At 43.9% G+C, this 143391-nt stretch overlaps 2 protein-coding genes and 2 long non-coding RNA genes across 9 annotated transcripts; 3 read left to right on the top strand and 1 right to left on the bottom strand.

Annotated features, from left to right (window-relative positions):
* Nucleotides 1-3788: 3788 nt before the first annotated feature.
* On the bottom strand, nt 3789-6568 carry LOC108501720. Its single transcript, XR_001876267.1, has 3 exons — nt 6256-6568; nt 5631-5716; nt 3789-4580 (listed from the first exon to the last, which is right to left on the bottom strand). It is a non-coding gene; the product is annotated as an uncharacterized LOC108501720 (long non-coding RNA).
* An 86-nt stretch (nt 6569-6654) lies between these two features.
* Nucleotides 6655-59975, top strand: LOC108501721. Of its 2 annotated transcripts, XR_001876268.1 has the most exons (4): nt 6655-6689; nt 6870-6943; nt 55978-56089; nt 58583-59975. It is a non-coding gene; the product is annotated as an uncharacterized LOC108501721 (long non-coding RNA). The 2 variants fall into 2 exon arrangements; XR_001876269.1 differs by lacking the exons at nt 55978-56089; nt 58583-59975 and adding an exon at nt 38213-38312.
* A 4456-nt stretch (nt 59976-64431) lies between these two features.
* Nucleotides 64432-74309, top strand: LOC108501732 (elongation of very long chain fatty acids protein 4-like). Of its 2 annotated transcripts, none has more exons than XM_017823925.1 (8): nt 64432-65858; nt 66505-66570; nt 68163-68350; nt 69341-69421; nt 70168-70227; nt 71601-71715; nt 72621-72748; nt 74095-74309. In XM_017823925.1, the coding sequence occupies exons 2-8, from the start codon at nt 66513-66515 to the stop codon at nt 74263-74265; spliced, it is 801 nt and encodes a 266-aa protein (XP_017679414.1). In that variant the 5' UTR covers nt 64432-65858; nt 66505-66512; the 3' UTR covers nt 74266-74309. The 2 variants fall into 2 exon arrangements, with proteins under 2 accessions (XP_017679414.1, XP_017679415.1); XM_017823926.1 differs by having other exon boundaries at nt 70171-70227.
* Nucleotides 74310-81632: 7323 nt separating this feature from the next.
* On the top strand, nt 81633-110048 carry LOC108501786 (potassium voltage-gated channel subfamily A member 5-like). Of its 4 annotated transcripts, none has more exons than XM_017824017.1 (5): nt 81633-85029; nt 85381-85651; nt 102948-103170; nt 106811-106942; nt 109377-110048. In XM_017824017.1, the coding sequence occupies exon 1, from the start codon at nt 81633-81635 to the stop codon at nt 83538-83540; it is 1908 nt and encodes a 635-aa protein (XP_017679506.1). In that variant the 3' UTR covers nt 83541-85029; nt 85381-85651; nt 102948-103170; nt 106811-106942; nt 109377-110048. The 4 variants fall into 4 exon arrangements, with proteins under 4 accessions (XP_017679506.1, XP_017679508.1, XP_017679507.1 ...); XM_017824019.1 differs by having other exon boundaries at nt 85406-85651; XM_017824018.1 differs by lacking the exon at nt 102948-103170.
* Nucleotides 110049-143391: the final 33343 nt, after the last annotated feature.

Below are 143391 nucleotides of genomic sequence, written 5' to 3' on the forward strand. Positions count from 1 at the left end.
CTTGCTGCTGAGGCAGAGTTTGGCCACTGGCTGGCCCTTTAATCACATGCAGCTGACAGGGAGTGTGGGCCTGCATCTTGTCATGGGACTGCATCACGTGGCAGGCAGCAGGGCTGTGGAATCTGTCTCTCCTTCCCATGGCAAAACAAGCGAGCCAGGAAAACTGAATGCTGTGCCCCATCCTCATTCTGTAGTGGAGAGGAGAGATGGGTGGAAACTACTCCTAGCGCTCCCCTTCTTTGCAGTTCTCCTAGGACTAAGGTCCTTGTCTTACAGCTCTGGGCCATGTGGATATTTTGCTGTGTGGCTCATGGGGTCAACAGTTTTGTCCTCTCAGGAAGGTGAAGAAATGCTACACTGTAAAGAGCAATTGTGTAGGACATCTTAGTCCTTGCCCTCCCTTCCTGTTGCCTCCTCACTGTTTCCCTCCTCATTCTTTGTGTCTCCAGTTTCAGAATTGATGTTTTCTACAAATATTTCCATAGCCTGTGGTAGTCACCCTTTCTCAGAGGGCAAAATACGCTTTTTCCAGCTGCAAGCTGATCCTGTTCACATACGTCCTCTGTGATTTAAGTGACTTGCAGCTGGTTTGGGTCATGGCCATGTCTAAGTTAGAGGAGAGGGATCATTGCTTTGGAGTGATGCAGCTCAGTAGCATGGCAGGAAGCAGGGAAGGGAAGTTTAATGTAGGGAAGACAAAGCTGATTTACTTGTTTCTGCTTCCTCAGTTTGGCTGTCCAAGGACATAGTCATCTGTATTCAAAGTCTTAGGGTAGAGGGGGAATTAATATACCAACTCGCAAAGGGATATTTTCCACCCTTCAACAACAAGCAAGTGTAGTTCTCAGGGATGAGGAATAGTGTTGTTTTCATGTGTGTTGGGTCAGACGTTGAAAGCCATTATTTTTTGCTCAGCAGTAGTATAGAACCACAGAAATGCCGAGTTTGGAAGAAATCTCTGATGATCATCTAGTCCAACCTCCATGCCACGAGCAGGGTCTCCTAGAGCCAGTTGCAAAGGACTGTGTCCAGTTGTGTTTTGGATACCTCCAAAGATGGAGCCTTTGCAACCTTTCTGAGAAATGTGTTCCTCAGATCCATCACCTCCACGCTAAAAACCAGTGTTTTGCTTTTGTTCAGGTGGAATTTCTTGTGGTTCAGTTTGTGTCCCTTGTCTCTTGTCCTGTCACTGGGTAACACTGAGAAGTGTCTGTCTTCTTTGCATCCTCCCCCATCGGGGTTTTATACACCTTGGTAAGGTCCTCCTGAGTCTTTCCCTCACCAGGCTGAACAGTCCCAGCTCTCCCAGCCTCTCCCGGAGCATATGACAGATGCTCCTAGTCCTTTGATCATCTCTGTGGGATGTGTGATCACAAGTGGGGCAGTGTGATCACAAGTAACTGTGAATTCAGGCAGAGGCATTTTTGGAGGCCCATCTCAGCACATCTATGCAGATTAGGAGCATGGAATCAGTCCCAGGCTGGTATGACTGGGAGTCCAGGTGTCTGCCCTCAGTACACAGGAAGCCCAGAGAATACACATGTAGGGCCATCTAAGTCACCTTTTATATATTCCCATGCGCAGTCTCATCCTGGCTTCTGGTACATAGAGATTGCTTTAAAACCTAAAAGGTTCAGTGTCTCTTTCAAAAGTTAAACAGGTAATTATAGCTATGAGAAATACCCTTGATATATAGATATACATAAACATATATATATATATATATATTTTTATATATATATATCTATATATATATATAAACATACACACATTTTTTGATATCTTTCTTTTGATATAGGATCAAGGCCTTGTTCAAGGCAAGAAACAAATGCAAAATCTGGAGGCAAAATTTTCTGTGTTTCTAGACCCTTAAGGAATTATTAACATGGGCAAGACCTGTTTGATCTGATGCTGATTCAATTCCCTTGAACTGAGTTGATTCTGTGCAGATTTACACACATAAAGATTAAAGCAGAGATGTTGATAAGAGAAGAGCAAAGATGCAAATTCTGGGAAGAGAGGTTCTCAGGAATGGACTTCTGGTAGACCAGTGGTCAAATCATACCTGCTAGATTTACAGAGAAAGTAAAAGGTCTTGGGTAATGGGAACTCCTGTAGGTCCATTGATTTACACCAAGCTATGCCAGTTTACAGCAGGTGTAAACTGGTCTGCTTATTCCAGCAGCAAAAATAAGCTGGAGAGAGAAGAAAGGAGACGATGGGTGTGTAGGTTTGTCAGTAAGCATTCCCACCCATTCAGTATACACTGATTATTCATTAAAGTTTGAGATAAGTACACTCGAATATATAAGCATCCTTATTTAGTATCCTTCTAATTGTAGCAGTGGGAAATATTACACATTAACAAAAATAAACCCTCTGTGTCAAAGTTTTATAGGAATTTCTGGCTGCAGTGCATTACAGGAATGACCAAGGAGCCCAAACTAGAGCAGACAACAGGAGCATGTGACTAATAAACAACATGTCAGTACAATGAAGACTGAAATCTCTTGGTATTGGACTGTATTTGGGAGAAATTGGTAGTGAAGGGATGAAGGACACTGACTAATCAGCTGATCTGCCACAGTATATGTAATTGTGTCAAGTACTAAAGTAAATGTCAATGACATGAGGTTCTAAAGGTTATTGATAATGTTGCATTCACTGCTTGTGCTGCTCCATTTTTGCAAGGCTGATTATGGAACAGAGGTTGTCACTTTTAAGCCCCTGGTTTCCTTTGAAAATGTAAAATCACTTGGATGCCTCACCTACACTGTTTTGTCCAAGTTGCTTGAGTTGGGTTCCAGACATGGAGATAAAGGTGCTCTTTCCCTCATGGGTGGTACAGACAACATTTCTACCCACTGCAGTGTGAGGCACACATCCCAGAGGAGACTGTGCTTGGATGTCATGGAAATATCTTAATTATTTGTGTTTGCTGCTTTTGATAATTGCTGATTACTGCTGTGTGGGATTCAGGCAAACACTGGAAAATTATATTCATCATAGCCTGAGGAGATAGTGGAAACATCGCTGTGAGTTGATGGCAGTGTGAAACAGATGCTGCCACCGTTAAAATCCAGGCATAAATCACTCATATCTTCATTTTCGTCAATCATTGTCTATGAAAGAGAATATGGACAAAATTATAGGCTGGGAGTTTCATCCTAATCTGGGACCGGCAGTGTCTACAGAATCAGGGGGAAAAAAGGATGCTTAGATTCTTTTGGTTTAGGGAATTTTTTGACCTGAAATCTAATTTCCAGAGGACCAGAAGGAGGGGTGTGTGTTTTTGTCCAGGTGCAGAAGTTTTGGTGTGAATGTAGGAGTAAGAGAAGGGGTCAGGAGTCACATAAAGCAGGTGTATCACAGAACTTCCCTGCTTATCAGATAGAAGAGATATGAAACTTTAGCCTAAAGGATATTCCATCAATACTCTGGAAATATGGATGTTTTCACAAACCAGCTGCTGAAGTAGAAGAGTGAGGAGCTTTCACTTTCCTCAGTTTACTTACTTTCAACAATATAAAAATCTCAGCTAGAGAAAACTAGCTGGAAAGATCTTTTGAAACAAGCAAAAACATGATTTGAAGCAGAGGCTTTCTCTTTTCTCCAGAAATTTTCAGCAACATACCCAAGAGTTCTCTTCTTGGCAGAAGAAAACCTTTGGCTGCCCAAAAAGAAAAAAAGAAATCCCCAAACAAAAAACTATTTTGACTTCTAGTCAAAAATACTTTTTTTTTTCTTGAGGGTGAAAGGGAGCTGAAAAAAATGTTCACACGTTTAACAGACTTCATTATAGTGAGCTCCCTGATTTATTGAAGTAATTATGAAGGGGATAGGGTAGATCTGCTGAAACACAGGCACAGCTTCTCCAGAGGGTGCCACCTCCCACAGTTCCAGTTCAGCTACATCTTGCTCTGCTTGCTATGGGGGAGGGAGCAGATCTTGTCATGTAGAGAGAATAGAACTTACTGGAGGGTCAAAAATCCCAAAGGCTTTAGAGAATCTCTGAACATCAACATTTTATGGACAAGCTAACTCAACTTCTGTTCCATCTTTTGGCCGAAAAACGCTTTGATGGATAATTTTTGGTCAGAGTTAAATGATTAATATTTTGATCTTTTTCAGGGTTTACGTGGCTTGAAGCCATAAGTTTCTTGTGATGGAAATCCCATCAGCTTAGTGATTAGGCCTAAAGAAATTCAGCGCTCCAGGAACTCCCGCTTACCCATTCATTTAAAAGTAACTCTTGATTAATGCATCTAAAAGATACATATCCAGTCCTTCGAGCATGGAACCTTGCAGTTCCCAGTTGTCCTGGTTTTATATGAGATGCAAAAATCCCCAGCAATCTCTCTTGCCATTCAAACATCTTCAGAAAGTGTTTAATCATTGGAAAGTGTGGCATCCTGCGTTTTCCCCAGTGTCTTTTTACTGTGACTTTTCCCTGTAGTGACAGTTAATTCCCCACTCTGCTCTTTGGTTCTTCAAGGTGCATGGCAGATGTCTGTCACTTCCCTCAGCTTTTTTACCAGGACTTGACGTAACATTTTGTCTGAGAGATACTGGGCAGATCTCTGAAAGCAAAAGGGGGAGTAAAATTAGGGCAGGAATAACTTCTTCATAAATAGAACCCTCGAGCTGTTTTTGTCACACTTGAATGGAATTGTTCCAGGTTCCTTCTCTGCTTTCAGTGGAGATGATCCCAGAAATCAATGCAATAATTTGAGGTATCTGTGCAGCATGTCTACATTGCCCCAGCTGGAGAATCCATACTGTGTGCTATTTAAGGCACTATGTAGACATGGACGTATGTCTGCAGAGAAGCTGTGTCTTAAATTAGTTCATTGACTTCTGGGCACTTCATTTCTGATGTGGCTGTAAAACTGCTTTCATAGCTCCCTGGTTAAGTGGATCTCTTTGCCCACTCCCGTTTCCCTGTGTAGACAAACCCTGCAAAGGATACAGGCAGCTTGACCATATCAGGCAACAGAATTTACCCAGTTTTTCATTGCCTAAATATGCCAAATTGTTTTGAAATCCATGGGTCTCCTTTAGCCTTGATGTACTCAGTGAAGAATCCTTTGAAATCCAGGTATTTATACTGATGGAATTAAGAAGCTCTTATCACCTCCAAGGTGGTGTTAGTGCTCTCTGATACCATGTGGCCCATTGCTACTGTTCATTTTTGCAATTATGTTTGGATTTCAATCCACTTATTATGTCCAAATTATATTTCAAGCATAATTTTTTGCTTCTGTTAAGTGCTTTGCTGAGAATCGCCTACACTGCATCTCCTGCCTCCTTATGCCCATTCATTTTGTTCTTCATGTCAGAATATATAATTAAATCTTTCTAACATGGATTTCGAGGTTTGGGGCTTTTTTTCCTCTGAATTAAAACAGTGCTATAAGTACCACTGCATTATCTCAGAGGCAGATTCTCTTGTGGTCCTTCTGTATTCAAAGGGAGCTGCACAGTGTGACCAAGGGCAGTTATATCCTCACACTTTGCAGGTTTCCTTTGATTATTGTCTTCCATTGAGAACACAGAGTCAGGACTTGCCCAGCTTGCTTCTTTCATATTTGGAAGGGCTGGTATTGCACTTGATGCTCAGATCTCCTAACCTTTTTGCACAATCTCTCTGTGATGCTTTCAAAATAATGCTGTAGGTGTCTGACAGCTCCATGGGCCTTCTGTGATGCAGGCAGGCCTGAAATAGAATCACAAATTTGTGTTGGTGTGAGGCAGCCAAATGGTCCTTGATAGATTTGGGGACCCTGGAAACACTGGAAAATAGTCATCCCCTGTAAACATCCTGTTCTGCAGTGCCTCGCTGAAAATGCTGCACTTGGATGCTATTTCATAAAATCACACGGCTGCACAGTCACAAATCCGTGAAATTCCCATCCCTGAAAATGTCTTGGTAGTGCTAAACTTGGAATCAAATTAGGTCATATTTAACAGGAGCTTTCCAGCTGTATGTCCCATATAAACCTCTGAAAATGCAGGGGCAAGGTGGTATGTGTTGGTGTGGGAGTTTGATGGATAAGGATGGGAGCTGCCCGAAAGAGAAATAACATTGAGATGGAGAAAAATCCCCAGTGAGATTACGGAGGTTCAGATTAGGGAAAAAAAAAAAAAAGAAGTCACTGTGTGGGTAGTCTAGCACTGGAATGAGTCATCTGGAGAGGTATTGGAAATTCTAGCCTTTGAAATTCCCAAGATTAGGCTAGATGAAGCTGCAGGTACCTGATCTAGCGTTGATAATGAAGTTCCTCTAAGCAGAAGGTTGGTCTAGGTGACCTCTTGTCGTGGTTTAGCCTCAGTAGCCACAGGGCCACTCACTCCCCCACAGTGGGTGGGGGAGAGAATTGGAGGGTAAAAGTGAGAAAACTCGTGGGCTGCAAGCAAAGCAAGGGATTCATTCACTGCTTCCCATGGGCATGCAAGTGTTCAGCCACCTCCGGGAGAGCACGGCTCCGTCAGGCATTACAGGGACTTGGAAAACAAACATATTCACTCCAAACATCCCCACTTCCTCCTCCTCCTCCTCCAGGCTTTTATTGCTGAGCACGGTGAGATCATAGAATCATGGAATCATAGAATATCGTGAGTTGGAAGGGATCCACCGGGATCATCGAAGTTTGGCTCCTGGCCCTGCACAGGACAGCCAGTGTGATATGGTATGAGATATCCCTGTGATCAGCTGGGGTCATCTGTCCCAGCTGTGTCCCCTCCCAACTCCCTGTGCACCGCCAGCCCCTCACTGGTGGGGTGTGTGGGAGGCAGAAGAGGCCTTGGCTCTGTGCAAGGCCTGCTCAGCAAAAACTAAAACCTCCCTGTGTCATCAATTCTGTTCCCAGCACAAATTCAAAACATAGCACCATAGCAGCTACTGTGAAGACAATTAACCCAGGCAAAACTCATTCAGTTCCAGGTAACATTTTTGTGTTGGGAATAGGTGCTACATGAGTGAAAAGGCATGGGAGAGAGCAAGACATTACAAGTTCTTCTGAGGCGTGGAGCTGCGTCTTGCAGCTCAGAAATCACCTTGCCTATCCTCTGCATGCCAGGAACAAAGCAAGCTCTGCGGATGATTTGCAGGGGAAAAGATTACACTGTGGGATCTGTCAGGGTTGGAGGGGCAGGTGAACACTGAGGACTTCAGTGCTGTACATCATGTTCTTCTGGTGCAGAGAGGCTTGGGTTGTACAAACTACTTCAGCCTAGGCTTTGCATTCTTTGTCTGTCAGCCCTCGGAATGTTTTGATGTGTTGAACATGGTGCAGGAATTTTGCCTACCCATTTTCTGTGTCTTTGTTTACAATTTGTTGCTACCTGCTGTGCTTGGTGTCATAATCCTGAGGGCGCTAGTAGGACTTAATTAATCTGATCACTTGAGGCTTCCACAACACACCAGATATGCACTGACAGCTCACCTGAAGCTCTGGCAGGGGGTACTTAAGCTCAGTCTGACTTGTGTTGAAGGTATGCTTGTACCTAGGCTTGTCTTTTGCTGTCCTGGTTTACTGACTGGCTCTCCTGAGTAGAATTTTAATGTATGCTGTAGGTAACTTTGTCTGTTTTAAGCACAGGAGTGCTCAGAGAAATGGGGTATTTTCATGTGGATATTTTCATGCTTGTTAACTTCTATCAAGATGCAGAAGGGGAGACCTGTAATAAAATGAGATGTAACTCTTTAGTTCAGAGGCACAGTGTCCTCATTGCTTCATTCAATGTGATTGTGCTTTATGTTTAAGAAGCTGGTAGGCAAGGGAGGATTTTCTGGTTAATGGTGCTTAGCATCCTACTTTTTAGCCAGCTCTCTGTGGTTGGAGATGGGTGGTCAGTCCTTTGGGCTGTACTCTAAGACTCTCTGAAGTCACCCAAATCTTAGTCATTGTCTTCAGTGGAACTGAAATGCACAGTCAGAAGAGGCAACTTGGTTTTGTTTGCAGTAAGTAGGACTGCCCAAACAGTGTGAGAAGCTTGGGTTGCACTTCAATTCACAAAACAATTCATATTGTTACATAAACGGTGCCTGAGCAGGAGATTCCTGAGGAAGACTTGGAAGGAAGAGGTCACGGCATTTCTGGCTCTGGTTCGTCAGATGCACTGTGACTGCACCTGTGCATTGCAGTGGTACCAGAAAACAGTGTAAGATTTGTGTCATCAGTGTAGTTTTGGGTCAAAATAAAAGAGGACTGCTAATCACAAGAAGCCAAAGCCTTCAAGTCAGAGTAGCTGTCTAAGTCCACTCTGGGCATCTATGCCCCCTTATTTAAATGCGCCCCTCCCTCCTCCCTGATACCATTTTTTCAGTGGTATATTCCACTTCCATATTTAAAGTACTTTTTCCCCTGCTGGCTTACCTAAGCAGCTGTCAGCTTACCCGAGGGGTGCCTGGGTTTCTGGAGCGGGTGAAATGGCAGCTACTTGCAGTACATGAAGCACTGTGAGGTACTTCAAGGTGATAAGCTCTGCAGAGACAGTAGTTTCTGTGTCTGCTGGGTGTTCTTCAGCCTGCAGAGGGTCTCTGTTCTTTGATTTCACTGTCCCTGAGGACACAGGAGCCTTGTGGCCTTGGGGGAGGACAATAGGATAGTTTTTCTACCCATGTGGGTCCCTGGAGCCCTGGAAAAGAGGCCAGGTTTGCTCTGCTGAGCAAGAGGAGGAACATCTGCTTCTGGCCTACAGGCCTAGAAAATATGACAGTCCCCTCCCAGGCTGAGCTGGTCTTGTCTGCAGTGCTGTTCTCCAACACGGAGCTTCCATGGCACACTGGCTTTGTAGCCATGGTGGTAAACATAGCTAAGTTCAACCATGCTGCTGGTCAGGACAGAGTATTCTCATTTTGGGGGAAGTGTTTGCTACAGCGTTGGAAATTAGGCTTTCCATCTCCCAGTAACACCCTCAGGAGATGTTGTCCCCACCCTTCCCTGCTCGGCTTTGGAGGCCTTATGCTGAGGTGTCATCAATCTTAAGAATACTTCAACATAAAAGATGTTTTTGTTTTATCTTGCTATATTTAGGCCTCACGTACAATAGGAATACTAAACTTGGAATGTTTAGAGCATACGGGGGTGTTGATATCTTATATTTAGCTTGATCTGTCAGTTATACAAGCATCTGTCACAGACTAGCAGATGGCAGAAAGCCCTAATAGGGTTCAGAGGGAAAAGAACCAAAATCTTGGTTATTGGGGACAGGGTATGCTTAGGAGGGAAACATGCTCCTAAAACATATGCCAGTTTTCTGCACGAGAGAAAGAGCTGAATTCTGATGTGGCACGATCAGCATGGGTCTAGGATAGTGATTATAATAATTTAATGTTTGAAAGCTGAGATGGCTCAAAAAGGTCACTTGAGCTCGGGTGCCTTTTTTTTCGGGGGTAGTATAAACGTACATGAAGACATGGTCCTTAGTCCAGGGAGATCTGCAACCTCTTGGCTAAGTGTATATTACTTTGAGGCTCCAGCTGTTGGAGAGGAGTTAAAAGAAGTATTTGGCTGAGAATGTGGCTTCACAGCCAGCTTACCCTGACTGAGTTATGATCTGCTGCCAAAAGGAGCAGTTCTTCTGCCTGCGCTCAGCTAATGTTCCCAACAAGCCCATGTCTACTTGGGTGTTCTTGAAGTTGTGCCGTGAGTCAGATTGGCCCCCTGAGCTTGGCTGAAAACTGGTTTCCAGCTTCATCATTCTTTAGATCCAGTTGCTACACAGAACATTAGTGGCAGTGGTGGAAAATGGGGGAGTGGGAGAGGAACGGGTACCAAAAAGTATAGGCAGGGCAAAAAGTGAAGAGTGTTCTTTTAAGTGACAGCAAAGTCTCACATGGGTCTCCCATAGCATTCTCCTGGGGGTGCTGGTTGCCAGTGGCTGAACAGCCAGCATGTGCCCAGGGGGGCAAGAGGCCAATGGAACCTGGCTTGGACCAGCAATAACGTGGCAGCAGGACCAGGGCAGGGATTGTCCCCTCATGTTGGGCACTGGTGAGGCCACACCTCAAATCCTGTGTCCAGTTCTGGGCCCCTCACTGCAAGAAAGACACTGAGGTGCTGGAGCATGTCCAGAGAGGAGCTATGGAGCTGGGGAAGGGTCTACAGAGTAAATAATAGGAGGAGCAGCTGAAGGAGCTGGTGCTGTTCAGCCTGAAGAACAGGAGGCTCAGGGGGGACCTTCTCACTCTCTACAACTCCCTGACAGGAGGTTGTAGCCAGGTGGGGGTCGGGCTCTGCTCCCAGGGAACAAGGGACAGGACAAGAGGAAATGGCCTCAAGCTGTGCCAGAGGAGGTTCAGGTTGGACATGAGGAAGAATTTCTTACTGAAAGAGTGGTCAGGCATTGGAAGGGGCTGCCCAGGGAGATGGTGGAGTCCTCATCCCTGGAGGTGTTCAAGAAATGAGTGGACGTGGCACTCAGTGCTCTGGTCTGGGTGACAAGGTGGTGTTTGGTCAAAGGTTGGACTCGATGATTATGGAGGTCTTTTCCAACCTTAATGATTCTGTGATTCCATTCGGTGATTCTGAAGGTCACTGAGACCTTGCCTTGAAAGTACTGCACTGTGATAGCTGCTGGAAGGCTCCAGCTGCAGCCCCTGCTGGGAGGTGTGGGGCCAGAGCTTGCAGGATGTGCTCTGCTCCATTCTGTGGGGCAGCTTGCCTTGCTCTAACAGAAAGTAGTCACTGTCAAAGGAATGCTTTCCCCACTTCACATGAAGATGTATTAAGTGATTCATTGTGGTTGTTTTACTTTTTCACTAATATGCACTTGCTTATACAGACTCCTTGTCTCATCAATTAAGATGAATTATGAATTAAGTTGAATTGGCTGAAAATGGCCCATTTTTAGAGACTGTACATGGTGGTTTTTCTTCCCCAAGAAAATGCTTTTATTTTTTTTTTGCTCAAAAGCAAGCAAACAAAATCCCCATGATAAATTTATTGATGTAGCAGATGTAGTATGTAGTCAAGAGGCAGTAAAATCGACCCCTTCTGAAATGTTGAGGCCAGGCTGTCCAAATCACTATTTCCCTCTGCTGTCAGTGCTGAACCAGAGGAGGCCACGAAGTTGATTAGAGGGATGGAGCAGTTGTGCTCTGAGGAAAGACTGAGATAATTGGGATTGTTCAGCCTGGAGAAGAGAAGGCTTCAGGGTGACCCAGTTGGGGCCTTCCAGTACCTGAAGAGAGCCCACAAGGAAGACGGAAAGAGGCTTTTTCCAAGGGCCTGGAGTGACAGGAGAAGGGGGAATGGTTTCAAACTGACAGAGAGCAGGTTTAGATTGGCTATTAGGGAGAAATTCTTCCCTGTGAGAGTGGTGAGGCCCTGGCCCAGGTTGCCCAGAGAAGCTGTGGCTGCCCCATCCCTGGAAGTGTTCCAGGCCAGGTTGGATGGGGCTCTGAGCAACCTGGGCTAGTGGAAGGTGTCCCTGCCCACCCCAACATGATGATCTTTAAGATCCTTTCTAATCCAAACCATTCTGTGATTCCACGCACAGCTCATGCTCATCCACAGTTCTACTGGAAAAAGGGAATTGGTGGATGTGTACAGCAGTAGAAGGATGTACCATTTGCAAGTTGCTGAGAGAAGCTTAAGAACTGAGGAAGGTGGGGAGGAAATAGGGAAGAGAAGAAAGGGTAAAGAAGTCCTAAAACTTTCTGTGTACCTGCTTACTTTAAATGTGTGGTGGGAATGAAACATCTTTAGACAAACAACTTTGCAACCAATAGAAGTGAATCAGTGACTATCATTTTCATAGAAATGCTTCATTTCCTATCTGGCTTGTCTCCATCACTTAATCAGGGCTTTCTTGGCAAGGCTGGGTTTGCAGTTAGTGTGAATGCATCACAGAAGCAATTTTGGGTTTACTGCATACTTTCTGTGCAGGGATCTAGGTGGGAAGGGGCTTTCTTTTCTATTGATGGCAGCACTGCTTTTCTGTGCTTAAGTTAGTAGGAACCTCCTGAATCCCAGGAGTAGTTTTAGCCCCTCAGAGGTAATTGAACTTTTATGCAAGTCCCAGCTGTGGTTTCGAGAGCAACTTTTCTCCTAAGGAGTTGACAGAAGCTTTAGCTGTTTACCAGTGAGGGTAGAAATTGTTCTGGCATGCAGGCTGGATTTGCAGTGAGCTGTGTGGAAGATAAAATTTGATGCTGGTGGAGGTTCTTCCACGAAGAAGTAAAGTTTTCCACTGATTTGCTTGGGAGGACCTAATGCAGTGCCCTTTCACATTTTGGTGAGCTTTGGAATGAAAAATGATTCATCGAGCTTTCTTGCTGCCAGTCAGGTAATAATCCCACTTAGATAATGCTGAGTGGTTCTTCTGCTGCAAACAGAAAACAGGGCAGCACTTCACTCTCCATACTCTGATGCATGAAGCTGTCATCTTTGTTGGTAATCAATAATGCTGCAGAAATAGCTGTGCCACTGGTTGTAGCTTCATCTTGCAAATAATGAATAATTTCCTGGCAGCAACTGTTTGGGTGCACATTTCCAAGGGGACTTGAAGAAATGGATCTATTTAAACTGAGAGAATCTGCTAATTCAGGTACATGAGAAAAATATTTAGAACATATTTTTGGTCTGGACTTGTACGTAAAAAAACCTCACAAATGAACAAACAAAAACCAACCACCCCCCCAAAAAAACCCCCAACAACAAACACAAAAAAGTGCCAGATACTATAATTCTTTGTTAATAACAGCAATCAAAATATCCAACTATTCATCATTTTCTTTGTTGTCACTGGGTTTGCCTCCTCAACTGATAGAACACTTTTTTTCATCCAGAATATCTTCTTACTGAAAAAAACATTTTTAGCTGACCCCAAACAGTTCAGCTAAAGGAATGTTAATAAAAGAAAATATTAATAATCCTTACACTGAATAGACTTCAACTGGAATATTATTACAAGATGCAGTAGCTCAGCCTAAGGACAAGAAGACATATTTATTTTGTAGCTGATTCAAATATTGGCGTTCAGTTACATCCAAATGCTTTGAGGAAAATTAATCAAGTAATGGGGGATGGGGGCAGTCAGGGAGAAGTCTGATTTTATTTCGAACTCCAGATCATCTGCTTTCTAAAAAGGAATAGCTCTTAAATGGAAGATGCCTTTTCTTAATGATTTAATTTTCTATATACTTTTTTGTTTCTATGGTGGCCTACCACACCATGTCCTTATCAGCATGTAGAATTCCTTGTTTTCCTGAGAATAAAATTATTGTTTTCTTGCTCTATGCCTTTATGTCATACATTTTTATTTCTGTGGAGGGAAAGGTAGTCACTTTTGGGGAAGTTCAAACTGAAGAATGTCATTTACATGGCAATGAAGTCCTCAAATTACCAATGTAATGTTGTTGGGGGCTCTCTGTATGGCTGGATCTCATGTTCTCCCCTTTGGAACACAGGGGAGATGCCAGACACTTATCAGCTTTCTTTTCTTAGAGAGAGTATCATCACACTCTTCCCACTCCCTTACATTAGCAGGCAAAAAGAAGGAAAACAGGAAGCTGCAGACTGGTCTTGCTTACCTTGATGTGTGGAGAAGTGATGGAAAAACTCATCCTGGAAGCTATTTGCAGGCACAGGGAGGTGATCCAGAGTAGGCTGCATGGATTAATGAAAGAGATGCTGTGCTTGACCAACCCTGACAGCCTTCTGTGGTGAAATTACTGGGCTGGGACATGAGGGGAAAGCAGTGGACATTGTCTGCCTAGGCTTCAGTAAGGCTTTTAAAACTGCTTCCCTCACAGTGAAGCTGATGGAGGGTGGGGAAGGAACAACCCCATGCAGCAGTATTTGCTGGGGACTGACTGGCTGGAAAGCAGCTTGGCAGAAAAGGACCTGCCAGACACCAGAATGAACATGAGCCAACAGCAGCAAAGAAGGCTAAAAGTATCCTGAGCTGTATTCAGAGGATCATTGTCAGCAAGTCAAGGAAGGGGATCCTTTCCCTCTGTTTAGCACTGGTGAGGCCACACCTGTAATATCGTCTCCAGTTCTGGGAGCCCAGTACGGGAAAGACATGGATGTGCTGGAGACAGTCTGATGAAGGGATTGGAGCATCTCTCCTGTGAGAAAGAGCTGAGAGTGTTTTAACTCTTGAGAGGTCTTGGGGATTCTTACTAATGCCATAGGAGGGGTAAAGTAGATGGAGCCAGCCCCATGAGAGAACCAGAGACAGAGGGCACAAACTGGAACACAAACCCTGAAAATCAGGAAAACTGGTGTGCCTTTTTTTTTTTTTTTTTAGTATGAGGGTGACTGAGTGCTGCCACAGGTTGCCCAGGGAGGTTTTGGAGTTTTCATCCTTGGACATGGTCTAGGGCAGCCAGCTGTAGCTGGCCCTACTTGAGCAGGGGAATTGGACCAGATGACCTCCAGAGGTCCCTGTTAACTTCAGCCAGCCTGTGATTGGTAGTGAAAATAACCCACTGGGTTCCTTCTCAGTGCATTGAGATAGGTTCCGACCTGGAATGAGCTTCTGCTGAGGGTGACTGTTTGGGTATTTAAGTCTTGAATTTCCTCAGAATTGCCCTGTACAGCTCTGCAGAACAGAAGTCTGAAATTACTCTTGTGCCACTCAGTCTGTCATTGTCACTGATGAAAGTTCAGGAATATAGTGGAAATATTGACAGGAATCACCATTTTATAAGTAACATGACCTATATCCCTGTAGTAGTTATCGCTTTTCTTACTTTTAAGAAAAGATGAGTGTGTAGACTGCTTTTTATATTGGATAAACACAAGTACCTGCCTCCAGGAGAACAACAGAGTTTGTATCTGTAGCTTTTACTTCAGGCTTGGGCTTTTCAATTACTGTTTGCTGTTGCTCTTTAGCAAATGGAAAGTGCTGTGTGGGGAATTCTGCTTGGTCCAGTTGGGGCTGAGGATTGACTGTCCTGCCTTATGGCTTCATACCCGCTGCTTTTTAGCAGCTGATATAGATATGCTTTAGGGAAACATACAGAATTACAGCATTTCATTAGTCTGGGATTGGAAAGACCTGGTTACTTTGGAGAACCTTATCTCCCAGACAATATGATCTCTGTGTGTCCCAGTCTATCTCCCACCCACATAATGAGATTATCATTCCTTCCAGGGCATTCTTCAGACTTTTTTAGTAGTTGATGTGGTATTGCTTCTAACCTTTCCCCTTTCAAGAGAGTATTTCCCAGCTCTTGCCATTAGGGCATTTCTGATGACACTTGTGTCATTTTCTTTTTGCACCTAAATCCATTAGTTTTAGTTGTAGATTCCCACTTTATTCTCCATCCTGTGTCTGTCCTATGAGAATGCCAAATTCCTGGAGATGGTTACAGTTCTTGTTCTTCATCACTTGATAGTCTGCCTGCCTAATGATGCAAGATATAGATAGTGGTGGTTATAGCTCAGTATCTTTCTGGTATTTTCTATTTACAGAACTGATTATGTTATGGTACCCTCCTGTATGACCTGCCCTAGGACTCTTTTGATGGTAATATCATCAAACTGGTTGCTCTATGTATTTCTTATAATTACCTAATAATAGAATCATAGAATCATAGAATGGCCTGGGTTGGAATGGACCTTAAAGATCACCTCGTTCCAACCCCGCTGCCATAGGCAGGGACACCTTCCACTACACCAGGTTGCTGCAAACAAAATGTCCTTTATAGACAACTGTAAGCACTTCGCTTGGCTCCCTTTAAGTCATCTTTGCAATCAGTTGAGAGGAAAAGGAATTACTGGGTGACAACCTTAAATGTTGCCCTGACAATAAGTGGATTGCAGAAATACATGTTTGACTCTAGTGACTGTAATGGGAGTTCAGATGACTGGCTGAGATGTTCTAGTGAGCCCATAGGTTGCTAGAGATAACCAGGGTAAATCTTATCCCCAGCTTCTAAAACCTGTTAGAGATTAGATACAGGTCTGATGCAAATTTTCAGCCTAATAAAGACTGACAGTGACTTTGAGCAGGCCCAGATGACCTGTTAAGTACCTGGGAAGCTGTAGAGCACACATGTGAAACATCTATAAAAGAGCCTTCAATTCAGTTGATGTGGTGGCATTTCAGAACCATCTTTTGCGGTTTGGGCATTTTTTTTTTCAGTCTCTCTGTAAGCATCAGAGTTCTTTTTGGCTCATGCTTAATGATTCATTGCTAACTTAAACAGATGTATGAATGCATTTCTACATGGAGTCTCGTAAGGATAAATCTTCTAAGTGATAGGTGCTGAAGTGCTCAGTTACTGCTTTAGCTGAGGCCACAGAAGGACCTGAGATGGAGTGGGTGGTGAGATGGAGAGAGTAACATGGTTTTCTCTGTTCTCTAATTCCCTTATCATAAGTTGTGTTAATATTAGCTCTCACATTTTGCATGATTCAGAAAAATGTTGCAGGAGTAAACATGGGCTACTAGTCAAGCACAAGTGCAGCAAGAGAAAGGATGAAAAGAAAATGTGGAGGAAAGCAGAGTAGACTCAAATAGGGGTAGTAGAAGGGAGGGGTAAGATTGTGCTTTTCGATGACCTTCCAGTGATCCCCATGGAAATGAGCCCAGAAAATTAAAAAATCGGAAGGTTGAGCTATGTGCTCTGTCAAAAATACACCAGATTGAGGTGGAAGAGAGCACTTCTTAAAAAATGAGTCAGATGAGTATTTTTGTCAAAGATAGGGAGGTGGGAGGGAAGTCCACTAATGCTTTGCAATTTAGTAGTAACAAGCACCCACAGGAGCAGAATGTGTGTGTGTGCCACTGTACTTGAGAAGGAATATAGATACATGTAGATACGTGTGTACCTTATGTGTGTAATGGAGGGTTTGTATCTTTGAGTCCTGTTTGTGGGAAGGGGTTGTTGTTCTGGTGCCTATGAATGAGCTTCCTAACCCTCTTAGGTGTATTTTTTTTCTCCTGCCATTTGGAGCATGATGCCTGGTGATCACCAAGCTATGCAAGTGTGTGAGGTGGGCTCACTGTAGATGAAGACATTAGGATAATTGCTTGCTAATCTCATAACAAAGGATTTGGATATCATTAAAAAAACATTTGAGTAAGTGTAGTCCATATGCACCATCATAGCTACTAAGGTTAATCTCAAGTTCTTAATGCTGATCAAAATCCAATCCAAGCAGCTCTGCAAGTTGTACGAGTGTTGGATGTGATTTGACAACCAGGGAGACACTCCTTAACATGACAAACAACACTTACTGGAATTTCTGGATATGTGAAATGAGTTTCCAGCAAAGAGATTTGTGTACTGTCAGTCCCTATTACTAAAGCACATACAAAACATGAATGCAGACACCCACTTCCCCAATCTTTTTAATGCCCTACAGAAAAATCAGAATTTATTTGACATTCGGAGAATCACAGGATGGTTTGGTTTGGAAGGGACTTTAAAGACCATCTTATTCCAACCCCCTGCCATGGGCAGGGACACCTTCCACTCTCCCAGGTTGCTCAGAGCCCCATCCAACCTGGCCTTCAACACTTCCAGGGATGGGGCAGCCACAGCTTCTCTGGGCAACCTCTGCCAAGGCCTCACCACTCTCACAGGGAATAATATCCTAATATCCAATCTAAACCTGCTCTCTGTCAGTTTGAAGCCATTCCCCCTTGTCCTGTCACTTCAGGCCCTTAGAAATAATCTCTCTCCATCTTCCTTGTGGGCTCTCTTAAGGTACTGGAAGGCCACGGTTAGGTCACCCCAAAACCTTCTCTTCTCCAGGCTGAACAATCCCAACTCTCTCAGCCTTTCCTCACAGCAGAGCTGCTCCATCCCTCTGATCATCTTGGTGCCTCCTCTGGACTTGCTCCAACAGCTCCATGTCCTTGCTCTGCTGGGCCCCCAGGCTGGGGGGTCTCAGCAGATTCCCAATCTCTGGCTGAAGTACTTCCCACATACTTGCTTCAGTGGGAGCTTTTTTTCCTGGAGGACTGTTCAGGGTTTTCCTTCTTATGGCATTTGTGAAAATAAACATTTGTCCTCCCACCTCACGCTGTTCAAGGTATATCAGAAACTGCTGTGGAGCTGGTTGGGTGGCTTGGTTTTTTCCCTCTCTATCCTGGGGAAAAGGAGGGAATAAATCAACAAATGTCTTCTAGAATAAATAAAATGGGGTTTTTGGACAGTAGGAAATGCTCCTGTCCCCCACTGATGCACAGAGGTAGCAAACAAGTGTGGAAGGCTGAGAAGGTGAGGTACTGATGGTTGGTTGGAAGTTGTGCTGTTTTGTCTGAGAAAGAGAGTCTTGGTCTTTAACTGTGATGTGTCCCCACCTCTGCATCTTTCTGATGTCTTAGGATAAGTGCTTAAAAATCCTAATGCTTATCTTTTAAGTCCAAGAGTGCTCTTTATAGACATTTACACTTGCTTTTCAAGGATCAGGGCTTAAAGATATAAACAGCATGGTATTGAAGCTGACAGAGAGCCTTTCCTAGCAGATATTGATCCAAAGGGAAGTCTTCAGATGCTGCTGCACAGCTAATATATGAATATCAGCTTCTCTCATGTCTCATTCATGGTGGAAGAAATGCATGTGGAATATTCCTTCTTTCCATCTTTGCAGCAGATGGAAAGCATGCAAACAAAAAAAGCATGATTTTTAGATCTCTGTGGGGGTTGGGAAAGCAGTAACTTAGAGGACAAGCCACAGTCATTGTCACTCCAGGAGTTGACTGTTATTAATTGCGAGCTTCTGTCTCTTATTTTCCCTTAATAAAGACTCCAGAGGGCTTTTCCACTTAGTGAACAACCTGTTCTACGCGACAGGGAGTAAGGAAGATGAATTCATCTGTATCTCAAATTTGGATGAGGGAAGAGTGGAACATTTGGTCTATAGTGAGGGGGCACAAGCTGCCTCTTCAAAAATGATCTTCTACAGGCTCCAGTTAAGTGATATGCTGGGTTTGCTGATTCCACAGCTGGAACTGTGTGTGTGTGCATTTCTTTATTTTAGAGCTATGAGGTTCATGCCCAAAAGTTCACAGTCTTAAAAGCAACATTTAGAAAAGTTTGAAACGCTGTATGAGATTTGGTCTTTGCTCAAGCTTCCCTTGTTCTTGCCATCTAGGCTATATTTTTTGATCCTGCTTGAGCAGGGAGGTGGGACCAGATTACCCATTGGGGTCCCTTTCAACCTGACCCATCTTGTGATTCTGTGATATTTGTATGTGCTGGTGACACAAATTCTATTTCTGCATAATTTTTCGATGGGTAGCCTTAAGAAAATATACTATTAACAGTCACAACACTAATTTATCTTATTCTTTAAATACAGATTTCCTTCCCTACAGTTTTTTCTCTCAATCCATTCACCTTCCCTAGTTGGCTTGTGCACCTTTCAAGAAAGCTATGGTCATGGGGCAAATTCAGCTACTCAAATAATCCACTAATATTGCTGCTTCTTAAACATGGCTTAGTCTTTTTGTGGTCTGTAGCCCTGTACTTTTATTAGCAGAGGTTTTTTTTTGCCTTTTTTTTTAAAAAAAAAAAGCATCAGCTGTGTTTCCTACTATATCAAATTAGCAATAATTTACTTAGGGAAAACATCATGAGTTACAAAGCAGGATTGTGTCTAATTGCACTGACCTTTTTCCATCTGGGGTTTCACCAGCCTTTTGCCTATGATCTTTGTTTGCTCAAAGCTTCCCTCTGAAGTGAGAGCAGGGGCTGGAAGCTGGTAAGAGAGAGGACTCTATATAATTCTCAGTGTCTTGAACCCTATGGTGCCCCTCTTGCATCCTGAGCCTAAAAATCACAGTAGTCCTGACTACTTAAATGCCAGGTCTCTGCACATAGATACTCTAGCAGGGTTTAATGTAGGCATCCTAATAAGTTAATTTTGCCTATAGACTAGTTCCTGGCCTTCTTCTGGTCTGTTTTACACCACAAATATAACTGATTTTAGCAGTGGTTCAAAAACAGCTTATTGGCTACTCTTTGGATTCTGTTTATGCTCTAAATACCATGAATAAGTGCTTGCCAGTAATAGGGAAAATGTACTGTGTTCTTTCTGAGACTTTAAAAGTGTGTAGGTACTCTACACATTTTTGAGTCCCTTCCTCCACATTTTTGAGTCCCTCAGCACTTGGACACTGAACTTTGGGAAGTCCTGCTATACTTCTTGTATCCTTTGGAGGTTGTGGACTTCTACCTTTCCAACATGAAGCAGTGGAATCTTTCTTAAACAAGAAAATCCAAAAGCACTACGAAAAGTAGAAGTGGAGATACACAGGAGCACAACTATAGTCCATCCAACAGTACTGCTGTGAACAAAATGTATCTAGTAACTATCAGGGTTTTCCTATCATGTTTTAGAGTTCTCCTGAATTTAAAAAAAAAAAAATAAATGAATGCTCTCAAGATAAGTATGTGTCAGAAGAGTACTGGGAAATTTAGGTTTAGATTTACAACGGCTTATGGCAACAAAAAAAAATCAGTATATGCTGGGCTACAAATGATATGAACTTCCTCCGAGAGAAACTAGAAGGAAGCAAGCAGTACTGTTGGAAATGGCTTTGAACGTTGATGGAGACAGTTTGATTCTTCACTGACCACCCTTTTGACTTGTTAAACAACTGAACACACAGCAACTGGTTTTGGCCCTGAGAGGACAGTGTAACCAACAGTACAAGCAGAAGCAGCAACAGTGAACAGGTTGGGTGAGTTATAGTGGTTCCCATGTTCACTGATCTAAAATCATGAATTTTAGCATCCTCACTTGAAGAGCAAAGGTCCTGCTGTGTCCAGTCCTGGGCTCCTCAGGACAGGAGGGACATGGAGATCCTGGAGTGGGTCCAGCAGAGGCTGCAGAGATGATTCAGGGACTGGAACATCTCCCTGAGGAGGAGGAAAGGCTGAGGGAGCTGGGGCTGTTCAGCCTCCAGAGGAGACACTGAGAGGGGACCTCATCCATGTGTGTCCGTGTCTGCAGGGAGGGGACAGAGGATGGACCAGGCTCTGCTCGGGGGTGCCCAGCAATGGCACAAGAGGCCACGGGCAGGAACTGATGCCCAGGAAGTTCCATCTGGACATGAGGAAGAACTTCTTTGCTGTGCAGTGACCGAGCACTGAACAGATTGCCCAGAGAGGGTGTGGAGTCTCCATCCCAGGGGATATTCCAGAGCCATCTGGACACAATCCTGTGCCATGTGCTCTGGGATGACCCACTGGAGAAGGGACGTGGGATCAGGTGCCCCACTGTGGTCCCTTCCAACCTGACCCATTCTGTGATTTTGCGACTTGATTTTGTTTTCAATTCTTCGTAATGCTCAGGATTTTGGGAGGGGGGTGGGTGAGTGAAGGTGAGTTAAGGTGACTTGGACTAGCCTATCCACCCCCTGTGGCACCTGCAAGACCTGAGCCAGTTGACAAAATCAAAGGATGAGCAACCCTTGGCCTCCAGCCTTTGCTTGTGATCAACCTGTCCAATAGCAGTGACATCATCTCTTGGAGAAGGAACTGAGAGGAAATTGTTTAGTCTAGAAAGTTCAGTATAGCCTTGTTGGATGGGGTCTCTTGCCCCTTGATGGAAAGTAAGATCGAGCTCTTTTACATACTTAATACATTTTAAATATATTGTCCCAACAAAAGTTATGTTTAGAGCATCAGTCAGTTGTGGAAATGGGAGCATTGGGTTTTTTAGTGCTCAGTTCCCTTTTAGTTCTTACACAGACTCTCTGTCCTCTTTTCCCCATTCTCTGGCAATGAGATGAAGGAGCTCAGGCTCTGCTAGTGAGTGTTGTGTTGTCTCCAGAGAAAGTGGGCTGAGGGAATGCTGGGGAGTGCTGGTGAGACTCGGAGATGCTGTGAAATACAATGAAAACACTTGAGGAATGTGGATGTGGAAGTACTGCTGAGGTACCTGTGTGGTGGTGGGGTGGGAATTTTTGAGAGATCCCAGGAAAAATGCTGCAGTAACACAGGATGGGAATGCTGCTAGTATCCAGCTGGAAGAGAGAGTGGAGTGAAGAGATTAAGTTTTACTACAGATTGCAGGCAGTGGAGATGGGTTTTGAGGTCTTGTGGAATAGAAACCCCTATTTTGCATGGTTTGTTCTAAAAAGAGTCAAGAATTCATGCTACAGGTTCCCAGCAGAATGAAAGCATTTCAAATCGAATGAGTTATATTGGGATGAAGAAAAGTAGGATGAGAATGTGTAACGATCCTCTAGAAAAAATGTGTGACAAATGTCTGCATCATCTGTCTTTTTGTTTTGAATTCTGTCATTCCTGTATTGTCTCCTGAATACCAGCATTAGGAAAAAGAGAGTTATGCTGTAAATTCTTGGGGTGAGTGGGTAATACTGTATTGAGAAGCTCCACAGAGAAATTTTGTCTCTATTGTCTGTTTTACCATTTTACCAGAAGGCCTTTGAGAATCAAAACATTATTTTTTGGGCTCTATATGGAAGAAGCCTCTCCACTCTAAATAATAACTATATAAAGAAAAAGTGCAGTGGAAGAAAAGATAAGGAGTGGAAGCAATACTAGGAAAATCTGTTATGCATGTTAATATTGCATAGAAATCTTGGGAGAAGATGAAATTGGATTTTAGAGTATTTACTTCTGAAATAAAAAAATGTTGTGCTGAGTCTGTGGAAATAGTTCTAGGGAATTTAGCCTTCTGGTCTCTCATTTTTTTTTAATGCAAGAAATATGCTACTAGTGCAATTCTTAGGCTCCCTAGACTAGGGAATGCTGATGGCATGGTGGAGAAACTTCCTCATTTCACTGGAGGAAACTGGCAGTGGAATTGTGGAATATAATGGTAAAGTAAAAAAAAAAAACCCATAGGCTGGGAAAAGGTTAGTGGCACCTATATAGGTGAGATTCCAATAGGATACCCTGGCCATTGGTAAAAATTCCTGAAAAGAAATTGGACCACAATTGCAGGTAATATAATTTTTGTTTCATCACAGCCATGTTCTCTGTGGAAAACCTGCCTTCATATTATATAAGCTTTGTATTTAAAGGGTTGTAATTGAGGCCAAAATGAGATACTGTTTCATCATGAAGCTCAACTTTCTCCCTTCCCAGGATTCAGGGGATGGTGGATTTCTAAGGGACAGAACAAAAGAGGATCCTGAAGGGAATGTCACTCACTTTGCAGGGCAGTGTAACTCCGGGAGTTGTGGTGGAGTGACTCTTGCAGTGGCACTCCTGTGCTTGCAGGGAGCGTTGGGTGTGCAGCTGCTTCTGGAATACGCTTTTTTACTTACAAGCAACTTCTTTTTCTCCTAAACAGCCATGTCTGAAATGAATCTGAGGGATCTTGATCGAGCTTTGGTTGCAGCAAAGCACAGGCATTGTTCCATCACAAAGCAGCACTCATTGCCTGAGCCTGCTTGCTGCTGGATTTGAGTCCATACTCTTAAAATTCAAGCAACCTAGAAACGACATTTGTCTGGTTTGTAGGTTATATGACTGTGCGCTTGTCCCTGGGAAGAGAGGGAATTGTCTTTCCTGATTATTTAGTTGAATGTCTACAGTTCTTTGACTCCTTCCTTTGGGAATAGGGTGGGACAGTTCCTGTAAATTTAAGCAGTTGTCATGTAAAAATCATGAGGAAGCACAAGCAAGTCTTCGTGGCCTGCATTAAGTGGAATTTGATCACTGTTTATTGTATTGACATATTGGAAGAGGTTCTGTCTTCTAATATGTTTGCTGATTGATGGTGACATTGTTATGTGATTGCCTGTGGAGTTTTCTTATCTCCATGGAATCTCTGAGCAGAAATTCATGGCAAAATACTTCTAGATAAGCAAAAGGGTTGGCCTTATTTTGTTTCATGAAAAAAACCAACACCAAAACAAGGCTGGGGTAGACTTAAATGGGAATGAGAAAATCCAGGCTGAACACATGGATGAAATATAAGTAATCCATCAGCATGACTGTTCCCTGTGATGAGTATTTTTGTCTTCAGAGTAGTGTAAGAGGTCCCCCAAGGTGATAGAATATACATCCTTGCAGGCATTCAAAACCCAACTGGACAGGCAGAGCAATCTAATCCAGCTTTTGAGCTGGCCCTATTTGGAGAAGATGATTGCACCAGATCCTTCCAGAAGTCCCTTCCCTGCTGTCTTGGTGCTTTTAGTATCCAGATGCTTCTGGATGTACCGACAAATACTAAAGTACGATCTTGGATCATCTTACTGACCCTGGTTTTCAGGAACTTTTGCACCTGTTTATCTGGCCAGAATTGCAGAACACCAAAGAGAACTGGGGAATCTGTTAAAGCCTCTGTGTTTAAACCCTTTGTGGGTATTGCTTCCTCATCTGCTTCCCATACAAAATCAAGACTTTACGGTATTGGATAAAGCCATATCTGTGCATGTATATTTTTTCTCTTTCTTAGCTAAAAGGTATTCAAATCAGGAATCTCTCAATAGAGCCTTGGGAATAGATGGCTTCCATCTGTGTGTCTGCAGCTAAACCACTTCTGCTGGAATGTGTTCACAGGAGAAACTTGTTGCCTTTCCCACTGGTGCCATAGTACTGCTCAGGAGAGGTCCTTTGCCTGGGAAAAAGGACTCAGAAAAAATTTAGAATGTGAAATTACCTTGAATTTATATTATCATCAGGGTTTTTTGATTTTTTTCTATTTTTTTTAATTCTTTAACACTGTGTATATACTTATATCTCTATAAAAATATATGTACAATCCATCTGATTGGAGAGTTCTTATAGAAAACATCACCTACTTACTGCCTAGGGTTTAAACCAAAAGGTCACCTATTTTATCCTTAAATATGGTCCTTACAACTTGAAACATTTTGTATTTAAGCATCTAAACTTGTTGAGAGGTGCCTCAGAAAATGTCATGTGAGGGAAAATAAAATTTTTGAGGGGCAATTTGCCAAAACGGAATATTTGAGATTTTATCTGGGGAAAAAAATCAGTTTGAGGTTAGAGAACAAACAAATATTTCACCCTACTTACCTTTTGAATACATTACATGTAGAAATGTGGCTCATTTTGCTTCTTGATGTGGTATTGTTAAGTATATGCATATAAAAAAGAAAGTAAACACCAATTAGTTATATATATTATTCACAGATTTATTTTATTTTAAGGACTCTGGATCAAAGCAGGGGTGTGTGAAATCAGGAATGTATTTACCTGGAGTAGCTTTTACGTAGTTCACAATGACAAGCTTGCTGTTCTTCCTCCAAGGTTTTATTTTCCTTGACCCCTCAGAGCGTTGAGTGCAGTGGGGATGATAAATCATGGAAAGACTTGTCCCAGTGTCCCCAGTAGCTGGCACCTCGTCCTTACAACTTACACACACATGGGACAGACTGTGTGACATTACACAGAAAGACAGTTAAAAAGGCTTTAATAAGAATATAGGACAGACTGTAGTGGTTGAGTGTAGGCTTGATCAGACAAATACACTGACCAGTGAGGGTTTACATGTGACTGGCCCCTCTTTATACCCTTTCCTGTCCATTTTTTCTCTACCTTTGCTTTGCCTTGATCCACTAAATATTCCTTAAATTCAGTCCCACAGGCCCACTTCAAACACCCTGAGTAGTCCTGTTCCTCTTGTTTCCTCCTTCTTAGCAGTTACAAATTCCTGACTGTCCCTCTCCGAAGCTGTGCCTGAATTCTTTGATGGACCATCAATTAGTGGCTAAGGACTTCTGGTCCTTCCTGCTGCCTTTCTATCCTGTGCACCTGGCTGGTGCCTCTGCACATCCTTGTTTTATTATTCCTCCTTTATTTAATATTCCCTTTGAAGTGAAAGGGTCCTTAACTGGATAACCTTAATGAGGCAGAGGCCCAGTATCAGGAGCTCGACTCTTTTATACGTTTACAATATTTTTATTTCATCTGGATAGAAAGAATTAAGTCCTTCTTCCCTTCCCAATCTACCCATTACCCAACACTGTAGGACATGGCTGGAGGTGACCCAGCACAGACCCTGTGGAGACAGTGGTGCCAAAATACTTTCTCAGCAGCACAAAAGGAGACTCAGACTGTGCTGGCCTGGAAAGGGTGAGCACTCCTGAGAGTAGAGGCTTGTACCTGTGTGAAGGATGGTTGGTTTTCTCTTCCACAGAGACAGGAAACCTGAGTTACCTACGTGGAGCTGGTGGTACGACCAGTGCAGGTTCAAAGATTAAAATCTGTCCTTTACAACCACAAGCCTGTCAGGGGCAGAAAGCAGTGTGTTCTCCATGTTGAAAGAGAGGCAGAACTGCTCTGCCAAGCTGTAACAGAAGAAGGGCTGTAATGAGCCTAAAAGAAGTTGGGACAGTATTAGCTTACACAAGTGACCAGAATCTGTAAGTGATATGGAACAAAACAGCGTTTGTGTCCTCTCCCTGCTTCTGGTCCAGCAAATCTCTTCACTCTCATAGCAACAGCCGACTGAATAGACCTGCAGGAGCTTTCATCACTTCTACCAATATGTGACCCTTGTCCTGCTGCTCATGTCAGCAAAGATTACATTTTCCATCACCTCTCTTCAGACAGATTGGACTGCCCTTTGTTCTCTTGATAAACTAATCACACCCTTGAATGACAGGCCAGCTAGATGGGAAGAAATAAAGGGAGATAAATGTCATGTGCATGACCATCCTGTTTGCAGGATGAACACATACAGGAGTCAAGAAACCAGGACTTTGACTTATGAAAATCTTATCTAAACCTACTCTCAGTTTGAAGCCATTCCTCCTTGTCCTGTCACTCAGGCCCTTGTAAATAGTTTCTCTCCATCTTTCTTGTGGGCTCCCTTCAGGTATTGGAAGGGCACAATTTAAAGGTGTCAGTTCCATCAGTAAGATTGGTCTTCGAAAGTACTTTAAGCGTGTAAGAGGCTAAAATCTAGTTAAAGATGAAATGGTTTGGATTTCAAACTGTCCAAATTCTATATGAAGACTCCAAAGTCTCTCAGGTGCTTCAAGCCTGTGATGATTGCTAAAAGATTGCTTGGAGCTAATTGATTGAGAGCTGGGTGCCTTTGAGGATCTCAAAGTACGTTGACCTTGGTTCAAACCCTATATCCTGAGCTGACACTTGCCTGTAAAGCATTTTGGTCTTCACTGGATGGGATTCAAACAGAAATAATAAACCAAGGTGCCACTTGTTTTAGTAGGAGTAAGGTTGTCTACAAAGACAGTTTATTTCTTGTTCATTTTCCTATAAATGATTAAAAAAAGTAAATGTTTTACCAGTTCAGTCCTATGTTATTTACTGCACAAGCATGAGCTAGTCAACTCAATCAGGCAATTGCATTTACCGTGGGGAAAAAAAATCTCTTACAGGCAGCCCTTAAGAAGCAGAGCAGAAGACATCAGTGAGTCTTTCCAACAGCAGGCCCTTTCAAAAGCATGTAATTAGTCTTTTTGTAATAGGCTCATATGATGAGAAAGCGTGGGATTACTGCATACATGACTTTCCATGTCTGTAGTCACTGATTCTGAGTGACTGATACGACCAGGACTGAATTGGAATTGAATGATGTACACACTGACAATGCTAAGTCATTTCTGGAAAACCTTTCCTGTTTGGAGGATGTTCACCTTCTTGATATTGAGTTGAAAGCATGATGACATTCAAAATGTGCTTTTATCTAGAGAGGATTTTGGGCTCATTAATTACAGGTGTTAGTTCCTGAAGAAAGGATACAGTTCCTTTCTATGTTCTTTCTGGGGAAAGAAGTTCTTTCTGGGGAAAGAAGTTCTTTCTTGGGAAAGAAATTCTTTCTGGAAGAAAGAAATTATTTCAGGAAGAATTTCTTGGCTGAAAGGGTGGTTAAGAATTGGAATGTGCTGCCCAGGGAGGTGGTGGAGTCCTCATCTCTGGAGGTGTTTCAGGGAGGTGGTGGAGTCCCCATCTCTGGAGGTGTTTAAGGAAAGACAGGATGTGGCACTCATTGCCATGGTTTAGTTGACAAGGTGGTGATCAGTCACAGGTTGGACTCGATGATCTTGGAGGTCTTTTCCAGCCTAAATGATTCTGTGATTGTATGAAAAGGTTTGCTTGTTCTTATCTCAGCCTTGTCCGGGCATCAGGTTTAGCACCACAAGGAGTAATTTGATCTGTGCTGCTGATACACAACCTGGTTAATTAATTAAGCAGAGTTTAAGCAGGGGAGTACAGTTCTCCTGAGACCAAAGTCATCATGGGAATTTATGCCAGCAGTGCTCTGGGGACTCTAGGATTTATCTATTGACATAAAGTTATCAGAAATTTGAATAATTCTTTTTTTTTTTCTCTATTACTGTTTAATCAGAAGTTTTCCAAAGAAGCAACAATTCATCTGAGAAACGTGTTTCACTTTCAAGAGGAGTTGGGCAAAGAACTGCCCTGCTTTTGAAACCCTCCCTTTTTGCTAGTGAGGGGTGTATTTATATGCTGAATCTTGCTTAAATTATTTGATGTTTATAGATGGGGTTCTTAAATATGGAAATACCTATGACCTCCAGCACATTTGGATGTAGCCATTAAAAAAAAAAAGAGTTTTAATCCAAGGGAAAGAATCAAATCTGCACTTGTCTGTATTTCTGAAAACCTCATTTTCTGAAATTAAATTCTCGTGTTTTGGAAAGGAGACATTTAAGAGCCTCTGATAGTACCTGTAGACTGAACAACTGCTACCAGATTAAACCTATTTGGGAGAACAACTTGATCCATATTTACCCACATAACAATTAGTGATAGAAAGGACTATCCATTGAAGTAAATTTAGGGCTGGATTCACCCTTGGCATGAGCAGGCACATCTCTGTTAGCATTAAAATATTGTCAATGATGTACAATAGAAGGGGTTTTTGGTTTTTGCTGTTTTGGTCTTTTTTTTTTTTTTTTCCCTTTGTGTGCTGCATCCAAACTCTTCATGCCTTTGTCCTTCACTGTGTAGGGAAGCTTGTAATCTGATTTTGTCTTTCTTTAGAGAAAAAGAGCTTGCTGGTACTTCATTTGTGCCCTGAGAGTCCTGGAAATTATTTCAACCCTTCTAGCTCAAGGCTGCTCCAAAGTGCTTGGCTCATTTTATTCTGTTTTGCCAAAAGAAATAAAAGGGAAATCCTAGAAAGAAGATTTCAAAAGTTTGTGCTCTGAGTGGGCAGATTCAAGTTTGTTGATTTACAAACTAAACTGAATCACATCTGGCTGAGGTTGTTTCACAAAGCTAAAACAAAGTGTTTTTTTCATTCAATATTGACTTAAACAAGTAAAATTTGTGTTTTGTAGATCTGGAAGACGGTCATCCCCAACCCTGAAGGGTTCAAACTTAATTTGACCATCCCCTCTCAGGGATAAGGAGGTTGCAAACATGCCAAGTGTACATCAGCCCTGGGTAGTACACATGACAAGCGTGCCCTGCTGAGGTGGGACTGGGGAGAAGATGGGGAGAAGTATCTTGTGTGAACTGAGGTCTGACACTCAGGCTTTGCTCCAGGGTGTTGTACTGACCTAGAGAATGGACATTCCTGTACAGTGTAGTTTCTGTTTTAAGCTTGTTGATAACATGTCGGGTCTCACAGGGTTTGTGTCTCATTTTGTTATTGATTTTTTACGGTTTTTGTAATATTATATGTGACAGTTGTACATTTAGGGTACTATGGAATCACAGAGTAACTTGGGTTGGAAGGCACCTTCAGAGGCCACCTGGTGCAACCACCTGTCAAAGTAGGGTAAGTTTCAGAGATCCAGCTCAGAGCTAGACTGGGTTGCTAAGGGCCTTGTCCAGCTGAACTTTGAATACTTCATCCATCGCTCTCTGGGCAACCTGATTCAGTGCTGAACCATCCTTAGAGGAAGATTTTTTTCTTTATATTTAAGTAAAATTTGGCTTTTCGACATTGGTGACTGTTGCTGGGCACTTCTGAGGAGAGTCTGTCTCCCTCTAAGCTCTCATCTGCCAACAGTCAGTGACAAGCAGCAACCACATAATCCCAGAATGGGTAAGGTTGGAAGGCACCACAGTGGGTCATCTACTGCCACCTCCCTGCTCCAGCAGGGTCATCCCAGAGCACATGGCACAGGATTGTGTCCAGACAGCTCTGGAATATCCCCAGTGAGGGAGACTCCACACTCTCTCTGGGCAATCTGTTCAGTGCTCGGTCACTGCACAGCAAAGTTCTTCCTCATGTCCAGGTGGAACTTCCTGGGCATCAGTTCCTGCCCGTGGCCTCTTGTACCATTGCTGGGCCTCCCCGAGCAGAGCCTGGTCCATCCTCTGCCCCCTCCCTGCAGATCCGTCAGTCCTGCAGATCCGTCAGTCCTTCTCTTCTGCAAACCAAGCTCCCTCAGCTGGGTTTTATTTAATAACCAGTGACATTAGAGCTCTTGCTCTTCTTGATTGTTTCACACCCTCAGTCACTCCCTTGTTCCCTGCAGCCAATGCTACAACCCTTAGGTCTCACCTCTGATTCCCAGCCGGACATCACTGCTGATCCGGTAAGGTCGATTCCTGCTGTGCAGCTCCTTGCACCTGTCAGTCTCAGAGGCTGCTGGTCAAGGTCCTGAACATCAACCAGTATTAGTCTCCACTCAGCAATCTGCATCTCTGGAATTTTCCTCCACTTGTAGGAATTTTTGTCCAATCAAGGCCTTCATCTTGTTCTTTCCGAGATCCTTGTTTCTTTTTGGAAAAACCTTATTTTTAGTGGCACATCTTCTTTCTGGACGTTAGGCCCCTGGGTTTTCCAATCCAAGTAGTGTATGTACAGTACAACAACACATGAATGGCCTCCTAATTGGAGGTTCTGTCTCATGTCTCTTTATTAATGGGATAATTCGGGATCACGCCACTTTTGTTTAGCTCATGTGCTATCTAAAGTTATAGAATCATTGAATATCCTGAGTGGAGAGGGACCCACAGGATCAATGAAATCCAACTCCTGGCCCTGTACAGGGCACCCCAAGAACACTACCATGGGCTTGAGAGCATTGTCCAAATGCTCCTTGAGCTCTGGCAGCCTTGGTGCTGTGCCCACTGCCCTGAGGAGCCTGTTCAGTGCCCAACCACCCTCTGGGGAAAGAATCTTTTCCTGAGATCCAACCTAAACCTTCCCTGACACAGCTCCAGCCATTCCCTTGGGTCCTGTCACTGGTCACCACAGAGCAGAGATCAGTGCCTGCCCCTTCTCTTCCCCTCCTAAAGAAGCTACAGATGCTGTGAGGTCTCCGCTCAGCCTTCTCTTCTCCAGCTGAACACACCAAGTGCCCTAAGCCACTCCTCACACGCCTTCCCCTCAAGGCCCTTCACCATCTTTGTATTCTCTTTTGGATGCTCTCTAAGAGCTTTATGTTTTATATTGTGTCACCCAAAACTGCCCCAATTTTGCAGGTGAGGCTGCCCCAGGTCAGAGTAGAGCAGGACAATCCCCTCCCTGGCCCGGCCAGTGATGCTGGGCCTGATACCCCCCAGGACAGGGTTGGCCCTCCTGGCTGCCAGGGCACATCCCTTATGATCATCCCTTACTGATTTGAGCCAGCAAGCATCAGAGTTGTGCTTGAGTTTACTCAATTTCTGGTGTTCACCGGCCCACTCACAACACACGTGCAACCAATTACCAGCTGCCCGTAGGCATTCACAGTGTCAGCTATTTTATCACCAGGGAACCCCTAAAAAGAACACAGTAGTTCTGATGTGGTGAACAGAGGGAGAGAGGCAGTTCCTTGACCTGCTTTCTACTTCCTTGGTTGCTATGTAGTTAACCTTCATGACTACAAGGATGCACTGCTGGAATTTTTTCCACCAGGACACTTTCCTTTAAAAGCTGTCTGTTGTCAATCTGTGGAGTTAGTCTGCAGCAGACGCAGAATTTCACATTTGCCTACTTGTAAACTTATGAAATGACTCTCAGCCATAATGACTCACAGTAAAATTTACTTTAAAAGGAATTTGTGGGGGTCATCTTGGCCAACCCTGTATTTCAAGCAGGTCTAACTTCAAAGCCAGACCAGTGTGGTCAGTGCTGGTCCAGTTGTGTTTTGAATATCTCAAAACTAATGATGATAGATCTCAAATCCTATGCCTTTTTTTTTTTTTTTAAGGAGAGAACAAAGTCAATTTATAAGCCAATTGGTGCCATCCTGATCAGGAAAATCCTCTTAGCGATGAGTCAGTAGCTCACTGGAGACAGAGGAGATGTACTTGCACAATAGTTCTGCAAGGATGTTAGATTTTCTGATTGATACCTTCCAAGACTACGGAAGGACTGGTTTGGATTGACTTTCAGAGTACCAGCAAACAATTCTAATTTCTAGCCCTATTTCTAGCAATGTTTTCTTTATCAGAGTTAGATACAACCAGATACAGTCTCTGAGGTGAAGAAGGGAAACAGATTTGTGAGGCATCATCGTCTACTGTGCTTTGTCACACCAGGAGGGGAGTAGGAAGAATGAGTGATAAGAAATTTATGTCTTGTATTTTATTACTCATCTGAAGTCTTCAATTATTAGTGCTATGCTAATGAAGTCTTTTTGGATTGTCTGACAGATCTTATGATAAACTCCTTAACAAAACAATGAAACTGGGGGGATGTCAATTGGCTAATGAGCTGATAATCAATATCCAGCAGCTGTGACGAGATGGCAGCCAGATATCAGGCTCTGCTCAAGGCTGGGTACTTTGCTGGTTCAAGTTTCAGGGAAGATGCTGCCAAAACAATAATAATTGCATTGTATGACAAGATTTAGGATAAAGCAATAGCAGCCTAATAGTGACATTAATCTAAACTGAGTACGTAGAAACACTTTCTCCCACACAAATCATTATGAAGCCATGGATCCTGGTAATTCGAATTTTTTCTGGAGATGGGCATTAGACTGGGAATATATGAAATGCCCTGGTTAGAACCTTAAATTCCTAAATCTCCAAGGAGTCAGGGATATCAGCCCACGTTAAATTAAACATTTAGTTATAACTCCATAGATACAAAGCTACTCCTTTATAATCTCAGAGGCAACCAGAGCAGGATTTACTTCATTAAACTGCAGATATCTGTAGCAAAGACTTAAACAGAATTCTGAGCAAGATATCTTATCTCCCATGATATCCAGAAAAAAGGAGCAGAAGTTGTCTGGTGTAATGGAGCTGTCCATATTGTGATGGACATTATGAGGTGCATCCTAGAAGTTGCTAGTTCTGTTCATTAACTCTAGAGGCCTGGGTGGCCATATCAAATGCCTGGAGTTAAGACAGATGAATTTCACTGTGATTAACTGCATCACAAATATCTGTGACAAAGAGGGGGTTTTTTTGTATGGAAGACCCAATGGCACAAGTTTTGTTTTGCTTACTGATAGGCAACTGGAGCTTTGCCTAGTGAAATTCAATTTATTCCAAATGTAATTTGGACATAGGCAAGGGTGAGCACAATTTGACCACAGGCTCATGGAATCATACAATGGACATTAAAGATAATCTAGTTTCAATCCCCCTGCCATGGGCAGGGACATCTTCCACTATCCCAGGTTGCTCCAAGCCCCTTCCAACCTGGCCTTCAACACTTCCAGGGATGGGGCAGCCACAGCTTCTCTGGGCAATCCCTGCCAGGGCCTCCCCACCCTCCCAGGGAAGAATTTCTTCCTAATATCCAATCTAAACCTACTCTCTGTCAGTTTGAAGCCATTCCCCCTTGTCCTGTGACTACGGGCCCTGGTAAATAGTCTCTCTCCATCTTTCTTGTGGGCCATCTGTTACCTCTCTCACTGCCAATCCATCTTCCTGAAAATAAAGATCCTTATATGATTTTCCATTGTGCTGTGTTACAGGGTTGGAGAGAACCATAGGGTATCATGAACAGGATATTTCCTCAGAAGATTAAGAATTGAACTGCTGAATTGGTTTAACTACTTAACAACAAGATTTTTTTGGTGTACAAAATCCCTAAATGTCACAGAATTACCTCCCAGGCAAGCTAGGAGTGCAGGGAGTTTTCAGGTTTGTGTGAGGTGAAGAAGCAGGAGGAGACAGCGTGGTCTGAATGGTCAGGGCTGTGCTAGAAGCAGTTCCCTCTCGCATAGCAGAGGAGAGCATTGAAAATATGCCTCCTGCAAGTCTCTGCCCCTGATGTAACATCTCCTGAGAGTTGTGCTGTGCTGCAAAACACCTCAGTGACCCCTCTTCTTCCCTACAGTTTGTCAGGCCCAACTTGCGCTGGCCAGCCCAAACCAGGGAAGGGTGACCACTGCTTTCACAGAAACCCTTCCAGTGTCTGAGAGACGCTGGCTTTAGCTCACAAATAGAAAATAAGGGTTGGGGAAAATAAAGAAAAATAAAGAAAAATAAAGAAATGGCAACACAGCAGAAGCAAACAGTTTCCACAGCTTATTGCATATTAAAACAGGTTAGTGTTCCAGGGTTGTACTGCTGGGAGGGTTTGACAGGTTTACACTGAAAGACACCACTTAGAAGTGTTAACTTGTTTTAACTTAGCCTTATGGAGCCTTTTCACTGCAGAGTATAAAGCTGGCTACAGCCTTCATAATTCATTCTTAAAATGTGAGGTTAATGTGTAGCTACATTGGATATTAAAGGAAACAGATGGAGCAAGGAACACAGTGAATCACAGGGAATCTGTTCAAGAATTTTTCTCACTAAGAGATTTATTCCTTACTGAGTCTGCCTTAAATATCAGAGAAAGCTCAAGTCATCACATAAATGCCAGTTCGACTGCTCCCTGGGTGGTATTTGAAGTTTCAAGCTAAATATTGGGTTTGTCTGGTCAGGTTGGGACTTACCAAGGAGAAGCAGAAAATTCATTCTCATTGAATTTAAGCTAGACCTTTGTTCCTAGTTCCTCTTGAAAATCTAAGACTTTGATTTCTCTGGTAACCATCTGGAATATTGTTCTTTGCAAACCTGATGGTTTGACCGTTATATACGAGGCTCCTTATTTCAGCCATAGGAACACACTCCCAATTCCTAACACAAGTCATACCTCATATCCAAATTTACTGTAATTCCAGACTATTCATCAGCTTTCTGGCCAACTGCCCCAGGGCAGAGGATGGCTGTGTGGTTACAGAAATAGGGTTGTTGGAAGCACCAAGTGAGGTCAACTGGCATAATTCCCACAGTCAAAAAGCCCAGGTAGGATTTCCATTGCTCTTTGATCAGATAGGAATGTCTCTGGTGATCTCAGCTGCAGCTGGGAGCTGATACCCTTCCAAGGCTGGATAAATAATAAATGGCCCCAAAGATGGCTGTCTCTGAAATGTGCTAACAATTTTTATATAATGTACTGGATGGCCATAGGTGCATGTTTGGAGATACCCTGTAAATGACTTGTCCTTTGTGTGTAAGAGAACAGAAAATTAGGGCCTGTTTTGAATCCGGTGGTTATACCCCAGAGGAAATGATCTAGGGAAGCATCACCACCTCTTGGTGTTTTCAAAACTGGATGGCTTTCAGGAAGTAGAAGTTTTAGCTGAATATGTCTCACTGTGCTTAGTGAAGAAGTGAATGGATGAAATTAAAGTCCATGGAACAAGAAGAGATAAGAAAAAGTGATCAAATGGCTCCTTCATGCTTAGATTTTACAGAAAATATTATGCCTGTATTTTCGGTTAAGAGTTTTGAGTGAAACATTTCTAATCAGCTTTCGAACTGGTCAAAAAAAAAGAAGAAAAGTATGTTTTTTTCTATCATTACCCATTCTGAGAAAAACGTTTTGGTTTGATTTGTTGTCAGCTGGTTTTCATGTTTTCTCCTTTTTTTTTTTTTCCCCATGGCTCATGTTGCAGTAATCTGTACTTTTGGAACAAGATGATCAGCCTTCGCTGAAATAATCCTCTTGGCTATGATGTGTGGCAAAGTGGCAGGTCTGAAGTCTTTTGCAGCTTTTGACCTCACCCAGTGGGTGGGATGTGATGAGGAACTGTGCTGTTTCGTCTGGAGTGACAGCAAAGTATCTCATGTTGTTCCCTCTGCAGGAGGGGAGGACTGTGCACCATCCATTTAGCCAGAACACGGTGCTCATCTTCTCTTATCTCCACACAAGCTGGTGATGGGGAAGAGTAAACACGTCAGTGGGTTTGTCTTCCCATCCATCTTTAATTCCACCTACTTTGTTTTTGGAGTGTGAGGTGCAGTCAACCAGTTTTAGGCCACAAGATAAACATCTAAGAGCTTTTTTCTTATTATTTATATTCCCTTTCCTATATAGGAAAGGAAACTCAGCTTTTATTAAGAGGGGACAGAAATCTGTGTTGGTGTCAAGGCTCCCATTAGCAGGCACAGGTAGTTCATTCTTCCAAAAGTCTCCATCTGGACTGACACTTGGTTTCTCCTGAGGTAGGAAAAGACAGAGTTAGTACATTTGCAAAATCAGAGCTGGAATCCAGCACCTGTTCTACATGAGGCCACAGGTTTGCAGTGTCGAGGGTTGTGAACATAGAGGAGCTGCAGGAAACCTCCTTTCCATCTTTGCAAGGGGCTGGAATCCTGTTTTCTGTGCTGATGTGGTGGCACAGAGGAAAACTACAGCTGCCGGGGTAGGCAGACAATACCCTGCATGATCCTGAAGCAGGCTCTCTGTCTGCATCTGCTCATGCAGGGTGTTTGTTCTTTCAGTTCTAAAACCACAGAATCCCCTGAGTTGGAAGGTACTGACGAGGATCATTGAGTCCAACTCCTGGCCCTGCACAGGACACACCAGGAATCCCACCACATGACTAAGAATGTTGTCTAAATGCTCTTTGAGCTCTGGCAGCCTTGGGGCAAACACCTTCTGGGTAGTGGCAGGAAGCAGTGCAATACCAAGCCTATTGATCTAGTGTTCAAAGCCAATTTTACACCAGATGTGGTAGGAACACTGGTCCTGGTTGACACTGTTGGAATTTCTGTGACTTGAGTGGAGACCTTCCTCACCAACTTCCTCAGCTCTGAAACGATGGGAGAGTCAGGGTGAGCATTTCTCCCCTTCTCTTGCAGGTGGGTGTTGTGTGGTGTGTGGCTTTGGTGCTGGGTGTCACCGTAGTAACAGCGAGTCCATGTTTCCTGGCAACTGTCAGGGTTGCTAAGAGAGGAGTTGGCAGCATCTGTAAATCTGACATCTTTGACATCCTCCACTCACATTACATTGGGATGGGTTTGATGGAGAGAACACGACCTAGTGGCCAGTCTCCTTTTACCTGGCTGAATGTTGGTTTTCAGAAAAAAATTACTTCAGAAAGTGTCTATAAGGCAATGGAATAGCCTGTCTAGGAGATAGGGAACATGGATCCTGTTGTTTGCCGTCCTTGGTCCACTCAATAACTACAGGTGACATTTCCCTGCCCTCTGCTATGAGATGAAATGAGTTCTGGGAATAAAAATCACTAACTGGGTGCTAAGTGTTATCACTGGTCTTTGATGCTCTGGTTCCCCAGTACATTTCATATGTGACTTCACTGAGAAAGAAACTTTCATCAAGCTTTCTTCTCTGCCAGTGCTTCATTCTTAAAAAGAGTTTGCTTCCTAAACCCACCTGTCCACAGGGTGAAAGCTGTGCTTGGAGTGGGGAGTGTGGGTAGGGGAAGGAACAGCAGATCCAGTAGGGTATTACTCCAGCTTAGCTCTGTGAAATTCAGTGGAGTTATAACCAACGCGAATCTAAAAGCAACACCGTGATGAATTGATAAATCTTATTTGCTTGCATCTGCCCACTCTGAGCCAGAGCTGGAGACGTTACTATCAGCTGGTGCGTGCCAGAGCATGTGCAGAGTGAGTTGTTGTGCTCTCTGCAGTGCACAGGAGACAGATGGTGAAGCCCACCCATTCTGGAGAGTGCCTACAGAGAGGAGGATTTCTGCAGTGCCGTGGTGCTGGCAGACAATGCAATAGCAATATTCTTACATTTCAGAGAACTGGCTCATCTCAGAAGTGGTATTTTACCAGTATTCTCTTCTGGCACCTCTTTCTTCCACAGCTGCCTGCACAGCTTTTGGCACAGCACTGATGGAGACAGGGTGCTGCTCTGGCCGGACCAGCTCTGCCATTTAGTGTGAAAACTGGACTATAAGGAAGAAAGCCAAATAATCTTGGCTACTGGGGTGTTCTTAGGAGAGGAGAACCCGTGGAGTGATGTTCTTACTGTTTCTGAAATTGTAGCAAACCCTCTGTGTTAGCACACAGAGCTTCTCTTGGTTGGGAATTGGGGATGGATGGACACAGACAGATCAGATAAATGGAGATGTCTTCCCTACCCTAAATGGATAACATTTATTTAGTGGGGCTTGTGACAAGCCAATGAAGCCCTGTGTGCCTTTGCAGAAGCCATGAGAAACCCGGGGGATGTTCAGATATGCTCAGCTTCCCGCCAATATCCTGCAGCTGACAGCACACCTGTGTTGACCTTGGTGACAGCACCAGCCTCGCAAACGAAAGGACATGCATCACTAACAGGAGAATCAAATTTGCAATGAAAGTCTTGTATATCATTTTCTGTTACTGTTGTTTCTATCTGTCCCAGCTAATCCCTGTGCCCCTAGAAAGCCCGCCCTAGTGTTCCATTTCCTGCCGCAGGAACGGTGCCTGCACTCACAGCAGGGGTGGCTTTCTCCAGCTCTTTTGTCAAATGCTGTTGTGGACCCCCTGAGCTCCTCGTTCCTTTGCCAGTGGTGGGGAGTGTGCAACTCGCTGATGTGGAGTCTTCTGTCTCCTCCTCAGACCAAGAAATCAGCTCTGACTTTTGACTGGTACCTGGAAGAGCAACATTTCTCAAGTGGAAGTGTTGTTTCCCAGTTTAGCAGATAGGGATTCTGTGTTGGTATAAGGGGAAAAAGTAATCTGTTACATTGCAGCTGTCACTCCAGAGGTTTTCATCCCCTTTTCTTACATAAGCATGAGAGTATTATAGAAACAAGATATGAGGGTTACAGGTATGTGAAATAGCTTCACACAGCTATACAGACATCCCTTTCAGCCTTGTTTGTGTTAGAAGAGGTGTAGGATTAAAGGACATATCCTCTTTTTGTTTTTCAAAATATGTAGAGGCTTGGCATAATTACCAGTGCAGTACTGACATTGTGGGTGAACCCAGATGTGATCAGTGTTTTCTTCTCCTCCTTCCTCTTTAATTTTGTTTTATTTTGTTTATAGAAAATGTCACTGCAGCTCATTTTTCAGGATTTTCAGGATTCCAGTGATCTGGCTGGAAAATCCCTTAAAGTTGTCTCTTAAGAACCAAGAGACAGTCATCTGTAAAGAACTGCTCTAGTAGTCTGAGCAACCTAGAGATGTTTGCTCAGGCCCATGCCCTGAGTATTGGGAGAGAGAAGTGATTTGATATCAGACTTGAGTCTTGGCTTCTGGAGCTGGGCCACGTCCACTCCTGAGAATTAAACTGCAGTAGCCAGGGACATGGTGGCAGCTGGGAATGACCAGGTGATCCAGGAGCTTCTCCTGTCCTCCACCAGACAAGAGGAGGAAGAGGGAGCAGAGCAACTGGGGGACTTTAAAATGGATCCTGTGGCAGGTTCCACGTGCTGTGCCCCTCTCCAGGAGGCTGGCTCACAGCAGAGGGAAGAACAAGGGGCTGGCTCCTCTGTAAGGACTTTGTAAGGTCGTGGCGAGGCTGCCCAGATTCCCTGTGCCAGCAGGAATGCGCAGTGCCCCTGGAGTCAGGAGCTGCGCTCCAGCTCAGCACAGCACACTGCAGCCAAGTCGAGATGACTTTGCAGATGCTGGTGCTGCGCATGAAATGACCTGAGATGAGCCATGATGCAGCTCTCCAGGGCAGGACTGGAGCGCTTCACCCAGAGGAACAAGGCAGTGCATTCCTGCTACAAGTGGGGCTCCTCAAAAAGGATTTCCTTTGCAAAAGGTTTGGGATTGATGCAGCTGGCTGAAGTGAAAATGCATTTGAGTTTCAAGGTCAATGGGAATATTCTTTTGCCCTCTGTCAAAAATAAAGGAGACAGAGGAGCTTGGGATCCATGAGGAAAATGCTACCATGAGCTCTGTGGGTAGGAGACAATTTGTAGCTGCAGCTTCCTCTCTGTATCCCCAAGCAGATCTAAGTCAGAGAAACCTGAGCACAGCAAAACCCTTTCTTGGCAGTATCCAGCACCATTTCCTCTCTGTGGAAGTCCATGTCTCTAGTTCTGTGTAGACAAAATGTCAGGGCTTCATCTGTCTCCCTCCCTCCCACCAGCTGAGAAGCCAGCAAGTGCTTTTCTAATGAGGGATTAACTTTGCAGTCAGGTATATGCTCCTTGTGCCCTCCTTACACACAAGTACAATCATACCCAAAGCATATGAAGACATGCTCATTGAATAAATTCAGAACAGGTTTCAGTCTGCTGGCTTATCTGTAGCTCTGATCCCTCAAAGCAAGACTTTGACTTGGCTAAAAACAGTAAAACTGTGCTACAGGTCCAAAAAGTAGGACTGTAAAGGTTTCACTCCCCACCTCCCATGTGAAGGACACAGCTCCCGGAGCTGGCTGACACCCTTTGTCTCTCAGTCATGAACCACACAGAATCATTATAGACTCATAGATTGGTTTGAGTTGGAAGGGACATTAAAGATCATCCAGTTCCAACCCCCTGCCATGGGCAGGGACACCTTCCACTAGCCCAGGTTGCTCCAAGCCCCTTCCAACCTGACCTTCAACACTTCCAGGGATGGGGCAGCCACAGCTTCTCTGGGCAACCTGTGCCAGGGCCTCCCCACCCTCACAGGGGAGAATTTCTTCCCAATATCCAATCTAAACCTCCTCTCTGTCAGTTTGAAGCCACATACAGCCTCCACCATTTAACCCTCTGGCATTTAACCCCTTTAGCAAGGCTGGGGACATAGTAGTTGCTGTTGGGTGGAAGAAGAACTAAGGAGGCAGAGCAGTAGTATCTTAGCAGCAGGGCTGTTTTGAATCTGTGTTCTTGGATGCCAGCCCTAGCTAGGGAAAGGGACGTACTGGTTGGGCAGTGTGGGAACAGGAATGAAATTGAACTCTGGACCTTTTCTGTTTAAAACCTGTCTCCCTAGCACTAATCCTGTGAGGACTTTGAGTGCCCTTGTCCCAGCAAGCAGGGTTTTCAAGGCTGGCTGGTTGGCAGTGCTGATTATATCCTTGCTTTGCATGCCACAGGCATGGGGAAAAGAGCCTGAGAAAAACAGTAGCTCCTGCTGCCAGCTCTATAAGGCAGAGGACTTCTCAGATGTCAGACAGATCTGAAACATCAAAGGGGCTTCTCCTGAACTAGCTGACCCCTTATTACACATATTCTTCCACTAATACCCAGCAGATTATCTTTGCCTTGTTCCTGACCTGTGGCAACCCCTGTACTTTGAACATGCTCCATGATGGCAGAGAAGTGGCATTCACAGTGACTGCACTGCTGCAGGTGGCTCCCAGTGGGTGGCAGTTAAGTCCTCTCTGAATTTTCTTTTGGATGTGTGTATGTGTGTTACTGGAAGTGCTCCCAAGCATGTGTCACCACCCCCACACTTCAATCTGATCCTGAGCTACAGGTGAGTGTCAGCTCAGCAGACACTGAAAGGGGGTTTAGCCCCAGGTGAACCATGGATTGCTGTGAATACAAGAGTTGACTGTGCTTGCCTACATGATGAGCTGCATCCCAAGACTTCTGAGGATGATAATTTCCAGAGGTTTTCTGTCTCCCTTTAGCAGTCTTGCTGGAATCTGGGGGGAGCACTGGTGGAAATAGATGAGAGAGATAGATATGTTTCTGGGGAAAGATGTCGCTGGTAACTTCTGAATGTAACCATGATTATGAGATGATGCAGTGAAGGAAAGCCAGCACAGGGGAGAGAGACACTGTGGTTTTAAGCACAGTTCTGCTGTGTCTCAGACATGCTCTCTTTGACCCTATTGTGTGGTCCGTGTTGAGCTGTCACACACGCAGATTGCCTCTGACTCTGCTCTCAGGTCTGTCTGCAGCCTTCTCCTTCCTGAGTCTGCTGTTCTGATCCTGGACTTTTTCCAGCCACTGCTTCCCCCCAGCACTGTACTCTGTTATCAGTGATTCCTCTATCGTGTCATAATCTGCTGGAATAACTTGTACCGCATAAGCAGTTCTTGAAATGTGCCTTAAGGCAGAGGAAAAGCACTCCCAAAGCTGTAAGAATCACTAGATTAAAAACAGTTCCCGTAAGGAACAAAGGGCAGGAACATCATGTAACATGTTTCTCAGACCATTAGGAAACCCTGATTTCTAGGAGAAGGGGGCAAGTGAAAAAGGTGACTGTATGAGCCTGCTTGCCGTGGCCTGCTGGACCAAACAGCGAGCGTCAGCTTCAGTCTTTCAGAGTCACAACTCTGGAGTTCTTTAGCATTCACCACCCATCATGTCATCTTGTGGAAAGTAGTGGCTTGAGGCTGTGCCTGTAAAACTAGGTGTCTGGTTCTCTCCCACTGTCCTTTTGTAGCCTTCAATATCTATGCAACTTACTGTCTTCCAGTACTTAAAGAGAGCCCACAAGAAACATGGAGCAGGATTATTTACCAGGGCATGTAGTGACAGGGACAAGGGGGAATGGTTTCAAACTGACAGAGAGGAGGTTTAGATTGGATATTGGGAAGAAGTTCTTCCCTGTGAGGGTGGAGAGGCCCTGGCACAGGTTGCCCAGAGAAGCTGTGGCTGCCCCATCCCTGGAAGTGTCCAAGGCCAGGTTGGAAGGGGCTCTGAGCAACCTGGGATAGTGGGAGGTGTCCCTGCCCATGGCAGGGGGTTGGAACAAGATGGTCTTTAAGGGCCCTTTTGAATGAAGGTCTCTGACAGAAGGAAGGATTCTGTTGGGCATAGCTACCATTCAAAGTGCCCTTTGCCTCTTTAGTCTCCTGGGCACCTACTGACTATCAATCACCCCTGTATAAGTCTTGAAAGAGGATGTGCCCCCTGCCTTACCAGCAGCAACCCTTTAGTTCACCCTCTGTATTTTTTTCCCCATTTTTCCTGATTGAAAGTTAGTTTTTAACTTCTTCAGGGTCTTTGTTCCAGGAAGGGTGGTCAGGCTCTCCACAGACAACAAAACCATGATGGTTTTTATTGTCAGCAGAAATAAAAATAACAATCAATTATAGTTACCTCCCATTTGCCATCTCAGAATCTGGGAGCTACTGGATGAGACATAGAAATATCAGGCAAAGCTGAACTTGTAGGCATGGACTGCATGAAAATCAGCCTGTTCTATACAGGGATAGCTTTCCCTAGCCTATGAAATATTATTGAAACAGAATTGGAACAATCCAGTTAGGTCATGCGATGAGACGTGTGATTTATGAGGATAAAACCAACTCAACATCATCTTAATGACATCCTATTAAATACACATTACTAAATTTGATATGTTCAGGAGCACACAGCCTGAGAGACAGTGTTCCCATCTAATTCAGTAGTTTCTGCTGATTTTCAAACATATTGCATAGCCAGAGAAAAAGAGTAGAACCACTGTTTTAGAAGTTTACTCTTCTACCTACAGGTAATCTTAAACAATCACAGTTAATATAGTGCCACCTCCTTGGACCAAAACCAAAGTCAGGCACAAGCATTGAGGTGCTTAGACTTGTCCTGCCATAGCAAGGAAGGGAAATGGCGTAAGACTTCCCGTCCTTCATCTACCTAAGTTTCTGTGAGATGACCTTTCCAATGCTAATTAGACTGAGTCAGAGTATAAGGAGTGACATGAATAATTCTTCAGCATGAAAAAGCAATAAACATACATACACAGTTCTGAAAGCTTAAATTGCTTTCCCTTATCCTGAGAATGTCTGTCCCCCAAGGTAAATGCCACCAAACAATGCTGGATTTCTGTCAAAGTGGCAGCTGAAGGCCATTCTGTGAGAATGACTACTGGTGGTTCAGCATCTGACAGCTTGGCAAGTTTATTTCTTCAGGATTCAGGCGGCAGTTCAAGTTGGCCTCTCTCAGCAGAGCTCATTCCAGGGACTGAGGGGTGGAAAATCCCTTGTATATTAACTACCTTTGACACCACAAACTTCTGTCTCCTGTTGAAAATGGGAAGGTGTCCTGTACCTCAATTTCTGCATATGAGGAGATAATTCTTTCTTGTGTCTATAAGCTTTAGCCCCAAAGATCACAGAGTTCACAGAATCACAGAATGGTTTGAGTTAGAAGAGACCTTCAACATCCTCTTGTTCCAATCCCCTGCCATGGGCAGGGACACCTTCCATTAGAAATTCTCCCATGCTGTTTTCATGGGAATCACATGAGGACATGGCATAGATATTTTGCTCATAATTGTATCTTAAATTTCCATTTCCATCCGTCTGATGAACAACAGCAGCAAGAGGAATGAGCAAGTGATTTATTGGTATTGGAACTTGCTCCTCTGTGTTTGTGACCATGCAAAATCCGTGGCTTGTGCAGCACTCTGCATCCAAGCAGAGTGATACCGGGTGGTACTCCAAGTGAAACCGGGAGTACAGGGAAATTTGGGAGGATCATCACAGCATCCTAGAAAGCACCTCTGAGCCTGCAAAGAGGACCTACTCCATTACATAGTCAACTGAAGTTTCTAGGAATAATATAATCATGTGGAGGGAGACCAGGCTTAAATTACCAAGTCAATAGGCATCATTTGGAGGAACACAGCTGAGGTGTAAACAGATAGCAGCACCAGGGTGAACCGGAGTTCATCAGCATTACAGGGCATTGCGTGTGGCATCAGCTGGGTTTTATGCAGAGCAGTTGGGTGGCTGGGCAGCCAGAAAGCCCCTGCAGAAGTGGAGTAGTCAGAAGGTTATGTGTTGGTGTGTAAAGCAGGGCAATAGGTTATTAGTCTCTGGGACAAACTGTCAGACTGAGTTGCCGGGCTGGGTCCTGGAGAGATGTACAGGAAAAGGGAACACTGCTTCCTACAACAGAATTTCTGTGGCTTCTGCTGAGGCACAGAAACCACACCAGTGGTGCTCCATCAGGAGGAAGAGTGCCTTGGTAGTGATGGGATTAGTGTGTTGCCACTGGGAGAGATAAGCAGATCATATAAACACTGTCAGTAGCAGCAAACCTCCATCCACCTCCCATTCATCCTCGGCATGTTCTCCCCTCATCCACTGCTCCTGGTTGTGCATGGAGAGAGTCAAGTAGCTTGGTCTGTGCCCCCATGACTGTTGGGGGGGAGGCAGTTTGTCTCTTATTGTACTCTGCTGTTTGGAAACATGAAGCTTGGAGATGGGAACTAAATCAAAACACAGTGTTTTGGGGTCATGTTCTCTGGTGGCACAAATCAGCACAGCCTCAATTAATTCAATTAGCAATGCTGACCCCCGAGTTATAAATATTGGTTAAGTCTGCTGCTCTGAGCACTGTGCTAGCATGCAGGAGATTTAAAAGGAGCAATTTCCCCCCTCATCACCCCAGTTTTTCATAGACAGAATTCAAAGAAATGCTAAAAAAAGTTGTCAGTCTTTGGGTCAAAGTTCTGGAACCAAATATCAGTTGCACTGAACATTCCTGTCGTCCTGTATCCTAGAGCAACCCTCACTGAATGCACTAGACTGTCATGTTCAAAGGACTCTTCACATTAAAAATCCCCTTGAATTGGATTAACAAATGACAAATACACTGCTCCAAATCCTCATGGGAATCCTAAAGGATGTACCAGTGTGGGGACATACAAGGTCTTTCATTTCTTCTTAGAGGAAATCCTGTCACCTCCTGTGCATGGAGAATTGCAACAGAAGGGTCCATATGGATTCACAAAAGGAATGTATCCTGTGCATCCTCTACAAATGCACTGAAGTGCCAGAAGGTTTTGGTGTCCAGTCTTTTGAATTTTTTTTTTCTGGAAGGGCTGACTTAATTTTAGTTTACAAGTGCAGCAGGTCTCTTTCCGGACAGTGATAGTCAGAAACCCAGAAGCCTGGATGTCCTTTACAGTCATTTCCCACAAGAAATTGAAGGCCATCACAATCAGGGTCAAAAACTGAAGTAAAAGCAGCTTTCACAGTAATAACCAGTCTTTCATTTCTAGCTCACTAAAGTAGCTTCAGGTAAATCCTATTTATAATAGAAAAAAGTTCCAAATCAACTTAGCCAAGTGGCAGAAATTCCAGATTGGCAAAAGGTTTGAAAGGAAAGAAAGTAGTCATTTTTATGCCACTTTCTCCTCAAATATGCCCATAGAAAACAGAAAGGAAAGATAAGAAATGACTGGTCTTCATTCTGCCTTTACTCAGAGATCCTGCATTTAATAGTTGGCCACAACACCAAATATCAACATGAATGATGGCACAACAGCAGCTATAGTTCAGATATCCAAGTCTATATTTTAGGAGAAAGGTACCTGAGAGCCTTTATCCTTCATTTTCCTTGTTCTCTGCCTCAGCAATAGCAGAAAACACAGCATACTCTCCTGCCTTATGTAATTTTTCACCTGATAATTTGGAAACATTCCTTTACCAAGAGGGTGGTGAAACACTGGAACAAGCTTCCAAGAGAGGTGGTTAATGCCTGAGCCTGACAGTGTTTAAGAGGCATTTGGACAATGCCCTTAACAACACACCTTAACTCTTGGCCAAGCCCTGAAGTGGCCAGGCAAGTTGACTGAATGACCACTGTAGGTCCCACCCAACTGAAATTTCTATTCTAGTGTTGCTGTCATTGTCTCCTCTGTGAATGGAGGGGAAAAGGGAATGAGAGTCCCAAAGGGCACAGCTGTTCCCTGAGACCGTGGGCAGCAGATTTGAAGGGAAGGAGATGTCAGAGCAGTCCACACATGCCAAGATGTTAGGGAAATGCAGCTCAGGAGTGAAAGGCATTAACAGCACTGCAGAGGCTGCTTACCCAGCACCTGCCTGCTTTGAACCTGGCTTGAATAAAATACAGCCCATGGCTGCTCATGAGTTCTAAATCTAGGCTGTAGTTTTGAAAGCCATGTAGGAACTTGGTTTTCCTCCCCCTTTCCTCTTCCTCTGCCGTCGAGCCTTTTGCCTCAGTGACTCTGCTGTGTGGGCCGGTAGCGGGATGCTGGGAGCAGGATGCTCAATCCCTGCTACCCACTCTGCTCCCAGATGGGAACAGGAAGGGTGCCATTCTGGTGGGAGTTCCGTCACTTCCCTCTGAAGGCTTCCACTTCCAGAAAAGACAGAAGTTGTGTTTGCACTCAGGGAATCTCTGTGTTTTACATGCCTGTTCTGTTTAATAGCTTTACCCCTTCTGAGTGCCTGTGCTGGACAGAAAGCTGGTAGTAGCAGGACCTCCATCAGCTTAAGAATTGTTCCTTAATTATGTCCATAAGATAAGAAATAGAAATGAGGGGGGGAAATAAAACTTGTCATTATTTCCATTGTACATATGTTTTACTGCATGGACTTCGGCAGGTCCGGGGAGGGGATCCTGCCCCTCTGCCCCGCTCTGAGGAGACCCCCCTGCAGTGCTGCCTCCAGCTCTGGGGGTCAGCACAGCAAGGACATGGAGCTGTTGGAGCAAGTCCAGAGGAGGGACACCAAGATGATCAGAGGGATGGAGCAGCTCTGCTGTGAGGAAAGGCTGAGAGAGTTGGGATTGTTCAGCCTGGAGAAGAGAAGGCTTTGGGGTGACCTAATGGTGGCCTTCCAGGACCTGAAGGGAGCCCACAAGGAAGACGGAGAGAGACTATTTCCAAGGGCCTGGAGTGACAGGACAAGGGGGAATGGCTTCAAACTGACAGAAAGCAGGTTTAGATTGGATATTGGGAAGAAATTCTTCCCTGTGAGGGTGGGGAGGCCCTGGCACAGGTTGCCCAGAGAAACTGTGGCTGCCCCAACCCTGGAAGTGTTGAAGGCCAGGTTGGATGGGGCTCTGAGCAACCTGGGCTAGTGGGAGGTGTCCCTGCCCATGGCAGGGGGTTGGAATGAGATGATCTTCAATGTCCCTTCCAATCCAAACCATTCTGTGACTCCTGTTATTAAATGACTGTGTAGGTACGCAGTGAGTGTATTTGCATGTGTGCCTGTTTTTCTCACCAGTCCCAACATATTTCTCTTCTCAGGCAGGTGAATGATCATACACTGCAATAAAATCATCATCATCACAGCAAGACATGCATTGTTTCAGCACTAGTAAGGGTTCATGATGCTCCGGGAAGACTCGATGCTTTGCATAACCACAAATTGATGTGACCAGTTCTTTTCATATAGAGGCAGAGGTTGCTCATGTTTTTGCTGCAGCAGCAGCTGTGCTGTCTGTTTTATTTTCCTGATAATTCCCTATCCTGGGATTATAAGCACCCTCTCCTACCATGATTTAATTGCCTTACATCTAGTAAATATACCCCCTGCTGCAACTTCATAGAATCACAGAATGGCCTGGGTTGAAAGGGGTCATCTTCTTCCAACCCCCCTGCTATGGGCAGGGACACCTTCCACTAGCCCAAGTTGCCCAGAACCCCATTCAGTCTTGAAAACTTCTGAATAATCAGCATAGATTAGGCTGAATATTTTGGCTCAGGTTTTGTGAAACTGAAGTACCTCCACGACTCTGCTGGAATAATTCCATTTTGCAAAGTCTGAAATACTTTATTTGTAATTGGGTCTTTGCTAATGTGTTGAACACTTTAAAATGAAATTAATTTTAAATAAAATTTGAAACTCACAGTCATCTTAAAATTAGGGAAACAACATGTTCACTTTTTCACTTGGACAAATACTGTTTTAACAATTTCAAACAATTTGGAGGATTTTTCACATGAAATTACCAGAGCCAACTCTTTACTTTTCAGATTGGTGTTTCAATGTATTGTGGTTTCTTTCAAAGCAGATGTTTTAGTCAAAACATACCCCACTGTATCAGTCTGAGAGCCTGTGGAAAGGTTTGCATAGTCAGGTGCTGGTTAGGGTTAGTGCTAAATGGGCACTGGTGAGACATGAGTGGGTTAGTGACTCCTTGTCCCTCTGTTGCCTCTGTGAAAAGCAGCTACAAAGGGCAGCTCAGATGTCCTCTGAGGACACAAAGCTGGGAAGAGTGGCTGATACTCCAGAGGACTGTGCAGCCCTTCAGCAGGATTTTGACAGGATGGAGAGACGGGCAGAGAAGAACTCTCTGAAACTCAACAAAGGCAAATGCAGGGTCTGCACCTGGGGAGGAATAACCCCAGGCACCAGCACAGGCTGGGGGTGACCTGCTGGAAAGCAGCTCTGCGGGGAAGGACCTGGGGGTCTTGGTGGACAACAATCTGTCCATGAGCCAGCAGTGTGTCCTGGGGCCAAGAAGGCCAGTGGGATCCTGGGGGCACTGGAAAGAGTATTGCCAGCAGGTCAAGGGGGGTGATCTTACCCCTCTGCCCCCTGGTGAGGCACATCTGGAGTGCTGTGTCCAGTCCTGGGCTCCTCAGGACAGGAGGAACATGGAGCTCCTGGAGTGGGTCCAGCAGAGGCTGCAGAGATGATTCAGGGACTGGAGCATCTCCCTGAGGAGGAAAGGCTGAGGGAGCTGGGGCTGTTCAGCCTCCAGAGGAGACACTGAGAGGGGACCTCATCCATGTGTGTCAGTGTGTGCAGGGAGGGGGCAGAGGATGGACCAGGCTCTGCTCGGGGGTGCCCAGCAATGGCACAAGAGGCCACGGGCAGGAACTGATGCCCAGGAAGTTCCAGCTGGACATGAGGAAAAACTTCTTTGCTGTGCAGTGACCGAGCACTGAACAGATTGCCCAGAGAGGGTGTGGAGTCTCCCTCCCTGGGGATATTCCAGAGCTGTCTGGACACAATCCTGTGCCATGTGCTCTGAGATAAGCCTGCTGGAGCAGAAAGGTGGCAGCAGATGACCCACTGTGGTCCCTTCCAATGTGACCCATCCTGTGATTCTGTGATCTGGTTTTCCAGCAGAAGTGTCTGCCTCCCTCTGATGACCCCCCAGATTGCTTGGTTTGAACCAACTGCAAATTTAAACACTTTACAGAGGTGGCAAAAATTCATTTCAACAAATAAGGGCTCAAAATTCCCAAAAAGCAACTCTTGGCCAGTTGCAGGTATTTTCTTCAGCTATGTTAAGATCCTAATTTAGAAGTAATTTGTAAAATTGATATTAAAGACTTGGTCTCTTGTACAGAGACTGTGGAATGAGGGGAAGTCTCCAGTGAGACAGTATGAACACCTTCCCTCCCAAAGAAGGTGGAACAGAATCAGAGAAGGTGACACTTGTACATCCTTCAGTGGTGGTTTGAATTTGTCTGAAGGATATTGGTGTGAATATCCATCTTGTGTGAGAAGGCAAGGGCCTTCCAGAAGTGCTGAAGCAAATAGATGGGGTCTGATCCCCGGTCCTGGTTTCTGGGTTGTTATCGCCTCCCTTTCTTCTGATGGCTCCCCATGTTTTTTTTTAGGGAAAAGAACAATTTGCAGTGCAGTCACACTGAGGTGTTCTGCCTCCATTGCCAGAAGGATTGGTTTTGCTTTTTATTAATTACAGGAGTTGAGTGACTCTTCAAATATAATAGTGTGGCACCAGTGTCCTGTGAAACATATGGACCCAGGAGAAAGGTCTGACCTGAGCCTCAGCTGGTGTCCCCTGACGTCAGACCAACTACACCTGCTTAGAGCAGCTGAGGGAGCTTGTCTCATGTGTGCAAAGCTAAGCTGTTTGCCTAAAAGGCAGCCTCAGCTAGGCTGAAGGACTTGCTTTAGGATAAGATGGATGATTCTGTACTTCCCATGTAGTTTTTGCAATGTTTGCATCAGCTCACTGATGTAGTCTTGAGAAAGGGAAAAGCCAAGCCTTCCCTGGTGACTCCAGGGGTGCATGTGCTCTTTAACAACCCTAGAAAGGGAATGCTGGCTTCCCACGGTGAGAATTTCCTGGAGGTAGTATCTGATCAGCTTCCCAGGGTCACTGAGTCTTCTGACTCTTCTGCATTGTCAGAACGAGCAAAAAGACAAGTGTCCCAGGGACACTGAGGCTCAGATGGTCTCTGTTCCCTCGAGTTACGGCACCAAACCTACAGCTGTGGAAAGGCAGCATAGTTCTGCTTTGCTGCCTTCTCCTGTTTGAAGCTTCCAGCCCCGAGGATTTGTTTATCAACTCTTCAGCATGCCATGTTTCAATATGAAAATTCAGTGTGTTACAATGCTAACGAGAATGACGTTTTAATTTTAGAAGACACCTATTTTCAGTGTGTGGGAAGGCGGGTTTTGCTGTGCACTGAAGTGCACAATAAGGCTGATATCATCGAACACTCCCATGCTGGTGTGAATGAGAAGCAGCACAGCTTTAAAATCAGCAAAGCTGCACTCAGTTTAAACCAGTCTGCTTTCAAAGTCTTTACCAGGGGCATTTTGCATTTGCTGTCGCAAGTGACAAAGTGAGTCCCGAGGGTCATATTTTCTCTGGAGCCACATCAGTTTGTATCTGTTGAGCCCCTGATTTGGAATGTTTGTTCCACCATGTGTGTCAGATTTGCCGCCCTGTTCTGCAGTAAATGCCTAAAGACGCGTGCGGTGCCTGGAGCAATGAATAATAACAGGACTTGGGGACACCAGTGACCAAGTGACAAAGATCACTTTCTGAGGAAAGGACTTTTGGATCACCTCTACAGGGAGGGAGAGAAAGGGGAAGGGAGGGAAGAACGGGCGCCTGAAGCTCCTCCTTAGAGGAGCTGTGCAAGAGTTAGTGCAGAGGAGGATGAGTCACCTTCAGGCTTTGGCTGGGGTGGCAAGGGAAGCGCTCCCACCTCCAAAACGCCTCCTCCTTCTGCTTTGTCACTGCCTCTCTGCACTCAGGCTCTGCAGTGACCCTGGATTCTCTGTTCAGAGAGGGACAGTGGCAGTGCCACCCGTGTGGGAAGAGCAGAGCAGGAAAGCACAGCCCCTGCAGTGGGCATCTCACAGTCCCTCCTTTCCCCTGTGCCACCAGTGGCTGTCAGAGGACTGGACATGGGGCTGTGTGTAACATTGACTCTCTCATGTTTTATGCATAGTTACACCCACTGCCCTGGGGGAGGAAGCGCCAGCAAATCAAAGCTTCTCAATTTCTTTACACTAGACTTTACTTGCTTATGATCCATAAGAGAAATTACCTCACAGAGACTCAGACCCGTGTATTTGCAGCACTGCCATCGATACACCGGACTGAGGGCAGGAAAAGGGACATTTCTCTTGCCTAATTGGAACTACAATACTTAGGCACAGAGTCTCAGTTAATTGTCTAGGCTCTATCTTTTGTGAGTACAAATCCTAGGCACTGCTAACTGGTGATTCATGGTAGATCTGACAGGCACAGTGACTCACCCCCTAATAATGCTGGTTTGTCTCCACTGGTTGTGGGTTTGCTGAAACACATCGAACTTTCAGGTGGGTAAACTTAGGTGAGATGAATCTTATCCCAGGAAGCAATTTCTGCTGCCATCCCTTACCTTCCTCTGCAAACACCTCCAGTGCAAGGTGTGCAGTGACTTGTGGAGAAATGTGCTCTTCAGTGTGAAGCAGCAGCTCTGAAATGAATGTTGTGAAAGGTCAGTGGCTCTGCCCAGGTACCCATGGCCACCGTGTCAGAGAGTAACTGTCAGAGCTGGAGTGGCAGCCTGAGGGATGTCAGGAGTAGAAAACCACCAGTCTGAGTGCCCAGTTTGTTTCTACCCACGGAGATTCAGTTACAGACTGAGATCTCAGTGCTTTCTCTGAAATCTACACCAAAGTTTTATTTATACATGAAGAAAATTTGCCAAATGAATGGCCAAATCAACATGATAAAAAACCCACACCAAAACAACCCCCTAACTTTATAAACAGCACTGTTGTTTTGGAAATACCCATCTCTTATGACTACTTTAGGATAAAAAATTATTTCTCTGATAGCATTAAGTACAGCCTTCATGCATAGACTTTTTTCAGACTACCAACACCAGGGAAGATGTGAGATGTGCTGTAGCTTCAAATCAAATGCACAAACATGCTAGATGTGAATATTTATTCTTAAATTTCTGTTTATTCCTAACCTGAAACTAGCTGTCTGGGTGTTCGTTCAGCAGATCCCAACCTAAGCACTATTATACAAGGGATCAGAGTTTTAAAGAGGGCTGAGGAAAGTTGCTCACTTGCTTAGATGGTTTATGATTTGACTGCTAAGGGTTTTCTTTTATTAAACTGCCGAGCAGTTGCTTATTTGAACTTGTTCTGCCATTGGCAGAAAGTTGTCTTCAGAAGTTGAAATTAAATATGTAGAAACTTCTCTAAAATCATTCTGTAGATTTGTACTCTTGGTACTGTTGTGTATTTTTCCAAATGTGCAGCACGTTACAGGCCTCTAGTGGTAGAAATGAAAAAATCTACATTAAGATCCATGCTTAATGCAGCAGTTCCTGATGATACTTAATTCCAGGCTTAATAAATTGCATAATGCTTCCTGTTTACAGATTTGGCCTGCTAGTTTGCTCACCTAAGGGAAATGGAAATTCTGCAGAGGTCAGAGATACCAGTGACAATGAGAAAGTAAACTAGATTAAAAAGAGAGAAAAGTACCTGGAGAATAGTCCTACTCTTGCTCAATTAATGTCTCCCTGTAGTAGCCAAAAGAGGTAGAATGGTGTGAGTCTGGCAGGTTACAACCAAGACACACCATATCTGCCTTACCACCACTTTTTCTACAGGTCTGCGTGTGCCTGGACCCTGTCAGTGCATCTCAAAGCCTGGTTGGTACCACCTCCCTGGCAAATTCCCAGGTGTTAGTTGTCCAGCAGCATTCTCCTTTCAGTCCTTGGGAAAGAGCATCCCATCCTGCCAGGCTGATCTCATAGCATTTAACATTTTATTTGCTCAGCACAAATTTATTTATCTTATGCAAAGTACAAGACAGTGACTGTGCAATTCCCAGAGGGTGGTTTGGGTTTGGTTTTCTTTTTTTTTTTTTAAATTACAGTTTTTCGCTAATATTAATAATAATACTTTCGAACAAAGCTTCATTTCTGAGATAAATATGATATGAACTTATACCTCCCAAGGCTGGATTTCTATAACATGCCCACTGCATTCTTTCTTCTCAAGCTTGAGTTCAAAAGGAGCTGAGAACCACAGGTAAAGAACAGAAAGAGAGATGATGTTGAGGATGTGAAGGTAGTGATTCCTGTGTTTTGGGTAATCCTGAAACTTACAGAGGATTGGAGGTGTGGGGGAAAATTATATCAACTGGGTAGAATAGAGCTGGGAATACCTGCATATTCTAAACAGTAATGGTTACAAGGTCAGGGGTTGTTATATAGTGTCTCCAAGGAGTACCGTGTGTAAAAAAAAAAAAAAAAAAAAGAGAAGCGTCAGAAGTGATCAAAAACTATAAAGATCAATTATTCCACTCTTTTTTCCACTTTGGTGTTCTTTATTGGACAATGAGTTCGTCACTGGGCACTGCATTGTAGTGGAGTGGTAACCAAATTTGAGAGGATTCAGAAGAGATCAGCTGAAAGGCTACATATCTGGGGAGTAAAGAGCTGTGGAGGAAAGCTTAAGGCTATTCTGGAAGACAGGTGCCTGAGGGGATGTGTAAGCACAGTTTATGTCAGAATCCCTGTGTGACTACAGGCTATGGAAGAAGTGGTGGCAGAAGAGGGTAAAATTCTGTTGAGGGAGGCATTCAAGTCAGAACATCATATTTGGAAGTGAATGCATTGCTATTAGAGGCATCATCTTGGGCTTAAATGCCTTTAGATCTTCTTGGAAAAAAGATCTTGGATCTTCTTGGATCTTCTTAGGTATGTGGAAAGGACCTGATCTAGTGGAAGGTGTCCCTGCCCACAGCAGGGGGCTTGGAACTAGGTGATCTTTAAGGTCCCTTCCAAACCAAGCCATTCTATGATTCTATGATTTATCTCTGCTTATCAGACAGGAGAGGAAGTATCTGCACTGTTGAAAACTGTCAGGTAGAGTAAAAAAGAACTTGCTCATCCTTTCATACGCTCGTGGATTGCTTTCTTTTGGCTTTCCTTGTTACACTTCTCAGTATTGCCCAGGGGATGTGTGAGTTGTATCATTTTGGTACAAACAGCACCAACATTTCTCAAACATTCCTTCTCATGATCCACGGTGAAATTCTAGTGATCTCCAGCCACAAGCTTGGAAACCATCACTCTTTGTGGCACCTGTGCTCACACACCTGTTTGGAGCTATATTTGAAGACAAATTCAATGTCTTCAGTTGCTGTCCAATGAGATGAAATCCAGTCCCCTAATGGAAATCACATACAGTTAATGAAATTCTGTGGGAAAAGGGAAAACTTCTATCATACTATTAAGTAGTACTTGGTTATGACCAAAAAACCCTTAATTTATCCCAGTAGTCCAATTGCAGAGCATCCTAAGCGAGCCCTCATAGCTGTCTACAACTTCCTCATGAGGGGAAAAGGAGGAGCAGGCACTGATCTCTTCTCTGTGGTGACCAGTGACAGGACCTGAGGGAATGGCTGGAGCTGTGTCAGGGCAGGGTTAGGTTGGATACTGGGAAAAGGTTCTTCCCTCAGAGGGTAGTTGGGCACTGAACAGGCTCCCCAGGGCAGTGGTCAGGGTCCTAAACCAGACAGAGCTCAAGGAGTGTTTGGACACTCTCAGGCACATGGTGGAGTTCTTGCAGTGTCCTGTGCAGGACCAGGAGTTAGACTTGATGATCCTCATGGGTCCCTTCACACTCAGGATACTCTATATTGCTAAGTCAACTCATGCCAACTTTTTGAACAGACTGCTTTTGCAGTAGACACAGCTGTCAATGTTCCTAAGTGCAAAAGAAGAGTCTGTGACGCCTGGGACGTGAATAAAGACTCATGGCTACGTGGCAAAAAAATGTTCAGTTAATAAAATAACCAGCATCAGTCCCTAGTCCACAACTGAGCCCTGGCATCCATGGCTGACTTGCAGATGGCTCAGAGGGAATGAAGGTTTGCCTGAGATCTACACGATGTCTCTGATAACGCATTAAACTGATGTATAAGGGACCTGACAGAAGTGATTCTCTGACAATGCTGAGGGGTGGGTTATTCTATAAATTTGGACCACAACTGGTCTAACCCCTGTGTGACAGATCAGTGCTTTTCATGGGGATAAAAGGGATAGAAACGTTCTTGCCATGTGCTGCTGAGTGAACTCTCAGGCTGTCTCACCAGCTTCCCAGGATATGACTGCAAGCACTCAGATGTGACATTCGGCCCTTCTCTCATCACCTTTGACTGTGGCAGCTGTTTTTTTGACTGGGATGTTACTCCTGGGGCTGGGCAGGTGAGGCTGTGAAATCCTGAACTGAACACATTTAAAAGCAGGGTGGGAGAGATCTTCTGATGAATTATGTTGAGGGCTATTCTGGCACTGCACAAACCAACCTGACGACTACTTGTGCTGGCACTTACTAGAGTCCTAAATGCATATCTTTGGATATGCTTTTGCAAGGAGCAGCAGGAAACCTTTAAATGTGTGCTTCTGCCTTATCTTCTTAGTATAGAGATGGAACTACCTACCTGAGGTTCAGCATATTATTCTAATTTGAGTTCACAGCCTCTTCAGTCTTAAGGAAACCCATGAGCCAAGTGGACATTTTTTTGCAAAAGAAGGCCCTTTTTCTTCTGTCTGCTTTCTTTATGTCATTAGTTTGGGCACTGCTAGCTGTCCAGTCATTATATCATGTTTTAATTGTCTAAATCTCCTCATGACAGAAAGTCATTTGAAAGGCTTCCTTGATCTGTTAAAGGACAATTGAAGACAAATTGAACACCATCCAATTTTTTTTTACGAAAAAAGAGACACAGTATGTTGCCTGCATAGTCAAAAGCAGACTTTCATTCCAATGGCAGTGCCTGCTCTGTATTCTGTTGTGTCTCCTGTGGCAGAGATCAACCTTTTCCTCTCCGAGGTGTAGTTTGTTGACTTCCAGCTAGGAGAACACTCTATATTAGGAGTGTTTTTCCTATACTGGGACGTAGAAGATTATGTTTTAAAGCCCCATAAGGGCAACAAGGACAAAACCACCAACCCAGGAGCCTGTACAATCCCCAGTGGATCAATTCCAAAATTCTTACAGTAATTAAGATAAGAAGGAAGGATGAAGTGTATTGCAACTTGGAAGTGCAGTGAGCTACCAAAGCAGTATTGCTAGTCCACATCCTCCCTCAGGGTTTGGCCTAAAGCCTGGAAGTATGACAAGACCTGTGCCTATAGGGTAGGTTGGGTTGCCCTAGTAGGTAATGCTATTGCAGGAGCATGGAAACCAGGAGGTTTCCCCCTGCTGCAAGATGCAGCAGGAAGACTGGGAATTCCTGTATGTTACTCTGGCTAATTTGCTGTCACCTTTACCAGGGCTGCACTAGCCAGCAGCAGCAGTATTATTAATGATGCCTCCCATGGACATATTGTCCTTATATGAAGTTCTCTAAGCATATGTAAACATTAATTAAGCCTCTTAACACCTCAGGGAGTTCCAAAGGGTTCACATCAGTTACTTTTATGATGCAGCTCTGCAGCTGTTTGACTGCACATGGCCCTGCTAGTTATTGGCTGCGGAGTCTGCTAGAACTGGACTCACAACCCCATCCTTTTTCTGCAATAAATGGAAAGGGAGTAGCACTTTCTCTCCACTCTCTTTTCATAGAATCACAGGATGGTTTGGGTTGGAAGGGACCCTAAAGATCCTCTTGTTCCAAGTCAGGAACACTTTCCACTAGACCAGGATGCTCAGAGCCCTGTCCAACCTGGCCTTGGACACTTGAACACAATCATTGCTTTGAGAGCAACATATAAAATCCAGCCAAAGTTCTCTGCAGTGGGGAAGTCACCACTCTTTCAGTGTGAATGAAGGCACACTGCCTCAGTAAAGATTCCATGTCACTGTACCTTTTGTTCTGAGTTACCTTAACTCAAGGCAAAGTCTTCTGTTTCACACAGGCCATGCATAGACAGAGATTCAGGATGGACCATGATAAAACTGAATCTTTTTTGCCATTGTAAATGTAAGGCAATTTCAGGGAGGTTTTTGCTGTTCTCCAAACAGTAATTGCATCAGAAGGACAGAGATCAGAACATTCTGTACTACCTATTGGCTACACAACTCACCATTAGAAATTGGAAAGTCGAACTGCTCATTTTCTGGTTCCTATAAATATCTGCTCTATTTGGCTTCCAGATCACTGGGAGCAGATGTACCAGATCATTAAGGGAGCAAAGAGGATTTTGCATCCTCAATTTTTATTGCTACCATAAATACTTCGGTAGTCACTGCATGGGGAATCAGACTCTGCAGAGCTTGCAATCTGCATGTTAGGCACGATCAAGTGCTTTGCAGACATGGGCAGGATAAAGGCAGGAGTAGGCAAAATGGGAATAAAAAGTAAAGTGGTAAGAGTTGGGGAGACATCACATCCTGGTTTGGCAGCTGCCTGCTGACCACAACATGTCAGGGATTTTCAGGCATAATAAGAATGAAAGATTTGATGATGAGGAGTGAGACAGTAGCCTTACTAATTTCTGTGGGGAGGTTTCTCCAGGCGTAGGGCTGAAGGAGAAGGGGATGGGAGCATGGTACCATCACAGAGAGACTTAGCTGAGACTAATTTAGCAGGGACATCTTTGCAGAGGGGAGATGATATGGGTATCTGCCAGGTGAACAAGAAGAGGGAGAGATGTCTTAGACTTTCAGAATCACCATGAAGCTCACAGATGCTGGTGTGGTAATGAAGAGCATCGGATTGTAAAACTCAGATACACATCATTTGCTTTTAACAGCAGCATTTCAGTTACAAGAGCATCCTCTTTCCTGTGGTGGGAGCCCCAGTCATTTGCAGGTGGCCTGCACAGCATCTGTGTACCATTTATATCTCTCTTCAGCTTCTGAAGTAAAGTCTGGTTTGATGGGCCTGCTTGATCAGCTGGGTGCACAGAGTGAAGGAACATCAGAAGGTAGGGGAGAGGCAAAGGAAGAGAGAATCCCTTCTCCAATGGCAGTGGATGTTCAGTGGCAAGTTCTAGTATGTACTTTCCCTTCTGCAGGAACAGCTGGTCGGAATTAATTTCTCAGTCCAGTGTTGTTGGTGGGTTTGTGTGGGAGTGAAATGGAAAATTCTCAAAAGGACTGAAGCATTCAAGTATTACCAGGAGAGAGTTTTATAAAGACTTCCCTTGATTTCAAATGGGAAAACAAGAGGCAGGGATCAGCATTTCAGATCAAACACTGTAGTCTCATTATGTGGATGCTTCACTAGTTGTATCAGGAATTAAATGTGTGTTCTGCCCATGGCTCAGGCATATTGGAAATGCTATGAGGTCTGGGTTTGGAGATCCGTATGCTGCTTATACCAGAGGCCTTGGACAATCTGGTTCATTCTGTGTTCTTTGTAAAGCTCTAGGACTAGAACAATGTTCCTGGAATCCCTTGGATTGGGATTTCTCCCTCCACTTTTGTTGCCCTGATTCACAATTCATCCTCAGTGACTCCTTCTACAGCAAACTGAGAGAGAGGTGCAAGTCCAGGGGACACCTCTTTTCTAAGATTGACATTTTGAGTTATGGCAGATAAGTAGGTTACTAGAGCATACTGTTTCTCTCTCCAACCATTCCTGGGTCCTGGAGTCACCAGTTCAGAACTGAGCATGTAAAGCTTGGTGAGATAACCCCCAACCTAATGTCTAAATCATCACCTTCTTTTTCTTTTGGTTTCTCATATCTGGCCAAGATTTTAGCTTAAAAACCTCTTTGCTGCCACCATGCCTAAGGGCTGCAGGTTTTTTTAATAAGAGGCTGTTATCACCCAACTGGTCAAGACATATTTTTGGGCTCATTTCTGGGAAGTTTTTGAATGATGTTTGGGATCAACATGAAGTCACTTCTCCTTGCCAGTCACAGTGCAACTTTGAAACAATACTGATTCAAGACATGCTGAATGGAGAGTAGATTTAGAGATGAAAACCAAAGGTTTCTGAATTCTCTAGGCTTAGGAGATTTTTGGGAATTCATTTTGGGAGACAGGGTTGCTTCAGGCTCCTACACAAAAGCATACAATGAGAGAAGATTCTTTCCTCAAAGAACTGCTCAAGTAAGTAGGCAAGACTAAAAAGAGGTGGGTATAGAAGCAAAGAGGATTCAATTCAGATGCCTATACATAGGTAGGTATCTAGGGCCACTGGAGATGCCTTAAGATAGCTCTGAGATCCATGTGGAGCTCACAGATATGGCACAGAACTTGCAGGAATCCTTGGACTACCAGAACAGCGGGAGGTCAGGTGAGATGCCTTAGGGTATCCTGAATGTCCATAGGTTCCTATGTGTGGGCAGCTGGATCAGTCCTTAGAACTCCTCTAAGCATTGTAGAAGTTAATTAGATGTAGACAACCAAATTTAGGTGTCTTGTAAGATGTTCACACTTGAAATGACTTGCCCAAGGTCACAAAGATAACAGCTTCAGAGCCAGAATCTGGTTTGCACCCAAGTGGATGGAATTTGCTGAATTTGGCTCTTCACTAACTGCAGGTCACCTTCACCTCACTCCTGTGAGAGAGGCAAGATTTCCCTCTGCTTTATAAGTCTGGGAAATGAGGCATGGGAAGGCTGAGTGACGTTTTTGAGACCTCAGAGTAAACTTAGTATGTCATATGCAGAAGAAAAATCTATGCTGGTAAAATTAACATTCTGGTTTTTAGGACCATAATTTACACAAGAACTGCTGTAATCTTCCAGTCCTATGCATAGAGACAGGCTGCTCAGTACCTGTGCCAAATCTTTCTTCCTGTAATCTGTTCTGAACCTTCCAAGGTCTGTGCAATTGGTTGCACGATGCATAAGTGAGGCAATCGAGAAAGAGAATCCCTGTGCCAGAAGGAGCTTCTTCCTTCAACTGCTTCACTGCGCATCTTAAGGACTTCTGTTTGCTTTAAATAGATGTGAATTTGGGCTTTTTCGTGCACAAGAGCTTTGCGGACTAGACCCAAAAAAGTTTGGTTAGGTTTTCAGAGGGTTTTAGTGATGGTTGATTGTCACCTAAAATCACTGTATTTCTCCAGAAACACATGCATATTAGCAAAACAAGTGTAGTAATTTAATTATTATTCTGCAGGTAATTCTATTGCTGTTAAAACATCAATTATTGTGTTACCCTTTGTTGAGAGACTGCTCATAAAACCAGCTCTCATTTGTTTCTGTTGTTGGCAATTGAAAGTTGATGTGATTGTTGAAATGAAGTAGGGGGAGATCACATGAACCTCCCTTGACAAATATGCTCATGAAAATGTCATTCCAGAAGTTCAGAGCTTTCTCTGGAGGACAGTCTTGCCAAGGAACAAGGTACTGTTGCGTCTGCTGGTAGTGTTGACAATCTGATCCTGCCCTTGAACTTCTCATGACTAGGAAGTACATTATCCCATAAGTGGCTGTAGACCTTGTTTAGCAAAAGTGCAGATGTAGATATGAGCTGAATAAGAGATTTGTGTGTTTTTTACCTTCCTTCCTGTCCTGTGGCATCCACAGCTCTGGCATTTACATCTTGTTGAAGCCAGTTTCATACAGAGTTAAAATTACTAGTAATTTTAAATATCTGCATATCAATATGAATATCTACATGCATAAAACAGTTGAGAGGTTTGGTTCAGTTAAATTGCATAGGAAGGGAGTTCAATGCCAGGTATTCCAAGGGCCAGGTATATACCAGTTTTAGAAGGTAGCAGGACACTTCAAATCTTTAGATATGTGCTGGTAGTTAAGGTTGTGGTGCCTTAACTAGTTAGATATTCTTGTTGTTTATTGGTGTTTGGTGTTGTATACACATGCTTTACACCTTTGTAGCACTGTGGGAAAAACATAAATGGGATGTCGGGTCTGAGACTGTCCTGCTCTGTGGGGCTTGGCCTGGATTAAGTGGATAACTGAAATAATAACATACTAATGGGTTAAAGACTGAAAAAGTAAAAAATGATGTCTTAAATTTGCTATAACAGCTTGATTAACAGCAAGAAGCCGTTCTCATTTTTCAAGTAATTTTATTTGTATTAGATGAAACTTTTTAGGTGGGTAAGGAATTTTGATCGATGAGAGTTAAATTGCTGACAGCTACAAAGGGCATTACTACAAGAGATGAGGTTTTGGACTTCAGATGTGTACCACAGTACATCTTCTTTGCATGAAGTGGAGGTAGGAATAGCAAAGCCCACAGGCTGGTCACATTGATTAGAGGGATGAAGCCCCTCTCCTATGAGGAAAGGCTGAGAGAAGAGAAGGCTCTGCTGTGATATAATTGTGGCCTTCCAGTACATGAAGGGAACCCACAGTAAAGATAGAGAGAGACTACAAGGGCCTGGAGTGACAGGACAAGGGGCAATGGCTTCAAACTGACAGAGGGTAGGTTTAGATTGGATATTGGGAAGAAATTCTTTCCTGTGAGGGTGGGGAGGCCCTGGCACAGGTTGCCCAGAGAAGCTGTGGCTGCCCCATCCCTGGAAGTGACCAAGGCCAGGTTGGATGGGGCTCTGAGCAACCTGGGATAGTGGGAGGTGTCCCTGCCCATGGCAGGGGGTTGGAATGAGATGATCTTTAAACTCCCTTCCAATCCAGGCCATTCCATGATTCTTTAATCTGCTAAGTCTCTGCTGTGGTGTTGAGAGTATCACCACACTATCAGCAAAAGTTCTTCCCCCAGAGGGTGGTTGGGCACTGAACAGGCTCCCCAGGGCAGTGGGCACAGCACCAAGGCTGACAGAGCTCAAGGAGCATTTGGACAACACTCTCAGGCACATGGTGGGATCTTCAGGCTACCCTGCACAGGGCCAGGAGTTGGGCTTGATGATCCTTCTGTATCCTTTCCAACTCAGTATATTCTATGACTCTATGATTCTATGATGTAGCCTGGATATCCAGATGAGCTTGGCCCCCTCCTCCTTGTCTTTCTCAAGTATTGAAGCAGGTCTGTTTTGCTAATTTGTGCTTTCAGTAGTTTTGATTGAAAGCAACAGCAAACAGAGGACCAAATAGCAAAAATTGTATTGTCTAGAAGCCCTCAGAATTGTTTTACTGTTAGTATTTTTTATTGATAATGATTTTGTGCCAAACACCTCTAATATATGCAGGACATAGGTAGGTTTTAAATTAGCTAAAATATGCCAACTTTTAAATCTCTGATGGAGTTTTCTGAGCTATCATATACTGTGCACAACAGAGTTGCTTACTACTGTGGCTGTAATTCATGTTCCTGCAGTTCCCTTTTTTCTTGACTAGTCACTGAATGAAAAACCCAATTCACTCTGGCATTCAGAGCTCCCCTAATACTATTCCAGTGAAGGAGCAATGCTTTTTTTTTTATTTTTCTATTGAGTTTTTGCTGAAACTGAAAGCCCTGAGGCTTTTATGTGTGGTCCCTACAGAGCTGACCTCACAGTTGTACTGTCATTCATCAAAGGACACCCATTCACAGACTGTAAAAGTACCATGTTCCTGATGTCATCTCTCCATGTGCCAGCCAGGCTAGTGAACATCTGCAACAGCACCACTGGGAACACTTCAGGAACAGGACAGGTTTCAAAAAATGAAATATGCTTCATGGTATTTTTAAAAGAAGAAAATCCAGTTTACGTGAACAATAAAATACTTTGTCCTAAATGAAACTGGTGAAAATTCACTTCAGCTGATTTTTTTTTCACCAAGGTAAAAAAGAAGTTTGATGGAGAAGTTTGTGTCTGTAATTACATCAATATAAATAGCTCAGCAAACATTACTTGAAGTTACCAGATAGATATACTAAAATACAGTCCCATCTACACATAACAGATAGAAAGGGCTGGTCTAATTTATTACTTTCTCTGATTTGCACAGATAAATCACTGAATCTTTTTAAGGACTGGGCCACAAACACTATAGAAATGAAACCTGTTGGTTCATGAACAATTAAAAAACTTCAACTTTTTAGGAAGCTCAGCAAAAAAAAAAGTGTGTAAAACTCACCATCACTGTCTCCCTGAACCTGAATCAACAAAACCCTGGATCAACAATATGATACCAAAGGTCAGACAAATCTTTTCCTTAACTGGATTGCCCTTCTGACCCTGAAAATTCAAAACCCTCACCCTAAATCACCTTTCCCGAAAGTATCTATTTAAATTCTTTCATAGTTTCCACATATCATGGAAATACAGTAATTGTCCAGCACCATCAACAGGTGATGTGTTTCAAGGAAAAACTACCACCACATGATATGCCTAATTCCCAAAGCTGCTTTCAAAAGCTAATCTTTGGTGTTTTGCCCTTCAGAAATGCTTGTGATGTATCTGATGACAGGCACATGGTACGAGAAATGGGGTTACCCTTGGTTTTTCTGGGGAGTTCTGCTAATAAAATGTGCTCACTGGGAAAAATAAAAGATATATCCACACCCTAGGGTCAGGTTCACCCCAGGTGACCAAGCTTGGTGACCCATCACTTGGCTTTGAGCTCTTTCTTGGTGGGTGGGGGTTGGGTTCCAGGGTGCTGGTTCTGCCTTGGCACCTCCACTCCCACCTCCACAGGACTGAGTCACAGACACTGCACTCGCTGACTGGACCTGCTCCTGGCTGTGGCTCTCTGCATTTTCCCTTGATATGGTTCCTGGAGATCATAGGGGGGCATACCTGGTGTCACTGTCAAACCCCTCAAAATATTTTTCTGTATTTTTAAAAACAATAAAGGTTTTCCTGTACCTTTAAAAACAGTGAATGTGACTCCCCCAGGGGCATAGGCAGGATATGAGGGGATGACTCCAGCTGAGTTTTCTCTGCCTCCCCTGAGTGAGCGAGTGAGTGAGTGAGTGAGTGTTCCCACTGTTCTCTGCTCCCTCATTTGGTGGTTTGCACATATTTTGAGCACACAAAAGGCTTGTTGACAGCCCCTTGTGATGGGCTGAAGGAGTGCTCCAAACAGACCAGTTTCCAGGCATGATCCCTCATTTTTACTGCTTGCAAAGCTGTCATGGCCTGAAGAAACCTGCAGAAGAAATGGCCTGGTTCCCACTTGGCCAGGCTCCCAAGCGTGACACTAAAGGTCAGTCATTCCCTCCTGTGGAATCCCGTTCCTCTTCTGCATTCTATTCTCTCCTTTTACCAGTCTACTAATCTGAGAGATCATGTGGGGAGAGGCAAGAGAGGGTGGGGGAGGAGTGTGTGATGTAACCTCTGCTCTGGCAAAGTTACGAGACAACACCACAGTGCCCACAGCTCACGGTGGGATTTTGGTGGCTACCGCTGGGACACTTAAATAAGAGGCAGGAAGATCCATGCCCAGGAGGTATGAAGATCTACCACAGCTGTGTGGGACCCAATAGCTGTTGTACTCACCTCACTTGTGGAGAAGAAAGCTGAGCACAGTGTCTGCAGCTCCTTGGTTTGCTGCCTCTACATGCACCCGGAGTGAGGCGACCAGTGGCTACATCCCGAGGACACCCCTGAGGAAAGGGATGCTCAGAGCCAGCTGCACTGCTGAGGTGAGTCTATCCCTTCTTCCTGGGTTTTCCCCGACTGTTTGGGAGGGAGGGAAAGGAAGTGGAGTGAGCTGGAATGTGTACGGATTGTTTGAGGGCATTTAACGGAATGAAATCCCTGCTGGATTGACTCTGTGCCAGCTGATAATCACCGAGTAATCTCAGTGCTGGCAGATTCTGCTCGGATTACAAGGGCATGTGTCTGTGTGTCAGGAGGTGTATGAGACCTGCTGGGCATCTCGGGGGGTGTGTCAGAGAAACCAAAAAGGGGTTTGACTGCAATGATTGGCTGCAGGAGAGAAATTTGGGCAAGTCTGTCACCTGTGTGTACAGGGGCATATTACAGTCAAGGGAGGAAGTCAAGGGAGAAAATGTGCTTTTCTCAATACGAGCAAGAGATGAGACTGGGAGGAAGCTGGTCCTGTGTATTTGCTAATGGAGAGAACTGGATCAGATAACATGATCTGTTAAAAGTAACTGTAGTAAAGTGTTTTCTAGGTGAACTTCCAAGTGCCATTGAAAATGTCTCCCTGCTAAAGGAAAGAAGGGAAGAGGAGGAGCATCATTATATATGTGAGTATTCTACTTTAATATAATATATTGTAGAATATATACAAGATAAAACAAAGTTAGTGTACAAACTGGACCTCAGAAAACCCAAGAACAAACATAGCTCTTTTAACACCTCTGGAGTTGCAGCAGTACTGAATTAATCCCTAACTGCCTTCTAGCATTGGGAATATCCAAAAATGCCTGCAGAAAGAAGGATGCAGTGATGCCACCTGGTGTATGTCCTCATGTGGAAGTTGTGACCATAATGCTTCACACAAAATATTGTGTGACTGATTTCCCAGCATGGTACATGAAGCTCCTGGCTCTGGTAGTTCACATGCAGCTACTCAGAGTACTTTCTAGAGGTGAAACCTCAACAAAATATCAAAATCTAGAAGTTAAATAAGAAACTACTATTAATTTGATGAAATAAATAAAATCTGGAAGTTAAATAGCTATTCGTTGCAAGGGGTTTTCTTCCTTCCTTTTTTAAGTGTGACTTTAATCCTAGTCTAAAATTTAAGTTCCTAGAAAGCAAGCTATTTTCTTTCCATTAGCTGTGGTCCTGAGCCTTTGTCTAAGGAGCCTCCTTATTTAAGACTCAGTCAAGGCTAGGATAAATAGGGTTAATATGATCCTGAGGATGCTAATTCTAATTTCTTTCCAGAACCTGTGATGGCTTCAACCTGGCAGAAAACTCAGGAATTCTACAACTGGGTTCTTGAAAGTGGAGGTAGGTAGAAATGCTGTTTTAAACAGGAATTTTTGCATAAGTAGCATGATCAAGGACAAACCTAGAGGGAACGTGATCCTCATAGGAGCCCACATTTTTTTCATCTGGCAGATTTCTCCATATATCTTAGGGACACTCCAGCTGGATCAAAGAAAGGAATGAAAGAATGGGGGATTTCCCCTGTCTCAGCAGCTTTATGTTCAATGTACAATGGTCTCTGAGAGGACGAGGAGCAATATATGCTCAGGATTGCCTGTTAAGTCTGGAATACTAAAGGAAGTGCATATTCATGTGCCATGGAAAATCTTATTAGACCAAAGAGTTAATATTTTGAGGTTTAAACTCTTTGTGATGCCAGTAAAACCCATTATCAAATGACATATTGACAGAAACCAGTTCTCAGTGGCTTGACATTTGATATTTTGCAGTGAGGAGACTTCAAATCTTCAATAGCTAGAGGTTCTGCCAATCCAGTTTGGTCCGAAAGGGCTCTGTTGGGTCCCTGGATGTAAGGAAAAGCCACAAAATGCCATTAAGGTAGAATGGCAGGTCTGCATCTTGGCTTTGGCAGGAGGAGGATGTGGGGCATGATGCTCAGACTGTAAATGTTTCAGGATTTGAATTTAAGGAGAGAGTGTAAATTAGGATTCAGGACTTCTGACAAACTGTTAAATAGAGAAATGGAATGCCAAACAGCTCCTGACACAGCCCTTTACAGCCATAGCAAAGAACTGGAAGGTTTAGAATGGATGGGGATTAACAGAGTCATGTGGACAGATGTAGAATTTAAAAGAAATAATCACCAGTGAGCCAATGACTAAAATTCAATAGAGGATTTCCACAAGCAACCCAGGGCTAAAACAGTGTGAGGGGTCTGGAGCTTGGGAGTGGCAGATCAGGATGCAAAGGGTGATGCTAAGGAAGTTTAACAGAGCAGTGACCACAATGGAAACAGGAGAGGAAAGCTTGAATGGGAACTGAATGCTTTTGCAAACAGAATGTATCTTGCACTTCTGTGGGTGATGAGGCAGGATTAGGAGGAGGTGGCATGACAGAAAGTCCATTGAGATTCCCTTTCCTGTAGGACTGAAGGGCTGTTTTAGCAGAGATAAGAGTTTGAATGTCATTTCCTAGTGAATACAGGTATAAAAATGAAGGTATGGAGAATTTCAGATGTCTTCTAGAATTGTGTGGCAGAAAGGAAATAATGGGAAAAGCAGGAAAGATTCGCACTCCTGAAAAGCCACTGTTGGTTTGGTTGGTTCTGTCCATCCCTGCACAGTGCCCTGGACTTCTTCTTTTGCCCAGGTGTGGGGCGGTCTTGCAGCCTGTGGGAAGGGGCTCCAGCTCATCACAGGAAAGATCTGTCTTCCAGAACTGCAGTCCCAGCCCCAGTGTTGTGCTAAAGCCTTTTGGCAGAGTCTGGCACGTGGAACTCCAGGGCAGGAGAAGGACTGTGGCAGAGCTTTGTAAAGACACCCGAGATACCAACTTTTTGTTTACCAGGGAGCGTGCTGAAGGGAGGTAAATGAAGATATCTGCCCTGCAGTGTGTGGGGTGTGCCAGCTTTGGCTGTGTGTTTTGCTTTTCAGATCCAAGGACAGACCCATGGCCACTGGTCTACTCTCCACTTCCAGTCACACTTATCTTAGCCTCCTACCTCCTTGTCGTGGCACTGGGGCCCTTCTTCATGCGGCAGCAGAGACCCCTGGAGCTCAGGGGCCTGCTGGTGGCCTACAATCTAGCCATGATGGCATTGTCATGCTACATGTTTTACGAGGTGAGGAGACAGGATTGGCTCCCGGGCAAGCACCTGGGAAGGGCTTGAAAGCCAGAACCATTTGAAACAGCATTTGTTGATGGACTTCAATGAAGGGAGTGGGAGCTGGTTTGGACGTGTCCCTGTTTTGCCACAAGAGGGGCAGTGTTGCCCTGCTGTACCACATTCCCTCCTGTTTCTCAATCTTCCTGTCATTCATAAAATTAACACTGAAACGTTCCTGAATGAATGAGCTGAAGGTTGAGATCTCCCTGTTAAACACAGAACGTATGGAGGACATGGAACCTCATTTTGTTTCATGACTGACTGGTGAGGGGACCTGTCTCTGAGAGTGAGGAACACTGTTCTAGTGGGGCGTGTCCCTGCACACGACAGGGGGGTTGGGGCTACATGATCTCTAAGGTCCCTTCCAACCTCTTAACATTCTATGATTCTATGATTTTCCAGACTTGGGCAGTCCTCTTCAGGAGTCAAGCCAAGCACACTGCGGCTTCTTGCTGCCGGGAGTGCTGAGGCCATTGTTTCCTGCTTCTTCTTTTTACAAACCTTTCCCTTTTTTATTTAGGCCACCAAAAACTCTTCAAGGGAATACAGCCAAATAGGTTCCAAAAACATTTTGATGTTGACAAATATGCCCTTTTAGTTTGTATCACAATTGTTACATTAACACAAACTGCATTTTTTTTTTTCTCTTTGAGCAAACATTACTTCATCTGAGGACCAGAATTCACTGTTCCTGATGAAGTAAGTTTGAGCACTCCAGCAATTACATAAGTAGCTACAAATATACCCAGGCCAAATTTTCTTTTTGAGATTCCAACAAGGATGTGAAGTACTTTGTTTTAGGTTTTTACTGTTTGCTCAGCTGTATAAATTACATGGATTTTCTGTCAGAGGGAATTAAATTACCTTATCATTAATGTGCATATCTTTTTGGAACAGATGACTTTGAACAGAAAATTGATTTCTATTGCTTTTCCTTTGTTTCAGTTTTTGGTAACTTCAGTCTTGGGCAACTACAGCTACCTGTGCCAGCCAGTGGATTACAGTCGGAGTGAACTAGGAATGCGGGTACAGTTCTATAGAAAGCTTGTTTTAGGCCCTGCCCTCCCATGGGTGTGAAGATTATTTTGCTCATAAAGAGCAGTTTGCATGCCTAAGAAGGCTTTTACTCCAATTTATTGCTTGTAAATCTATTTCACTAAATTATCTACTTAAACTGTTGCATTTCACTTTAGTTCTCTAAAATCAATCATCAGTCAACACAGCCATCTAAGTTTGCTCTTCGATCACTGCAGAGAGGTTGATCTTACATTCTGAAGATAGATATTTATTACAGATATTTCAAATTAACTCTGAAATATATGTAACTCTTTGCATTGATTGTAAGGATTCTGGTGATCGCTTTCAACAAGAAAACCAATTTTTATATCCTTAACTTTGCGTGACATTAGTCTTACTCAACATTTCCTTTAGCACAGGGATTTGGCTAAAATTATTCCTTGTCCGGTCATCACAGGGGGGTTGGGTCACACCAGCTTCAGCTTTCCAAAATGTTGCATGAGTTTTTTTTCAGTTAGAATTTGGAGGTATTATGCTTCGCTTCCAGATGTAACCAGGCTTTGAACAGATGCAAGCATGGATATTATCTTTTCAGCTTTTCAAATATTTGCTATCAGACAAAAACAAACCAAAAAAAAGCCCAGAAGAACTCCTTAATTTTTCCTGTTCCCGAGTGGGCAGGGTTCACATAGTGCATGGTTGAAAATATGTTGATTTTGGATAAAGGTCTAACCGCGGTGCCTTGTGCTGCCCAGCAGATGGCAAAAGTGTGTTGGTGGTTCTTCTTCTCCAAAGTCATCGAGCTGCTGGATACGGTAAGGAGGGCTGAGCTCCATAGCGGGATTGGTGCTGGAAATAAATCACTTCCTTGTCAGAAAGGGGCAGGGTGCCAAAAGTTAATGTCCTCGGCTGATCCTGTATTGATTTGCTCGGTGCTTTTCAGTAAGAGCTGATTTCCTGTGTTGTGCTCTGCCTGTTTGTGGGAATGAAGGCTGATGCTGTTAAAGAAGAGGGCTCAGCTTCTGCAGGCTGCTTTTTGACAGTGTTTGGGCTGTGAGAGCCCAGCAGCACCGCTGGATACTGTGCTGCAAGGCTTCCTCAAAAGCTTCTTTCCAGGAAGGAATTGCTGCTGCCTGATTTGTCTGTCTCCATCCCAGTGGCTGCACATCCTCACTCCTCAGCACTCTTCCCGTGGGTGGGCACAATGCTAAGGGAGAGGCTTTCACCTTGGCTATTGCAGGGGGGTCCCCCAAAATCTTCGCTGCTGTGCCACTGCCAGTCTGGCAACAGTGGTTTAATACTGGTTAGTTGGGCAGTAAAGAAACTGCAAGTGGACAATGTGTTCTGGTGTCTTTGCTGCCACAGATTGTCCCAAAGCTGTGCACTAAAGGTTTGTGCCCCATGTGACATTGAAAGCTCACCTGAAAGAAGTACCACTTCATAAAGGAAGTAACTAAATGACTGAACTAACAAGGAAATCCCACCTCCCTGCTTGCTCAGCAGAAGAAAGCTGTGTTCTGGCCTAAATCTTCACAGTCTAGTGTTCTTTGGGGACAACACACTGTCTGAAATGTGAATCAGCATCCAGAGCCCTTCTAGGCCCATTGCCAGTGGTTTGGCCATTCCTCTCTCTGTTTCCATCAGCAACAAAAGCAGCTTTTTGACAATCCTAAGTCCCTGAAAAGCAGGTTCATTTTTTTGTTATGTGTGTAAGCATGTGCATGCTGAAATACAGTGACCTGACACATACTCATCTGGCAAAACCATTCTCTTTACTCATTCAAATTCCAGAAAGGTTTGGGCATTCAACACAGTGCTTTTTCTTTGGATTGTTGTCTGGTACCAGCAAACATCTAACCTATGTCCTGAAACCAACCAGACCCAAGCAGCTGCAAATTGTATGGAAGCTCAGTCAGAGACTCAAATGTATCCTCTTCAGACCTTGGGACCTGAATCCAAAGATAAAAATTGTGGCTCTGTGGGAGAAATTCTGCTTTCCAGTTTCCCCCCATTCTAGATAATATAAGATCTATTGCACGTGTTGTTTTTTCACCAGTTTTTATCAAGAGCAGAGCAAATGGGTTTGGGAGACTGAGAATCATCACTAGCTATTTTTATAACTTTTTATTGTGAAATATTTAGTCTAAACACATAGAGTTAAGGTTTTCCTTTGTCTGGCTTCTTCCAGGTTTTCTTTATTCTGCGCAAGAAACAAGAGCAGGTGACTTTCCTTCACGTGTACCATCATGGCACTATGCTGTTCAACTGGTGGTCAGGGGTCAAATATGTGCCTGGAGGACAAGGTAGGTGAGAAAACCTAGTGTTTCAGGGTTTTTTTGGGCTGTGGAGGTAGCATTAACAGTGCAGATGGGCTGACTGGCAGGTAGGAAGCTCACCTAGTTCCAAAGGTGTGAAAAACATGTGCATTTGAGATGATACCATCTGCTCTGCTCTTTGGGCTATTTAGACTGCTACATTCACTGCATCATCCAGAATGAGAATGTGCCAACAGAATGTGTCCAAACAGAAGAAATAACATCCTACACAAGGTCTATGTATGTCTCATCCCCGATCAGCACTCCCTTGCTTCCCACTCGGAGGGCCTGGTGCAGCAGCCCAGGTTCTGACTCTCCATTTCGTTTACTTCTCTTTCTGATCTGGACCCAGAGTGCTTCTCTGGAAGAGAAGCATCTGAGTACTAATTAGGCCCTATACGAGATGCTAGGGTGTTCCTTTTCGGGAAGCCATTTCGGCTACATGGTGTTGACACCAGAATGTCATGAAATGCTTAGGTCAGAAGATAAAAAATTCTCTTCTCTGCCTTTGAAGCTCTTCTCTGTCTCCAAAGTCTACATATGAGCTGGAGATATTGAGATACCCCAACCCTGGCACTGTTCAAGGCCAAGTTGGACAGGGCTTTGAACAACCTGGTCTAGTGGAAAGTGTCCCTGCCCATGGCAAGGGGATGGAACAAGATGGTCTTTCAGGTCCCTTCCAATCCAAACCATTCCATGATTCTCTGATTCTGTATGCTGAAAGGAGAAGGAAGAAGAGGGCATGCTTCCAAGACGGAGCCTAGACTGAAGGTTCATGCGTAGGGGTGATGTGATGTTTTTTGAAAGCATCATCATAGTGTCTGTGAGCTCTTCACAGAGTTCGTCTTGCGTGGGTTGTGTGTCTTGTTCATCCTCACTTCTTCACTCCTCAGCCTTCTTTATTGGGATGCTGAACTCCTTTGTCCACATCTTCATGTATGGCTATTATGCCCTGGCCAGCCTGGGACCACGGATGCATCGTTACCTGTGGTGGAAGCGCTACCTGACCATCATGCAGCTGGTAATTAGTTCCCTGTGTTCATCTCTGCACTCCTCTGTGTTGGGTGTGATGGCCCCTGCTGTCTGGCACCTTCCTGGCTCAAGTCTTTGTTTGCTTCCCACAGAAATCACCATGTCCTTAGGTGTCCTTATGTACCACTATGACAGGTGAACCCGCTCGGAATTTCAGAAAACTCATGAGGGCCCTTCAGTGACCAAACAATGAGCCCCGGCTTTGTAATGGGAAGGAGAGGAAAAAAGTTAACCCTGTGGTTTTACGGTTAGATTTCTCCCTTTTATGTTTCCTCTCTGGAGCCCTGGAAACTCACCTTGATTTTGGGAGGTGTGGGGCAGTAACTCAGGGAAGCTTTGGATTCCCAGTAGGGCAGGAGATTGGGCAGCCTTCATTAGGTTCCTTCGAAAAGGAAGGGTGTGTCTAACTGCCAGCAAACAGGTCAGTTAAAGAGAAATATGTGAGTTTGACTCTTTCTGCAGAGTATCCCTTCGGATTTTCTTTCCCACATCTGTGAAGAGGTGACAAATCCTGAAAACCCTGTGTTTTTTCAAAGATACACCATAAATGCAATGTTCCAGACAAGGGCAGTGATTGTAGGAGAGTTATTTCCACACAAAGAGAAGTTATGGAAACAAAAAGTATGCAATTACCAGAGAAGAGGAAGAGGGTATATATATAAAATAGTGGTGCAGTGAAGGCTGGTCCAGAGTTATTACTTATCCTGAGTGGCAAAGTAGAACAAAAAAGCATTGAATAAAATGAAAAAGTGTTTGTTCCACGAATTATAGCTCAGGAAATAAATTTTTATTTAACATCCTTTTGGTAGGTAGAACTCATTGCTTCAGGGTGTTGAGACAGGTCACTTAGTAACATACCAAAAAAAAAAAAAAGAGGATTAATGTTTATATTAACAAAGATAGTATCTGTAATTCCTCTCTGCAAGCTAAAATGCAAATAAAAATCTTCCTGAGTATAATAATCTGATTATCAACGGGGAGGAAACCTCTGGTTTCCATATTCCAAGATCTCAGCTACTGGCCCATGGCAGAGGAGTGGCACAAGGGCAGTGATCTGCTCCTTGCAGAAGAGGCTGGATTCCAAACCTGACCCCTGAAGCGGTGGACAAGCCTCAGTGTTTGATGGACAGTTGACACCCTTCCATGTTGGGAAAACACCATGGAGCTTGAAAGGCAAGTTTTCCAGGGACATCAGGAGAGGCAAGCAGGTGGTGCTCTGGGTTGAGGGTACTGCTAGGATGTTGTGGCAGTTGTTGTGGTGGCCCTAGTGGTCAGTTGAGCTATACCTCAGGTAGGTTCCCTAATCCGGCTTCTTCTTTTTCCCCCCTCTTCCAGTGCCAGTTTGTGGCCATTGCTGCTCATTCTTCCTACAACCTCTTCACAGAATGCCCGTTCCCAGATGGCTTCAACACTGCAGTCTTCCTCTACATCCTCAGCCTCATGGCTCTCTTCCTACACTTCTACTACCGGACCTACATTAGGGGGAAGCAGAAGAAGCTCACTTAAAGAAAATCAAATAGGACACTGAGCAGAGGCTGAGGAACTTGCACATTCTCTGCTGCTTCTAATGGGGTTGCAGGAAGAAAAATGTCTTTTGGGGAGTGTGTGTGAGGCTCATGTCCTGCCTTCAAACACCTCAAGTTAGGGAGAGAAAAGGAAGGACAAAGCCAGGGATTAAGGTATTGAGGAGCTTGTTTAATAAGGCTGAGGTAAAGCTAAGCCAAGTAGTCCCCAGCATAGCAGGCTTTGTGAAATTAGCACAGGAAGCTCTTTTTCCCTCCCATCAGTTTCCAAGGTCTGGCATCCAACCACAACTCCCTTGTCTCATTTCTTAGGCTGTAGAGGGTTTCTTTGCATTAATAAAATTATCTCAGCTTGCTGCTCTAGATCAGGCAGGGCCATGTGCCTCCAGCCTTGTCCAAGCAATGTCCAAGTAGCCAGGAACTCACTGGGACTGCAGGATGCACTCACCTGTACACTGCATCCCAAAGCTCCTGCTAGAAATGGGGTGAAATACAGCTATATGACCCTAATGGTTTAACTTTATATAAGCATGAGCATGAAGGAAGTTGGACATTATGTTGTCTGGCTGGACAAGTCCCTTCACTGTCCTGAAGTGAAAGAAGGCATTTTCAGCACTTTCATCCTAAGGAAGTGCAGCAAGAACCACCATGTACCATTTTCTGGAATGCTTATTTGCCTTTGGTTGCTCTCATAACAACAGAGAACTTTTAATGCATGAAGACTACTTGGTATTGCTCCTGATAGGTGCCATAATTTTACTAGAATGAATAGACTGAGGTTCCCTATTCAGAACATTTTTCCCCCAATTTTTTATTATTTTTAATATTATTATTTTAAAATTTTGCTTCTCATCAAACATGAAGAGTTTAACAACACCATAAGCAACCACCTCCACTACCTAATATTTGTATAAATACCAAATTATAAAGTCGATTCATTGCCTAGTGCAGGGCTGCATAGCTCCACTGACTTTAACACATTATTTATTGGCTTCTGTTTTACTCCTAAATCCATTACAGCTAGGATTTTGCACTTATATTCATCTTCAGACAGTTAAATACTGTTAAAGTTTTGATGTGGCAGTGCTTTGAAGAGCCTAAATTCAGATTTTAAACTACGAAGTGGCATTTATTTATTGCACTCTGCTTTGTTGACTAAAACTAGTAGTATGGAGTAGTGATATTTTCACAGTTGAAACACAAAGGTCGTGAAGGAGAGGATTAGAATTGGTAACATGGTGCATTGCCATTGCCAAGCCAAATCCACCTTGAATGTAAAAAAGTCTGACTCCACTGGGAATGTCCAGAGGACTAGAGCTAGTCTGAACCACAATGACACATCTTAAACATCATTCCTTTAATTTGAGTAGTCTTTCTTCTGATTGTTACTGGTGAGTATGGAAAGCAGAGCAGGGCTTATTTTTACAACTGTGCAAGTTGGTTTTCTCCCTGTCAAATATTTTTCCGTGCTAATTACTAAATAAATGATCCTGCTTTTGCATACTGGAATTCTACTTTTGTTAGAATTTTAAGTAGCAAACCTCTGGGTGGGTCCCTCATTCTTCCCTTTCACTTTAGTTGGAAAGGCAGGAAAAAAAGACCTGCACTGTATCTCACGTACTGTGCTCATTTTGAGGATTTCCCCTGGGGCCTCTCCAGCACTGAAGACTCAGTGCAAGCAAAGCTGTTTCATTACTCCTGTCCGCTTAAATACTCACAACCCTCTCTTGCTTAAACCATCAGTACATTGAGCCCTCTCATTTCATGGTAGAACATAATTTCCTGCAGCTGAGTGAATGATCTGTGCTTACAAAGCAATCTAATGCTCTTTCTCACGTGCATGAGGGGATCATGAGTAGGTCCCAGCTTCAGTTTCCCCTCACATAAACTTTTTCAGATTGCAGTTACTGATTTCAAAGGCTTCACTAATAATTTTACACCAGAGTAAGCATCACATATTTTGATTTTCCTTGATTCATTCATAATTCACAACTGCTTAAAGATTAGAAATGAGCAGGAAATTTGAATGAGATTACTCCATGCTTTTGCAAATCCACTGCTTCTTAAAATGTATAAATTTGTAAACATGCCATCTAGTTTGTTTTTTTTTTTAAAGCAACCTGTGCAGCTGAATTTGTATCTGTGTATGACAGAGCTTCCTGTCATGGATTCTGGAGTGTGACTGGCCACATAGCTGGTAACAAAATACAAAAGTGTGAATTTGTCACCTGACAACTTGAAATAAATGACTGGTCACCTAAATCAGACACCACTGACAGTATTTGTCCTAGACATGCAACCTTTCATCTACCTGTTCCTGTCCCTCTTCCTCACAGCCTGAATGAGGGGCCTGATCTTGCATTTTTGAATTGGTAAGAGCTTTTTGTCAGTGTCACTTGAATGCCATAGGATGAAAATGAAGTATTTTCTGTTGATTGATAAGGAGGGATTAAGTCTGCCCAGAAACACCACAGAGGAATAGGCATTGGAGTGGAGTACAATCCTTACAGAAGCATTGATGCAAGCAAAATTCACTTGTGAGAGTATTTGCACTAGCAGGGAAGATAAAATTGGATTGGTGTATCTGAGTGGCTCTGCAGGTCTTGATACTTTATTCCTTCAGAGTTCACTTACTTGTCTTCATTCTGTTTTAAATTGTGTTGTCACAGTTGGAACTGTCCACCTGGGCCATTCTGTTGTAACAAGAGCAAAAACTTGAGAGTACAGGTATGTGCCCCTGGATTTAGCAGAAAATAAAGGCTGGGGTGTTACTCAAGCTTAACATGACATTTAAGGGCAGAGTTGTGTGTAAGTCTCCCCCTTATAAAATGTGGGTCATTATAGTTCTTAGAGTAGTTTACATGAACAAGATGTAAAGCATAATGGAAGTAGTCTGTTTAAATGAATAAGCTTGATATCTGCTAGTGCTCAGCATCTTTCCTGCTGTTCCAGTCAATGTAAATTATGGATGTTGTGATCAAATTACTTTTGAATTAACCAGACCATTTACTCAATGCTTACTTTCTGTCTGAAGATAAATGAGAGGGATACTCATTTTAATCAAAACAAAATACAGAAAAGAAAATCAATTATTATTTAATGTTTTTTCCATCCCTGTGTGATGGAAAGTTTCCAGAGGAACCTGGGCTTAAAATTGCAAAGCAAAGGCAGGAACGTGGTTGGGTTTTAACTATTGGATTTTTATATAGTATCAGAAAATATAGTGGTGTGTGTTTTTTTTTTTAAAGGCAAAAGAATTACTCTAAACAATTAATCAAACAAAAGCAGAATACAGCAGATTGCTTCGTACAAAAAATAAAAATCTATGATAGAGGTGTAAAACACCTACTAGCCAACAACCCTATATATAGAACAGTGTGAATTTGCTGAATTCATTAATGAATAACTTCATGGATTAGGGCTTGATAGATGGAGTGCTCACATCCAGATGTTTACTGTGATTTTTTCAATGGCCTTGTAGTTAATCCTCCTGAACAGGAAATACGAGTCTTTTCCCTGGGGTCTCTCCTGGGGACTGTGGCAGTCTCTCTCTCTGGCCTGAATCATCTCAACACAGGATCAGGCTGCAAGGAATTAACCAAGTGGCGGGGGCACGGATTTGCCTTTAACCCCTTCGGTGTCTTCTCGGCTTCACATGATTTCCTCACCATCTGCCACAGTGGCACTGTTATTTAGTCAACACATGGAGAAGAAAAAAAAAAAGGAGTCACCCCATGAGGCACATTAGTGGGGTCCCTGTCTCCTGTGGGGAGACACACGGAGCCCCACTGCCACAGAGAAGCAAGGGGGCTGTGGGCAGATTAAGCCTTGAGGCTGGTGTGCATCTCTCCACATCTCAGCATTTTGTATTTATTTTTGTGATGCTGCTACTCATTGTCAGTCATAGGGATGGCCCAAGAGGGAGTATCTGTGAAAAGACTGGTTGACCCTAAGGTGTCCTTAGTCAGGTGCACCAGAGGGTGTGTAGTGTGTGTGTAGGTGTGTTTGGGTGTGGGTAGGTAGAATCACAGGATCACAGAATGCAGGAAGGGGACCTTAAAGACCATCTCATTCCAACCCCCTGCCATGGGCAAGGACACCTTCCACTATCCCAGGTTGCTCAGAGCCCCATCCAACCTGGCCTTGGACACTTCCAGGGATGGGGCAGCCACAGCTTCTCTGGGCAACCTGTGCCATAGGCGCATATTTTTCAGGTCCCTGACATGATGGCTCTGCTGGGCATAAGGATGTGATCCTTGTTTTCTCCCCATGGAAGTGTTGGTAAGGTAGTGTTGTGAGTACAACCTGCCTTTAGGTGAAAGAGAATCTCTGGCTTGGGCAGCATTTTTTCTGCAAAACTTGTATGAACCGTTCCTAGGTATTAGTTGGCAAAGTAGGGAATCTTAAAAGAATTGGATTTAGGCCGCCCCTTGATGCTGCCTAGCCAGGTGAGTCCCACTTTTCCAGCCTCAGGAGAAAACCTGCAAATGAGGCTGTGGGATAAGTCACTAATGCCATTGTGTGGAAAAGATGGGGGGGGGAAGCAACATCCCAGTCACAGGACAGGACAATAGGTGTTATAACTGGATTAGGAGATCTGAGTGGCAGTGGGAGATGGAGAGAATGCTAAATTTTGGTGTGGGTGTGCTGGAGGGTTAGGGACTGATTTCATGTGTGCAGGTGCTCAGGTTGGAAGTACTTTTGGCTAAATCACAAGTATGGGGACAAATAAAGTCTTTATCAGGGAGTGCCTAATTAAAACATTAACAGCACATCTCAGCACTTGATATGTTTCCCTATTCTGCATGTCATTTTTTCTCTCCAGTATCTTGGCTTTCTGCTGGTAGGACTGCTCTTCAAGAAAGAGTTTGGGGTGTTTACACCAAACTCAAAAAATGAAGTCTATTAAGCAAAAATTGCCCTTTAAAACTCCCTGCTTGGAGCAGATGTTTCTTCCCCTTTAACATCATCCTCCCCCTTTTTCTTCACCCTTTTCTCCCTACTTCCTTTGTACCCACATCTGCAGATACCATACTAAATTCTCAGAACTGGTAAAGCTGCAAAATAGTCACAAGTTACTCAAACGTTATACAAGCAGCTGTATTTTCCTGAGATATCAATTAATAACATACGTTTTCTTCATAGGGTTTTCTGTGAGGCTTTCATCCTGATGAATTTGGGCAAGTCTTTCTCTGCACTTTAGCATAATCCCATCTGCCTGCAAATTCAGGATGTGAACACCACAATGCAGTATTTAGAAAGGCTAGAAACCTGGTTTGAAGGGAGAATTTAAATTCAGCGTAATCTCTCCCAGGCGCTCCCTATTATTGATGAAGGAATGACATAATGGATACAACCATTTGAGAGGCAGCAAGTTTACTAGCCCTCTGTGCACTTTATTGTGCTCTCTGTGGTGCCCATCATCACAAATGTCTGGGGATGTTTCCTCTTGAAATATTATTATTCCTGAGGCAATGTTTGGAGGGAGAATGCCTTGCATTAAAGCAGCTGACAGAGCTGGAAAACCAGATTAATTTTGCAGTGTGGAAGCCCTTCTTTGGTTATAATCCCTGACATTCCTTGGCAACAGATCAGCTACTACTTGTTGGAGTGCACAGGTGTGTTTATGGTGTGTCTGTATTTATTGTGGACTTTGCTAGTCCCAAGGGCTGTTATACTACATTTTGCAAATTTGATACATTATTCCATTAAATAGCTTTAAATCAGAGGGCTGTTCTTTTCAAAGAGGCTGCTCTAGAAACTTATCTGTAACTTTGCTTCTAGGAATTACTTGTGTGAGTAAAGAGGTCCTTTACTTCACTGGCACGGTGGCAAAACAGGTCAGTGATTCTGTACTCAGTTCTCAGAGGTAAATTACAGAACATGGGCAAATCACCAGTTACAGAAACTATTTAATGCAATTGTGGTTTTCTATTTTGGCACTGCCTTTAATATCTTTGGGCATATTTAATACACAGAGGTAATGTTTTAAATTAAGGGAAAACCGCTACGCACGGTGAATGTATGTAAACTGCTTGATGGAGCTATGAATATTACCATAAGGATTCAGGAAAAATGTCTCTGCAGTGATGCCAACTGGAAAGCAAAACTTAATTTCATGTTTACACTCGATTTTGTTAGAAACCCAAAAACGCCACAAGAGTGGAGTGGTGTATATGCAGATAGGTTCTCATCCTATGGTATTTATATACATATTTAGTATATTCACTGGTAGACCTTGAATAGAATAAATGATTTCATGGTTTGAATACAGAAAGTGAGATCTTAGCATGGACTGTATTACTGAACTGTAACTGAAGTCATTGTGCAAAGCTGCTTCAATTCCTTTTCTCTAATGAAATGTGCATCTACTGAAATGTTTCAGACTTGGATATGGGTTTAAGAATGCATCACAGGGAGAGAATAGCCCCGTTTGCAAACGCTCACATAAAGGTAGAAATGTTGTCTGCTGGCATGGGAAGCACCTTTTGGAGCTGCACTAATTCCATGAGAAACCGGGGGGAGGAGGAGAGGGGGAGAGCAACCGCAAATCTAAATAAAAATACCCAATCCCTTCCTTTGTTCTCATTCCACTGGGAAAAGCGCGGGGGCAGATACACGCCAAGAGGCGCCAGGAATCCCCGGGGCTGTCGGTTCTGATTTTCATTAGAGGTGAGTGGGGGTTTGCAGCTGCGCGCAATCCCTTTAGCGAGCAAATCCACGCGTGGGGGGCCGCTCCGTAATCCCCGGGCGCGGCGGGGGCGAGGGCTGGGGGAGCGTGCGGGAGCCCCGGGGGGCGGAGGGCGAGCTCAGCCCTCCCTCCCCGGGCACAGGTACCCGCGGCGCCCGCCTTCCCGCATCCCCGGAGCGCTCCCCGCGCCGCGAAACCTGTGGGCATCCCCAGGGCACGTGTGGGAATCCCACGGTTGGGACCCGCTCCCAGAGCTCATCCGCGACTCGACGCGGATCCCTTTTGGTGGGGCGGGGCGGGGCGCGGTGGGATAGGATGCGCGGCATCCCGATGGTCCCCGGGGGATGCTGGCGCTGCCTGCACGGGGGCGCGGAGCAGGAGGGATCCTCTTTGACGTCAAGCGCCCATAATATAATGATCGCTCGTTCATATCCGGGTCCCCGGGCGGCTCCCCCGGGCCGCGCTCGGCCGCGCTCGGCCGCGCAGTGAGGGGAGGCGGGTCGGGCAGGGCAAGGCAGGGCAGGGCAGGGCAGGGCAGGGCAGGGCGGCCGCCCGGAGGTGCCCGGCGGCGGCGGCAGCGGGGCCGGCGAGCGCAGCATGCCCGCCGCCTCAGACGCGCCTGCCTCTCGCCGCCGCTGCCGCTGCTGCCGCTGCTGCCCATGGAGATCGCGCTGGTGACTCTGGAGAACGGCGGCACCACGGCCATCGCGGGTGGCGAGGATGCCGCGGCCGCCGGCGGCCGGGCACGCTGGCGGGGCAACTTGCTACACATCGCGGGCTCGCCGCAGCTGAGCGACGGCAAGGAGGGAGCCCCGCCGCCCGCGCCGCCGCCGATGCCACCGCCGCCGGGGGACGAGGAGCCCGAGCGGCCCCCGCCGAGGGACGAGGAGCCCAAGCGGCCCCCGCCGAGTCCCCGCGGGAGCGGCCCCGAGGAGCGGCGGGCGGAGGGACGCGCCCCCCCCGCGCCGCCCCGGCCACCGCCCCGCGCCCCGCGCCCCGGCGCGGACGTGGGACCCCCGGAGGAAGGGGGACACCGCCGGGGCATGGCCATGGCAGCGGCGGGAGACGAGGAGGAGGAGGCGGCGGCGGCGGTGAACCCGGGCGCCATGCACCACCAGCGGGTGCTGATCAACATCTCCGGGCTGCGCTTCGAGACCCAGCTGGGCACCCTCAATCAGTTCCCCGACACGCTGCTGGGGGACCCGGACAAGCGCATCCGCTACTTCGACCCGCTCCGCAACGAGTACTTCTTCGACCGCAACCGGCCCAGCTTTGACGGCATCCTGTACTTCTACCAGTCCGGGGGAAAGCTCCGAAGGCCCGTCAATGTCTCCATCGATGTCTTCGCCGACGAGATCCGCTTCTACCAGCTGGGTGAGGAGGCCATGGAGCGCTTCCGGGAGGACGAGGGCTTCATCAAAGAGGAGGAGAAGCCCCTGCCCCGCAATGAGTTCCAGCGCCAGGTCTGGCTCATCTTTGAGTACCCCGAGAGCTCCAGCTCAGCCCGGGCCATCGCCATCGTCTCCGTGCTGGTCATCCTCATCTCCATCATCACCTTCTGCCTGGAGACCCTGCCCGAGTTCAGGGACGAGAGGGAGTTGCCTGTGCCCCTGCCCCCACAAGGTGGAGGTTTGAATGGCACCACCGGGGACTCCCCACCCATGCAGCCCCCCAGCAGCCTGGCTGACCCCTTCTTCATCATCGAGACCACTTGTGTGATCTGGTTCACCTTCGAGCTCCTCGTGCGCTTCTTCGCCTGCCCCAGCAAGCCCGAGTTCTCCCGCAACATCATGAACATCATCGACATCGTGGCCATCATCCCCTACTTCATCACCCTGGGCACCGAGCTGGCCCACGAGCAGCAGCAGCCTGGGGCTGGCAGCAGCAATGGGGGAGGGGGCCAGCAGCAAGCCATGTCCCTGGCCATCCTCAGGGTCATCCGTCTGGTCAGAGTCTTCAGGATCTTCAAGCTCTCCAGGCACTCCAAGGGGCTTCAGATCTTGGGACAGACTTTGAAAGCCAGCATGAGGGAGCTGGGCCTCCTCATCTTCTTCCTCTTCATCGGGGTGATCCTCTTCTCCAGCGCTGTCTACTTTGCTGAGGCCGATGACCCCGAGTCTCATTTCTCCAGCATCCCTGATGCTTTCTGGTGGGCAGTGGTAACCATGACTACTGTGGGCTACGGGGACATGAGACCTGTCACTGTGGGGGGCAAGATTGTGGGCTCCTTGTGTGCCATTGCAGGTGTGCTCACCATCGCCCTCCCTGTCCCTGTCATTGTGTCCAACTTCAACTACTTCTACCACCGAGAGACTGATCATGAAGAGCAATCTATCCTCAAAGACGAGCACAGTAGTGCTCAGGGCAGCACAGCGGGGGCAGATGCGAAGAGAAGACCCAGTACAAACTCTCTGAACAAATCTGTTGTGCACTTGGAAAACAGTGAGGAGTTCAACAATGGCACCAGCTCCATAGAAAAAGCCACTATCAAGGCGAAAAGCAATGTAGATCTCAGAAAATCCCTCTATGCTCTCTGTCTGGACACCAATAGGGAAACAGACCTGTAAGGAGAGGAGAGAGTTAGAGTTCAGAGATGTAGAAAGATTTACTGGTGTCAGAAACTTGCTACTATAATTATTCTTTTAGTACCAATTAGTTTTTTAAGTCAGGCTGTATTTTCTAAACTGATCACTGTCCTGAGCAGTCCTCCAGGAATACATGTTTTTATGTTCTTTTTCCATGACACAAAGGGTCACCTATTTTTAAAGTAGACTAAGAATAAGCTACGCTCCATGATGCAGGAGCTGGTAAATTATGACAGTAAAAAATCTAATTTGTAGAAACTTACTGTAGCAAATGGTGGTTGGTTTTAAATGGGTAATTTGTAACCAATTCAGTTGCTCCAAGTTTAGTATTAAAGAGTTGGGGGAGATGTGTGCGTGGAGAATGAATGGACTGGGGGGGGAGGGAGGTTGAGGGCTTTTGTACTGTAGTTTCAAATTGAAATAATTCCAATATATTTTATATCTGTATGAGTGTATTTATGGTTGAGAGGGGATTTCTTATTCCTGTGAAATATGACATCATTAAAGCACTAGGAACATTAGCAGATCAGCACTTTCAGAGTTTTCCACTTGTGATCAATACAGATCTGGTTATCCTGTATGTGAAGTGAATTTGGTGCTTTGAACCCTATAGCAGAAAACTTCTGTTGTCTTGATATGTTAGTTTCTTGTGAGCCTTAAATTATTAAATATTGTAGATATACTTCTTTATAAATAATTTTATTACCTTCCTGTTTCAGAATTTCTAAATAATTCAGTCATGTGCTTACTGTCCCCACCCTGAAAGTATGTGCAGCTTTTTTTTTTTGGTAGTTTTAGAGTTTTATACCTTTGTTATATTTTTGAGACTGAAAGTATCTTTTCCGTCTGCTGTTACTGGTTTCTATCCAAGTGCACAACAGATCAAAAGCATGAGGGAGTGGACAGACATAACAAGAAAGTAGAATATCAGTGCAATATCTGCAAAACTGTTTTCGTTGTATGCTCCAGATTACTTTGGCACGTGTATCAGTCACCTTTATGTATGCACACACCACTTGTGTACACAGTTCACTGGTTTTAGTGATAACAGACTGGGAATGGATGGCACTTGAGGAGTCTAATGTGGCAAGCCGTGATACTTCAATAACCATTGCGTGGCTTATATCTCAGACTGGGATGGAGAGCATCATCTTTCATCAGAACACATCCTCGTTTGCTTTTTATTTCCAAACAAAACCTTCTCAGTGCTGTGGATTTTACAGTTAAGATGACGTTGAAGGACGAGTGACACATTCATTGTCTTCATCAGCGTGGTACAGTTTGCTAGTGAAGACTGACACGAAGTTGCTCCTTTAACTCAAAGAGCTGTGTTACCTTTTTTCTTGCAAAGGACATCTCTGTTTCCCCCTCAAACTCCTGTTTTATTGCTGAAGGATGTTCCATGCCTTTCCCACACACAGTGGCACAGCAAGACTAACAGAAAAAGAAGGCTTGGATGTCAACACTCCAGGTTTGTTTCTGACAAATTTTCTAATATAACTAAGTAAATCTCAGTCAGGATTATAATTTATGCAAGTACCTCAGATGTATGTACTGCCATAAATTTAAATCAGCTTTGCAGAGCAGCGCTCTGACATTCTCTTTAGCCAGACACAAATGCTGCTTCCCTGCCCCTTACTGTAGCCTCTAAAGATAATGCCCAAATGCATCATGTTTTTTTTCCTTCCTATTCAGTAAAATAAGTGCCAAGCAAGTCGTATTTTTCATGAATACAGAGCTCAGCCCAAACCCCTGGGGTGAGAGGAAGGATGTTGAATCTGATAATAGAGAACAGCATCTTTCACGTTAATTTTAGGTGTAGGTTTCTTGTTTATTTGTTTATTTAGGTGGGATGTGATGCCATAATACGCTGAGAAGCTTCAACAAGACTGACAGGCAAAGTGTCCCGTGCAGCTGCACTCCAGTCTCAGGCAGATCTCCTGTTTGCTTTGATGGGAGTTTTTGCATCAAAGGGAAGTGCAGAATCAGCTCTCTGGGGAGGCTGAATCTAAGATGAAACAAAGAAGTGCTATAATTCCCTGTTGCACATGCTGAGATCTAGATCACTGAAGAACTTAAAGCTTTTTGCTCAGGTGAGTAGTTTGATTTGCTTTCACCAATCAAATCCATCTGACTCACCTGAAGAAGTACCAAGCAATTCAGTGAGTCTTTTAGGATAAAATGTTGGGTTTGTCTTTCTGTAACTACTCCCCCCAGCTTCCTGATCAGTTTTGCCAGCCAGAGTTTGGTCTTCCAATTGCATGTTGTGTTGAATTGGACTGTCAGCTCCTCCGAGCAGGGACAATGTGTTCATAACAATCCCTTGTTTCACAGTAGAACCCTGCATATGGATATTAGTGATCTGAATTACATCACTGTAGTTATTGCATTTAGTGGAGTAACACTAAGCTGATGTAGGTTAAAAAGAGATCAGGGCTATGGGGGGTGGGATGAGCCGATCTTAAAGCCCACTGGTGATCTAAAGGGAAGACTTTGTCTTCCTCCCTCCTTTTCAGTTTTCCCCTTCCCACTGTGTGCCCTTTTGTTGCTTACGCTGAACTGGTTCTGTCCTTGTGGAAGTGCAAGCGCTGCCTTCTCTTCCAGGAGCTGCTTGAGCTCACTCACCTGACAGAAAATCCAATGCGGCAACAACAAAGTAGATCTTTTTCTGTCAAATTAGTGAGTTGGAAAGCAAGTGAGTGCCAGAGCCAGTGAGAGGAAGGGATGGGAGAGGTCAGTGGTGCAGGGAAGTGGGAAGCAAGGGGGAGTGAAATCCTCACCCTTCTGTGGCAGTGAACTGTGACATTTTCAGGGCTGCTTGTTAAACCCTACTTCATGTTTGCAGAGACACCATAGGACTAAGTCTTGCAAGGTGCTGAGGGCCTTTAACTTCCCATGAGAGCCAAGCTGCTAAATTCATCTTCAGATTCTAGCATATAGAATCACAGAATGGCTTGGGTTGGAAGGGACCTTAAAGATCATCTTGTTCCAACCCCCCAGTCAACCTTGTCCCCAAGGCAGGGACAGCTTCCACTAGACCAGGTTGCTCAGAACCCCATCCAACCTGGCCTTGAACACTTCCAGGGATCCACAGTTTCTCTGGGCAACCTCTTCCACTGCCTCACCACCCTCACAGGGAAGAATATTTTTCTAATCTCTAATATGTGCCCTGCCACAACTGAGAGTAGAGTTTGTCCAAACAAAAACCAAGCCTAGTGAAAGCAAAATACCCTGACTGCTGCAAAGAGTTCTGTACAAACTTGTCAAATCATTCCTCAGCCTTCAGTTTGAATATACTGTGTTTTGCCATAATAATGCAACAGAACTTTCCAATAAAAAGAAAAACAATTGTTCTCAAAATATGGCTGAAAATATTTTTTTTGCTTGTGTTTCTAAAGAGTTATCAAGCACAGTTCAGGCAAACTCGGCTTTGACACCTTCTTTACAAATAATGCATAATTTCTATTGGCTTTTAAGGCAGTAGAGAATTTGCTTTCTAGTGAGAGAGACTGCTGCCAAACACTGAGTGGTATGACCAGCAAGGCATTGAGTGTGGGCTCAGCTTTAAGCACATGCTTAAAGTAACATAGTGCTCAGCAGGTGTTTTTGATGGACTGATCTTTGAGACTGAGTTTTGAGATCAGGAGTTGGACTTTGATGATCCTTTGTGGGTCCCTTCCAACCCAGGGTATTCTGTGGTTATTTGAAGATGAACTACATACTGTGCTGAAACCTTGGCCTTCTCCTCAGACTTCGGGGCAAATATGTAAGTTTGTGGTACAGTTTGTGAGTTGGAAAAGAAGTGGTTCTGTAGCACACTGTGTTGGAAACACCAGATTGTTACTAGAAAGAGGGCCTGTTTCTGTAGCCACTAACTCATCAGAGCAGTCCTCTTGACATGATCCACTGATCCTGTCAGGATCCTGTCAGGATCAGTTGCAAACCAAGCAGCAGGATTATCTGCATGAAGAACTGCAATTTTGGCCTGGGTGAGGGTGTAATTCCACTTTTCAGCAGCGAGAACCTGCTTTTGCTGTAATAGATTTCAGGATCAAGAAGCTTCACTGGGCTCAGCAGGCAGCTGGTGTCCGTGCTTGGGATACAGAGAAGTGCAGAAGACACTAAATGATGCAAACTTCTGCCAGAAAAGAGTATGTGAGTAAGAGAGAACTGGGGAAATATGAAACGGGAAGAGAGTTTTGGCTGCATGTGCCAATTCTAAGCCCATTACAAGAAGGAAATCTGTTACCGATTTTATCTTAGCTGGCCTGGAATGAATAGCAAGCTGAATAAAACCTCTTTACCATATCAAAAGCATCAAGATAAGCTTAATGAATAGCAAATAATTGGAAACAGATAAAAATACCCCAAGCAAACCCAACTGAACAACAAACCCACACTTTTTTGTAAAGTCTTTTGACTTGGAGCTACAGCATGGAAGATTTCTCACCCCACACATGCTTACATGCCATAGTTACTAATGGCTTGTCATTTTGTGTGGGACAGTAGGTACTAAAATGGATTCTTCCATGTTGAGGATACTGAGGTGAATGTTCATTTGGGTCACCAGTAATGTAAGTTTAGTTTGCTTAACCTGGCCCCAAGGGGAGTCTGCATTTCCCTTCCATTTTTCCATCATTCTAAAAAAATGATAAAGCAGTAACTAGCAGTTATATAATACCATTCACCTCTGAGTGCTTTATGAACAATAGGACAATGATCTGTATACAAACAGGGTGAAGGAAAGGCTGTGGAAGGGAAGACAGAGCATTTCAAAGGGGGAGAGAGGTACAAATAGGAATGGGCTTGGCTGGACTGGGACATATAAAATGTAGATCTCAGGGAAGAGAGAGATTTACCCTGTGGTCTCTTGCTTGGCTCTTAGTGGCTCTGCAGGCAAAAGCTATGTGCCAGCAGCTGTGCACTGTGACCCATCTGGTGGGGTCACTGAACATAGAGGGGACCTAATGCTGCTCTGAACGGCACAAACAAATCCCTCTTTTGTGTGCTTTTTTCATTTGGACCCCGTAAGGAGAACATGGCACTTCTGCTGGCTGTTCCCTGGACTCTCATGATGCAAACACCCCTGTTCTGGTGGAGGTGGTGGCGATGGGGTTCTTGATCCACACTGCTCTGGAGCAGCTTGTCTTCTCCATGTGCTGACATTCACAACTCATTAGGTAACAAAGCAAATATAAGTGCACTTCCAGTCTCATGGATGATACATGTGCACACAAAAAGGCTTACTCTTCTGAAATATACCACAGAATCATTTAAATTGGAAAAGCACTCCAAGATCATCCAATCCAACCTGTGCCCATCCCCAACTTGTCCTCCAACCCGGAGCACTGAGTGCCACGTCCAGTCATTCCTTGGACACCTCCAGAGGTGGGGACTCCACCACCTCCCTGGGCAGCCCCTTCCAATGCTTAACCATCCTTTCTGTGAAGAAATTCTTCTTCCTGACGTAGTATCAGTGCAGCTCGTGCTGAGGTCAAACGGGGAGAGCGTTTATGGGCACGTGATGGTGCCACTGGGCCGTGGTGAGGGACAAGCTCCCTTCCTGACATCTGTTCCAGTCAGTTAGCAAGATGTCATGACAAGTCATGAAATTTGACAAGAGCCTCCAGGCTGACTGCTGCCAGACTTGGGGAATAATGAAAGGAGGGCTTTAAGCACCTAATCAAGACTTTGGCCTTGGTACTTGGCCGGTGGTGGGATCGGTGTGTTGTCAAGCAGTCCGTGTGTTGTCAAGCAGTCGGTGTGTTGGAGACACCTCAAAATAACAAGGTTGATCCTGTTCAGGACAGAGGGGCAGCAAGGAAACTGTGAGACAGAGTTTTAAGAGCATCTGCCTGCCTTTGGTGCAGCTTTAGCCTGTCATTGTGTGACCTCCAGCCTCATTCCGTAGGCTATCATAGCTACAAATGTCTAAAAAATTAAATAGAAAAGGTCTTTATAATAATAGAGTCTGTGAACAACCAAAGTTGTTGTTCCAAAATCATTCTGACAAGGCTTATGCCTTCAGCACCACTAAATATTTTTTAAGAATGTGTCATTTAGTGTATTTGTAGCTTTTGTAGTGTTTGCTTTGTGGTTGGTTGGTTTTGGGGTTTTTCTTTTCACTTTCTTGTTGTAGGCATTAACTGCTCCCCAGGCCTCCTTGCCTGCTTGTTAAAGTTCTGTTGCTCATGCCTAAATTTGGGACCTCAGGGTGCTGATACTCTTCAGTGAGTATCATGCTCTCTGACATCACTGTGTCAGTTTATAGGAGGAATAAACACAGAAATTCTCCAGGAGCTACCTGTGGGTCCATTGGCCAGAACATACTCCATTTCTGTATGATGAAACATTGTGAAAGATGTGGGTCTTGTGTCATTAAAGTCATATGAAATAAAAAGCTTTATGTTAATTGGAATAGGAAAATAGTAAAGCTCATAATGACCTGAGTAAAAAATTAATTGGAATTAGAAGCTGCAAAGAGAAATATCAACTTGTTTTAAGACAAAGAACAGCATTCAGACACAATTAGTTTATATATTGCAATGCTTTCTTACTTGTGTAATGTAGTAATGTAGTATCCTTATTTGGACTGCAGCGTCGTTTGTTTTCAGTGAATTTCTCCTTAGTTTGACTTGGTGTGACATGAAAATGAGGTTACCCTTTCCAATGGAACAATGTTGCTTTGAATTTTTAGGAAATTCACCTGATCTCCAGAAATGACCTGATCTAATAGTAACATTAATAACCTTCCTAGCTGCAACAAAATGTTTTCATTAGAGTGGGGGCTTCCCAGAACACATAATCTATATGATTATTGCAGAATTAATAATTTTCCAGATAGTATGTAGAATTTACCAACAGTAACCTGCAAAATTCTCTCCTGTATTAGTAATTCACTTTTATCAGGGGAATGTTTCCAAGTAAATCAGCACAGGTTTTAATACTTGATTGACAGGCTGGAGACAGAAAAGGAAGATATACTTTATTTCTGTGTTTCAACTATGGTGTGCCATGGAGACTGTAATTTACAATCTTGTGCTAAAATTCCTTCCTTTTTGTGGTTGCACTCCAATGGTGAAGTACCAGCACCTTTTCCCCAAAAAAATCTCACAACTATATACCAGGATTTTCCTTGTTCCCTTCAGAATTAGTAGGGATTAGTTATATGCTACTATACTTCATTTGCTCAGGCAAGTTCAACACATGGAAAACCTCTTCTTCTTCCTCCAGTTCCTCTCCTTCCTGCCTGTTTGTAAGTAGACTGGGGAGGCGAAAAATTATTTGAATTATGTAAGCAGTGTAGCCTTATAATTTTTTTCTGTCTTGTTTAAAACTGATTTGAAAATCCGCAGGAGTGTAATTGAGGGAAGGCTTTACCACGAATTTGCAGAGCAAATTATTATGGGTTTTTTATTTCAGAAAACACTATAATTTTCAAGGCAGTGCTGCATAAGAGGTTTATTTAAAGGAAGGTTAATGTGAAAATACATGTTGTTTTATTATGCAAGAGAATGATGCAAAGAAACAGTCTGCAAGGTGACAAAGATCATTCTGGGAAGGAATACCCTCTAGCTAAAGCTTAGCCACTGTGCTTTGAAGGAGACAATCTTCCTGAAGCCAAATAAGAAGCAAAGGCAAGAGCAGGAGTCTATAGCTGAGATATCAGTGCATTTGTCTAAGCGAGGAATGGTGGCTCACAGAGTTGTTTCTGGATTTCAGCCACTGGGCACAATACCTGCACAATATCTCTCAGGATCGTGTGTCAAAAGCTTGCTCAGTGCTTTGAAAGGAAGGATACAGGTACCCATCTTTAGGAGAGTGTGCTAAAGTGTGGATCCAAAGCAGACACTGGCATCTCCCTGCAGACTTGGGGGAGTAAGTCTCAGCAAATGACAAAATTTCTGCCAGATTCCCATTGCCCACTTGATCTCCACCCGAGTGATGCTGACAACTGATACCGACAACAGAGCAGAGGCTGAGAAGTTTAGGGCTTTGGAGCATGAGAGAGAAATCTCTCTGGGAGGCTTGGAAACAGTGTGTATTTCAAAATGGAATTTGCACTGCCTCTTGCTAGTGGAAAAATGGGGTAGGTTCTGTTCTTAATAAGGAAGCTGGATATTCCACTAAGGAGGAGATACGAATTCTCATAGACATCCTGACTGCATCTATATTAGAAAATGAAATGTGCCCAGGACCATTCCCTGGCACTGAGGCCAGCTGGCAGCAGCAGCCTGTGTTCATGCTGTTGGAGGCTCCCTCTGAAACAAGGTGTTCGGCACACAGCCTAGTGGGCTCTGTTCCTGGCCTCTGCTGATTCCCACATTGTGCCTAGGAAGTATTTTGGGAGACAGTTCTTGGGTACAGACTTACCACCGTGACCAGGAGCCTTTAACAGGGTAGTTGACTGTGATTAATTGCTTGGGAACATTCCCTCAAACTGTTTAGGTGGCAAGTGCAAATATAGCCCTGCTTGGATGCAGCATCTTGCCCTCAGGCAATTTCTTGGGAGTATCTTGAAAGCTCTACAGGTTCACCCTGTTGGTACCTTCTTACCTTAAACAATAACCAGTCTCTATTCACTGAGCACAGTTATTTCTCCCGAAATCTGTTCTCATCTAACTCTGCTTCCACCTGTGCTCATCTATATTCAACTTTACTAAAAGTCACCACACAAACCCCCAACTTTTCTAACTGCACATAGAGGAGCACAAGTGAGAGGGGGATACTGTTGCTGTGTTTTTTGACTGATTTTCCTGTTTGCACAGCCCTAGTGTAGGGTGTACCTTGTGTTTCACTCACTGCATCTTCTAATTCTGCTTGGAATCACAATTGAGGCCCTGGTGGCCAAGCACATTCCCTGGTCTTGCTTATCCATCAGACTGGACCATAAAATAACCGGAAATTAAAAAAAATATAAAGCAAAAAAAACCCAAACAACAAACCACCAAAACCAACCAACCAACCAAAAAAAAAAAAAAAGAAGGAAGGGTTGGACACACACTGCATGCAGTAAAGTTCATGGTCAGCCTCACCTGAACAATCTCCTGCAGATGTTTGCCTGGCCTCTCTGACATGGACAAGGCCCTTCTGTGCTGGTCCAGAGTGTTTTCACTGTGGACTAAGTTTCCTTACCTTTGCATTTGTGCTAAAAGGATAATTTGGTCCTAAACTAATTACAAGCTGAAAGGGAAACAACAAAAGGAAAAGATAAATATGTACTTTTGAGCATCACTAGATTCCACATGGCTTTGACTTCTCCAAATGCTTTGAGGGAGCCTCAGAAAAATGGGTATGCAAGGACTGGTATGAAAGCATCACTAAGCTTCCCTTACAAAATACTGGGATTTTGGATGTAACACTGGAAGCAAAATATTACAGGCATGTGTAGGTGTGTTTTAGGGCTATAGAAATCATGGACCACCCAGCAGGGGCAGGACCACCACTAGAATTCTTCTGTGACTTCAAAGTGATTCTGGATCCCAGCAGCTGCTCTGCTGAGGTCCCCAGGGACTGGATCATGAGTTAAATTCAGTCAGACTGAGAAGAAAGAGCACAAGTCTAGAAGTAAACTTCCACTTAAAATCTTTTCTGACACTGTAATCCATGGATCTTGACATCTCTAACTACAATAATTTAAGATGTTAGTGCTGTCAACCACACCAGCAAGTGAGTGAGAAGTAAGTCCCTCTGAAGGAACCACTAAAGACAGGTGAACCTATCAATGGGCTTCCCTTTTTTAGGGTTGGGGTTTTTTTTCCCAGGAGCATCCCATATGATATTCCACTGAACATAGTCCTTCTCCTGGTGACTCAGTTTTCTCCGTTGTCTCAGTCCTCTGACACAGGTTGTCATTCTTCAGTAGGAGTGGCAGGACAAGACCCCAGAGTACTGAAGGGCTCTTTAGTGATGGCAAATGTTCTGGACAATAGAATTTCAGAGGAATTCCTGATGTGGAGGTGGTTTCCTTCAGCAGATGAGTGGGCAGATGGTTTAGTGTGGGTGTCGTGTAGAAAAGGCCACCAGAATGTGGAGTCTGGAATGCCGAGGTGCCCCCTCTGGAAAGTCTGGTGAAAGTTTTTATGTCAGGGTATCAGTCTTTGAGGTCTGTTTCAACAATGAGTAAGGTTAAAAACTCTGTTTATCATATCTGTGAGTCAATACTTAAAGAGAGGATGCAGAGTTAAAATGCACGTGTAGAAAACATGTAAGATTTGCAAGGAAGTAAAGTGTAATACAAGAGCATTACTCCTTCTTGGAGGGAGGAAAATTCAATCATCGTGAAAGTGAGTGAGGGGGGGGAGGGCTTTCTATTAATTTCCCAGAGGGAGAGAAATTGTAAAGTCATTTTTGCAGCATTCATGGACAGTGAAATATAAATTTTAAATATTTCAGAAGAACATCTTGCTCTCTTTTCACTCCGTAGTTACAGATTAGTCCATTCCAGGAATCCTGTTCAGATAGACTCAAGGCCTGCAGTCACATCCTTTGTTTTCCTTGATTCCTGACAGACCAAATTAAATGGAGATCTCTCCTAACAGCGATAAAATGCTGATGGCATGTGGTGTGAGGACAGTGTGGAAACAATATTGCTTATTGCCTGAACTCAGCTTGCAAAATGGCATCAGGGCATGTCCTGTCTACACAAGTCTCTCAGACAAAGCAGGTGATGCCGGGGAGGTGTGTGAAGGGTCTGAATTTGGAAGAGAAGATAATATGAGACTGATGACTGGAACAAAATGCTCAAGCCAAAATGCTTTCTCCCTGGGGAAGCTCTCCCACAGTCAGACGCTGTGCTGTTCAGCTGTCTGGATAAAATTCCAGGACTGCACATGGCTCTTAAGGTCCTGCCTGGGACTTTGTTTTGTTTGCTATTGGGTAACAAACCCAAACATACAGGAATAAGAACCTCACATACTATCCACTTCTCATCCCTGTGAAAGCCTTGTCTGACTTTCCAATGGTATTGTTAGGGGTGTAAAATCACTCTGTAAAATTTCCTCCTCTTGTTTGCATAGAGCCCAGAGACAGAACCCAGTGTAACATACTTCGAATTTGTTTTCCTTTTTAGAAGGGGCTTGTGTTTTGGATGTTTTTTTTTTCCCCTGGGCTAATGTACATCTGATGTCAGGCTTCCCAGATGAGAATGGTTAGACTGGTGTTGACATTTTTAGAAATATGTGCGAATGGAAAAATATCCTGGGAGTGCTGCCAGTGGCTGATTTTGTAAAGTTTTAGTCTCTGCTGAATAGGAATCATGAGCCAGGTACCTGCACTGAAAAGAAGCCTTACTCATAGAGTGTCTTACCCAGGTGTGTGCCCTGAATGCATTCTTTTTTTTAAGGAAAGGGCAGGAACGAATTCCAGCAGGCTGTGACTCATTACCCTTTCTGACCAGATGACAAACAGCCAATTAGCATCTTTCCCAAAGGGAAAGATCTTTCCCAGGAGCAGCAACAGGGAAAAGTTCTGGCAAAAAAAGGGTTTTCCAAGGTTTAACTGTGAGGGTAACAAAGTGGTTCAGACAAATCTGCCCAATCTGTGGCTGTTCCTTCCAGTTTGGTGCTGACATGACCGGGACAAAAACAGCGCAGAGCTGAGCTGATGTGCAGTGAATCAAACCCGCAGTTTTCCATTTCCCAGAGGGATGGTGGAGCTTGGAGGATGAGTGCTGCTGATTAATGATGCTATGAATGTCAGTAATTTTTATAGGTTTTGCATAGTGCTCACATTATCTGCCTCATCGGAGCAAATGTCTCGTTAGCAGCTCGTAGGCTCACGGGGGTTGCACAGGGGTTAAAGCAGAGTAGGACTGCTCTGGGGGTGCAATATCAGCTCGCTGAGAACAGATCCACTGTGTCTATATCCAGGTTTGCAGCCAGCTCCCGCTGCTTTGCTGGCTCTGTTGAGTTTGGATCTCTGTAGGAGCCTGGAGCCAGGAGCTGGTGCTTTTCACTGAGGCAAAACAGTTCTCAGTGAGTGGCAGGGCCTTGCAGCTCCAGTGGAGCTCAGTGCTGAGCCGGCTTTGCTGACTGGCAGCCTCCTGCCTCGGTGAGAAGCAGAATCTGCTGAGCTGCCCCATGGTCACTGGGGGCTCTCCTTGTGCTTTGGTGGATGCATCACAAGCTGCCTGGTGCATGGCAGGGTGCTTTTCTGCTTTTCAGCATCCTTCTTCGATCCGTCTCTCTGCTTCACAGAGGCTGCAGCTCTCTCTCATCATCATCATCATCATCATCATCTCCCTTCTGTTTGCCTTACACTCAGGTGTTGACAAGGCTGAGGGGATGTGGCTGTGCCCTGTGCTCCATACACCAGCCCATGTGCTGTGGAGCACATATTCTGGCCCTGGCAGCACTCCAAGGGTTGGATAATGCTGTGGATGACTCCCCCACACAGGGGCACAGAGGCCTAGTGGTGCCTCTAGGTGGGATGGCTCTCTCAGCCAAATTTGGCAAAAGGACACTGGCCTTGAAGAAGATGATTTCTTTCTACAGCTTTTGGAAAGGTAGCTGACTGCCTGGGGGAAAGAAAGACCAGAATTAAAACTACTTCTCTTTGACATTAGCTCTCCTAAACTGTTGCTCTATCGAAAAAGGACAGACATGGTGAATACAGACTCTTCTGAAGTGCTGCAAATACTGATAGATGGGATTTATAGAATAACAGCAAGAAGCAGAGTTGTGCTTAAAAATAAGGCAAACAGCGGCAGAGTTCCTTCCTTCCTTCCTTCCTCCCTTCCTCCCTCTTTCCCTCCCTTCCTCCCTCTTTCCCTTCCTTCCTCCCTCTTTCCTTCCTTCCTTTCCTTCCTTCCCTCCTTCCCTCCTTCCTTCCCTCCTTCCCCCCTCCCCCCCTTCCCTCCCTCCCTTTCAGTACATTTTTCAGACATCTAACTTGTTCTAAAGTGTGTTGTAACTGGGTAGGTGCAGGAGCGGAGGGAGAGAGAACTCTCATGATTTCAGTGAGTTTGGGGTCAGGTTTATTGTGGTCCAACACATGCCATCCTGGTGTTTGACAAGTTGAGGGAAAAAACCCATGGATTTAAAGCTTGTATCCTTTTCTGCAATGGTGAGCTTGGAGGGACAGGAGTAGACAGTAGAGTTTACAAGAAGGATGGATCTTTACTATTGGACTTTAAATGGGTTGGTTTAAATCTCTGCTTAGGAGACCTGCACAGCAGCAGCTTCTTTACCTCCTGAAGCTGAGTAATAGCTCATTCTGTTTGCTTTTCTAAGCATAAAGAACTCTGCAAAGAGTTGGTTGATTCTTACCTACCCACTAACCAACTGTCCATACCTATTATGGCACTGCTGGCATTTGTTGTAGGACTCTCTGGCCTGATTTGAGTATGGACAGGAAGAAAAACAAAGCATTGACACTATGTTGAGCCTTGTTAAGACTGGAACTGAGAAGCACAACTGAGCTCTAAACAACTTTCCAAGATCACACAATGCTGGGGTGCAGAAGAGTAGGGCCCGTTTCCTGGTGGGGAAACTAATACTTTAATTTTAAGGACCACGTGGTCACACTTTTTACCTACATATTTTATAGACATGAACTACAATGAAACTCTAAGGTGCACCCAGCCAAAATAACTGTCAATTTACTGCTCTCTAGTGGGATAAATGCACTTTTCTGTGTTATCTGCAAATATGTTTATCACTCTAATCACTAGACTTTACCCTTCTGGTCTAGCCAATGCAATCTGGTTTATTTATATTTTTATACTGTGTTCATCACAGATTGTCTGGATGAGACCCTTCCAATGATGTATAAATGCCATATAAAATGTGGCTAATAGCCCTCATATAGTGGTTCTCTCTTGGCAGTGAAGCAACTGGGGGGGGGTGTTAAAAAGAAAATATAGGTACTTATATATTAACACTATGTGATTTCTGAGAAAAAAGTAGGAAGGAATGTGCTGTGAGGAGTGACTGAGGTCTCCTGGTTTGTCTAGTTTGGAGAAAAGGAGGCTGAGGTGCTGATCTCTTCTCCCTGGTATCCAGGGATAGGACACATGGGAATGGTTCAAAGCTGCACCAGGAGAGGTTTAGGACATTAGGACACATTTCTTTACCAAGAGGCTGGTCAGACACTGGCACAAGCTTCCAGAGAGTCTTAAACCTGTCAGCGTTTAAGAGGCATTTGGACTATGCCTTTAATCATATGCTTTAGCAGTGAGCCCTGAAGTGCTCAGGCAGTTGGCCTGGATGATCATTGTAGGTCCTTTCTAACTGAAAATATTCTATTTTCTATTTTTCTATTCCATTTTCTAGAGCTATGAATCACCCAGGAGAGAGGGCAGTTGTACTTGATTGGTTCACATTGATTCACAGGGTTAGAAGGCATTTGATCTGCTGCCATTGTTAAGAGAGACAGCAAAATTTTGTCATCGGTGTGGTGATGGATTTTTTGTGAAATCAGTTCAAAAATGGTGGTGAAATCTCTTAAAAGAGGGTGATGGAATCTGTTAAAAAATGGTGATGCTTGCCTGACCAGACACTATCAATACTTTTGACTCTAAACCATGCAAAACATACAGTATTTTTAGCAGACCAGTGGTGAACAGCAAGAGCCCCATATTTGAAATCTGATTTTTAAATTAATCGTGTGATGCCGTGAAGTCTCACTCGTGATTGTTGAATACTCAGCCTGTGCTACTCTGTAAAAATCAACCTTATTTTGAAAGAAATGCTGTAGAAGGGCTGCAAAAGAGGGGCAGAGGCCCAAACATGCTCACCTTGAAGCCAGTCAGGACTTCCAGGGTCTAGAAGAATCTTCAGTGGAAGCTTTGTGTTTGTTTTCCCTTTATATTCTTTTACCACTGCAAAATAAACATAACAGTCTGCTTCAAAACAAATAAAAAATAATCTGCCATTTTTCTCCTGGCCATTTTGAAATAGTCTGCCCAAATAGCCAAAGAATGGCATGCAGGCAGTTTGTGAAATCATTTTGCATGAAGGGATTTCAAAAAGCTTCCCCAAAAGCCACCTACAAGTTATTAACTCACATTTGGGAACCATCTGCCTAGTGGCTTTTTAAGATAATGCTATAAGCACACAGGCTAAAAGCAAGGAATATTTTACAAAAGCATATTTTCCAGAAAAAAAAAAAAAGAAAAAAGAATACAGAAAAGAGAAAAAAAGGAAAGGCAAATCCCCAAATAATTGAGGGGAAAGACCAGACACTGGAGATAGAGTTTTTCTGAAGCTGTAAGCTCCAGTCTGGTGAGACCCCCCTGCAGTGCTGCCTCCAGCACTGGGGGTCCATCACAGCAAGGACATGGAGCTGTTGGAGCGAGTCCAGAGGAGGAACCATCAGAGGGATGGAGCAGCTCTGCTGTGAGGAAAGGCTGAAAGAGATGGGATTGTTCAGCCTGGAGAAGAGAAGCTTTGGGGTGACCTAACTGGAGCCTTCCAGGGACCTGAAGGGAGCTCACAAGGAAGAGGGAGAGAGACTATTTCCAAGGGCCTGGAGTGACAGGACAAGGGGCAATGGCTTCAGACTGACAGAGAGTAGGGTTAGATTGGATATCAGGAAGAAATTCTTCCCTGTGAGGGTGGGGAGGCCCTGGCACAGAGAAACCGTGGCTGCCCCATCCCTGGAAGTGTTGAAGGCCAGGTTGGATGGGGCTCTGAGCAACTTGATCTGGTGGAAGGTGTCCCTGCCCATGGCAGGGGGTTGGAATGAGATGATTTTTAAGTTCCCTTCCAGCCCAAACCATTCTGTTATTCTATGAATGGAACCTGGGCCAGAGAGATTCCCGCTCCGCCCTTTCTCAATTCAAAATGTGTTTGGACTCTGAAGACCTGTTCTACTCTAGAATTAAATGGAAATTTTGTATCTGGCTTCAGCAGACAGAGGATCAAACAGCACTGCTGCCATTTTCAGTAAACTTTCCCACTGCTGGCTGGATTGAGCAGTGGTTGATCTGAGCCATGTTCTGAATTAGTGACAAAAATCATTCTGGAAAAGGATGGGAATGAGGCAATTATTATTCACTACCAGCTTGGAGCCTAAATTATGGTTCAGTCTGTTTCTATGCTCTTTAGAAAGGCACCACAGGGCATTATATAAGTCAGGGTGTCACTGTCAGTAGATAATGCCTCATCTGGGGAAAATAGAGCTGCAGAAGATGAGAGGAATTTAAGGCAAATGAGACTTTTGGATTTACCTTAAGAAAACTTACCTGAGGGTTACAAGTGATGGACTGATGTGTAAAGACCTTGTATAGCGTCACAGCATGCCAGATTAGTATTAAGTATTTGAAAAAATAGCTGGAATAACAATCTGTTCCATGGGGTTTTTTGTCTGTAGTTTATAATCTGGATATTCCCTTAAGTATCCTGTCCCTTTGGAATCCAGTTAGGTTTTATATGATTACCTATTTCACTAAGTTCCATAACTTAATTCTGTTTTGTGTAAAAAAGTAATTTCTTTTCCTGTTTATAAATTTTCTGCCTTTTATATCACTGTCCCTGGCCTTTTTATCGCTTTTTTTTCAGAGAACAAAAAGTCCCAGTTTATCTGATTTACCACGCTCTATATAGCATATATTTTGACTAGATTCTTCTTATTTGTATTCTTTGTAAGGAAAATAGTTCAGTCTTTCCAACAACTTTCAGTTTATCAAGGCCCTGGATCATTCCCACATCTCCTGTAAGCCTTCTCTGTTTTGAACTTGAGGACCTAAAGCTGGATCCCAGAATGGGCTGATGCACTGATTAAAGATGACATGATGTTTTCAGCTTCACTCTCTTCTCCACATTCACCCTGTAACCTTTGTAGCTTTGACTGCACCTTGCACAGTGGACACAAGCCTTCACTTTGCAGGTAATGAGACTACATTGGTGATTTTTCAGTTAGAATTAGAGCACTGACCCGAAGTGGTGGCAGCCAGATCTCTTGAATATTCACCGTGCTAAGTGTCAGGCTGATTCAGATTTAAATTTGGGCTAGCTTCTTTCTAAACAGCATATCTATAAATACCTGTAGGTGCTCAAGCCCTTTTTTAAAACATATACAGACATTTAGGTCGCTGTAATACATGTGAGGATTTTTTCTTACAAATTAAGCAGCTGAAAGTTTTACTGGCCAGTTTGCTCTGTGTTGTTCTGGCTTTTTCCTCTTTCTTCGAAGGATGTCAAAATTCCTTTTGTCCCAACTACTGTAAAAAAATTGGGCATTTGCAGGCTGCTCTTTCTCATTTCTACCTTTCAAAAAAATGTAAATATTCATTGAAACAAGATTACCAGGGACCCTGGCCTGGTCTTCTCCCATGATTTCACCAAGTGTGTCACTGCCTGACAGTGGACATTCAGCCTTTAAGCAGGGACAGATTTTGCAGGAACAAACCCCTTCCAGTTTCTGAAGGGAACCCACAAGGAAGATGAAGAGGGACTTTTCACAAGGGCCTGGAGTGACAGGACAAGGGGCAATGGCTTCAACCTGACAGAGAATAGGTTAGATTGGATATTAGGAAGAAATTCTTCCCTGTGAGGGTGGTGAGGCCCTGGCACAGGTTTCCCAGAGAAGCTGTGGCTGCCCCATCCCTGGAAGTGTTGAAGGCCAGGTTGGATGGGGCTCTGAGCAACCTGGGCTAGTGGAAGGTGTCCCTGCCCATGGCAGGGGGTTGGAACGAGATGATTTTTAAGTTCCCTTCCAACCCATTTTGGGACCCATTCTATGATTCTGGGAAATGACTGATGCATTCACTGTCCTTTGAACATGAACAAGGAGGTTATGACCTGCTGGGATCTAGTTGCATTGATCTAGTTGTTTCTGTGGCTCGTAGCAGGCCAAGCTAGGCTGTGAGTGCTTTAACACAGTGAATGATTTGGGACTCCACTGGGCACTGACTGTGTCCATTACCCAATCTGAGTGTAGTGATCTTATTTCTGAGATGTTCAGCTGTTGCAGTGAAAGTAAAACTGTGCACCTTGGTGGTGGGACTCTACTGAAACATCTTTTTCTCCTTTTCAATTTGTGAATGGCCTGGTTCTCTGTACAATCACCAGAGTTTTTAGCAAGGCTGTCTTATCAAGCTGTCCTGTTAGTTCTGACAGCCTCCATGAGTCAGAGCAACACCTCCTACAGGCTTCAACAGCACCTGGGGAAGTTACACAGTCAGACTCAACACTGCCTTGCCAGACTCAATTTGCCTTTGCTGACAGGCAAACCTGACCTGATGCTACTTTATATTAAGGGAGTTGGTATTGTTTCAGTAAACCCTGTATTTTTCTGATGTGAAGGTGCTCCTGTTCTACACTCCCAGTTCACAGAGGAAAAAGTCTGCACTTACAGAGCCTGGGTAGAGCAAGAATGAAGTTAAAAAATGCCTTGTGATTGCTCTCATAGTGCTGAAAGTATCTGATGTCATTAACCTGCATGTATGGAGAGGAAAGAGCTAACTGAGCCCTTACCATGGCAGTCAAAGGGTGCAGGTTAGGTAATTGCCAAGTGCTTGTCTTAAAAACAATAGTCACAGTCCCGAGGCAGTGGAAGACACTTGGCGTTGTGTCACTGACTTCACAGGGGTCAGGACTGAGCTCAGTGCTCAGTTTAGACATTTTACACAGCACAGTTCAAGGCGAGGATACTGTTCTCTGTCAATAAAACTGAACCCAGGTACCACAGCGTTAGGCAGTTTCTTAGGAAAGGTTGTCAGACTTTTTAGTATCAGTACTGGATTTCAGACGTATATTTGCTGAATTACTTTTTTGATAAAACCCTTTAATAAGCAAATCTGGTCTCCATCTGGTGCTGATCTTACTTAAAACACAGTGAGATTGGCAACTAATTAATTCATGGACAGAAGAACTATAAAAGTTGCATAAATCAGTTAATACTAGAAAGTACAAAAATTGTTGTGTCTTGAAAAAGCAAACTGTGAACCTTTAGTCTTAGGACAGAAATTATAAGTAAGATGGAGAAATATCTGACACACAGAAATTTTAAGTAGTGATTGTTTGGGTTTTGCAGATTCCTTTCCTATTAATTCTTGTTCCAAAAATAGTATTAGTCTTCAAGCTGATGACACTTCATGTTCAAGGCAAAATTCTTGTTCTTTAATGATGCAGTTTTATTTTTAAGGCTTTAATCTTGCATCAGTAATTTTAAGTGCTTTCCAGTGATGCACTGAGTGAGGAACTAACATCCTTCTCTGTTGTTTTCAGTGCCAGATGATTTTTATATCCAATGATAGACACTCATTTGCCATGAAGATGCAGTTACAAGGAATGCAGTGTAGAGATGTTACGTGGTTTGATCATTGCTCCATGGAAATTGTAGTGATTATATATATTATAGTATTCAGTTTACCTTCTAGGTCCCAACCTCTTCTTCTGAGGTTCACTAATAGAAAATTATACTAATTTTATTTTTTTTTTTTAGAATCCATATTAAAAATCTTGTTTAAAGTGAGTATGGGAAATCCTCCAGCAGATAAGGATGAAACTTCCCAGGCATAGGATTAAGATGGGATGAGTTCAGAAGAGAATAGTACACACATGGCTTTGTAGTTTAACAGTGACAAAAGGATGTAAATATACAAACTAGAAGATGGGATGGACACACAGCAACAGTTGTAGAAGCAGAGCTTCCCTGATGGATCAGGGTGAGGAAGTGGGTTGGTCTTGATGTCCCAGGGTACCAGAGATGGATGAAACCTCCTGAAGGCTCAGTGTAGTGAGAAAAAACCTGTGGGCTGCTCTATTTGACAGCCAGTTGACCAAAGTCCTTTACAACCCACATTGAAGTTCACTGCAGACTGTATTCCCACGCAGTAATCTGTTTTCCTTTCTCCATAACCTCTAACCATATGATTTTTCATGTGAAACGAGAGGAGGACAGGACACCTCATCAGTGTGAATCAACATTAGACACTCAGGTTTGAGTTCCTCCTCTGAACACTGCCAACTTGGCCCTTTAAAATTCCAAGGGATTTTCTGCTAAAGGTTGGATTTCTATTGTTACACTCGTTCCCCCCCCCCAGGCACTCCCATCCAGTGCCTAACGTGTATCAAAAAACAGTGTAGGCCAAGCTTCATTCGGTCTCCTGGTTCCTGCATCTGGAAATGTGGCGAGATGCAGAAATCCTGTCTTTTCATTTCTGTGTTGTGGTCTTCTGCTGCACATTTGATAGTGTTCACTGTTACCTTGTGAAGTTACATTGAGCGAGACCATTCTTTGCATTTAGTTAGCAACATGCTTAGGCTGGTCAAGAAGAAGATTGTACAATCACCACCCAGGATATGTTCTTTTAGCCCACAGTGCACTTGTGACCCAACAGCTACACACAACTGTCCCAAAGAGGTGTTCCAAGCCTGCTCCAGCTTGTAGGAACTGCAAGTTACTGTCTGCTAGAGGTAGTAAAGATCCTTTCTCCCATCTGACTGAGGAAAGCCTTTCCAGAGAACTCTCAATTGAATCAGGAATATTTCCATTAAAAATGTATCTTCAGAGGACCTAGCATCCTCCAAAGAAAACATTTCATGGAGAAAGTCCTTTGCTTTCTCTATCCTGTATTCCAGTAAAGTACAAAACTGCCCCTGCATCTTCCTTTCCTCGTGTTTCAAGGGGAGGAGTGGAAGGAATTGCAGAGACCAACCTCCTGTGAATGGAAAGCTGCTCTTTACAAGTGGTTTCCCGACTGTTCTGAGCAATTGCTTTCACAGAATCGCTAAATTTTTAGGGTTGGAAAGGACCTCTGGAGAGGATCTAGTCCAATCCCCCTGCCAAGGCAGCGTCACCTGGAGCAGGTGACACAGGACCGTGCCCAGGTGGGTTTGGAATGTCTCCAGAGAGGGAGACACCATGCCCTTCCTGGGCAGCTGTTCCAGTGCTCTGCCAGCCTCAGTGTAAAGAAGTTCTTCCTCATGTTGAGGTGGAACTTCTTGTGTATTAGTTCATGGCCATTGCTCCTCATCTTGTCCCAGGGCGTCACTGAAAAGAGAGTACCATCCTCTTGGCACCTTCCTCAGAGATACTGCGTGTCTTTTCCTGGCTTTTTGTGCCTCTCAGGTGATAAGACAGAGCTACAAAGTAAAATATTTTAAGAGTTCCACCTAATTCACACAGTCCACTTAGAACAGCAGCAGACCAAGAAAGGTTCGGGACAAGAAACTGCAGCTCAGGAAAAACATCACTCTAAAGGACTGCTCATAGTTAGACAGCAAAAACTTGTTTCACTCAGTAGTACCAAGGAGCCTGCCTACTGAACAGAAAGCTCACAGCAGGACACTGCTGCACTAACAAGATTTTCTCTGGCTGCTCCAATTCCCTATAGCTTTTTTTTTTTCTAATTTTTTTTTCTCGGTAATCGTCTTTCAAACTGCAGCAGCATTTGTTGTCCTGAGGTGCTGACTCCAGTGGAAGAGATTTTAGTGGAAGCTTCTACTGCAGTTTGCACAGGCTTCATTTCAGGTCACTAATCACATCCTCCTCAGGCTCTCCTCGGGTCCTTGCATTGATCATCCTCCAGCTGGGGGAATTGTCTGAGAGGAAGGACATGACTGTTGAGTCGATGTCACGTTTCTGGATTGAGGGTGGACTGAGGGAAGCTTCTGCCCTTTGGATTCAGGGAAGGCCTGACATTTGAATGTGGCATGGATGTGCAAGCCTTCAGCCTTCCTTCTCCGTCATGCACATCTGCGCCCCTCCAGGCAGCCAGTTATGTTGGGAATGGACAAGAAGAGAGGGCAGAGGATGTGACGGGTGACTTGAGCTGGTGTCAGGGAGACAAAGTGTCTCTGCTGGATTAGGCTTTTTCACCAACAAAAGACTCCTGGACTGTCCTGAGTCACCATCAGAAATCCATGTGAAGGACATGAGTTGAGGTGACAGGGTAGGAAGTCTGCCCCAAGGCAAATCTGGAGAACAAAACATTCATGGAAATAAAACAGGCTTTATGTTTTCCAGTGTCACCTGTAGAGCCAGATTTGACAGAGCAGGAAAGCAGGAGGCCAGTGGATCTAAAAGCTTGTGATAAAGGGCTGTTTGACATCCTTTGGTATGTTTTCTTGTGAAAGCTGGAATAACACAGTGGAGCAAGACTGATCCTTGCGCTAAACTTGCTCCAAAACCAAGCTGACTCCCATCTATCTCAGCAAAATGGAAGGTTGCTTTGGCTGGATACACACTAAGGTCCTTGGAGAGCTCATTGCTTCAGTACCTACATGAGAGGAATCTTGCTACTGTACCTGAATTAGGATTTTATTCCCCTTTCCCCACACAAATGCCTTTTTTGGTAATATTCTGTGGACAAGGCTTCTTTGACTCCTTCCAGTGGAGTTCATTTTTCAAAGTGTCAGGGCAAAAGAGGAGAAAACATGACTTTCTAGCCTGAGATTGACTAGCTATTTTCTGGTAGGAATATTTTTTTGAAGGATGATAGGATGTCCAAATGCTGATTGAAGTACTCTCCCTCTAGCCTAGGGAATGTTTACTTGTTTATATAAAGAGTGAACTTTCTGTGATCTTGGCTTGTGACTAGTTAGAAATAGCCCTCAGGAAGGTAGAGATGAAAGTTCAGATACAGATAAAAGAGGGAATTGCAATTCTTGAGCAGGGGCTCTTAACACTCATCTAGGAGGTAAGAAAAAACAATTACGCTTCTTGTGATCACCCTGATTTCTGGGATGTGGTAGAATTTAGGTTCATAACTAGTGATATTGTCTCTGGATTTAAACAGAGGCCAGAGTCTAGGCACTTGGGAAATTGAGTCTGTTAGAAACCACGACTGCAGGATTCTACAGCAGCAAACTGAACTGGGATTTAGATGTTCTACATTTTGGATCACAGTAGCTATATATGCAATTAGTAAGGATTTAAACATCTAACTCCTCTTCTGACCTGGCCTTCCCAGCCCACATCAAGTAACTGTGGCTTGGCCTCAGGAAGCACTGAAGGTCTGTCTAGTGGGGCATCGAGGACCATGTCCCTGAGGTGATAAAGTTAACTGAGAAATGCGTACAGAACAGCTCCTTTACAGATATTGGATTACATTCACCTGCCTCACAAGAGCCCTTTTATCACCTCACAGGATGAGTCCTGTAATTTTTCTAAAGGCTTGTGCAAGTGTCAGCTTTCCGTGGGACGGTGACTTGGACGAATATCCAGCGCCATCACTAAAGCTGTAAAAACATGGAGAACTTCAACCCTCCCAGCTAGTGAAGGCAGTTTGCTAAAGAGATTGCAATATTCAGAGGAGTTATGTGATAAATCAGTAAATGTTGTCATGTCTGTCTGTTTTTAAGAGCGACCTGGAGCCCTGGCAGTAGCGGTGTTCTCCAGATGGCTTTTCCACGGCATCGTCTTCCGTAACACACCAGTGAGCCACGAGACTGAGATGGAAATTCCAGTGTGGGGAGGGTGTGAGTCATGAGATGGTGAGTGAAAGAAACAGCAGGATAAAAATAACAGAGCACAGTATGATGCAGAATATTAATCTCTTACCCTGTGTTATCCTAGCTTGTATTACATTCACTACTATGTTATACCGTGGATGCTCTGCTGCTCAAAACAGATCTCTCTCTGCTACTCCAAAAGATTATGGCTCAGGATGCCAGATTGCAGGGGCTTCTAATACTTGTGCCTTTAAGTTGGCTGAAAATTCTTAATCAAGAAGTTCCTGCAGTAGAAAATATAAAATCAAAGAGTATCAAAATGCTGCATTCATATTTTTTATGTTTTATATGAAAACGTCAAATTCTGTTAATTTAACATCAACTGAAAAAAAATATTGATTCAAACTTTAATTTATATCTCTATTGAAGTCCCTTTCTTTTTCCAAATTTCCATTTTTTTCTCTCCCTCTACCTTCAGGAGGAGAAAAGAAAGAAGAAAAGTATGAAAATAGCATGAAAAACTGCCGTAAAATTCAATTTTGATTCTAGCTAACATGAATCAGTAGGAAAAAAAAAATAGGAAAAGTGGAATAGGTGACATCAAAAGAAAAGACAAGTATTTTATTTTGAGATGTGGATCTCTATTCTTCTACTCAAATCTGCCATTCTGTCCTGGCTGAGGTTCATTCTGAGATCACTCACAATAAAATCAGGAGCCCTTCTAGGCAGCTCTGGTTGTCAGCTCAGCCAGTGTGAGGCACATAACCCAGTCCCCTTGGCATCTCCTATGATCACTGGAGTAAGACAGTGATCTTCTGAGAGCTGCTGGGAGCTTAGAAAGCCCATTACTTTGTTATTTTTCAATTCAGTCAGGAATCTGGCATCATAAAGACAGCAGGAGCTTTTCCTTTAACTTCAAAGGGTGCCAGCTCTGGCACTGAGGCTTCACTGCAGATTAACACATAGAGAGCTCTTTTGATGGAGACTGTGCCTTTTTTATTTCAGAGTGGGGAGAAATGTTTATTTTATTTCACGCAGATTCAGTTCAAAATCTTTTTTTCTTAATTTTTTTTTTTTTTTTCATGTGAGTCACCTCCAGGCTTTGTCAAAACTGTGGAAAACTTTGAAAGTTGGGGCATGTGCAAAAAAATGACAGGGCAACCTGAGACAAGGAGTGAGGTAGCTATGTGGTTCCCACTCTGCAGGACTCAGAATGTGGATGACCAATATTTGTAGGGCTCTGTCTCCCTTTCAGAGCTGCCTTAGGAAGTGAAGCATTTTCACATTTTGTTCTGAAAAAAGACGCTGTTCAATCGTGATCAATTTAAGATTACTTGATTTAAGGCAGGTGTTTGTGTGAAGTAGTGTGGGTTAGGTGTGCAGTTGTGCTCAGAATATTCCTTGTTCCCTTTCAGACCCTGTTTAAACCAATTTCTTTGATCCCACTAAGTTGAAGCTACTTTGAAAAATCCCTTTTTCCTTCTTCTTTCTTTTCTATTTTGTCTTACAGAGGCTGCCTGGGAATAACTTTTCTGTTTTTAACTGCTGTTCTTAAGCAATCTTCTGTTATTTTTTACATTTATATTTCCAGCTATTTAACTTACTCTTGTATACCAAGTCTTTTTATTTTCCAATACGTAGAGAAAGAAACACTTAGTTTTGAAGTTCTACAAAAATGGAAGTCATTGTAATCATGATTTGATGTCCTTGGAACACACTTTATTTACTATTCAATAGCCACTGTTTTTATTAGGACATTGTTTGAACGTAACTTTAAGCCCAATAAGGTTCCAGGACTAATCTCCTGGGAGAGGATATTTATGGTCCATATTTTCAGAGAGAGAGATTGGAAGTAGAAAAAGGCTTAAGTATTTAGGCTTCACTTCAGCTCTGAAGTCGGGGGAAATCTGTGCCTTGCAAATAGTCATTTGACCAGCTGAAGTGGTCGGTGCCATGTGCAGATGCCCAACTCAAAGGGGCAGTTGCATTCCATGAGCTCGTTCCCAGCAGAAACGTGGGCCTCGGATTGTGTGTATTACTGCAGGGGAACTGACCTATTTTTCTGGAGAGAAAAAAAAAAACCTACCGTAAAAATCTAATTTGCAAGGACTGTAGGAGTGGAAACAATGCTTGTTTTTCTCTAGGATATTTGGTTATGCAAACAAATTGATGAAGGAGAAATTTCCAGCAGGAAAAAAAACACCGATGGTCCTTGGTGTCATTCAATTAATAGTAATGCTCTTGAAAAGAAAGTGAAATAATGGTGCATCTTTCATAGAATCATAGAACTGTAGAATGCCCTGGGCTAGAAGGGACCCTAAAGATTATATAGTTCCAACCTCCCTACCATGGACAGGGATATATTCCACTACTTAGTTGTAATCCATAATTTTGTATCCAGTGTGGAGCTTAATGCTTTTCTCTTGATATTTACTATAGCTTTTTTCATGACAGTTTGATTGCTTTCCTCCTGCAGATCCTGACCATTAGGAAGACACTGCTGCAGAGTCTGAAACCCAACCCATCTATCTATTCCTTATTCTCAAGAAACCTTGGGTTAGAAGTTGCCGAAAAATTTCCTTCTGGATAAATAACTGTGATGTCCCCACCAAGCACACGCTCTCAGTGAGTTGGATTTCTTCACTGGGATTGTTGAAACACTGTCCTGCTTGGAGGTCTCTCTTGTAGAGGAATTGTTCAACTCCACAAAAGGAGTGATAAAAGTTAAAATGCTTTGCATTCACTCCCCGGCACAAGACTTTATTATTTGAGATTCTGTTTGGAAATAAATGAGTTCTTGTCATAAATTGGGCATCTTCTACCATGGTTCTTACATATCGAAATTTCTCATTGTTCTGGAAGAAGATTCGAGTGTTTGTTCTCTTTCTTTTCTTGCCATTCATCTTTGTTTATTTATTTTGTATTCTTGAGATGTGCTTCATCTCTGGAGTTTGTATTTCTACTTTTAGCGTAAAAATGCTGTACATACAAGTCTAGAATGCATCTGAAGATTAGTCTAATTTTTCACGTGACTTCGACTTGAACATTTTTCTGTTTCTGTTTATATTGCTATTTCAAATATGTGCATTACCTGTATTCTTTATGCCTTTTCCCTGTCTATCACTCAATAAAATAATGTCCCCATTCTGCAGAACCATATTACGGGTGTAACAGTGACAACAGTGTTTGAATAATAATGACTGATAATTGTAAATGTGTTAATCTATATATTTATATCTATATATAATCTATATCTATCTGCCACAGCCTGAAATTCTTCTGATGTGGGATTTGAGATGGGGAAAAAATTACCAGGGAGCGGTAAGGTCAGCTCAGAAATAATTCTCCTTAAGGCTATTTGGACTTGAAAAGTAGATTTTCCTGTTCCATAAAGGTTTACGTTCTTTATTTCAGTTCTCACCATGGCTAAGTTTAGAGCTGGTACTACATGAGTCAAGGGAGGGTTCAGTGAAACGAGTCAACCCATTTATTTCATCAGGCTGCACGTGTCTTTTATGTCACTACAGCTCAGGGATAAATAAACGACTGCAAGAAGTCCTTTGTCATAGAATATGCAAATTTCTAAGGAGTGCTGGAGTAACCTTTCAGAGCTCTCAGTCATTACGTAACTCAAAAGGAATATACTCCAGGATGAGCCTGGTGAGCACCAAAGCAGCAGGTCTAAGAGATGGAGGTTGTTCTGCTCCACCATTTGGAGTTATAACAGAAGAGAGGGCTCTGAGAAGTTTGTGTGAGGACAGTACTCTCCCGTGCTACTCTTTGAACTTAATGCTCTTTGACCTGGCTCTGCCTTCCTAAAGACTTTAAGGCAGATTCTCAGCTGGCATGAACTAGCTTAATTTCCTTGACATTAGTTCAGCTCTTCTGATTTTTACCCGTTGAAAACCTGAGAGTTTCACTGCATTTAAACGAAACTTGTTTATATGAAGCACAACCTTTTTAAAGGGATTTTTTGGTTTTTTTTTTAAATCCTCTCTACTACGGAAAAGAGTAACACAACATGGGGAATCTGTGGACTGATGCAAGTCTTAGGCCCTTAACTGGAGGACCTTCATCCTTGTCATGTTATTCTTCACAACTCCCTTGATTTTCTGTGCTCCTTTGCTGGGCAGACTTAGTGAGGTGCTCAGTTCTGTGCTGAAGTACAGTTCTAGCTGACATGAACGGATGCACAGATGGATGCAGGACTGAGGCTTTAATGAGGAGATTTTTGAGTCTCTGGACACAGGCTTTGATCTCAGAGTGAACTTATCAAAATTCTGAGTGCTCCAAGCATTCATGGGCATTAAAGTCCCTCAGAGCAAGGACATGAAACCATTCAATGTTTCTTCTGCTTTGGGGAGACTCAGCTTTTTTTGGCATGTTTGGTAGGAGATGTTCACTGCCAGGAGAAACTTGAGGCCATTGTACAATACTAGCTTTTTACTGCTGTAATATTCCTTTGGGTCTCAAAAGTTTAGTGAAGTCAGTGGGAAATTTTCTATCACACTCAGGAACATATCCTTGCTGCAAGTAAGACTCCATCAAGTACAGTTATTTACAAAGCAGTCAAAGAGGGGAAGACATTTCTTGTCCTTCTCCATTTAATGCTGGCCTCTGTTCAGGATTTTAAATCATATAAATTGCAAAGTTTAAATACAATGAAGTCTGAACCAATTCAGTCTGCTTCTCTGTGGGATATTTACCACAGGGGAAGGGCAATGGGACCTCCAAGGAGATGTCTGAGGATTGTGAGAGAAGCCAGTGGTCATGATGACAGTCTCACTTACCTATACCAAGACTTACCTTCATCACTCAACTATTGATTGCAGTGTTATTTTCTCATGTGCCCTAAAATGACAGCTTCTGACTCCTCTTCCATGTTGGAGGTATAGTACACACATATAGACATCTTCAATCACAAACAAGATACATTCCTGCCACAGGATGAGTAGATTTCAGGTTGCTCCAGTACAGAATTTCTTGTTCAAGGAAAAAAACTGGTAATGGGGTTCAGGCAAAGGATAGCAACAAAAATGACAACAATTTGAAGAATTATAATCTTAGCTATGTGGGCTGCTCTAGTAAGAGTTCTACCCTTCCACGGTAGGGTAGATTTGAAAGCCTGCAAAGTTGTGTGCCAGGATCAAAGCACATAGATAGCTCAACTGGAATTGCTCATTCTTTGAGAACTGGGGGCTTCTGAGGAGGATTTCTGCTTCAGGCTGGGATGAAAAGCTAAACAAGCAAATATGATCATGGTTTAAAAAGCTTGAATTCAGACTGGGCTAATCAAATCACATTGATTCTATACATCAGCTTGCAGTTTACAATAAAAATTAAATTTGGACGAAAATATCTTCAACTTGAAAAGGGGAGTTTGCTTAGAAGTTGACTCTGTCCCTAACCAGCTCCTAGCCCTGTGCTTGGGCTCTGTGCCTGTAATCACAGGATAAAAAAAGTCCAAGGCAGGCAGAAAACACGACAGAAAAATCTAACAATAAGAAAGGTGAGAGACAGAAATCCAAGTGCAAAGACCTGTCTACAGGACACTTAACCACAGGATCCAGTTCCATACCCTTGTGAGTGTGTTTGCAGCACAGAAACCTTGCAGAGCACGTGCCTTGCAATATGCCCACAGCTGAATGGGCTGCCAACACTCCCCTGAACACTGAGTTCATTCATTATTATTGCTGGGTTTTTAGGAGGCAAGATGAGCAAAATCAACATCAATCTCCAACAGATGGGACTAGAGCAGGGCAGCTGCAGGCATACGGTGCACTACATAAGGCCGTGCGAGCACACGTGGAATCCTCTGCCCTCAGAGCTCTGGCATTTCTGTTACACAGGCAGCAGGAAAACACAATTATCTGAATTAACTGCCTGCAAATCCCTTTGCTTTGTCCTGCCCAGTCAGAAGAATAGGGGAACACTGAGTCCAGAGGTGCAGTTAGTCACGTGGCAGCGGTGAAAAAGCACACAACTGCCTATGTGAGATGAGCAAGGGCATTCCTGTGAGCCTCCTGCCTTTTCCTTTTTGTTCTTGGGATCTCATTTTATTTTTGTTTTACCTTTGAGGCTGCTAAATGAGATTACAGGCATGCAGGAAATAAAATACAGCGGAAACATGTGTAAACAAGATTACTAGGCCAAAACAGTGCCTCTCAGCACATTAACTGCAATGGGGGATGTACAGCTGGGGCAGGGCTTGAGGCATTTCTGCCTGGGTACAGCAGATGATGGCAAAAAAATACTAATGCTGTGCTCTGAGACAGCTCTTACCCCTGTTTATTGAGTGCAAGCAAACTAAGGATGGGAAAGAAGCATAAAGAATTTGATTTGTTTCGGGTGTTTTTATTATTCCTTCCCCTCTAGAAATCATGTTGGATTTTCAGAACTTTAAAAGGATCTCAGCTGTCATTTCTCTGTTTCTCGTGCATGTACCCACATACAATTTCCAGCTCCATGGCCCACAAGGATAGGACATTAGGAGTTGCCTTAGGATGAGAAATCTGATAATGACCAAACATATCTTATTGGTGATAGGGAGGGGATACCTTTTGGGTGGGTTCTTTGCTGTTGATCTAAAATGCTTGAGATTGTTAACACAGCCCAAGTCTGCCCAGTATGTCTTTAGTGTGGTCTGAAGAGCTGTGAACTCTTACCATCAAGAGCTCTCCATGAGGAAGGGGCCACAGGAGAATGAAATTAGATCGTGCTTAAAAAAACCCACATAAACACATCACGACAAATCCTGCACCTTTCTGCTTTCTGGCAGAATCTCTGCTCCCTCCCACGCAGCCCCAGCTGGAGAGCCTTTACTTACAGCAAAGCTGCTCTGCTTGTGTCAGTCCCTTTCCACTCACTGTTCCCTCTCCCTCCCTTCATAGGCAGCAGGAGCTGCCACCACAGCCCTCTTTTCTGGCTCTGAGGGGGTTCCCTACTCTTGTACTTTGCAGCAGGCAAAGCAAGAAGACATTTATTTGAAGCTAGATTGTGGTCAGGGTGATCTTTCCTGCTGCAGAGTTAAACAGGTCCAGTTTCTGCAGTGAGCATCCTGCTTCATTTTCAGGGTGGAGTAAAGTCTTCCACCCAGGCCTTGAACCTGTCTCACCCATAGAGTGAAGGCAGAGGAGCTCTGTGTTCGTGTGCTTCTGGGTTTGAAAGTGCCTTTCAGACTTGAGTTGAACCTGGTGTTTTGTGTCAGGTTAAGTTAATGGGTTCTGGGGATGTGGGAGCTTTTCTTGAATGGAACTGGCCAAATTCTGGTGTACTTTGGGAGTGGAAGGATCAGTGCTGCTGCAGAAAGGTCATCTAGTCACAATGATCCCTTATTCCCCCCTCTGTCAACTAGGGAAAGGAGGGAATAAGTACCTTGAGCAACCTGGTCTAGTGGAAGGTGTATCCCTGCCTACAATGGGGCGGGTTGGAACAAGATGATCTTTAAGCTCCCTTCCAACCCAAACCATTATGCGACTCTGTGATCTTACTGAACTGTGCTGAGTCCTGGCTGAGTCAAGGGCCCTTAGTTTCTATCCATAAAGAGCAAAGCTTAAAGTAGCTTTTGGGAAGAAAATGGGGTAGAAGGCAGGAATTAATTTTCTTTTGCTGTCTCTGGGGTCTGCCCTCACTCAGTGAGATGGGGAAGTTAGGAACAGATGTGTGCTCCAGCAGTTAATGAAGTGTGAGTGATTGCTTCCCCTCCTGCTTAGGAAGCACAGCAGAGTGCTTGCTTCTGTGCCACAGGCCATTCTCCAGTCTGAACGGGGATTCCAACAAGGATAAGTGTCCAATAGTGAGGAATGAGCTGAGCAGCCTTTGGGAACCGAAGGAGTGGCAGCAGCTTCAGTGCTATTTATATGTTAGCTAGGATCTATTTTATAGGTGGACCACAGCTATCATTCCTCAACTGCATTACCCTCTGTGAAGGGTAACCAATAATGTGGATTAATTAAAACAAGATAACTCACCCAAAGAGGAAATACAAAGTACCATTTTGAGAAGAGCATGCTCCTAAGGTGTTAAAAAGATGGAAAGCTGACAGAATTACCAAGTGTCTCTTATTTACTTTCCTGTGGACTCATCAAAGTTTTCTTCACATAATTCTGTGAATCAGTTTTTTGTAGAGCTGGAGGTTATTTATTATGACTTACTAACATGGGTTGCCAGGTCACTGTGCAGTGGGAGGGTTGTTGTGACCATTTTGAAAGAGCTTTGAGGTTTTAGTAGTTGACTAGATATGAGTAACAGAAAAAAGACCCATGTGACTTAGGTTTAGGGGAGCATATCATGGCTATTGAGTTCCACACAGAAGCTCCCCTCAAGATTTACAATCATCTGCAAGAGTTTGGAGCTGAGGTATGCATACAAGCACCTCATTGGAGAGTCACAAACAAGACTGAGGGGAAAAAAATCATCTGTCATTGAAGAATTCTCACACAACAACCTGATTATGCTGTTTGCTAGGATTCTTTACCCTGGTATTCCATGAATTTCACAGAATCCTAGAATCCTAGAATGGTTTGTTTTGGAAGGGACCTTCAAGATCATCTTGTTCCAACACCCCGGCCATGGGCAGGGACACCTTCCACTATCCCAGGTTGCTCCAAGCCCCATCCAACCTGGTCAGGGACTCTCCCAGGGATGGGGCAGACACAGCTTCTCTGGGCAAGTTTCTTTCAACTCTTTCTCTCATTTGCTCTGCACAGCTCAGGCTGAAAGGCAAATAGGATGGAAGAGAAAACCCTTTCGTATTTGATTCTAGAAAGAACTGCCTTTGTTCAGTGGCACATTATGGGAATGATGTACTAGAAAAGAAAACTCTCCCTTCAGAGCCTTCCCAATGCCATTCTCCATCCTATGTTGTGCATACCTGGGCACCACTGGCACTGCCTGGCTATGCAGGTGGAGAATTCCCAGGCTCAGCACCACACCCAGGGAAGCCTCGGAGTTGCTTTGGCTTTGCTTGAGTTTATCATGCCCTTTGTGCTTCATTAGTGTGAGGAAAAAAAAGCAGCCTCCTCCCTGCCTGTATCTGTTATGCACAGATAGATGAAAGAGTAAAGATCTTAAAAGTTGAGGGACATATTTTTCTCAGTAGTTTTTTGCCAGCCTGCTTTGCCAAACCAGCACTCCCAGGTCAGCCTCCTTTGGAAATCGCCACAAATAAAGCCCATACTGAAAACCTTCAAAGTACAAATAATGAGTCCAAAAGTTCATAGCTGTCCAAACCTTCCTTCACTTAAATTGGAGGTTTGTTAGGAAAGGTCTGACATCTTCAGAGAAAAAGCCCTAAAAGAAAATAATTTTTTTTTTTTTTTAAGTTTCCTTAAAGCGTTTTAATATATCAGGATGCAGTTCTCAACACATACACAGAAGCAGCTTTTATCTCTTACCTTTGATCATCTAACAGGTTCTCTGTGTGGAATAGGAGCCAGAGCTGATGGGAAAAAGAAGAGGACAGGCAACAGTTAATGCTAGTTTTTAAAACCAGCAATCCAGGTTAGTGCAGCTAAGTAAATGTGACAGCTAAAACTCTGACTTCCCTGACTCTGTCTATATGAATTGCTGGTAAACCAAAATCTCTTGCCTTCCACTGAGTTGAACACTTACCCTACTATAGTGTCCTGAAGAACTCCGTGGTGAGCTTTGCTATTCTCTGAATTTGTGCTGGTACAAATAAGAAGGAAAAATTCTCCTCGCAACTTTCTTTATTCCTGATATGAGGAGATTCTAAGAATAAAATCTAGCTGAGTATCTCCTGACCCAGCCTCCAAAAAAATGAAGCTGAGGCCTAAAAGGGTCTTTACACTGTGGTTGTTTAGTAGAGAAATTGATAATTTTTCTTATGGTTCTCATAGTTTCAGGATAGGCACAAGGGAAACTCATCCTCTGGAGAGCTATAGTCCAGGTAAAAGCAGAAACGTGAAAAAGTACGGATGGGATATGGGTTAACAATAAAATCTTTTGCCCTAACTGGAGGCCAAGAAGATGTGATGACTGATGAGCAGGTGAATCGGGTGAAAATGAGGTAAGAATGCTCCCTTGTTCTCCCCTTGGACACAGAGACATGGCAGGTCTATTCTGAAGAAGGTGCTTTGATTAAATGGAAGCTGTTTACAGGCTACGTGCCACTTTCTCAGTATAGAAGTGAGCAAAAGATCCATCTTAGCAAATAAATGCACCAAATTTCTCAAGGGATAAGCTTCTAACAGCCTTATAAAGAAGGTATGAAAGGCTTGGAGAAAGAAGGCTAATAGAATGTTGTAGAGGGGGGAACAAAATAACAGGGAATGACTTTAAAAAAAAAAAAAAAAGAAGGAACTGAACTCCAAAAATTCAGTGCAATAAACTGGGCTGTATCATGTGTGTCTCCCATAGAGAGTACTCAAGTGCCCAACCTGTGTAGTCTAAAAATACACAAACCCTATTTAGTACTGCAGCTCACAGATGATGTTACAGCACCAGTAAGATCCTTTCTATCAGCTTTTTAGCACAAAAATAGTGTTGACTTGTGGGTGCCTTGAAAGCCAGCAAGCAGATGCTGAACCAGTCTTATCTTCTCCTGTTTGATACCAAAGCTCTTATTAATTGTGTGTGTAAGTATTGTGGAATCACAGACCTCTTGGCTGGAAAGGTTCTCTGGAGGCCTGGGCTTCAGCTTCCAAGCAAGACTCTTGTCAATGCTAGAGGAGATCAGCTGCAGCTGCTTCCATCCAAGCCTTCAAAACCTCCAAAGGTGGAGTTTCACCTGTTTTGCCCCAGGGCTGCACTTCCTCGTGGGGAAACACTCCTTGATGATCAGCCTGAACCTCCCAAGATCTTAGTAAGTATGAGGTGAAGTGAAAATCACCCCACATTTCTGTTTCTTTAAGCTTTGTTCAATCCTGTGGTTTAAGGCTGCTATTTCAAGCCCTGTGGGAGTTCACAGTTTTCCATGGCACTGCTCTATTCCAAACTAATTTCCCCCCATGCTGTCATAGTAATTACCTTTGTCATGAGATTCTTTGAAGCAGGCAGCATTGTGGTCACTCTGCTTTGTGTCTCTGTTAGTCACAGAACAATGTGTGCAGGAGAAGGGGAAAGAGGGAAAATTTGCACCAACTGGTATTCCATGGCCAAATGATTCCATAGCCACTGATCCCAGGGAGTTTTAAAGGGCTGATGCTGACATGGTGTTAATGTTCTTTCACAGAGTGAATTGATTTCATCAGCTTTTTCCTTTCAGTAAAATGCCTGACTAAAGTGATATTAATATCTCTGAACTGGAATTTGCTGATAAAATCTGAAGTGAAAAAGCCTTGGGATGTACAGGAAATTTCCATCCATCTGTTGTCTTGAGTAGCCATGGCATTGAGAGCAGGTTTCATGACATTACCCGAAAGAAATTGGAAAAAGCATCTTCTCTCAAAGGCCACATTACCAGTGTAACCACTTTTTAAAAGAGTCTGGAAATAATGTAAAGACCTCAGCTCCATTCCGACATAAATTTCTGGTTGTGAGGCACAGTGTGTGATTTAAAACATAAAGACTTGGCATTCTCCTGATGTAGTTTGATCCATAATAGTAGTTTATGGATGGTCACTTTTTCCATCACTTTGGAAATTCCTGATTCTCAAATTTTTTTTTTTATTTTTTCCCCTTTGTGTTTTGTCCAAAATTTAGAATGGAAGTAAAAATATTTCATGAAAGGAATTAAAAATTTCGAAAGCTCAAACTGAATTGTTTTATAAGTCAGCAATTTTTTTCCTAACTGAAATGGGACAGAGTGTCATGAATAAAATATACATGGAATTATGGTTATCCCTGAATCATATTGTTTGCATTAAGTGTCAGAGAAACCAGATAAGAAGGTGAAACAAAACTTTAGTTGAAATGTTTTCATTCACTTAAACCATTTTATCCAGCAGAATGCTGTTCTAATTTCTTCTGCTATTTCTGCTCAGAATTGCATGAGATATCTCCCATTTGCAAGGGAGTTAAAGGCTGAGAAAACTGTGATGTCAAGATAGAAACTGAGAGTAAATAAGTCTGGATTTATTCTATTGTGGAAGATGATCTGGTCTGATGTGTGTGGTCAGCTTTCCGTGGCTCACATCCAGGATCCCCATCAGCCTTTTGTAGGCTTTCCTCTGTCCTTGGGCTCTCAAAGCACCACCAGCAATTCATTGGAAGCTGTGGAAAAACGGGTCCTGCACTAAACAAGCTGATCTAACCCTGTGCTGGAAGAGTGATGTGGAAATATGAAGAATAATCTGTGAAGAGAGTAGTCTCATATTTCTGATTCCCGTTCTGGGAAAAGCATCATTCCCTTCCAGATATACCCTAATTGAGAGTGAATAAACAGCCCATATCTTAAAGTGTATTCAGCAATGCAACAGTACAAGGAAAAAAAAGTAAAAAACAGCTGAGACTCGTGGCAGAGTTAAGAATAATGAACAGGATTAAAAAAATACCAGCCCTACTGAGGTAACAGCTCTGCTGTGCTTCACCCTGGTGTAACAGCCCTTGGGTTTGTTTCTCTATTGCCAGAAAGCTTAATGGGGGTTAAGGTTTTTATCAGTGCTTAAAATTTTATTGTGATATCTCAGATACCACAGAACATAACGCATGGAAATAATAAAATTTTCTTTCAGTAGCATTGATCCAGCTGGGACCTCACACTATTTTGAGCTCTAACAAGTCAGAGGAATTCCCTTGATCACAAAATAAGACACAGAAATGCCTTTAATGTACATAAAGATAAAATTGTCTGATTGCATCTCATTCCCTTATGTAGTTTAAGGTTCAAACAGTCTGAGACCAGGACGGTGCTCTGATAGTGAACACTATTTATGCAGGCAATCCCATCTGCAAAAGCTCCAGCTCTTCCCAAAACCTTGTCTTTGAGCTTTAGTGCCCTAACTCTTCTTAATATCCTTCAAAATATTTATTTATTTTTCTATTGACTGTAATCACCTATCCTTCTTAAAATGGAAGGAAAACATTTGAGTTGTTGCCATATTATTGTATCCCATGAAGTTTCCCTGTCCCTGTGGATTATTCTTAATTTACTCATTGTATTTCATACTTAGATGTTTAAGAAAATAATCTTTCCATCCATGGCTGTGAAACTTAGATTGAATGATTGTGGTTTCCTACTAATGTCTGGTGGCCCAACAACAACTATTTTTTTTTCACACAGGATTAAATTTAGGTTGTACTCCACCCTAACACTTTTCTGACAGTGTGCAAATACAAAATGGGTGTGAAAGACCAGAGAGTTGCACTCAGTCGAAGTGCAAATAAATGCACAAAGTGAAGACCAGCAGAAGAACTTCTCCCTTCTCTTTATTTGTCACACTTAGAGAAGTTTAAGCCCTGGTCTTTAGATAAGCTTGGTTCACATCAGGTGAGTGAGAGAAGATTCCAGGCCAAGGAGATTGAACTGATCACCACATGAAGAAAACTTGACCTGACAAACCCAAAATCTGCCCCCACATTAGCTGCAGGATCAGTGACCTCAGTGGCTCTTTCCCCTTTCTCTCCAGTGATTTGTTTCATGCACCATGAAATGTGCATTAGTTTGACAGCCAGCAGAGCACTGGAAGATGGAAAACAAATACTACAAATGTAAAGTTCTTGACTCACTGGGTTGATCTGGCCAAGTTTTGTCCTATATATGTGGCCTTAAAACTCAAAAACTATGAAATTACTTCAAGAAGATGCTGTGAAAAAAAGAGATGTGAGTTCGATCCCTGTATGGGCCATTCACTTAAGGGTTGAACTCGATGATCCTTGTGGGTCCCTCCCAACTTAAGACATTCTGTGAAATCTGTGATTTCTTTCCTTTTTTGTCCACTCTCCTTTGCTCACAGAACACTCTGAACCAGAAGTCAGATACTTGAAACAGCTCAGAGCAGTCAGTGTTTGCAGTAGAACCTTCGCTCCTGATCACAGGCAGTCAATACTGTTTGCTCCTTGTCTTGCTTGAAGATTAAAGGTTTTCCTAAAAGCAGCTGCCTGGCTAAGAACAGAACATGAAGAGCTGAAATTCCAGGGATTAAACTGGATTTTCCCATGCAAGAGCACGTATACAGTGAGATACATGCCAGTCTGTTTATTCCTCCATAGAGTCCAGTGAATGCAGCTTCAAAAGCTCACAGATAGCTCACATACCAGGAGAAGTTACTTCTCAGTGATGAATCCATACTAAATTTATCTCAATTCCAGAGCAGCAGTTTATAGTGCTATAGTTTGTAGCAGTTTATGTTTTAAAAAAGAACCTTATTTCCTTGCCTTCTGAGACTTGAGTTTCACTTGGGAAACTTCTCTCAACAGCTCTGCCTTTTTTTTTTTTTTTCCTTCTCTTTCAAGTAGAATCACGAGCTGCTGAAAGGTCCCAATTTAAGTTCTGTGGGATAGCAGGCCCCTCCAAATGATTCTCTGCAGAAATGACTCTTGGCAAAGCCAACATGCCTGCATTTTTATTTGGTTTCCTCTGTGAAGGTGAAATTCCCACCACAGGATAGCCAGGGGCTGGAAAGGGAGTATACTACATGGTCCTGGAAGACAAATAGTCAAAATGTTAATAACCCTAAAGTGATGAGAGGGAATACTGAAGCTAATGGGCACACAAGACAGATAGGTGGGGGTGCAAAGTGTGGGGGTACGATGAGAAAGGCAGACAAAGAGAGTATGAGGGACATTGTCTTCTGCTCTGTGAAAGAGTTCATGTAGTCAGGAATGTCACCCAGAGGAAATCTGCATGGGTACAGAATATAACAAATAATTAGGAAGAGGCCTCATAGTCAATTAACATCATTATGGGAAATCTGTAGTGACTGCTGTGTAGAATTTTCACTCCCCAGTGAAATAAGTGTAAGATATATGGAGGATTTGTGATCGTAAAGGTTTCTTGTCATTGATCTCAGAGTGTCAAGCTGAGACAGGAACCTGCAATCAGACTGAAAATGCAATTGGGCTGATACCTCTCTGATATGCTTTTTGGGGGGTGGTTTTTTGGTTATTTTAAATAGCTGTCAAACATATTTTGTAAAATGGGTACTCAGCTGAGTAGTAGTAGTTGGAATGGAAAATGGCTCTGCTTGTTTTCCTCAGAGATATTAGCCTGGAATCAGGTCTCTGTAAGTGGACCTTTTTGGCCCCTGTAGACTCACATTGTTCCTTCTTCCTCCAAGTCCACTGATTTGAACGGATTTTGAAGCAGATGCCAACAATATATCTCTCACATATAGGCCAAAGCCCATATTCTCAGCTGTGTGATGTTTCAACATGCAGAACAGTTTGGGTAGTTCTGGGATGCAAGCAAACTTGGCATTAAGGATAATTTTTTTTTAAAAACGGTTTATTAAAGAAGTATTGTCAATAGTTTATCCCTGAAAACAAAACAAAGGGATTCTTTCATTTCTTCTGAAAACTCTAAGAAGGACCTGTAGGCTTTGGGGATGTGAGTAGATTTCATACAAATGTCCATCCTGATCTTCAGGTCTGTCCATCTCCTCTCTGAGCTGAGTGGGAGTCCTTGGACATCATTAAACTCATGTAGTTGCTAATTTTAATGTAAAAACAAGTTAGAAAATGACTGGTGGAACAATGTTTCATTAAAAATGGGCCAAAGAGATACACTGGGGTGCAAATTGACCGTGAATCTGCAAAATCATAACAGAATGGAAAAATCTGAAGTTACTGTGGAATGTATAAATAACTGTGTTGAATGAAATATCCTTGGAATAATTCTCCCTTTGTACTGATCAGAAACATGAATTTGGCTGGTACACCCTTTCTCCAGATCAAGAAAAATCAGCCGTTTGGAGGGAGCAGCAAGAATTAGGCTTGGAAAACACGTCTTCCAGGCGAGCATCAAAGAGCTGGGTTTGCTTAGTTTGGAGAGGAGAGGTGTGAGGAGAGTTTTTGTGTCAGGCAAAGAGGATGATACGGTTCAAGGGCATTTGGGAAGTGGGATGAATGCTGGAATGAGTGGAAAGCAAGGCCAGCAAAGGGACACCAAGGTGATTCATGATGTAGGGGGAGAGGATGAAGGTTTGTTCAGCTGGGAGAACAAAAGGCTCAGAGGGATACTGTTGCTTATCTCCTGTTACCTGCTGGGTGGTTACAGAGAACACAGGATCTCAGCCTTCTTTCTCAGAGATCCACAGTCATAGGCTGAGGGACAACAGACACAGTTCATAGCAAAGAAAATGTCAACAAGATATGAGAAAAGAAGACCCATAATGAAACACTGGAAATCATGGAAATTTTCACAGTTCAACTGGAGAAAGCCCTGAGCAACCTGATCTAATTTTCATGTTAGCCCTGTCTTGAGCAGAAGGTTGGACTATAATCTTCCAGAAGTCCCTTCCCATATAAATATCTCTGTGATTTTATGAAAAGAAATCCAGGTTAGAAATCAGGTGTCCTTTTTTAATGGTAAGAGTAGGAAGAGCCTGAAATAGACTGTGTGGAAACAGTGTTTCAGCTGCCAGAGGTTTTCAAGAGCAGGGTAGACTAACTGATAACTTAAACAATTTAGCAAAGGATTCATATATGATTTACTGTATCACAACAGTAACTCACTTATAGGAGTAATTTACTTAGGAATCTAAAGTACTTAGGAGCAACAATGTAGGAGAGTAGGAGTTAACAGTACTGTGAGAGCTGGGAAAATAAAGACTCAAGAAGCAGGCTTGCTCTTGAGTTTGTATCATAAGTAATTATCCCAACAGTGCCAATCCTTGGGAAAGGAAGGAGCTTGTCATCTACGACGACATAACGCTAACACACAGTGTTAATAGTATATACCAGACACGCATTTGCTTCCAGTAGGATTTCTGACCATGTGTGTGAGGTTGTCTGTTAAAGCCAGAAAAGGGAGAAGACTGAAACAACATGAAGATTGCCTGAATGCTCCCCCGCCCCTCTATGCTGTCCCCTGTGCCAGAGGAATAAAGCAAGATGACTGAGTGATGATGCAATGCCTCTTGTTCATTTTTGACGGAAATAATGACCTGCTAGATTCCTGCCTGCTTGTGTTTCAATAAGAAATACAGTCTCCAGATCTTAAGGGCTGTGATCTTCTGTACGGAGGAAACCATCTTTAGTGATGAAAAGAAACAGATGGTCTCTCCTTTATGCACTAATCTTCCTGTATGTTTCAGAAAATTAAGGTTTGGAGAGTGGAATTGGGAGGGGGAGGGAGTGAATTCTTCTCCTGGGAGAGAAGATTCAACAAAAATCACTTCAAGTAGATTCACTCAAAATGGTTTGTCTTTTTATGGATCACCAGCTTGCAGGCAGATCACGTATTACTTTTCCAGAAAATTAAGAGCTTGTTTTAACAATTCTTTATTGTGTCACCTTTTTGTATCCATCTCCTCTTGAAATGTTCCCAATTTCAAATGGACTATATTGTGACAAAGCAATGTTTTCTCTGATGCAAGTTCTGCTGCGGTTCAGTACCAAAGTGTTCTTCACTTTAGGATGAGGAAGGTAGATTTTCATCTGGGAATTTATTCTTATTCTTCTTCTTTTGTGCACTTTAGATGAAAGGCATCTGGAATTAAATTGAGAAAATGTGTGTCTGAAGAAATCAAATAATTATGGACGAACTTGTGTCTAATACATTTATTATCATATGATTAGTTTGATCTAATCATATGCAAGTAGAGATCACACTTTTAGTGACCCTACAGAAAGACCTTTCTGAGTCAGACTTTCAACTGTTTCCCATGTTTTGGGTTTGTGGTGGGGTTTTTGGTTGGTTGGTTGGTTGGTTATTGGTTTGTTCTGGCATTTTGACATGTGGCTTCTTTAAAGAACTGTCCTTAAGGTACCCTCTGACATCCACAGAATCACAGAATTGTTAAGGTTGGAAAAGACCCCCAAGATCAGCAAGTCCACCCTTCGATCAAACACCAGCACGTTAACTAAACGAGAGCACAAGTGTCCTGTCCAGTCATTTCTTGAACACCTCCAGGGATGGTGATCCACCACTGCCCTGCGAAGCCCGTTCCAATGCTTGACAACCCTTTAAAATCCACTCAAAGTATACTCAAGTTTGCATTAAGGAATAGAAAACTGGACCAGAAGTTAGGGAACCTTAAGGCTGTATTTGCCTTGTGAACAGCAAGGAGTCTATGCTTGCTAAGGAAGCACCAAAGAGGAACTCTACCTCCCAGATTTTTTTATTCTGTGTTAGCTGTGTGGGTAGGAAACACTGAACCTTATGGCAGTGGATCTGAGAAGACAAATGGGTCTTTCTCAGTCTTTGTCCTCAGAATTCTTCTTTTTCTGTCATCCAACCTAAATCTGCCCTGACACAACCTCAGGCCATTCCCTCCGGTCCTGTCTCTGATCCCCACAGAGCTGAGATCAGGGCCTGCCCCTGCTCTGTCCCTCATGAGGAAGTCCTAACTGCAATGAGATCCCTCAGTCTTCTCTTTTCCAGCTGAAAAGAAAAATCAGAGCAAATTTTCTGCTATATTTTGGTATCTATATTTTTTTCTGAGCACATTTCTGACTTTTCACTATGTCTGCAGGAACAATGGGAGTGAACAGGTTTCTATGGTCACAGGAATTTGTTTATGTTTCCTTTCATGTTGACTGAACACGAACATGTGAACTTCATGAAAGTTATCATTATGATTTTAGAGAAACACTTTCCACATTTCCGTCCTCCCTATTTTAATACAGACAAGTGACAGGAGGAATTGGTTAGATCAGCGGTGTTGTGATGCTGCATCACAAGCTGACCATGTTTCTTCACTATTTTATATGGTGAGGCATTGCAATGCCTTCAAAGCAAGGTTATAACATGCAGATGCACAGATCATGACTCTTGAATTATTGTTGTGATGGCAAATATTAGTTTGAAGGACCTTTGCAATTAAGTTGACCAAAACTTCTTTTCTTAAATCCAGTGGTTGTGCTGTGCTGTACTCGCTTTCATTGCTGATTCAAATGAAAAACATTTGCAATGATATGTGATATAGCCTGCTAACGTTCTGGAGAGGTGAAAGGTAAAGGCTGGTATGAGGTTTCAGTTAAGTGATTTCATAAATTAACTTTAATGTGACCTGTAGTTCCTTTGTCAAATAATAGGTTAGCAAATGAATTTGAATATGTATTACCTGAAAGATGAAAGCTATTGTTAGCATCTGAATGGGACCTGGAAACCTGACAGGTTTGTATTGAGTGCCAGTCTTATTATTTCTGGTGAATAATTCATGTCCTGGAGATGGCTATGGCAGAAAGATTGTATAAGCAGGCATGAGACAAAAGCAGACGTTTACTTCATCCCATTCACACCTTGAAGTCTGTATTCAGATAAAAACAGGACTCAAAATCTAATTTTCTTAAGGGTTCAGTATGCTAGTGTCTTGATGCAGCCTTCCACTTACAGGTGTGGAGCACATCCAAGGGAAGACAGCAGGGGTAGGAGGCAAAAATGCCACTGTTTGAAATTCAGGGGAGTATGGTTTCCTACATGGACAACACTCCGCTGTACAGGGATTTTTTCATGTGCCAGAAGATTTGCTTCATGCATGTGACATTATCCCATCCTGCATAACAGAGAGGTGAGAACAGATACAATGCAAACATGGGAATTGCATGTTTAATTTGATGTAATGGTGTTGTGTATAATTTTAATACATAGTTTATGCAGCTGTTTCCCCAAATTCTTGCAGGTTAATATAGCAGAGTGAACTAATCATAATCATAGAGTCACAGCATATCCTCAGGGTGAAGGGACCCACAAGGATCATTGAGTCCAACTCGTGGCCCTGCACAGAACAGCCCAAGAATCCCACCATGTGCCTGGGGGTGTTCTCCAAATGCTTCTTGAGCTCCGTCAGCCTTGATGCCATGACCATAGCTCTGGAGAGCCTGTTCAGTGCCCAACCACCCTCTGGGTGAAGAACTTTTTCCTAGTATCCAACCTAACCCTCCCCTGACACAGCTCCAGCCGTTCCCTTGGGTTCTGTCAGCGGTCACAGAGAGCACAGATCTGTGCCTGCCCCTCCACTTCTCCTGAGGAAGCTGCAGATGCTGTGAGGTCTCTCCTCAGTCTCCTCCAGGCTGAACAAGCCAAGTGACCTCAGGCCCTCCTTGTAAGGCTTTCCCTGTAGACCCAATATAATCTGATGATTATATTCTGATGATATGATCAGAACAGACCGGTGGAAAGAAAAGGATTCTTTTCATTCTGCTTGTGGAACATGATGACAAATGCTTCTCCTAGAAACTAAGCTGAGATCACAGACTTTCTTTTCAGAGTATGCATCAAGCAGGGGGACACAAGGATCTGGTTCTGATTCAGGTTTGACCTCACTTTGAAATCTGTGGGGCTCAGTGACCATTTTCAGGCCTATTCAGCTTTCCAGCATGATGTGGTCTGTTGTAAATAACCTCCTGCTTTCTGGATATCATTTAGGGGAGAATTATTGAATGGTTTTCTAAATGAGATCAAGGAAGTAAAATGCTGTTAAAACACAGAAATAATGGATTGTGTTGCTTGAAAGTGTCCAGAGAAACTGATGCCATGACTGAGACCAGTTTTTTATTCGGAAATAAAATGTCAAATTAAACATGACTCTATTGATACACCAAGAATATGGTTCTTGGTATAATGCCAACATCAATAATTATAAAGGGGAGACAGCAGGCTAAAAGTCATGGTTGGCAGCAGTTTTAAAATATTTGTCCTTGGTGGGACCAGAGACTGATTTAGTTTAAATTTAGATTCCAAAGAAAACTAACATCTCAAAGGGCATATCATAAAACTTAGTGGTTTATTTGTTGCAAACCAAATCAAAGTTACAGTAGAATAAACTTTTATTGGTTTTAAAATACTGTAACAATGCTGCAGTCAGACAAGTGAGATGATTCAATTCACACTAGGTCAGGATTTAGCAGATTGAGGGAGGGGCTTCTTTACTTCACCCTCCTGCAGTGCTGCCTCCAGCTCTGGGGGCCCAGCACAGCAAGGACATGGACCTGTGGGAGCAAGTCCAGAGGAGGCACCAAGATGATCAGAGGGACGGAGCAGCTCTCCTAAGAGGAAAGGCTGAGAGAGTTGGGATTGTTCAGCCTGGAGAAGAGAAGCTTTGGGGTGACCGAATTGTGGCCTTCCAGTGCCTGAAGGGAGCCCACAAGGTAGGTGGGGAGAGACTATTTCCAAGGGCCTGGAGTGACAGGACAAGGGGCAATGGCTTCAAACTGATAGAGGAGGTTTAGATGGGATATTAGGAAGAAATTCTTCCCTGGGAGGGTGGTGAGGCCCTGGCACAGGTTTTCCAGAGAAGCTGTGGCTGCCCCATCCGTGGGAGTGTTCAAGACCAGGTTGGATGGGGCTCTGAGAAACCTGGTCTAGTGGAAGGTGTTCTAGGGGGTTGGAATGAGGTGATCTTTAAGGTCCCTTCCAACCCAGGCCAATAGTCTCTCTCCATCTTTCTTGTTTTCAAATCTCTGTTTGTCAGTGTCCATGAGCATGTGGTATATTCTAGACAGTTCCACAAGATGAAGAGAAGAAATTTAAATGGACAGATTCTGTCTCAGTTACGGCTCATCTCTTCATGACTTATCTCAAAAAGGAAGCAGGTCCTGCGTGTGGAGGGCAGACAAAAGGTCTCCAAGCAAATATTAGCTATTAAAGTCTATTGAGTGGAAATCTGCCTGTAGTTGATCAAGCGGTCATGCACTTGGACAGTTAAGGCAGAACCTATTGCCAGTGGGTGATCTAAACATTTTCTGGCATATCTTGAGAGAAATCAATATGACTGAGGTTTGTGGACAAAAACAAAAACAAAACCCCAAAACTTTTCAGTTCATTCAACCTTCTCCAACCAGTAGTGCACGAGCCAGTGATGGAGCAGAGCACAAACACGGGCTGAGCTGCACTGAACACTCTCAAGCGGCACCAATGACAACGACCTGGGGCAACACGACCTATCCAAATAAGCAAAATAAAGTTTATTGTGACTTCCTGCTGCTTCTACTGCTGCAGCCTGTTGTTTCTAATACAGAGAACACGTCGCACAAGTAAGGAGCTCATCTCTGGCGCAGAGAGAATAATGTCCCTGGACAAGTCTTTTGGGACCAAGTCCAACAGGACTATGAGGTGCAGTGGATGATCTTTCCTAACCATTATATCTTAGTTTATACACTTCCATGGAATAAAATAAATAATCGTTATCCTTTCAGAGCTAGTGTAAGACTCTTCCATGCAGAATGCTTCTCCAGAGGAATGTTGTCAAAATTTTGCCAAAATGGCTAGGAAAGAAGTTTCTACAATTGCTCTTAGGAAGACTGTTTCCAAGTGGAGGAACTCATTGCCTAGTAGCTCCCTTATAAAACAGTTCTCTTAAAACTGATGTACCTGTGTTTTGGGGGAGAAAGCTGTTGTAGTTGTTTATAGGAGTGCTGCAGGAGAGTTTTTACTTGGTACAGTGAAATACTGCTTTCATTAATATACACACGAGTTACAAATGATCCTTGATATTTCTCATAAAACTTACAAAATACTGACTTAACAGAAAATGCTCTACAACAAAGCCAGTGCCTACTCTAATGTGATGACAAATGCTATTCTGGGGATACCACATCTCTGTCAGAGATGTCTCATTGCAATGCATGAGTCTAACAACCCATATTAGACTGCAGGATCAGCCCTTGAGAAAAAGGATATAAATTGCACCTACTATGCAGACTTGGCCTGTGGAATGCATTGGTAAACAATCTGTTCCTTTTCTAGGATGTTCCTTGGTGTTTGAATACAAAACATGGTGGTAGAGTTAAAAAATAAAAAATACGTCAGATTTCCTTTTGTCTTTCCCCTGAGTCACAGAATCATAAAATCCTGGAATGGTTTGGATTGGAAGAGACCTTAAAGATCACCTCATTCCAACACCTTCTGCCATGGGCAGGGACACCTCCAATATCCCAAGTTGCTCAGAGCCCCATTCAACCTGGCCTTTTAAAATAATGGTGTCTTTAATGAAAAAAAAAAAAGACATTGGCTGCTTGCTACAATGGCTGTGTAGTCCCAGTGGAGATGCCACATCTTGGATAAAGAATTTTTTTCTGTGCAGCCACAAGGTTCTGTAATCTTTTACCTTCCATGCTGCGAAATTACTCTCTGAAATTACTCAAATGCCTAACTTTTAAGGAATTATTTCAGATAGCAGTTTGTTTGTGTTCTTTTCTAACCCTATGTGAAAACTCATTTCCTTCTACTTACCACTAGACCCGGAATTTCCCTTGAAAATTTCTAAATATCCATAGCCTCATGCCAGGTCACATCAAGTCATTCAGGCTTTCAAGACATAACATCAGCCTACACAATGTGACATGCTTGCTGCATCATGTCACAAATCTTCAGGGATATTATAGTTTTTTAATAAATGATTGTGGAAGTTACCATGGCTACAAACCCTCTTTATTCTGTTCAGATTTGAAACATTTTTATTTTTTTTAAATAGTGAGTAAACCACTCTTTCCTTTCCAGCAACAATACAAGTGTTTTAAATGTGCTTATTGTCAAGTCTTGCTGATGAAGGCAATCCTGGTGTATTTCCATGGTTTTTTTCTTTTTACTCAGCTGTAATTTCTTTCCTCGGGATAAATGTAAAATGTGAAGGAAGGGATTTTGTTGCAATATGGTAAATAACAACTGAGAGGACTAAAAAGAAGTGCTGCTTAGCTGCTGTAGGTCAGGGTGACTCCAGTTTACATGTACAGAGCTGTTAAGGTCGAGGTGTTTGTGGATCAGAGCGGTGCAGTGTCTGGAGACGGAGGCACTCCCTGTGAATGCCAGCTGTCATTCCCACTCAGGAACTCAGAGCTTCCCAATGGTTCTCATTCTCAGAGTTAATCAGAGACATTAAGGTGGAACAACTGGCCAGGAAACCCTCTACTCTGTCCTGTGCTGAGCAGCAGGACGAAGAAGCTTCAGTTCCCACCATAATACCGATGGGGATTTGCGGGTTTTATCACAGAAAGTGTTTTACCTTGTTCTGCAGGTTCTAATGATGGTGTCCTGCAACTGCTACAGTGAACAGAAAAGGGAAAATGATGCAAAATGTCAACTCTGAATGTCACCCCTGGGAGAGACAGGCACAACAGGGACAGTTCTGTTCTCAGGTGGGTTTGAATGGTGTCTTTATTCTTTCTGTCCCTGCAAGGGACACCTGGGAAGACTAGGTTCCCAAACTGGTGTGGTACTATGAATAGCATCAACAGAGTGAATAGAGTCCACTGACAGGGTAATTCATTGGAATGTTATGATAAATGTGCTGCTTTTGAGAGGGTGAAAAGAAAAGCAAAGAGAAAGAGATGAGGAGAGCAAAATGATAGAATAATCTAGAAAGTGAAGGTGTTGAATGGAGCTGAAAATATTACTATGAGAATCCATTACAAGAGCTGGAAATTGCCAACCAGAACAGGATTGAGAAGGTCCAACCACAGACATGATAAATGAGAAACTTTTCCATGGTTTTTTCCTAACACTGTGTATGTGCACAGTGTCCCTGAGCCTGAATCCTCTTTCTGCAAATTTCAACTCAAGCCAAATGGCACATATTTTACCCTCAGGCCAGAGGAGTTACTGCTTGTGTCCTCTTTGCTCTCGGGAAGCCTTCCTAGTTTATTTCTGGATCTTGAATAAAATATAATCCTGGTGGGAACTCCCATCCAGAAATACTGTGGCTTCTTCTGCATCTACTTCTGTTACATCAATCCCGTGTTCTGAATCCCTAGTTGTGAAAAAAGATATTCCTGTCCTCTGTGCTTGTTTGGATTTTTACTGGGACATGAAAGTCAACCCCTTCAGTAGAGTCAGTGCAGGAATGGGAGAAAAGAATCCAGAGTGTGAATATGTTTGTGTCCACTGGCACATGGAAGGTGATGGGGAAAGTCTAGTTTGAATTAAGAGAATTTTCACCCACAGGAGAGGAATAGTCCAGCCCTACAGAGTGTCTTCCCCTTCCCCTCATGATGAAGTGTTTCTCTCACAGACTGACTGACCCCAGAAACTCGTTTGGCTCAGTTTGATCACATCAAGGTTACACATGCTGTTTAATAGAAAAAATAAGTAGCCCTGCCAGTGCTTTTAAAAGCCTTGGCTATAGCACATGGAGGGGATTTCATTACTCTGCAGAGTGGTTCTTCTTATGAGTAAAATGCAAACAGAACCAAAACTTCACATTTCTCAACAGGGACCTAATGCTTAAAGGGTCTGGGTTTTTTTTTTAACACTGACCTGAGTGATGACTGTACGTTTCTAAATGAGAGCTATTTTGAAGGCACTGTGCTCATTACAAGGTGTTCCAAGTATGATATCAGTGTTATGGATTGGATACTGGCAGTCATTTACCTCTAACCCCTTTGTTAGCCAAAAAAGTAGAAAGGGGATAATTTGCTGATGCAGACTTGGGGGTCCTGGATTCCCAGGTTGAATTTTGACTGCAGACTAATCCTGGGCCATTGTGAAAACTGTGGTCTGACTGCACCGTGCTCTGAACCGTGCTGTAAATCCACTGCTCCTCTATCCGTGATCAGATAGCTTTGGCTTTTCCTGGAGAGCTGCCAATGGTGCTCCAGGGAGAGGCTGAGTCACATCTGTAAAGCTTTACTGGCCGGTGGTGCCTTCATTCCCACCAAGGTGAGTGGGAGCATCTGCTGCTCCCCTTCCTCAGAGCAGCCCCACATGAAGAACAGCTGGTTAAGCTGCTCTTTTGCTCAGCAGTGCCTTGGCCACTAATACCAGCAGGCAAAAAGACTGTCTGATGAGTGGCTGAGAGTGTCAGTCTCCTCTGAAACAACACTCTGTGGGAAACTTGGACAGAGCTCCTGAGGAATTTTAAGGCCAGTGGATGGTCCCCTCTCTGAGCAAACTGTCCCTTAGCCAGACAATCAGAGCTGATTACAGCCACTGCCCAGGAGCTGATGAGTGGTTTATAACTAACATGAGTATCTACAGGGCAAATGCTCCCTTTGCAAACATGACTCTGAGCCAACCAAGGGAAAAGGTCAGGCTGAAGCTGCGTACCACAAAACCAGGATGCTGCAAAGGTGGTTTCAAGGAAAACCTTTTAAACCGAGACTTAAAAACAATTTACTTTCCACCAGTGTTTGAATTCCTTGTCCTAGCTCAAAGTCTGGCCCTTGTAACATTTGCTGCCTCTTCTATTTAAAAAGTTTCTTTTGCTGGGTGCTTGTATTTTTAAGTTCCCGTTTGAGATCCCAGCCTAAAAAAATAATTAATAAAACTCAAATTTGCTGATACCTGCTCTTGGATATGTGAGGGTTGACTCCACCAAAAACAGTGGAGCAACATCTGTGCCTCTGATGTACTGATGCAGAGCACTTTGTGCAAACAAAAATAGAAGATGACAACAGCAGAATTATGCTGCTGAGCTCTTAGAAATCAAAACTCCTTCAGATGATTTAATGGTAGTGACAAAAGCTGTGTCAAGTGATTTCCTTGTTTATCTGATGGCATCCAGACACGTCAGACATTAGAGCTCCAGTGCTTATATATGATAATAAATATTCTTTGCCCCAGAGCTCTTGCTGTGTTCATGTACAGGGAGAGATGAACTGACAGGAGGACTGCACGGAAGCTGTGAACTGATTAAGATTAGTCTAATGAGCAGCAGCCATGGCACACCAGCTGTCTGTCCTTTGTCTACAAAGGATAGAGCAGGGGCTAAGTCTTAAAGAGATATATCAAGAAAGATAACACGTTGCACATTATGACTGGAAGCTTTTCCCGCACATGCAAGCTGGGATAAAAAAATGAAAGTGTGAGCATGAAGAAAATCTAAAAGGCATTCAATAAAGTCAAGGAATTGATATCGGCTGTGAAACCCATAATTGAAGATTTGTTAACCGAATTTCTTCTTTTTTTGACCATAGTAAATAATTCTGGGTGTCACTTTCTTCAAATGTAGCACACACATCCACCAAACACTTCAGCAAAATAATTTTACGGCTTCTGGTTTATTTGTGAACTGTTAAGTTTCTTTGCTTTCCTCTTCCTCTTAAATTGCATGCCATTTTTTGTCTTAATTACATGAGTGAAGGAGGTTAAATAGAACAGCAGATAGTCACTGCTGAACATTCCAGAATGTCTTTTATTGCATTAAACATTCTGAAGTGCACGAGATTTCCATTAGTAAAAACCAAAGTGTCTGTATAACCAACTAAAAAAAAAATACTTGTATTTTAACCACTGCAGGCTGATTAAAATACTTTTCAACCTCTTCTTTCATTTACTTAAAAATATATGTATGTTTTGCTATCCAACTAGCAGGACTTGTAGTAACTGTACATGCATAACTCTGCACAAGAAACACTCAACATTCAATCCCAAAACATTCAGCTGTTAACAGCAGCAAAGTTAATCTAGGATGATATCCAGCACGAAGGGAATCAGAGCCTTGGCCTGTACAAGTCAGGGGTCAGCTGTCACATATCATGGTCAGGTCCACCAGCCCCCTGTTCCTGCAGCAATGTGACTGGTGTGATGCCAGAGTTCAGGTCATGAGATCCTTCATTGCTTTGGTAACAGTAACTTATTTTCATGCCCAAACATGTGGGCTTTAGCCAGCAGGACAGTCTGTGTTCTGCCACTAGAAAGTTTCTTTGCAATGAAAATAAACTCTGCTGCCAGTTCATCCAATAGATTAGCTTTTGCCTCTATTTCCAAGCTTTTTCAGGCCTCTGACTGGCTTTAACCTTCATATGGTCCTTGTGTGTCCTACAGTATTTGTGGCAGTTTGGATGGGGTGAATTTGTTTGTTTATTTCCTTTTTCTCAAATAAATTGGTAGCTTACGCTTCCCCCCTTTTTAATGGTGGAAGGACAGTTCTCTGTGTTCTTTCCCTCCAGATTTCAGGAAGGTTAAAGGCCCATTGCAAGGTATCTGGAGCAGGAGGCCACGAACTCCCCTGCGGAGCTCCAGGCAGCTCAGAGTAGCTGAGGAGTAGCTGCCAACAAGCTCAGAGCAGGGCTGGCAGGGCAGGAGCCACACAGCTGCACTGCTGTTCCCAGTCCTATTCCCCTGCGTCATGTTTCCTGCACTGTTGCTAACAAACACAGCTCCCAAAGGGGAGCTTTCAGCTCCTTCCTGCGGCACAGCGGCGGCTCAACTCGCTCCCTGTCCTTGGGTGGAACCCCAAATGCTCTTCATCAAACAAGTCCCTGCAGCCAGGTCCCCTCTTGGAACAGACCCCTCGGAAGGTTGCTGTAAAAGCACTCCCAGTGTCACAGGAATGTCCCTGGGGCAGGTGCATGTTTTGAAACGTGTAGGCTTGCTTTCTGGTTTGTTTTCCTTCCTTCATATCCCAGTTTCAGCTTCTGTCTTTCTTTCAGGTTCTTTTCCTCTTGTTGGGGAAGTGGTTTGACTGGAATGCTCTGCTGGCACCTGTGGCCAGTATTTTATGGGGTTTTGCACTGTTGTGAGGAAAAGGAACATATCTGGCTTCTATTCTTGAGAGAAGATATGATGTGGGCTTGTATGGGTTGCAGGGAAGTTTTTTGCTTTATCATCTATGGAAGAAAAGAGGATTCTGTGTTTCATGACAAAAAATTTAGTGGAAAAAAGTGCTATTCTCCCTCACCTCCCCCTGTTTCATCTATAAGCACATGGAGAGAAAGAAGATAGGGAGTGAGAGTGGGGATTTTTGTGCTTGTGCAAGTAAAAGCTTGGGTTAGCTGTGCTTTTCTTGATGAGGTACAGGAACAGCCAAACATGATTGCATTAAAAATTATGATAGTTCCCTTTTTTATTATTATTATTATTATTATTATTATCATCATTATCAGAGCTTCTCTCAAAGCCATACTAAGTACAAGTATTCATATATTAGACTTTCTAAAAAGAATGAAGAAAAAGCCCTGAAAACAATTTGTTTTCATGCTGCAAGGGGTTGTAAAATTAACAAGACAAGGCCTAATTTTGCCCCCTTTACTGACCTTGACTAGTGCTCATCTGAATGTAGAATCCCATTGCTCACAAACATCATCATGTCACGGCCCTGGACTCTTCTCCATGTTTACTGACCCCATCCATCCTGTACCAGCTGCTTCTGAAATGGACTGGGAGGAACTGTGCAAATGGTGGGGAATTTTTATGCACTCTGTTGGCCTGAATACATCTTTCACATGAGCACAGGGCCCTTTTGTGTCCTGACTTCAAACATTCTTGAGGCTCAGAGCATCTTCTTCTGGAACTTGTAAGCTGAGATGACATAGAATCATAGAAACATAGAATGGCCTGAGTTGGAAGGGACCTGAAAGATCATCCAGTTCCAACCCCCTGCCATGGGCAGGGACACCTTCCACTAGACCAGGTTGCTCAGAGCCCCGTCCAACCTGGTCTTGAACACTCCCACAGATGGGGCAGCCACAGGTTCTCTCAGAAACCTGTGCCAGGGCCTCGCTACCCTCCCAGGGAAGAATTTCTTCCTAATATCCAATCTAAACCTCCTCTATCAGCTTGAAGCCATTGCCCCTTGTCCTGTCACTCCAGGCCCTTGGAAGTAGTCTTTCTCCACCTTTCCTTTGGGTTCCCTTCAGGTCCTGGAAGGCCACAATTAGGTCACCCCAAAGCTTCTCTTCTCCAGGCTGAACAATCCCCAACTCTCTCAGCCTTTCCTCACAGCAGAGCTGCTCCATCCCTCTGATCATCTTGGTGTCTCCTCTGGACTGTCTCCAACAGATTCATGTTCTTCTTGTGCTGGGGACCCCAGAGCTGGATGACTTTGCAGCCCCTCAGCAAGGTATCTTTGGAGACTGGGCAACTTGTACTTTAATCGTGCATTTAATGCAACTGACTGGTTTTGCACTCATTTAACAACTGTTTGGGTCAAAGGTGGGCAAATGGGTTTTAGTGGTCTACAGCAGAGGCTGTCATAGTCTCTGAAGAGCTTGTAGCTCCATGGACTGTGAAAGCATTTGGGTACCAGGCATCCATTTGGTTGTGAAAGCCCACAGAGGATCGTAGGAGAAGGAATATCTGTGTGCCTAATGGAATCAGGTAGGAAAGGGCCATGAGCCACCTATGTTAAAATCATCCTGCTTATCTCTGTAAGTGCAGGCATGACTTGTGCTTATCTCTGCTACCTCACCTGGCTCACCAAAAATGCAAACCATGGGTTTGCTGGGAGGTGCCCTTCAAAATGTGTTGTACAACTTTCCTTTCCTTAAGAAGGGTCAGTGCTAGTCCTAAGCAGCTTGGCTGTGGTCCTGTTAATTAAGTAGCTGTCATTGATTTAAAGGATGAATCAGCAGGGACTTCATTTGCTGCTGGCTGAGAGCATCCAAGCAGTCAGTAAAGCTGCCAGAATGTGTTTATTCCTACATATCCCTACACTGTCCCCTACACGTGACATGGTCTTGTGTGGGGCTGAAACAAGTCTGGCTTCGCAGCAAACCATTTCTGACATACATGAGCTTATACTAATCCAACTTAAGGTTTATGCAGACCCAGTCATTCATAAGTCCATCAGTCACCCAGCCCCTCATGTGCGCTTTGAGCCCCTGGAACACACAGGGCCATCTGTTGCTTTAATGGAGGATTAATTTCTAGGAAACTCCAGTGCCTGGTATCAAAGCTGATATGCTTACATCCATGTTTGGCCAATTTTTTTAGTATTTTTATTCTGGGCAGCAGTTGAATCTCAATCAAGATAAATAACATGCGCATATCTTGAGATCGCTCCAGCATGTGCAGTTTTCAGAGCAATGCAGTCAGATTTGCTCAGTCCTGTGTCTTCAGGTGAAGGCTTTGCCTCTCTTTGTCCTGCTCTTGTAAATGTGTATGGAGATGATCAGGTATTGTGTCATTTTGAGGAAGAAAATCAAACAAAAGAGAAAAAATGAAACACATTATCACAGAATCAGAGAATGGTTTGGGTTGGAAGGGACCTTCAAGGTCATCTCAATCCAACCCCTTGCCATGGGCAGGGACACCTTCCACTATCCCAGGTTGCTCCAAACCCCGTCCAACCTGGTCTTGAACACTCCAGGGATGGGATATCCACAATTCTGGGCAACTTGTTCCAGTGCCTCACCTCCCTCACAGGGAAGAATTTTTTACTAATATCCAGTCTAAACCTACTCTCTTCAGTTTGATCATGATGTCAGAATGAAACCAATATTACAGACAACTCTATTTGTTTTCTGTATTGCTATTATTTTTGGCAGTAAATTAGAATGTGTGCATTGATAAACATCAAATGCTTGTAAGAGGACAATGAGAAAGCCACTGTCAGTGTGAGGGAGGGGGCTGCAGCTTCATTAAGTGGTGTGATAAACATTATGGGAAGTATCTGGTTTCCTCAAGCTTTGTTTTTCCTTGAAGGAGGTGGTAGGTTTAGGGGGAAGACACACATTTCTGGAGGTTGCTGTTGTTTTTCTGTCAGCATTTTCTGTAACAGCTTCTGCAGTGAAGGTTTTCTGAGTATCTAATATACAATTCCAACTTCCATTCAGAAGCTATCTAGACAAGGAGGGCTTGGAGTGCTGAGTTCCTGAGTGCTTGGAGCTCTGACTGGTCCCATGGATTCAAGCTGTACCTGAGCACTCCACCTTCAGTTAAATTTAGCAGCATCCAGCATTAGCACACAAACCCAGACTCTACTGGAATAGAGATGAGTGCTCACACAGGCCTTTTTTCTTTTGTCATTCCTAATGCTCAAAATTAAACAGCTTCTTCAGATTTGTTGGGATGTACCTATTTTAACTGAGGGATTGAATGCTGTTCAAACCTCACTGAAGAGGTACTAAATCCAAGAGCAACAGCTCTCTTTCTCTTCCAGAAATAATCACCATCTTTTTTTGACTGCCCTCATTTGTAGCTTGGCTACACCAGTAGATGGAAAAGCTTTAGAGGAAGAGCTTGAGTACCAATTATGAATAAATTTTAGCCTCTATGGTTCTGCTAAAGACTAAAAAATGCCTGTCCTTCTCTTCCTCCGTGCTGTTCTTTGCCTTTTGATCTTACTTCTCTGTTTTTCATAGGTTAGAAAAGACCTCCAAGATCATCAAGTCCAACCTTTCACTGAGGATTTGCATTTCAGCCAAATTCCTTCCTGTTATTCCATCATTTGATCCACAACAATCTCCAGCTTCTTACTAGTTTCCCATATGTTTGTACTCTCTCACCATTGCTTCCCATCCTTGACAGACACTCTCTTGCTCCTGTCTCCTCCAGCTTCTAGTTTTCCCCAAGTGTTGAAAAAGCCTGTGACTCATGTTTCTCTCTACACAATTTCCGGAAAAAAACAGGTGATGGGATGACTGGAACAGGATCTGTATCACTCTGACCCACCACATTCCTCCAAGTCACATATTTAAGAATCTCTGGCCCACAGTATTGGTTTGGTTAGTTTTCTTGGGAGCCTGTGGTGCATCCATGCCATGGGCTGCATGGCTGGCTCTTGACAGGAATTCTCTTGGTGGAAAAGCCTTTGGGGAGGGGAGCAGGAGACTAAACATCGCTACTCTCTGCCTGTGCTGGTGCTGGATCATGCTGGTGTTGCTCCGTGCTGTGATTCAGTTCTGCTCAAAGTCTTGACAGTCTCTCAGTGAGATACTTCTTGTTGACTCCAAATTCATTAAAAAAAAAAATCCCCAAAACTGAGCTTATATTTGATTAAAAGGGCAATTGGTCAGACTAGTCTGAGCTATCTCCTTTTTTTTAACCTATCATAAGCAGATTTCTTTCTGTGCTAACAAGAAAACATTCTGCTGCAGTCTACATTAAGCCCAGAGTCACTGACAAAATATTTGAAAAGTGGGTTAAATATGATACAAATATCACTTGTTTTTTTTTAATGGGATGTTTTTGAAATAGGGTGATTAATGCTGCTTGAATTAAATTAAAAACCAGAGAAAGGAATAAGGAGAAACCAAATATAACATCTGCAAGTTGGGAATGAGAATGCTGAGAACAGATTTGCCTCAACCCGATGTCCTTAAACTCTTCTTTTTTTAATATTCTTCCTGAACCTATGGAAACAATCTCTTTTACTACAAGTGTGTGGTTTGTTGCGCTGATGCATAAACAGGAAACTAATCTAGGATTATTTTATTTATTACTCTCAGACAATACTGATTGAAAATTCTTGTATGAAGGAACAGAACCCATAGGGAACACAGTGCCTATCTTGCCATGAAATCCTAGATCTCCACATTAGAATGAAGAAGCATTTAAAATTTATTGATTTCTTTAAATAATCAGCTCTCAGCCCCTATGGCTGGAGCGACCCTGTTATGCTGTTGTGGTTTTTACACCATCCTGAGGTGTGTGCTTATTTTTGGGTTTAGTTTTTATGCCGTGCCTTGCTCAGTTCAGCACTGCCCAGGGGGATCCAGGCATATGAGATCTCTCCAAGCTGATGGCTCAGTTTGCTCCCAAATGCACAAAGCCTGTGTTTTCAGAAGCCCTAGCCAGCTAGCCTGCTCCAGACTTGGAATAATAGAATCATCAAGGTTGGAAGAGACCTTAAAATCATCAAGTCTAACTGTCAACCACACTGTGACCTTGGATTTCCTCAGGCACTGTACCACACCTCCTGGCTGCACCATCTCTTCTCAGCTGGGCACATTCTGATTGCCACGACAAATAAAATTCATTAAATGTTAGTGTTAAAGAGCACTAGTGTACTGTGCAATGATTCGAAAAAAAATTGGCAATCAGGCAGATTCATATTTTATGTAAACATATAAAAAATGAAGGGTGTATTGAGTGTCATTAAGATACTACTGAATCTTATTATATACTAAAATATATTCTGCCCCTCTCCCCTGCTCTGGGGGACCCCCCCTGCAGTGCTGCCTCCAGCTCTGGGAGCCCAGCACAGCAAGGACATGGAGCTGTTGGAGTGAGTCCAGAGGAGGCACCAAGATGATCAGAGGGATGGAGCAGCTCTGCTGTGAGGAAAGGCTGAGAGAGTTGGGATTGTTCAGCCTGGAGAAGAGAAGCTTTGGGGTGAACTAATGGTGGCCTTCCAGGACCTGAAGGGAGCCCACAAGGTAGATGGGGAGAGACTTTTTCCTGGAATGATAGGACAAGGGGTAATGGCTTCAAATCAACAGAGAGTAGATTTTAGGAAGAAATTCTTTGCTGTGCCAGTGGCTGGGGCTTTCCCATCTCTGGAAGTGTTAAAGGCCAGGTTGGATGGGGCTCTGACAACCTTATGTAGGAGAAGGTGTCCCTGCCCATGGCAGGGGGTTGGAACAAGATGATCTTTAAGGTCCTTTCCAACCCAAACCAATCTGTGATTCCATGATGATTCTGTGGTTAAAGAGACTCCCTGGCTACAGCAGCAGTGAAGTCCAAGCCCTTAATTTCCCTCACTGTTTGAAATATGCCTTCTGGCTTTTGGGATTTTCAGCCCCCCTCCTTGCCTTTTACATGATACAGGCAGAAAGACAAGGCCAAAAACGGGGATCAAATTATGGGAGAAAGGTGGAGAGTTACTTCAGGCTGAAGCCTGGTACATGTCCCTTGGAGCTGGAGACCCGCAGGTCCATCCACCCGTGTTGTCCTTGGTTTAGGGCCCCCTATCTATCTCGATCACCATGTCCAGAGGATCAGGCTGATGGTGCAGCGTGTCTTCCCCTAAACGGGCTGAGAGGCAGCGGGTGTTTTTGGCCCCGTCTCTGCTGGTCCTGAGCTCGGAGCTGCTCTCTGCTGCGGGGTGTGCGGCATCCCTCGGCTGAGCGGCAGATGCCAGAGCTGTGGCCGCCTGGAGCGCGGGCTGTGCGGCTTGGGCAGGATTAGGAGCGGGTGACAGATGCACAAGGTGGCCTGAGGGCTCGAAGCGTGGCTGGCCAGGCGTAAATACCACAGCTTATACCGCAGGCTCGGGGGTCGGGGAGGGCTGGGGGCGCAGGGAGGCGGCGCGGGGAGGGAGGACCGGGTTCAGGCCCCGTAAGGTGCAAGGGAAAAAGGCAGCAGATGGGTTTTAAGAAGGTGGAAGGCGCATATCCCCGATTTAGGGCTTTGGCTGCTGGAGAAAGAGCCAGCGTTACAGCAGCGTGGGGGGATTCTGGATTGGGCAAACGCGGTAGGCTCGAGGTGGGATGTGAGGAAACAAATCTGAAGACACGTAAGGATTTCTGCAGAAACGCGAGGCGTTTGCCCGTGCACACGGGGATCGCAGGTCCCGGTGCTCCTGGTGCCTTCCCTTCGCGGGTATTCCCGGGATCCCGCAGCCGGGTGCGGCTGTGTCCGTGTCTGTCCCATGCCTGCGAGATCCCGGCACTGGCGCTTCTGGCACTGGTGCTCCCAGCCCGGCGCTGGGATCGGGGCTCCCGAGGGACAGAGACCCCTCGGCAGCGACCGGAGCGGGGCCGCCACAACTGCGGGGAACCGGCGCCATCTCCCGGTGTCGGGAGAGAGGGAGGGAGGGAGGGAGGAGAGGTGGGAGGGGTGAGAGGGAAGGAGGAGGAAAGGGAGGCGAAGGAGGCAAGGAGGGAAGGAAGGGAGAGAAGAGAGGGAGAGAGCGAGAGAGGGAGGGAGGAAGAGAGGGAGGAAGGGAGGGAAGGGGAAGGCGAAGGGGAAGGGAGGCAGAACGAGAGTGGCCCCACTCGCTCCGTGGGGCGGCTCCCCCTGCCCTTTGTCACCCTGCGAGGCGGGTGCCCACAGCCCAGCAGAGCTCTCCCTGAGCGTCACCGAGGTGTGACAGCCCACCCTGCAGGGAGAGGGAGCACGCAGGGTTCCTAGATGCTCTTGGTCAAAAGGAGTGACAGATGTCAGACGGTCCCCAAAAGCTTACAAAGTTTCATTAGTAAATTACACGCTCGGCATGGAACTGGGTGTAAATTAGTCCCCAATTTCCTAGTATAAGCGCACGTGGATGGGTTTGGAATAAAGGGATAGGGTGAAAGGGTTTGTTTGTTTTTGGTTCTGTTTGTTTGTTTTTTCCTTTGATGGAGGGTGAAGACTCAAAAAAAAGCTTCTGGCTTTCCTTGCAAAATAAGTTGTGTGTCTGCGTAGATGCTCGGTTTGGGCAGCTTCACAGAATCTCAGAACGTGTAACCACAGTGGGGCATCTGGTCCCACCTCCCTGCTCCAGAAGGGTCATCCCAGAGCACAGGGCACAGGATTGTGTCCAGATGGTTCTGGAACATCTCCAGGGAGGGAGACTCCACACCCTCTCTGGGCAATCTGTTCAGTGCTCGGTCACTGCACAGCAAAGAAGTTCTTCCTCATGTCCAGCTGGAACTTCCTGGGCATCAGTTCCTGCCCGTGGCCTCTTGTGCCATTGCTGGGCACCCCTGAGCAGAGCCTGGTCCATCCTCTGCCCCCTCCCTGCACACACTGACACACATGGATGAGGTCCCCTCTCAGTGTCTCCTCTGGAGGCTGAACAGCCCCAGCTCCCTCAGCCTTTCCTCCTCAGGGAGATGCTCCAGTCCCTGAATCATCTCTGCAGCCTCTGCTGGACCCGCTCCAGGAGCTCCATGTCCCTCCTGTCCCG

Source organism: Lepidothrix coronata, unplaced genomic scaffold (genome assembly GCF_001604755.1).
Source record: "Lepidothrix coronata isolate B3197 unplaced genomic scaffold, Lepidothrix_coronata-1.0 Scaffold107, whole genome shotgun sequence".
NCBI classification, from domain to species: domain Eukaryota; kingdom Metazoa; phylum Chordata; class Aves; order Passeriformes; family Pipridae; genus Lepidothrix; species Lepidothrix coronata.

Excerpts from the sequence above, each read along its gene's own strand:
- LOC108501732 (XM_017823925.1), top strand. The coding sequence starts at position 66,513 with ATGGCTTCAACCTGGCAGAAAACTCAGGAATTCTACAACTGGGTTCTT. Across the intron at positions 66,571-68,162 it reads CTGGGTTCTTGAAAGTGGAG|ATCCAAGGACAGACCCATGG; the intron begins GTAGGTAGAAAT and ends TTTGCTTTTCAG. Across the intron at positions 69,422-70,167 it reads GGAGTGAACTAGGAATGCGG|CAGATGGCAAAAGTGTGTTG; the intron begins GTACAGTTCTAT and ends TGTGCTGCCCAG.
- LOC108501786 (XM_017824017.1), top strand. The coding sequence starts at position 81,633 with ATGGAGATCGCGCTGGTGACTCTGGAGAACGGCGGCACCACGGCCATC.